Raw genomic sequence first — 144,179 nt, forward strand, 5'->3', positions numbered from 1 at the left:
CAGTATTTTATTGTAAATTGTAAAAACATACATCATTTGTTGTGTTTTATTTTTACAGTAACAGGCTGTAAAGTCATTTAACAGTAGGACTAACTGTTTAATAACAGTAAAATGCTGGCGCCTCTGCTGCCAGCACTTTACTGTTAATTTACATGAAAATTCTTTACAGTGATATACTGTCTCCAAGCTCAAAAAAAGAACTTTCTCAATAGTTTTTTTACGTTTTTATTGGAAAATGGCTTTCCAAAGTAAGTTGGACAAGCAGCTGCACATCAGTATACAATGCAATAAAAACAGGGGGAACATAATCTCTCTGCTAGGACAGCTTTGAACTACAGAGTCCAAAAATGTTACAAATATAAATACATACATACATACAGTACATACAAACATACAAGGAAACTGAATTTACTTTACAGCATGGCAATGAATTATGTACATTTGCTTAAATATTATTCATCTCTCTGCTAATTACAGTGTAGCACTTGTGAAATACTGTAAAGAGCCAGCGTGTGATAAAGGTCTTGTTACTTGAGATAACAGGAGGCAAAGCACAAAGGCACTGGATCTAAACCCAGATTTTCTTCACTTACTCACTGAACGGAAGTAAATATGATCACCCAGCTGGGATCAGTGTGTGTCCCCTTTCTGACTCTACAGAGAATACTGCTTTATGATTGTTCTCAAGCTCTGATCATTTCTAATCACAATCTTTTCCAGTACATGATTTCTTACCTCTAATACAATCTAGAACATGGTTATCACCGAAAGGCATTTTACATTTACAATGCAATTGAGCTACTTCTTAGTTAAGCAAACCCTCAGCTTAATCACACAGCTTTAATACAACCCTGACGTCTGTAGCTTCTTACACTTTGGAACAAAAGTCATTTGTCATAAAAGAAACTGGGTAGTAACTTTGGCACCTATAACGTCACTTATCTTGTTTTTCACAATCTGGTGCTCTGGCTGGAATGCGCTGCCAGCCAATAAACCCTTGGCTTGACTGAGTAACTCACAATGATTTTGCTTTCGGTGCCTTTTTTTACAACAGAACCGGTTGAGTTGGAATATTGCTCGCCCTGCTGCCTTAACACCAAAAGTCTGTACAAACATACCACTGTGGTACAATAATAAAAAAAAAAAAACATGCTCTTGTTTTCTAAAAGTCGCCTCAAGTAGTAGAAAGGAAATTCTGGAAGGAGTGTGGTGTCCTGCATAGATCTGAAGGGCAACATTGCAGAGAGAGAGAGAGAGAGAGAGAGAGAAAGTGAGAGGGGACGGCAATAATTGCTTTAGTTGAGCATCTCCCTGTAAAAAAAAAGAATAAAAAATAAAGAGTCAATCCTGCACTTCGTTACAAAGGCAGAAAGAAAGTGCAACCGAGCATGTCCCAGCAAAACACATGAACCGGACATGCTGACATTTGATTGGCGTTGCTGCGATACATTCTCCGAAATACTGCTGCTGTGTTTTGAACATGACATCCACCCGCCGCACTGCGATCTTTCACCTGCCCCCCAAGCCATCTACTGCACGTACAGCAACGACGCTGACAAAATGGCAATGACCGAATGGCATCTTCACACCAATGGGGGAGGGGGGAAGAGTGGGCAAGTGTAGCTAGGCAGATGTGAAACAAGTTCAGGTCCTTTTAAGGGAGAAGTGAGAGGATATACATGTAGGCAGGTGGAGGCGGAGGCGGCGCGGAGGGAGGGAGGGAGGGAGGGCCGGTGGTCAGCCCACGTTGGTGGATGTCCCGCTGATGGCACGGAACACATGGAGGGAGTTTTGTAAGAGCGAGCGCATCATGTCCTCCTGGTAGATCTGGGGTGAAAAGAAAGCGCAGACGGAAGATGTCAGACACACACGTGTACCAAACTGAAATCTAGGGCTGCACGATATGAGGGTTTTCTTCACTCTGGAGGATAGGATTCGGAGGCTGCGACTTCTCTGCAGCGTCACAATACTTTCATTCAGAATGGTTTGACACATGCATCTATTTTGCCTTTAAGAAATATTGCACACCCCCACGATATGGATATTGCACTAGTACAAGTCTACATTGTTGATAAATTTGCTTTTAATTGTGCAGCCCTACTCCAATCAATATTTCTGCCCACACCCATACTGATAGAATGCCACACACTATGAGATGTGGTTCAACGTAGAGAAGCTATATGTACAGTGAGAGAGAAGTGAAGAGTAAAAAAAAAAAAAAAATTTCAAAACATGTTTGTAAAATGAAATACATAACACCGTTAAAGTATAGAGTAAAAAGAGTAAAAAAAAATAAAAAAAACCTTACAACAAACATAAAGATGAACAAGGAAGTGTCCACACAGTATTTCTGATTGCTGCCCTTGCAACACATGTTACTTTGTAGTTTGTACTCTTCAGTGTTTCTCTGATGTAATGTCTGACTGGTTTGCATACATTCTTTCTTTGCATATTGTTTCACTTTATTCGTTTGATCATCGTTCTCATGTAATCACTGGGATTCAGATGTCTGGCAATGTGTTTATTTTTCACAAATGTATTTATTTCAACCCAACCGCTTAAAAGCATACATGCAGCAGAACAGGAAATAACTGTAGACACACTGTGTTTTCGAACAGTGCATGTAAAAAAAGTCTATGGGGCTATTGGAACTGAATTCCATTTGCATATTATTTTATTGAATTAAGTCATTTTTGTCGCACTTGTGTAAGAAATTGGCACTTTCACTCATTTTGGAGCGGGACAGTTAATGGACCTTTTTCCACTCCTCTGGGTTACAAGTGATAACTAGAAGGGCACTCAGAGAGCGCAGACCTCCGCCAAGGCGCACGCTGTCTCACAATGTTAATACAGTGCGATTTCTCCAGTTGGAAGCTCACTTTCTTTTTCCGATTATTCCCGAAAACCACGTAAATGCCCCATCTCGCAGTGTTGAAGGCAAACTGTTAACATTGATGCTGACATAAAACTACAACACTAATTTCATTGCAATTGCATAATCTTTAAATTGATAATACAATACTTTTTAAAGTGATGGTTCGGAGTAATTTCACCCTAGCGACCTGACCGAACGCAAACACCCTTCAGAAGCCTTTTTCACCTGGGTTAAAGGGCGTTAGCGTAGAGGCGTTAGTCGCTGAATAGCTTAGCCCAGAGGCTAATGGACCACGTTTGTATCTCTTAAATGACCCCACTAATAACGCCCGAAATGATACCAAAGGTCACGCTAGTATATATAGGTTATGCTCTCATAAAACGATGGATTGGAAAGTTTGTAAGTACACCAGAAGTTTATGAACACTTGCCTGCTCTCTTCAGCTCTCTGTTGCTGCTGCTGCTGCTACCTGCAGTTAGACGAGCGCTTAGGGCGCTCTACAAATTACTACACCGAAGAGATACCAACAAAAATATGTATTAATTTAATGATTAAATAAGGTAATGTCTCCAAACTTACCTCCATTATTACTTGTCTCCTGCTAGTTATATTACAGCACTTACTTTAAAAAATAAGTTAAATTAATAAATATTTTTGTTGCATCTCTTTTCGGTGTTGTAATTTGTAGATGTCCCTAAGCACTCGTCTCACAGCAGCAACAATAACAGCAGAGAGCAGAAGCCAGCAGGCAAGTGTTATTTACATAAACTTCTGGTGTACTTACAAACTTTCCAATCCATGGTTTTATGAGTGCATAACTTATATATACTAGTGTAGACCTTTGGTATCATTTCGGGCATTATTAGTGGGGTCATTTAAGAGATACAAACGTGGGTCCATTAGCCCCGCGCTAAGCTATTCAGCGGCTAACGCTACTCTACGCTAACTCGCCCAATGTTAGACCCAGGTGAAAAAAGCTTCTGGGGGGGTGTTTGGCTCGAGGTCATGGTGCAAAGGACCCTAGGGTAAATTACTCCGAACCATCACTTTAAGTATTCTGTCATGTCATCAAAAATGTCATTGATGTTGTTATTATATAGCAGCTATTCCCTGAAATATTGTGATTATTATTTTTTTTGTCTGTCTGAATTCAAGTAGCCATCGATGTCATTCACATTCAAATCTGCCCGGCCTGTTAACAGTCTTTGCCCCCACAGTAACCAGACCTCAATTAAACATCTCTGTGGACACGTACAGAAAACAACATGACAAGGCACTCTATATGCTCCAGAGGGTTTCAAGTTTTGCCACTTAACAACCCCCGACGTGTGTGACTTGACACACGGAGGTGACTGACAGCAGAAACCCAGATGTTTATTCGCCATCATCCTGGTATGATATGGACTAACTGAGGTGGCCCTGTTACCAGGATGTTGTTTTTACACGCGTGTGGAAATGCAAAAGCTCCAACCGTAACCACAGGACACTACTGTGTATGTAAACATCATTTGATTAGTGGCATATCTCGTTTGCGTGTGTTTTTTTGTTTGCTTTTTTTAAACGGCATCTGTGGAGCCAGTTTTGGCCATGACCCATAGTGTAAATACGCTTTCATGTCTCAGAGTGATCCAACAAGTTTGTCGAAAGGATAAAACAAGTGCCAAATGTTTGCCACGTCTGCCAAAACCACTCTCATTCTCTGAAAACAACGTTAAATTTGTTTCCACTTGAATGCATTTTATATCTATTAAATTGCTGCATTTGCCTGATTAGTTCTCTTTCATTATCACTAGTCTATAATTAAGGCCCGACTAATCAATCACCTATTTAGAATTCAATTGAATTGAATATTTCCATAGTATCGCTGTTTTATTGTTTTTTTTTTTATTTAGATTACCTTTGGATTTAACCCCAACATGTCTGGAAGAAATGAACTACTGTAAGGTGCAAATTCAGAATGAATGAGTTGCAAAAAAAAAAGGACAAAAAAACAACTTCATACACTTCATGATCACATTACCTGTTTTTCCTCAAAGCTAAAGGCCAGCACATTGGAGAGAAAAAGGTACACCAGTTAGCTTGGTCAGATCAGATCAGTAAAGTCATATCAAATGTCAGCAGGCACAAGAACGAACACTGCTGTAAAAACACCCACGGCTCACTCCAGTGAGAGAACAAAGCACAGCGTTAGATGAGGTTTTAAGAACAGGGGGCAGATGAGTGCATGCCAATGCCATACATCATCACTTCAGGAAATGTTCGAGAGGAAATTCACTTTTCCAATTATTCCAGGACGTTGAATTAATGCAGCTTCCGCAACTCATCATGACTCACTCACAAGTCTGATCATGACATATACGTTAAACATTAACAATCAACAAGTATCATATGACACATCAGTATGCCATGCAATACATAACCAAAGCGGTTATACTGGCTCCTCCTGTGCAAGTAAATAAAATAAAAGTGAATCACTCAGGTTCACTTACGTGGATTTGTATAGCCTCACCAGCAAATAAACCCACACCGTGCAATTAACTTCAAATCTGCTGCTGCCCGAAGGGAATTGTGGGTATACCGTAATAAAATAGTACTCACTCATTACAAGGATTGTAATTTGTGTGTGAACTTGTGGATAGCGAAAACAGGATCCAAAATGTTAGTGATTATTGCTACACATGTGTAGTTTGATTTAGAGATTTGAGTTTGCACAATACTGGTTCCACACGTTTCCCAGTGGATGATGATCTCATTAACATGCCTTTTTTCATGGAGCACGGCTGGTTATAATGCAACCGTAATGGCCTGCATATCATTTAAAAAGGGTTGCACCACCCAGAATTACAAATAAACACATTTGTCACTTGCTTGTGGTATCTAGCCCTACAGATGGTCTATAGATAGTTTGTGTTTTACTCGTTCAGATTTTCAGATATGCGTGCTCTCCACTGCCTCCAACCGCGGGACCACAGAGGTTGAAAGAATTTTGTCTGTGGTGCCTCGGGCATTGAAAAAAAAAAAGTTAACCGTAGTCCTCATAAATCCACCGGAGTTTAGAATGCTAACACAAAGGAGGCCCAAGGCAAAAGATATCCGGCGGCTACAGAGCAATCCCGGAAATGGAACATCGTTGATATAGACTACCACTCACGTATCCTCACATCCAGCACGCTCTAATGCTTCAATGAATTATTATTATTATTATTTATGCTGACAAAATGACTTGTAAGTGATAATGGTTGCGAGGCAGAATTTGAATTTGCCATACAGGAGGCCCCTGTTTCTGACCAACAGCACATTAAAGGAGAACTAAACATCTGTGTGTGTGTGTGTGTGTGTGTGTGTGTGTGTGTGTGTGTGTGTGTGTCATCGAGGAACAGGGTCTGTGTGTGGCTGCGAGGCGGTAAAGTTCCCTCCGCCAGAACACTGAATTGTTAAAGTGCGATTACCTGCTCGTGGATGATGTCCGACAGTTCCTTCACCATGTCTTTGAAGTTGGCCTTCAGGCCCTCGTGGTACTCAAACTGGTCCTCTTTGATCAGACGCTCGTTTATGTCCAGAGCCATACTGCAAGCCTGGACAAAACGCCTGCAAATAGCAAAAGTTAAATGACTAACTTAATTGTCATTTAAACTAGGGCTGCAAAATATATAGTTTTTTTTTCTCGTCATCGCGAAAGGCTGCGACATATCGCGAAGAACACTCCCAACGCAGCTTTTTTTTTTTTTTTTGGTAGTTGAAGGAGAATATGAGTAGAAAACTGAGCTTTAAAATGCAGCTGTCATTCTTTTTTTAGTGCTGCCTTTTATATTCAATTCAATGTTCAGTTTGTTCAATAAAATACCGTTGGAAATGATTTCCTTTCATTTGTTTTTTTTTATTTAACAAGCAATTTGTTGTGTTTTAGCAGAATACTGAAAGCAGCAGAACTGAGAACACTTTAACATCTGTTTATATATCGCGAGTAATATCGTTATCGCAATATTCAACAATGTTATCGCATAATTTTTTATAAGATAATTTTTGGGGCTTTTCCATCTTTATTTGATAGGACAGCTAGGTGATAAAGGGGAGAGGGGGGAAGACATGCAGGAAATCGTCTCAGGTCGGATTCAAACCCTGGACCTCTGCGTTGAGGATTAAACTTTTTTTCTTTTTTTTAACCAGAGGGGTGTACCACGAAGGAAGTTCGACAGCTGTATTTAATTATATTAAGTATTTTATAAAGCCTGAAGCCCTAATCAGAGATAACGGGTGGCACGACAAAGTTTTCAATATGAATACGGTTTTAAAAATAGACAGATAACCTATGTCGGATTGCAGGGACCCAGGTTCCATTCCGCCCAAGATTATTTGTTCTGGGAGATATGGGTCAATCCTTAGCGGGATGGATGAGCACATATGAAGCTGGGTCCAGACTAGTTTAATGATAGCCAGACAGATTCTTTTTAGAGGATGGAGGAATGAAGGGGTGCCGTCAATCCAGGAGTGGGCTAGTGAGAAGGCTAGGCTGGCGGCGTTTGAAAAGATGTCATATGAACGGTTTCTCAGATTGGATGTCTTAACTAGAAAATGGGGAAAGTACCTGAGCTTTCTGGAGGGCTCCTAGGAAGCTTTGTGCGGGGGAGAGACGTGTACGTTGGGCTTATGGTGCTGTCATTAATACAGATGCTTATTTAGGTTTATGGCTTATTGTCTATTTTGTTTCTATTTTGTTGAATGGTATTAAATATTCTAGTTACTGCGTCATCTTTTCTTGATTTTTGTCTGTGTGGGCGGAGATGGCGAAGGGGTGGGGGGTATGTTGTTTATAAGAAATAAAAAAAATTGTTAATCACAAAAAAAGTAAGATTTTAAAGAATATCAAAAAAATATAACAGGAATGCTGGCGGAAAATTACTTATATATTTATTTTATTTTAATATATTTATTTTACCGCTAGATGCATTTAGCTTGGACAAATCAAAGTAAAATGCATTTTATTGATTGAATATTATCTACAATAAATACCAATAGACTAATCAATGTTCTAATCTGTGTTCTATTAGCTGCAATATAACAGCAATGTGTAAAACAGACTTCAGCAAATCAGAACCAATAAAAACCTCGTCCAAAGTGGTAACGTTATGGTTTGGCGGAATAACGCCGCATTTCATATGCAAGTAAACATCAAACTGAATATTAATATAGTGAACTCCTAATGTATGATTTATAGAAGCTTCTTTTAGAGCCAGCATGGGCAAATAACCAGAGAACACTACAAACATGTTCAGTAGTTCAGTGAGAGAAACGACAACGTTACGGATGAAATCACTCCGATTTTCTGCATAACTGATGTTATACTGATGTCATGGCAAAAAACCGGCAACGTGATACAGTAAGCGCTAACTGCATGGCCTGTATCCAGTGTCAGTTACAGCTCAACAGGTTTTCATTTAATTTAATCAACGTATTCCCTCAGCTGAGAATCTGTATTGCTCATAGATTGAACACAAACTATAGAGTGATGCCGCTTTCCAAGGAGTTGATTAGTGAATGGAGCTTTTTTAGCCGATTTCAAGCCGAAACTCCAATCAAAAACGGGTCCGGACAGGTGCCCGGATAGCTCAGTTGGTAGAGCAGGCGCCCATATATAGAGGCTTACTCCTCGACACAGCAGGCCCGGGTTCGACTCCGACCCTTTGCTGCATGTCATTCCCCCTCTCTCTCCCCCCTGCTTTCGTTTCTTCAGCTGTCCTATCAATAAAGGCCTTAAAATGCCCCCCAAAAAATTATCTTTAAAAACTGGTCCGGACCAGGTTAGCTGTGCAGCATAAATTACCGTGGCGATCAAGCCAGATTAGAAAAAGGGAGCCACCTTTGTGACATTGAAAACCCTGGCTTTAGACTTTGCATACCTCGCCACCCGACTCATCTCGCTTCCTAGTACACCCCTCAGCAATGAGGAAGGAGGAGCAGCTTAGTCATTTAGGGACAAACAAATTGTACCTGAAAATGTCCTTGAGGTCTTTTATTTTCTTGTTGCCTGACTGGTTGGATTTACTGTCATCCAAGAATGCTCGGGCGTAGGCCATGGGACCGGCATTCACCTGCAGCAAAACATGCCTGGAAGTGTTAAGCATTCTTTCACTCGGATCAGTGCACAGATAACAACCCACATTTATATTTGTGCTTTCTCATGTCACTGAAAGGCCCTGTTCAGACTTGGCATTGGACGAAGTGGACCGATCCAAGTATGTCCATTCCCACCTGGCATTAGAATGTGTCTCTGCATGCGTCTTGTGATTGGACTCATTGGACTCTGTATGCACATAAATATGTACACCATTTGCATATACAAACATACACATCTAAATGAACAATCCTTTTTGTTATTGTTGCGTTGTGTTTGTGTATACATTTCATTTGTAACTCTCACATAATTCACACGTTATTACAGAAACGTGCAATGACTAATAAAAAAAGTGCTGCCTGCAAACTTTACAAATGAAAAATATATTTGTCTTTCACTTGGCTGTGTCTCTGTGGGGCCTTGCTTTACCTGCACAGAGACGCAGCCCTGCAGTTTGAGCTGCAGCTGGATCATGTCCACCTCCTGGCTGGAGCAGAGTTTGGTCAGCTCTGCCGTCCGCGCCTTCATCTCATCTATGGCCACATCCACCGGCTTCAGCTCCAGCTGCTTCTCCCCCACCACCTCCACGCGCTTTTTCACATACGGGAAGGTATTGCTAGCTGGAGATAAAAGAGAACAGGACAAACTGGTTGGCGCGTTGCACGCAAATAAAAACTAACTGCGAGTGACATGCTTCGGGGTCATCTTTAGGTGATGCATGCAAGCAATCAAATGTGATGACAAAAAGGCACACTGTATAAAGGTTTTTGCAGCTTACTGTGGCAATACTTTATTTGTTTTGATGCCATCGAAAACAAGCAGCAGAATGAGCCAAAGCATCTGCCGTTTTTTTCTGCTTTTTAAGCGTGAAATAGTCAAACAGACGCTGTCAGAGTATTGTCTCTCTGCGTAGCAACTGTATGTTCACAATAACAACTGCATGTTCGGTCAATAAGAAAGAACAACAAGGCTTGAGGGTGCTTGTCAATAATATGTGATAAGCCAGAGGTACTTGAATAGGATGTGGCCGGGGGGGATCCCGGCTACAGTAACCAGCTGTTTGAATGTAAACTGCTAAATAGGAGGTTCCTAGAACTGTACACGTGCACAGACCAATGGGTGAGCAGCCGACAAATGATACGTAGGCACATCGCTCTGCAAGATAAGAGTCCAGTGTTTGTACAAACACCATCAACTATGAGTTCAAATGGGAGAGATGAAGTGAGCTGAGGTTTTTGCTTTGTAGTCTCTGTGAGATGTGTCATCATGATAACAACGATAAATGCATTATTAATGTGATGTAGTTCAGAGAAGTAGCTGTGCGCCTCTGGTGCGTTTCAAGAGATGACGCGGAAAAGCAAAGTGTTTGTGAATGGCTGTGTGTTTCGTGTACTTGTGAGCATGCTCCTCCTCTTGCACTGCTCCTCCACCCCGCCGTGTTTCTTGCCCGACAGCGTGTATGGCGTCTCGAACACAAAGCGGTTGATGTTGTGGCACTTCTCAAAGTCAGTCTTCTTCTCCGGTGCCTCCTTCTCGTCAAAGTAGGCCTTGACAAACGTCACCTGGATGTAGGCGAACTTGGCATCCAGCTCTTTGGGGTTAACCTGCGGGAAAAGCAATTACCTTTAATAAAATATAATTGCAAAGATAGATATTGAGATAAGGTCATCGAGGCTTGGATAGGAGTAAATGTAATGTAAATGTCCTCCAAAAGCATCTACATTTTTGCACTTTGTGTCTTTGTATTGTTGTCTTTTCGTTTATTTGTACGTTGTTTGGATGGGTTATTTATCTTGCACTCTTGACTGCAGATCAAGTTTCTCATTTGGGATAATAGTGGCTGGGAAAAAAGTGACTGAACTGAGCTGATATCACCATGGTCCTAAAACATCCCTCTACTTCAAACACCCGACTGCTACAACTCATGCTGCCCCATTGACCTCCACTGACTCACAATCGATTTTAAACTTGTCAAGTGACTCTTCACAATAACACAGAGAGGAAAATATTTCCCACATTATGTTGGACAAGTGATATTTTCTAAAAAGAAAAAGAAAAAAGAATAGAGCCGGGCTGCAATTCCAAATTACTTTATCAGTAATAACTGTATTTCAGCCAATCATTCACATCAACACTATTCATTCCAAACATCTTCCACCTTTTCCTTCCCACATTTATCTGCTGCACCTTATTTGAGTCCTGTATTATCTTGACGTTTTCTGGCCCAAACTTTTCCCCGTAGAGTGTCAGCAGCCGCTGAGAGATTTCGGACAGGCCAGTGAGTTTGGGCTCTTTGTAAATGTACTCCTTCCCGTCCTCCTCCTCGAAGAAGCCCTGCACAAAATACACAAGTTCACTCAATAAATGCAATAAGAGACGGTTCATCTGAAGTGTGCGGGAAGAAACATGCACACAAAACACACACTTACATGTTTTATTTTTCCGTCTGTGCTTTTAATACAAAACAACTTTAGGTGCCAATATCATTATAAAGATGGTAGGATGTGACTTTTTCAGACTTGTTTCATGTTTTTGCCCTCTGAACAAGTAAGATGCAACACATCCACCACCTTTGCATGACACATTTTCTGAAAGTGTCCGTTTACTTCTAACCTTACTACAGCTATTCAATTTCATTTAATACATCCACCATCTTGAACCTGCTTGTCGCTGTGCCGTCACAAGCTGTAGATGTAACCTTTGCATGTAATTATAGTTACCGTGTTTCCCTTGGTTGCCTTTCCAAAGTATTTTTGTAATTACAGTTTTTACCATTTGGCACATTTCCATTATATATCTGAGATGGGAAAGGGATTTGTAACATTGCCTAATGCAATCCCAACAAAACGATCAAGACATGTTTAAACAGCCATTCTTTATGTGTCATGAGGGCTGGGCATTCACTCTGAAGCTTGTACAGATGGCATCATATTGCATTTTCTGTGCACTTTGTTCGGTCATTAAAATAACTCTGAACATCCTGCTTTGTATTTGTACAGTTGCAGTAGTATGACTTGAATGTCTTGCCTCGGTTCACCTAAACAAAACAATACAGAGCCACATCATGTCTTAGGGCTGCAACCAATGATTCATTTTTTTTTTATTGTCAATTAATCTGTCAATTATTTTCTTCAGTGTTTCCTCTATGTAGATTTTGTAGTGGCGGCCCGCCATGGCAACATTTCTGCCGCCACAGTATCACAAATAAGGCAGACGCACAATAGTCACGGTTTCCTTTTAAATGGTCCTGCCGACATAATGCACCCCCCCGTTGGCTGCCGCTCACATTGCAATTTAACAACAAGTAGAACTATTCAGAGGTTATTGGGCCCGTCCAGTTTAACTCCACATACTGCTGTGTTGATGTAGTTTATTGTCAAAACGTTCCCTTTCTTCCGAGTCGACTATTAAACGAACAGCTCCACCAAAGTTGTTGGTTGTTGCTCGGACAGACCTGCCCCCACTGCTAAAAAAAAAATCCTAAAGGAAACACTGTTCTTGATTAATCGATTAGTTGTTTGGTCTATAAAAAAGTCAGAAAATGGTGCAAAAATGTCGATCAGGGTTTCCCAAAGCCCAAGGTGACGGCCTCAAACGTCTTGTTTTGTCCATAACTCAAAGATATTTAGTTTACTGTCACAGAGGAGTGAAGAAATCAGAAAATATTCTCACTTAAGAACCTAGAATCTGAGAATTTTTGAATTACTCAAACCAATTAGTCGATTAATTTAATGGTTGACAACTAATTGATTAATCAATGAATCTTTCCAGCTCTAATGTTTTGTAACAAAATTGTACTTCTAACTGTAAAGCTTTAGGCTTTTTTAAGAGAAACCCCAGACACTAATAATACCACTGTCTTTAAAGGACTGAACCGTTGGAGATCGTTTTGTTAAACATTGAGCAACAGGCTGTGCGATTCAAGTAGTTGGGCCGGTCGGAGGCGCACAGTTTATAATCGTGAAGTGAGCAGTCAGAGAGAATAAATATTGTTGGCCTGTACATTGTCTGTCTGCTGTGTTCTGTGCTGAGGGTAACCCGCGGTGGCAGCGAATCCTGCTACAGGGAGAGTGTACATACAGCAGTTATGTGCTACCGCTGAGACATGGTCGCTACCTGCCGCAGCATAAAAAGTGTAAACGCATGAGTGGTTCATGTGATCCCCCATTAATCCAGCTCCACTTGTGCAGTCGGCCCACCCAAGTTATAGGAGTCACTACCACAGCAAAGGCTCCCCACTCACCAACAACGCCAACAAGTTTTTTATAATTATAGCGGAAAATGTCACATATAGTACTGAACAAAAACTGTGGATTCTTAGCAGTATCTGTAATCCACAGCTGCTTTATACTGTAAATACTTTATACTCCTTCAGTTAATTAGGTAGCAGGGCAAATATGTGTGATAAATGTACGGAGCCATTGGCCATGATAATCCACTGTGTTTACATTGATTAAATCATGCAAATTAAACACATACTTGTGCACGCAAGCCTGTTGGTTCTAACTCTGTATTCTGTTACTTTGTGTGTGACATCCTAGGGATGGACATAGACACTTCACAGTCTAACACACTATAGCTGCTTTCCGACCAGAGGGATTTTTGCAGTTCCTAGAACATAAAATTCCTAGAACCCTTTTTTCTTGTGTCCGACTGGACCAATTTGGGGATTTTTAAGTTCCTCTGGCCGCAGTTCCTGTAACTCTTTCAGCTCCTACTTCAGGGAAGGGTCTTTTCGCTGTTCCCGTTACGAACCGTAGGAACCGAGTCACGGAGGGTCACCCGTACGTACAGACAGACCAACGCGGGACAATTTTAGCCATCTTATTCATCACTAAATTCACTTCTGACGACGTTTTGGGCGAAAATTAAGTGTTTAGATTTTGAATATAGGCAGTCTTGCAAAAATTGATGCTGAATTGACAATTTGCTTCAAAGTTTTCGGAGTTGAGAAGCTCCATGAAGTGAGGAGACAGCCAGCAGGCGCCTGCCCCGGCCGCAAGCTCGCCGCTCGGCCAGTCACGCTCAGAGACCCCGCTGTAAGCTGGAGGTCGCTCAGACTGCTCTGGTAAATGACAGGCTTTTATTTGGCCGTTGACGGTTCGTTTGTTTAAATATCATAACACATGTCCATCATAAGATCAACGGGAACCTGTGGTTAGCTGTCTTTTCGGAGTTAAACTCCACAAGCGTGGACACACACACACACACACACACACACACAGGCGGGGGCGAGAAAGATACCCGTTTCTCTTCGGGAGTTTAAATTATGACAAATATGCTATATACATTAGATTTAGTATTTAGTTCATACTTTTTTGGTGTATGTGTTTTCTGATTTTAACGCTAGTAGTTAGTAGATCTGCTTATCCTATAACCACGTTCCTGGAACTACTTGGTCGGAAAGCGGCTTATGTTCACTCCAGTCTCCTTTCAACTAAACATCTATTTGTCTTGCGCATATTTTAAAGTTTCCTGGAAAGGTCAGAGTTCCCTTTAACTGCAATCCTATATTGACCATTAACTGCGAGAATGATTCATCACGCCACCTATGACACTTACATTCCAATGTACTCAACCTTTTTGCACGCAGCATAGTGATGTGTGCTTCAGGTGCACTTTGTGCCTAAGGTGTTTGCCCTTGCACTTTACATTAAAGAGCCCTTAAAGCTGCTTGATAACCTCACCTGTCCATAAAAAGCCACTCTGAAGTATGTCCCAAGCATCCTGCGGCCTGAGTGTATCACCTCCATTATCTTGTTGTAGGCTCTGTGCAGCGTGTCGTACAGTCGGCTTAGTTTCTGGAAAAATAAGACAGATGGCATCAGAGTTGGACTATTTCCTTAATGCTTGTTTAAACAGCTAAGCAGTGCGTGTAGAAACAAGCCAGGGTGCCTCGAAAATACCTTTTAGTTTTGCTTGAGATAATTATATGGCTATTTAGGCAATTTAGAAACTCTTTGGTGATAGACGTGAGTGTGAACATGTTAGCCTGTCTATAAGCCCTATGATAGACTGGTAATCTCACGTCTTGTTCTGCTGTGTGTAGGGAGGCTCCAGTGACCCTGACCTTTCCCCATCCTGTTGTGTTTTTAAAAGCAACAGGGAGGAGCCATTAAAAGCACTTGATAACAACTAGGTTGCATTCCCAAAAAGTGAGACCGTGACATTAAAATATGTAGTTGGAATGGTCAAACTGGTCTCATGTTAAGTAAAGTTTCCGCTTTTATATATCGACCTGCTGGCAAACAATATATATTGAGATGAAGAGATGCTAACAACTCTTTGGGTGCAAGTCAACAAGTCTAAGAAGCCGAGGAGTTTAATGATGAGTGGAAAATAAATGTGGTAAACTTTACACACAAGTATTTATATCAATAAAATGTTTCTACAAACCAAAGGCCTTACATAGATGTGATTACTAGACCCTCATAAGCATGGGGACATTGATGAATCACTTTGCAAGGAAAGGTAAGAAACAGTGGCTGCATGTTTATGATATATCTGTTTGAGGGATGTTGCCACAGTACCTCATACTCGTGACGCTTCTCGTAGATGGGGATAATAAGCTTGGCAATGTGCGTGATGAGCTCATAGCGTTCGGCTTTCCACAATGCCTCCACACAGACCTCGAGGTGTTCGACCAGGACTTCCTAAAAAGGGGTAGAAAATGAACAACAGGTCTCTTTTGAATCTGCATTAACAGTATCAAGTCATCAGATAGAATAGTGAGATTTAAAGGTCCTTTATTATTCTCATTTTCAGGATCATACTTGTATTTTGGGTTTGGGTCTGTCTGAATATACCTGTATTCACCCTCTGTCTGAAATGCTCCGTTTTAGCGCCTGTCTCTAAAAAAAGCCCCCATCCCGAAAAAAAAAAGTCTGCTTTGATTGGGTCTCTACACCGTTATTGCAGCCAGGGAATGACTGTAACGGTACTGTAATGGCACTTTCTACTTATACTGTATATATAATATAGTTGTGACATCACACCCGTACAGAAGTCCTGACGGCTCGTTTAAAGGCACAGTTTCTGAATACGGGCTGTGTGCATTTCTCTGTGGATTGGGCGTTTTGATACTTTCACTGTATCTATCTAGCACCTCGACCTGCTTTATAATCCAAAAAAGAAATCTCACTTTTTACAATATGGGTACTTTAAACCTGGGTATCATTTAACATTTTTCAATACTAGTGCTGATACAATACAGTGCCAATACCAAAACAATACTATTTTTGATACCTTACTTTGAGAAAAACAAAAGAAGCTAAAGTTCTCAAATGTTAAATATTGTAACACAATAACATAACAATAACAATAACACAAGCAGCTATGCATGAACTAACTAATAATCAAATATAAAAGAGGCAAAATTACTATCTGATTAATTAATAACACAATTATAAATCTGACCAGATATTCCGGGCCAGTTTTTGATACTCCGTGCTACAGACACATTTTGCTCACTAACAAATAAAAGTATTGAGTTTAGATACTAGATGTAGAATACAATGACAATCCAGCCAGCTGCTTGTTTGTGAGCTCAAATCAGGATATCTGAATTGACTAACTATTGCCTAAGTTATTTTTGTCACTTCACAATGTCTGATGTAAGATACCAAATCCTGTCCGGACAGCCACACCTCTAGGGGGGGGGAAAAAAATAAAATATAATGTTTTTTTTTTTGGGGGCTTTTTTTTTCATTTTTAAGGGTAATCTTCTTAAAGGCTGCAAGGCCGCTGGGGAACAACTCTAACAAATAAACAGCAAAGACAAAGTAAAAAAACTGGCTCACAGACTGTAGATGTCCAAAAACCTTCTACCAAATACTGTATTTCATGTATGTAAGTTCTGAGGTTGCAATGGGTGTAGCGTCACAGCAAATAGTTCTAAAAACAATAAAAAAAAAAATCATGAGTATTGGTAGAAAAAGAGGTGCTGTCAATCCAGGAGTGGGCTTGTGAGATGGCTAGGTAGGCGGCGTCTGAAAAGATGTCATATGAACGGTTTGCCAGATTGGATGTCTTTACTAGAAAATGGGGAAAGTACCTGAGCTTTCTGTAGGGCTTCTAGGAAGCTTTGTGTGGGGTAGAGACGTGTACGATGGGCTTATGGTGTTGTCATTTATACATATGTTTATTTTGGTTTGTTGTCTATTTTGTTTCTATTTTGTTAAATGGTCTTGATTGTGGTTACTGTGTATGTTTTTGTCTGGGTGGGTGGTGATGGAAGGTGGGGGGGTAGTTTGTGACTACCTAATACTATAAATCACATAATAAAAGCAGAGACAGTGCTGCCTCTTGACTAGACGGCAAACAAATACTGTATTTTGATAAGCGTTGGCTGTCAACCAACCGTTGCACCTCACAAATTATCATTGTCCGTTGAGATTACTTAAAGATAAAAAAAAACCATTTGCCTAAAGGAGTATTTGACAGCAGGTTTTGCATTAGATAAAAAAAAAAAAAAGACCATGAAAAAGAAGAACAGCATTGTGGGGCTTTGTTTCTTACTAGATGTCACTGTGCTGCTGTTATAGTCAGTCTGTGGAGTCTTTGCATGCTGTATCTAACAACAGTCAGTAAACAAAGGGGTGTGTCTTTTATCACCAGTGCAGGGAAATCGTCCTAGAGAACCACAATGTTTTGCTGGTGAACGTTAGGTGCATTGTACAGCTGTGTGTACTGTCTGTAGTCATGCCCTTATTGTGTTGGTTAGGGCTCTAATTTAACTCCTTAATTGTGACTGAAGTTTGACATAAGCAAATACTTTTTTTTTTTTGCTCCTTCCTCTGCAAACAAATAATTTGCTTGGTGTTTAATTACAGTTAATAACATATGTAGGCCACGAATGGAGGTAAAAGCAGTATATTTCAATGGAAACTGAACAACCTCGTAGGATTGCCAAACTTCACTCCTGCCTCAAACTGCCAGAATAAAGGAATAAGTCATTCAATGAATGACACGGCAAAATCAACAAATTAATGTAGGGCCCTTGGGTTGTGTGTATAGTACCCGGCAAGAGTGACATCAGGATAAACTGGTCTAATCCTTGGTTGTATTGTGTTCTCAATCTGCATGTAATCTTGTTTTCAGTCCAGTTGTAGTGGTAATGACTCTTCTGGCTCATAGAGGTGTGTGTGTGTGTGTGTGTGTGTGTGTGTGTGTGTGTGTGTGTGTGTGTGTGTGTGTGTGTGTGTGTGTGTGCGTGCGTATGTGTTTGTGTGTAGATGTGCGTAGGGCCTTACTTTTCCTGTGCAGGTATTCTGCAACCAGTGCAGCCACATGAACGTAGCACATGGCCGCCTGTGGAGACAACAAACACCGGCAGATTTAGTGAACGTTTCTATAGCAGAAACACAAGACCAAGAGTGGAAACATGCCCTTCTGTATGGAACTATAGAATAGAAATAAAACAGAATAAAAATAGAATAGAAAATAAAACCAAAACCAAATCAAATCAAATGTTTTAGGATATTTGCTGGGTTTGCTGTGCTGTCTTCTCGTCTTTCGTCTATGTGAAAATTCCTTTTAGCCTTGCTTGTAATATAAAACGGCTAAATAAATAAATGTACTTAAACTCAAGCTAGCAATAAATCAACTGGACCACCCAGGTTCGACTTCTGTGTCAACTCTGACCTTCAACCTTCCTCTGGAGAGGAACAATAGAGTCTTAAATGTTATCACAATCCCTTTAAATTAAAGTAGTAGAAGTAAAGCAGTAGCAGAGTTTCCCAACATTTGTTGTAAGACTGGACAGCGTGTTCATTATATGATTACTATATAAATAAATAAACTTCAGCTTTTAAGTCAGTATCAGGCTGAACATGAAACGGCCAATGTTTATTTCTTAACCAGAAATAAACTTTTTGTTGCAGCTATCCCAAAATAAAATGACCTGACCTCTCTGTTTAATGTTGGATATTGTAAACACTGTAAACATTGTATTAAGCCAAAAGAACATTCTGTATTGGGGTTCATTGTTACAGTGTTTTATTCAGCCTGTGGCAGAGGTCATAGGGCAGCAGTACAACTATGTAAACCATGTAGGTATATATTTATTGATGTGTTAAAATCATTTTTTGTTTATTTTGTCCAGGAGGGACCAGGAGTGATACAGTTAGTAATGCCAGAGACGCCCCAACTCAGAGTAGTTTTCTGTACTGTATCTGTGTCACGTGGGTTTCTCCCCTGCTACGCCTCTTTACAGGGGTTTCTGCAGGTTTCACCACGTCAAATTTAAGACTTTTTTAAGACCTTTTTAAGACCATGATGAATGAAATTTAAGAGCTTTATCACAACATCAACTAAGACCTAAATTCAGTTTGAAACAAAACAAGTATTGCTAAACTTGCACTTCCCCAAAGCTGAAGAATAAAATCAGTTTTATGCCTTTGGTACAATCAGAGAGAGACTTCTATATAATACTACTATATAAGTTGCATGTTGGTCTCATTTGTAGTCGTAATACAGCAAAATTATATTTGGACTAGCGAAAGAAAAAACTACAACACCACGGAATAATAATAAAAAGAGCATTAGAGGTAGCATTGCATGGACGTAGGAAAATCAAGACCTGTTTAAAATTATTTAAGACCTAGAACACAATACCTGAGCAAATGTGAGACTTTTAAGCCCTAAAATTTTGATTTTCAAATTTTAGACTTTTTAAGATTTTTTAAGACCCTGCGGAAACCCTGCTTTAGGCAACTAGCGGCAGGTTCTGAGTGTATTGATTCCAATGGGAGGAGTAAATGTGAACACAGTATAAGCGATTCTTTCGCTCCATGGTAAATATTGGAGCCATTCTTCACATGACACGTAACTCCTGAACATTCTGACACTAAAATGGCATTTTTCAGACGGTCACATCAGGAGAAAATGAACTTTGTTTGAGACCTGTTTCTGTCTCAGGACCAAACTCTCGCGAGATCTGGCAACACAGACAAGCTATCGTCAACTAACGTTTGTGAACGCCCTAACAAAACAAATCATGTGATGTTTAATATGTCCTTTAGCAGTGTAAATATCTAGTGTTAGCAAAAAATATATATCAATGAATTATACAAATATAACCTTAAATTCATCCAGACGACACTTTCAAACGAGGCCACGCCCATTTAGGAGAACAGCTGTGTGTACCGTTTCGTGTCATTGGCGCTGCTTGAAATGCGCTCTCTTTAGTATAGAGGCTCTTTGGCGAAGCTTCCTTGAAACAAGAAACTGAAGGACTGACTCATTGTGTACTACCAGTAGCCTGGAAATCCAGACCCAAATCCGAAAGATTAAGGGTCTGGCACTGAGTAATGAAACTGACCCAACTCGAGGGCGGCACCAAGCATGCATTTGAAAATCTCACTGCACGCAATTGGATAACACTACGACCAATCACAACAATACACGGGGTGACGTATCCAGAGCCCCATACGCTCAGCTATCAGTGGAGCTAACTGGTACATTAAACTGTCACCATCTGTTTAGCTCGCCTCTGGGCCGCCTATATCAGATACACCGATGTGATTGGTGCAGCTCGGCTACAAGGGCATAGTTAATGAGCATCATTACTCAATGCCACAGTGACTCGCTGAGCAAATTCAAATTGTGCTCTCGCGAGAACTCTGGATTTCTAGGGTATACTACTGTATACTACAAGTATTACTGTAATTACACATTATGCAGAGTGTTTGCTTTGGTGTTGCCACTGAGCATGGTAATGGGCCAATGTCACCGAAGTAAAAATGTTTAAGCCATCACTGATCAGTCTTTTTGTGTCTTGATCAAGGTTCTAATAGTTTAGGATTTTCAATTTGTTATTATATTTTATTTTATTTTTGACATGTGGATATCATTTTAGTTTAGTTTTAGTTAGTTTTCAGAGTGTGTTTGCTAGTGTTTAGTTTAGTATTTGCTAGTTTAGAGTTTAGTTTCAGTTTTTCAGAAAGGTTTAGTTTTACAGTAGTTTAAGTTTGTTATTTTCAGGGCCAGGAATAATGTCGTAGAAGTATGTACAGTAGCTACGTATACATACAGGATACATGGTGGGAGATTAGCCATGATGTTTAATGTTTAGCGCTACTTTAGCGTCCCATGTGAAGAAGGTTACGGCACAGCTCCACCTCATGTCAAGTCCGTTCACTTTCTGTGGTTCAATGTTGCGAGAGCTGACATATTTGTAGCTAAAGAAAAACCTGGTCTTGATGAGATTGTTGTTGTAAGTGATGCAGTAAAGAGGTAAGAGTCTATGCAAAGATGTGATTAAGTGGTCAAACAGCCGTCGTCCTATTGGCTTACGTTATTTTCTTAGAGACAGCTATCTGGACACGGGTGACAACCAAAAAAGACCAAAACAATAAGAGACAGACAGGTGAACATATGACCCAAAGTGAAACAGCGATCATTCAAAGTCTTTGCTGCTGATACCTCAGACAGATCTCCATTCTTGAGGTGTGCTCGCGCCATGCTGTCCAGCCAGGTTCGTCTCAGTTCGGGGGTGCTGGCGTAGGACCGGGCCAGGCTGTACTGGAGGTCCAGCAGCATCTCCGGGTCTTTCTCGTGCTCCCTCATCTGGGCCGTGGCCATCAGCACTGTGCGGATGCGTTTGGTCAGACCCTTCACTTCAGAGGGGAATGCCGTGGACTGCATTGTGCAGAAAGGTGTTAACACGGGCACACCAACTTGTAAAAAACACGATTGAATCTATTACAAAAAAGAAAAGAATACAAGCAGGGGCTGTTTTCCTACACATATTGTTAATGTATACTATACCTTCATGGCCTTGTCACTATTTGCAAAGTTGTTGATGATGGAGAGGGACTCCTGGAAGCGTGAACTGCCGGTCAGTGCCACGTCGGAGATCAGCTGGCTTACAGCAATGATGATCTGGACAAACAAAGGAGCAAAGAGAGGGGGGATGGATTACAAAAAGACAAACAAGGATTAGAGGGTAAAATAGAGAGGCTGAGGAGAAGCACAAAATGAAAGGAGGGTAAACACAGATCCACAGGAAATAATTTATGTATTGACCAGTGAGTCCAGTGAGAGTGAATGGAAAGCTGGATGGCTTTCTGCTCTTGCGATAGATAGATAGATAGATAGTGTAATGGGAAAATTACATTTAAGCATAATTCCTTATATTGTTTTATTTGTAATTTAAATTCATCCACAAATGCTGTAAGAGTCTATCTCATTCCCACATGTAGATTTTGATTCTAACTTTGTGAGACATCCAGTCTGGAACATTATGTGAGCACTGTTAGCCTGAACCGATAAAGGTACAAGGTCACCCTAAAACTCTCTAGTTTTCCCATGCCAGTTTAGCTGTAACTGGGGGGTGAAAGTCATACAGGGAGGAGGAGGTGAGATGGCTCCAAGATGTCTCTTGTATTTCTCTGATTGTCTTCATGTGTATCAGATTGACTGTCAAAATTGTAAGGTCATACTAAGCCAAGTGCGTGTGTGCTGTCACTCTGAAGATGCATATAAGCCTGGTGTTTCTGTTCACTCATTTGAGAAACTGACTCCACACTGGGCTGCGGCCTTTTGTGAAATCATGTTGATCCTATTTGAAAATATATCTTTTTTAATAAAATACAAAAACCCAACTTGGTTTTAGTCTCAGTCTGTCTTATTTGTTTCAATTTACTAAACTCTGAAATTTCCCCCCCTGCTGCAAAGGAAACTTCCACTACGATAGATAGATAGATATATAAATAGATAGATAGATAGATAGATAGATAGATAGATAGATAGATAGATAGATAGATAGATAGATAGAAGGTAGATAGGAAGGTCTGGTATGGACTGACCATGTGATGCAATGACCATGATAAGGTGCTATGGTAGAGTGTGTGCAATGGTGGCAGTGCAAAAGTGAACAGTGCAGGGATTGAACAGTGCAATAGCTTATTATTAAATATCAACTATGACTATGAAAAGACAAGAATGTAAACATAATAGAATTGCTTGACAACCAAGAAAAGAAATAATATACTTAATAATATACATGTTAGCAGAGGAGCAGACTCAGCAGTCTGTGTTTAAACTGTTCAAACGCCACCTCAACATTCTCCACCTGCCTAATGAAAGCGTCTCTAGTACTCAGAAGAGTTTGTGTGGACAAAAGGCTAAACATCAGGGTGAATAAGAATGGAGATCATGAAAGACCTTGTTACGGACCACCACGAGTGTTAACTGTTGACAAGCGTGGCGGTTGTTGACATATATGAACAGAGGCCAGACCTTTAGAGGGATGACATGTTTCCTCTGTTCCTTCCTCTACTTCAAAAGCCCACGCTCGCTCCCCTTTACCTGCAGGTGCGTGCGCAGGAAGGTCTTCCTCTTGGTGTACTCGTAGTTGTTTCTCATCAGCAGGTAGAGCAGGGCCGACACCTCGGCCCTCAGGCATCCCAGCTTGGAGACGCAGCACTTGAGCACCTCGCAGCACAGAGCCTCGCACAGCGTGACGCGGCCCTTGAACAGCACCGACGGGAACTGACGGGACAAGGTGTTAGTGTGTTAAAGGACAGGGATGCCATTAGAAAAATACTGTAAGTATGTCGGGCGAAGAGCGGGAAAATGGCAGTGAGACATTAGAAAGGAACCGGAGCGGTGTGTCCCAAAAAACACTTGAAACCAAAAAAAAAAAAGACTGTAATATGAGGTTTGTTACCAGGTAGGATGAGTATGCCCATGCACTTTTATTTAAAAAACATGGACTTTTAAAAATAAAAAAATGTTATCCAGTAATTTCTGCAAATAAAGATTAGGCTACACTAATATTATTAGTATTATACTATGATGGCTGGGTAGGAGTGTTTCGGACTCGTGTGATTGAAACATTTCCAATAACTCCAGAGCGCTGTAAAGTCCAAAACTTTAAATGTATTGGGAAAAAGATAGATGTTATCATTTCCAAAATTTACAACATGTTTTTATTTAACGAAATAATTCTGCTTCAGTCCATATCTGTGGGCGTCGAGTCTTTCAAAAACAACATTTTCACTGCGAGTTAGGGGTCAGGGGTTAACTTGCTCTCCCGCTGGCTGCACACAAAGGGAAGCTGTCATCTTTATTAATGGGGCGGTCTAACAGCAACGTAAAAGCATCATAAATTACATTTATAATGATCCAAATTGATGGATTTTGTTTGAGGATTATTATTATTATTATTATTATTATTATTATGGTGATGACATAAAATATGGTGACAGACATCCCATTCATTCCCACACTATGTTCAAACTTCATTCAATGCTATGATTTGATGCCCTTCTTTATCCTTTCACCATTTTATTTGTAACATTTGATTCAGAATTTTGGAAGTTTTAATGTTTGTTTTTTTCTTTATCTAAATGTTGGAATTTGACTTCTGCTTGTATTGTCCTGTGTAGGCAGGGTGCCCATGCAAAGAGAGTGAACTGATCTCATTAGAGCATCCTGTATTAATTAAGGCTGAACAAAATGTTTGTTTGGGATTTTCTGTGTACGTGGGATTGAATCGAAATAAACTACAGGAGCCACTCCCACTCTTACTGTAACTGAAACAAAACATGCCGGAACAGAGTCTACCATGCTGCTCTCTTGTGATTCATCACACAAGCAGCGCAGTGATACTGCTGATACTGCTGATACTGTACTATCAGTTATATCAATATAGAAGAGAGCGTTCCACTCCCTAGGGAACTTCAAGAATCTGAGATCAGGTTAGAGCTTGCTTCTACTCCCAATGAAATGTGTGAGTAATACGTCTTAAAATGAAATATTAGGGGTAAAAAGGCAGCAAGTGCATATGGAAACAAGGCAACAGCAACAGCAACAAACACAGGGAAACAGGAAATATTTACGTTATGCATCCGCTCTCTTTGTCAATGATAAATGACATTTCAACTAAGCAGTATTTCCTTGTTTTGAATGTTATAAATAGCACAATGAGAGACCCGATCACACGTAGGCTAAACAAGTGACAACATACATCACTTCTGTTTGTTTAATCGTGGTGGGAAATGTCGGCAGTGTCCAAACAACAAAGAGCATCACAGCCTGCGTGCACGCTCGTGGGGGTCAACATACCTTGTTGATGAAAGCCCTGAGCGCGGCGAACACATGTCTGAGGGCGGCTTCTGATTGGCCGACTTTGAGGAAGGTGAGGTAAACGTCAAACACCTTCTTCATCAGGGGGTTGTGACCGTCGCTGTCCAGCAGCTGGGTCTGACACACACACACACACACACAAACACACACGCACACACACTTAAATTATTTCCTAGGGACTAGATGCCTAAACCCAAACTTAACCTCAAGAAATGTATACAGTAATACGCGTGTGCGTGTGTGTGCGTGCGTGCTGACCTTAAAACACTGAGTGAAAAGAGAGAGGACATCCAGGACACTCAGGGACACCTCGGTGGAGATGTTGCCCTCCAGCAGAGCCTGATGATGGATCTCTGCCTCTGAAGGCCCCGTCCCTAGAACACACACAGACCACACACACACACACACACACACACACACACAGACACAAATTAAAAAAAAGAACTTCAAGACACAGTGTGTGGTAATGGTTCACATACGGAATACATAAATAAAGAAGAAACAGAAAAAGCTGATGGTTACCACATTGTGTTTAAGTATCAGCACTGTTCTTGATGTCTGCCTTGCTTTGAGGGCACATCTAACGTTACCCTACTAAAAACAAATATGTTTTGCTACGTTTACGCCTCGCGTCCGCAGTATTCCGGGGTTTTCCGAGCCACGTAAAATGAAGACATTTGGATCACTGCTGCCCCCGCTTTGGTTTGAAAACTCCAGGGCTGGTTTCTAGTCTACGCGGGCACAAAAGGAGACTTTTGGAAACGACAATGCACTTCAGTTTCATCGTTAGGCTTAACGTTCCATACCTTTCAGTCAGTCCAAGCTAATTAATCCCTGCTCTTACTTTTCGCCATTGTTGTTCTTTTCCCCTCTATTTTCAACTAATACCCTCGTGATTTTCAACCGCAGATAACGTCAGACAATCTACTTTCGGTTTATACCGGCACGCGCACGCCCAGTGTGTGCAAATAGTCATGTAATATATGCGTTGTCAGCCGCGTTAATGTGGACGGAGATTAGTTCTGTTACGGAGCTTAAACTCCTCGTGTGGACGGAGAACGCCATTGTCTCAAAATGCAATGTGTAGATGTAGCCTTGTTTTTCAAATTTTATTATAGTTCATAAGTAGAGGTGTGACGAGCTTAAACGTCACCAGATTTCTTTCCAGGTAAAAGTGTCTCACGATATCAGTACTCAAGTGCAGCGCAGCAGCCAGCATGACGGAAGAGTCTGACTTTGACCTCGAAATTAGCATAGAAGTCCCCCCCCCGCCCGTTCTCCAAAGTTGACTCCGAGTTTACTTTTGCAGAGCGATAGCGGAAGAAAAAAGCTGCCTGTAAAACCCAGAGTTAGAACGTTGTTGGAACAATCTGTCCTGTGCGTTAAAACATAGTTTATTTAATACATAATAAGTATATTTGCATTAACGTTATTGGAGTTTTATGTTTTTTTTTTTAATAAGGTCGGGAAGGAAAAGGATGTTTAAAGGGGGGGGAGGCTAATTTTGCAACTATTATCATACACATACATACAGCAGTGGAGTCTGTGACACAATAGACAATGAAAAACATATACAAGAAAAAGATGTTAATAAAGAATGGAAAATGAATGCAGCACAGGCCGAGATATGTTGTCCCGCCCTCTAAAGGCACCAGATCCTAGAATTACCATAATACTCAGTAGCGTACTTAATTACAACCTCCCTGCCTGAGAAATGCAAACATGCTTCCAACTCCACGGACCCACATTGCAAAACAAGGTTTCTGTGAAAACGTCCAAACCGACATATATCATCACATCGATAGTCTTCTCCTGCCGATTCTGCTAACCTCCTGCTAACCTACTGGCGACTATGCTAGCCTGGGCTAGCTAGCCATCTGGTTCCAAGTGTAAACATCAGAGATCTATGGCTACGATCTCCATCTCTACATCAGAGGCGGCTACCATGGCAGGTGAGACTCCGAGACTGTCTCGAACAACATTTGTGCCTGATTTTCTCTAGACCTTGACCATGTGAGATTAACTTTGCATTAACAAACCTTGCGGCCGTCTCCTCCCTTAGGGTTCAAAATCCAACTCATGTAGTCATGTTTAAACAAGGCTTTCTTCCAGCTTCCAACACTGAGATTTTGTTTGGTTTAGTCAGGCTAAAGTATTAGACTTTTTAGAGATTAGAGAGAAAAAGTGCTCTGCTCTGCCATAAAAGCTGTCATTTCTAAGTGCCTTTTGACTCTTCGCTTACTAGAAAAACATATGAATTAAGATAATACAAAGAAATTAATGAAATTATTGAAAAGGTTAATAATAATTCATACATCTCACAAGGGAAATGTTTCACTCTGTTGTTATCTGTTAGAACACACAGGCCTGAAATATACACACATGCTCAGTACCTATACCTATACATGCACTAACGGAGAGATGTCAGAGTGAGGGGGGCTGCAGCTGTCAATGGACAGCCCTGAGCAGTTGGGGTTTAGGTGCCTTGCTCAAGAGAACCTTGGCAGTGAACTGGGCACCGTATTGCCAGTACCACCACCGTACTTTGGTCCAATGGGGACGTGAACCAGTGACCCTCTGGTTCCCAACCCGATGCCCTACAGTAGCCCTACAGAGCTACTGCCACCCATGCCATTGTACTTGTTAGTTCGGTTGGAGGGGCAGCATTTACTGTCAAATTCGGTACGGCTGTGTTTTACTGGTCCAGTAATTTCATAATAATTTCCTAGATGATTTCCTGGGTTATGCAATTTGCCACTAATCAAAGAGACAGTAATATGTACCAACTGATTTATTTGAGTTTTTTGGAAAAAACCCGGAAATTATATAGCAGTTACATGGTTGTGTAGAGAAAGCAGACTTCCAGCTCCATTTAAATCTATGCAAATATTAATGTATTACTGGAAACTTTATTTTCCATCCATCTTCGTCCGCTTATCCAGGGTCGGGTCGCGGGGCCAGCAGCTCCAGCAGGGGACACCAAACTTCCCTTTCCCGAGCCACATTAACCAGCTCCGACTTTATTTTCCATATTGTTTAAATTGTATACTCTCCTGTAATTTACAACTACACTGAAAAACACCTTTTCAACAAGTCCTATTAATGAACCTTTCTAGGACAGCGCGATTACACATCACTTCCTTTGTTACTAGGAAATTATGAAGGGGAGGAAAATAAACACACGATAAGGTGTGACCTACAGTTTTGCATATGAACTGGTTTGTGTGGTTACCGATATTGAGAGTGAGGGATGTTTCCATGGTGCTGAACTGGTGTAACTTCGTCTGCATGAGGCTGGCTCGGTTGCAGCGCATGGCCGGCATCGTCTGAGACTTCCTGTCTGAGGAGAACAGCTTCGGCGCGCATATGTCCTGACTCCTGTATGAAAAATACATCCACGGAGAGAGCGCGCGTGTATTTGTTTGAAAGAGAAGAGAGGGAGATACAGAAAGGATAATGAGACCCTGCACATATGTAACCTATTGTATTAACATAAAGTAATACCTAAGCATATATGAATATTATTATAGTTTATTTGTGTCATGCATACGATAAAATATGCCCAGCCCACACGGGCTTACAAGACACCATTACCTAGGACAAAAGACCAGATGCCAAAGTAACCACACAAATAAACGTTCTAGTCTTTTTTGCCAAGCTTTAGCAACAAAAGTCGTCAACTTGTAAATATTAAATTTATACAACCACTCCAATTGGTCATCATCCGTGCACCAGACCATTTCAGGATTTTGGACAGACATTTCATGTAAGATCGATGTTCTTAACTCATCATAATACGGACAATACAGGAGAAAATGTGATTCGTTCTCAACTTCTCCTAGTTCACATAGTTCACACGACCTTTTATCTTCTTGGCTGTTTTTGAATCTACCTCCTTCATTCCTGTTCTCACCTGAGCCACCAACGACCTCTGACTTCTCGATAGGTTTGCTGTAACATATAGTTCAGGACCATAATAATGTTTGATTTGAATATAAGTTCATAGTTTTGGTTTTAGCAGGATGTCTTTTGACCATATTTCTTCAAATCTTGCAAGTAACTTACTTCTGATTGTGTAGATGCTGCGAGTTGCATTATTACTTCAAGTAAGGTTTATTTATATAGCACCTGTTACTAGAGATGCACCGATTACAACTTTCTAGGCCGATTTTCATTATGCCATCCTCACCCTGACCACGGCGTCCACGGTGGCGTGTTCCAGAGTCATGGCGTGTCAGACTGTGGCCCAGCGAAACATCTGGCTCCACATGTCGCAGCTACCCACTGACGTCAGACGCGAGCTTCTGTACGGCCCCATAGCTCCCGATGGACTATATGGGCCCCGCCTTCAGACAGCCACGTCCCACCTTTACCAAGTGGCCGAAGACACAGAGCGGCTCCGAAAGCTCGGCTCTTGGAAGGCGGCTTCCAGAGCAGCGCCGTCGCCACAACCGCCTTAAAAGGAAGCGCCCCATTGCCTCTGCTGCGGTGGCGTCTTCCCAGGCTTCGAGCTCCGCTCCTCCGCCCAGCCCCCCTCCGCAGCGACTGCCGGCTCCACATTACCGGCAGGCTTCACGGAGCCGGAGGACCATGAAGGTGGCCCCCACCTGGTATAACCCAACCCCCACACTCCAGTTCACCTCCCCCCCCGCCTCGCTTTGCGGGTGTGTTGGAGACAATCGTGTCATCTCAGGCAGAGTCAGATGTCATGACGTCAGAACTAGAGGAGCTACTGTCAAAAGGGGCCATTTCCCACGTTCCTCCAGGGGAGGAGAACGGGGGATTTTATTCCCGCTACTTTCTCACTCCAAAAAAGACAGGCGGGTTGCGTCCTATTCTCGACCTGTCCCAATTCAACCGGTGCATTATGGAGCGCCCATTCCACATGCTGACGGTCAAGCACGTGTTGGAATGTGTGCGCCACCACAAGTGGTTAACGTCTGTGGATCTGAAAGACGCATACTTTCACATCCAAATTATTCCCATTATTCTTTTTCCAAGGGGCCCATTTCCAGTACAACCGGCTGCCGTTCGGGTACTCACTGGCCCCCCGCACTTTTTCCAAGTGCATGGAGACGGCACGTCAGCCGTTGCGGAAAAAAGGCATCAGAGTCCTGTTTTATATGGACGATCTGCTCATTCTGGCCTCCTCTCGGGAAAAGGCAGCGCAGCAAACTATGGAAGTTTTAAGACATCTGCAAACACTGGGCTTCGCCGTAAACTGGCAAAAAAGCTCACTGCTCCCCGCACAATCGATAGTTTATCTGGGCGTGGACATAAACTCGATTGTCACAAGGGCCAGGCTGTCAACGCCAAGACGAGACGCACTGATCTCTCGGTTGTCGCGCACCACGCCACACACGGCAGTGTCAGCGTTGTCTGTGATGCGTCTTCTGGGCATGATGTCTGCGGGTCACGTAGTAGTCCCCCTGGGTCTCCTCCACATGAGGAAAATCCAGAGGTGGTTTCATCGCCAGCGCCTCGACCCTATACACGCCACAAGTGGCGAATGCTGACGTCATACGTGACAGTGTACACTGACGCGTCCCTTACTGGCTGGGGAGGAATGTGCGAGTCACAGGTGGTGGGAGGAGAATGAGAGCCCCTTCCACTACAGCGTGTTATGCAGGGCGTTGGTCTGCTTTCCGCTGGTGCACGGAGAAGGAAGCGGACCCCATATCGTGTCCCCTGCCTCTCGTGTTGACTTATCACCAAACATTAGTGGATAATGATTTGGCTCCGTCTACAGTCAAAGCCTACGCAGCAGCCATCTCATCCTGCCACAAAGGCTATGGAGAGGAGGACCAGGGGGACCCCTGGTAAAGCATTTCTTGAAGGGGGTCAAACCCGCCCCGCACTCTCTCACACCCCAATGGGACCTAGCCCTGGTGCTTCGAGCTCTGGGGAAGCCTCTCTCAGGTTGCTGTCACTAAAAACGGCGCTTCTCCTTGCCTTAACGTCAGCCAAGAGAGTGAGCGACTTTTGTGCGGCGTCCTGCTTCTCCATTAGAGGGGACGGGAGCGCAGCCGCCTTGCAGCCAAACCCCTCATTCCCACCAAAAATTCTAACAAATTATTTTCGGTCAAGGTTTTTTTCCCTCAAGGGTTTTTCCCCCCACCTCATGACAACGGAAGAGGTTTTCCACAGGTTATGCCCTGTGCGCGCATTATCACAGTACATCAGGCAGACACAGCAGCTGTTTGTACACTATAGGGAACACTCCCAAGGAGCGGCCCTTTCAAAACAGCATCTGTCTCACTGGCTGTGCAAGTCTATCACCTAGGCCTATAACCAGGGCATCCGGGCACATTCTACGAGGGCACTGTCGGAATCGGCGGCTCTGTTCAAGGGCATGACAGTAGCCGACATCTGCGCAGCGGCATCTTGGGCATCTCCATGCCCTTTCATCCGTTTCTATCTGCGCGATATGTCTGAGTCCTCTATGACCCACTCGGTCCTATCCTCACTCAACGTCGAATGATGCTCCATTGTATGTGTGCTCTGCCTGCTTCCTCCCCCCCTCTTCCTTTTGCGCTGGGTGCTGGAAGGAGAGCGGTCTCATTTATATGTTGTCACTATCATGCACGCCTACTAATCACGGATTATGCGCCCTGCATGTGTGTTTTTCCTGCGGTCCTTACCCCGCCTACACTGGGTGCTGGGTGGAACGCGGGTGTCCCCATAATTTACCATCATGATACACTCTCTCTCACTAACCATGCACGCCTACAATCATATATGTGCCGCTGTATGTGTAGGCTACTCGTCTACACTGGGTGGCTGAGAGGAACACGGACGTCCCATAATTGTCAATCATGTACAACTCTCACTATCATGCACTCATGATAGTGAGTGCATGATACACCTCCCTGCCTGAGAAATGCAAACATGCTTCCAACTCCACGGACCCACATTGCAAAACAAGGTTTCTGTGAAAAAATTTTCTCACGTCCAAACCGACATATATCATCACATCGATAGTCTTCTCCTGCCGATTCTGCTAACCTCCTACACTCATGGCTTGGGCTTTGCAGCCAGCTAGGTCAAGTCATTACCATGGCAGGCTCTTTTACCAGAATAACGCTTATCTGATGCAATCTCCTGCCAGTGCATGAAAGAGGAAAAAAAAAGTCTATGTTCTGCTTGTGGACTCTGTGTTGCAGGCAGAGCTGTATAGTAACGAAGTTGAACTACTTCACTACTGTACTTAAGTACTAAAAGGCTGTATCTGTACTCTACTGGAGTATTATTTTTTTCTCCTACTTCCACTTTTACTTGAGTACATATTTTCGATGAGTTTAATACTTTTACTCCGATACATTTTTTATGTGCTGCATCGTTACTCGTTACTGTTGTGAATTCCTCACGCTACGGAGACTGTGTAGGCTACAGTGTGTGTAGTTACGGCTACGTTAGTTACGTACGATAATTAGAAGAATAAGATACAAGAAATCGTTTCTTTTCATTACGGCTATCGCCTGTTCAGAAGTCAGAGACTATGTAAGTTTGTACTCTTCTATTTAGCTATTTGCAATGAGTAACCTACTGAATCTTAACTGTTTGACCCTGTGATGTGAAGCTGCTAGTTTATCTGTATTTTGCTAGCTTGCTAACTTTCCACTACATCACACATTTTATTTTAGTATTTGTTAATTAGTGATTAATAACCCACTGTTATATCAGATAATAGTAGTTATAACAGCTGTGACATTAATGTACCTTTTGGGGTTTATTTCAGAAACTTCCTTCATATCCAGCAATGTACAGCTTGTGACTGCCTTAATACCAAGTAAAAAGTTGAACTCAACAATATGATATTCAAACTTTTGACGGCTTTCTTTAATAACTACATAACACAATACTTGTACTTTTACTTTTAGTAATTGAGTAGTACATTTTAAAATAAACTACTTGCAATACTTAAGTACAAAATAATCTTAAGTGGGGTGCTTAAAGAGCACTTCAACTTCTACTCAAGACACTTTTTTGATAGACCACTTGTACTTTTACTCAAGTATGGGTCTCTAGTACTTTATACACCTCTGGTCTAGGTGGCATTGACTACATCAGCTTCGCCCTAACCCAATAGCGTAGCCTTAGAGAGCGAAGCCTATATTGTAACTCCAGATTCTATGAGTATAGGCGCAGCCCTCTAAGATTCGGGCCACCTACTCCTGTTACATAAGCTGAAGAAAAAGCTGATGTTGGGAGATGAACAACGGGTCCGCTCTGTATATATAAAGTATCTGCGGACGTAGTTGAAGCCCGTACTGTATACAAGCGTGGGAAAGAAAATCTTCACGACTGCGCATGCGCGAAGGGATAAACCCAATAGCGTAGCCATAGAGGGCTGTGCCTATACTCGTAGAATCTGGAGTTACAATACGTAACTATCGTTATGTTATGCAGGTCTCTAAAAGTTAGTACCTTTCAAATGAATTCGAAATTTGAAAGAAAGCCGGTGTAGTGAGGATAAAATTTGAAGACGGTTCAGGGAAGTATGATTCACACAATGATCTAAACGAGACCAAATAACATAATCATCCCCATCTCAACTTTAGTCATTGTTAAAGGGATACTTCACCAATTTAGCATTCAGCTTTGTATCAGTAGAAACCTGATAGTATTTCTGAATGACCGTGCCTCCCTCCCTCATGTCCCCCTGAGACGAGAGATTTCTGCATTTGGGGCCTGGAAAAAATCTTCTGATGACGTAAAATGACGATTTTTGCGTCATTGGAAGATTTTTGGGCCAGAGGCAAAGGACTACAGCCAGTAGTAGGATCTACTTCCGTATGTTTTCAACACGCCCACAGGGGGTTGGACTGCCGAGTCTGGCCGAGGTATTCCAGATAAAACGACTGTCAGCCATCTTGAATCTTCGCTAAACAGGCTTTCGGTTTTCAGCAGAAAACATTTACAACAATTATCTGCATTCAAACTACCGGACGTGTGTACCACCGGGATACATCGGTACAGATCGGAGAATATGGAGGAAACGTTATTACAGACGCAATACTCGGCACACTACGTGAGCTTCGCCTGCACGGAGACCAGCGGTGTCGCTCAATGCCGCTAGCCGGCTAGGGGACATCCTCATCGGCTAGGTGGAAAGCTAACGCTAGCTGTCCACCTGTCCCAGCCATCCTGCTTGCAAGTGTCTGCTCATTAAACAACAAGCTGGACTACATCCTCCTTCAACGAAACTCCTGCTGTGTTTTTGTTGTTGTGGAAACATGCCTGAACAACAGTGTACCGGAACCGGGACTATCCAGCTACCAGGCTGCTCTCGCCGGCCCGTGGAGGTGGACTGGTGTAGAAATAAAATCCAACTAGCTACTGCTAACTGCTGGTGGAGCTTGTGACTGTTAAATGCCGACCATTCGACATTCCACGCTAATTCACGCCTGTGTTTATACTCTGTGTTTAGCTACACCAATGCTAGTATGCGTTAGCTGAACTTTACGGATCCTGCTTGCAAGTGTCCGCTCATTTAGACCACAAACTGGACTACATCCAACTTCAACGACACTCCCAACGTGAGTTCAGAGACTTTGTGTTTTTGTTGTGGAAACATGCCTGAATAGTGTACCGGACTGTCCAGCTACCAGGCCTGCTAGCCCTCCGAGCTAGAGATGCTCTGTCGCCGGGTAAAAGAGGTGGGCTGTGTTAACACCGAGTGGTGCAGAAATGTGGTGATTTGTATCCGTTTAACTGCTAACTGCTGGTGGAGTTTGTGACTGTTAAATGCCGACCATTCTACATTACACACTAATTCACGGCTGTGTTTATGCTCGGTGTTTACAGCCCACCAAGCGCTAATGCTAGTATGCGTTAGCTGAACTTTACGGAGCCTATAAAGTGTGTGTACTAAATGTAGCCTGTTTCGTATGTCGTTTTTATATAATTTCGTTTTTATATATGTTAAATGTGTAACACCACTTGAGTCACGATGAAACGTTGTTTCGTGTATATGGTTGAAATGACAATAAAACACGCTTGAGTTGAGTTGAATGCCTCTGTCGGTCTGTCAAGCGGTAGGCGTGGCTTGGGAGTGGACTCAAAGCAACGAAGCAGGTGCATTCTGGGATTTGGTGTTTTTCATCCATATAAGACCAAAACACATTTTCTGGCTTTTCTCTGCCTAGAAGGCACCAATTTCAATTTTTTTTCACATTTCTACTACATAAGTGACCCAATTTAAAGATATATTCAGCTTTCCAGCGGTGAAATATTCCTTTAAGGAAAAACTCAGGAGCCGCACAACTCAATTCACATATGTGAAGAAAATAAGGGAAACCTTGATGAATTACACATTCATTAAGGTCTCATTTAGCATTTAATGAACCCTCAATTGAGGTGAGAATTTAGGCAGGCAGTACAGTTTAACCACGATGTGTTACTGTGCAGTGCCTTCCCAACTCTCTGAAGTTCCTGTCTTCCTGAAGGTGTATTTAAACTCATGCTGGAGGCGTTACGTTTAGCTGAACCGTAAGGATAAACAAAGATATTGCTGTCGCTGTAAACACAGATGATAAAGCCTAGTTCAGCCTCTCTCTCTCTCTGGGAAGTACGCAGAAGTGTGGCTGGCCCTTCGACCTCCAAAAGGAGACAGTCCTGAGACAAAACATTCCATTATCATACAGCTGTCTACACTCTCTGAATGTGTAGCGAGACAAAGCATAATTATACATGAAGAGGTTTGGTTATTACAGACTGGCCAAATACTCTCGTCCCCTGACCTGTGATCTATGAATGATCTGATGTTGTCTAAGCTTTCCCTTTAGTCTCATCATACCACAACATGGTGTTTCCTGGAAATTAAACTAGTCACCACAGATCTTAATTTAGCAAGTTTCCTGGATTGGAAGGAACATGAACGCACCAGCTGGTAAAAATGATTCTCAAGAAACGAATATTAAGCCGAACAACACAGATCATGACCAAACACCCATCTGAAACAATGAGGGATAGAATGTGTGAAATCTACCAAGACAACTTGGAATTAAGCCTCCTCTAAAGTAAATTCAGCTGGCATCTGACAGATGACGCAGGTAAGACAACAGTGCTGTTGGGGGCAACCCATTTGCTGCCCTTCTTCTCTCTCTCTCTCTCTCTCTCTCTCTCTCTCTCTCTCTCTCTCTCTCTCTATTTCAATTTGCTTTATTGGCATGACAAAATCAATACATTTGTGTTGCCAAAGCTTAAAAACAAACATACATATAAACAACAACAAAGAGTGCATGTCCCTCAAAGGGTATGTTGGTGTTGGTTTTTCAGACTTACCGGACAATGTTCCTTTTCCCAATGTAACGGAGCTGAACCAGACAGATCCTGCAGGGAGAGTGAAAATAATAGAAAATATTAGCAGGAGCTCAATTTACTTTAATGTTTTCAGTCCTGGTATTTATTTATTTTTTGAGACTTGAGTTTTTGTAAAAAGAAATAATAATAATTACTGCATTACAACAGGCCATTATGGTGTTTTTTGTACACTACTCACTCTAGCAAGCTGAGGAAGTTCATGATGTCTTGAGGGCTGACTTTGTTCCAGTAGGCCATGAGAGTGTCTGTGGACAAAAAGAAAGCCATGTGTTGTTTTAACCAACCATTAATCAATGTCTTGTCAGATGTGAATAAATAAGTCCCTGTTGATATTAGAGGACTCATGTAGCTAAATTGACTTTCTAGATGGGAGATGGCTGGCTGACAATCAGGCAGTCCTAAACTTCATTGTTTGTGCAACAGCCAAGCCAAGATTCTCGGTAGACTCTATCCAGAAATAGCAGAGGGGACAGTTATGTAATATCCTGTGTGTGGTGAATGAAGGCCTGACTGTGACGTGCGGTTATAGATCATCACTGACCCTCTGACAAGGTCTTGACGATGTGCAGGAAGGAGAGCAGGAGGCCCCTGATCTCATACTGTCCCAGTCTGCCGATGGGAGGCATGGGGCTGCTGCTCATGGTGGAGCCACGTCTCTGCAGCTGGAACAACACACGCACACACGCACACGCACACACACACACACATAGAAATGCATGGCAAAAATAGAATATTGTCAATATTTTAAAGCCAAGCTCCTCCTGACTCCCCTGTAGTCGGCACCCTGGACTTCCCTAGCTCCTTCTTAAGAGGTACAGCTTATGTACACAATTCCATTTTCAAAAAAGGTTCAGCAATTTTCTAAACAAACAGCTGGGCACTTAAGTTTTTACCAAACCTTACTCATTTGTATTAATAAAATAATTCACGTTTAGTGCACTAATATTTACGGCACAAGATGATTTGACGACAGACTAAAATTAACATATATAATAATGATAATAAACTATTTATATAATCACTTTTCTGAACATTGTTACAAAGTGCTTTACAAAATCAATAAGATCAAATACAAAAAAGAAAGAAGGAAATAAACATTTCCAAATGCTTTCCCGAAAAGAAAAATAATGTCACTTAATGCAATGGAGTGTCTCACAGATGTGTTTTTAATTGGACAATAATGGAGCTCTAGGGCATAGAGGAATGAGCTATATCAGGAGTTAGTTAGTTAAATCAGTTTATTGTTCCTTTGGGTCTGCCCATGGGATTTGTTGACAGTAAGAAAAATTTAGAATTTTGCTAGCCTTATCCTCTTACAACTAGTGTGCGTTGAGGATGCTACTATAGATTCAACTTTTCCAGCTAGAGAGAAACTCCATGTAATGATTTCTATAGTTTCTCGTGTCCATAAATGGTCTGCACGTGATGGTCTGCACAACATATTTTTTGTCAGACTAGCCCGTGTTGAACTATTTACATCATGAAACTATCTGGAGTTTGCCAGCAGACAAGTGAGGAGGACATCTGCGCATTAGTTTATGTAATGGGTAAAGTTTAGGAAAAGTTGTGGCCAAGAAGTACCATAAAGTTGCAAGGAAGTTTTAACCATTAGTTTCAAATTACCAGCTACCATAAACCAAAGGAGGTGTGCTGAAAATGACTGCAAGTATGTATTTACACAGATGATAAATAATCCACTCCGGTCCTACTTTATTCAACATCTGGATGCATGATGAGACAGCGGATGCATACAGAGCTCTGGCATCAAGAGCAGGAAACACAGGCCTGTGTTTTTCAATATTATTACCATGTGTCCTTCAGCACAAAAAAATGTGGTGTCTCTCATTCCAAAAGAACATTAACATCAAATCGATGGTAGTCTTTGGCGTGTGTTAAATGAAGACTGATTCAGTGCAACCCCAATCTTATGTGATGTGCAACGGTTGCACAGCAGGAACAGTGAAGGACTTGTTATGTTGGCCCTGTGTTCAGAGACGGCGAGGCGTCACACTGAGTGGACAATGTAGTACTTTTAAAAAGCAATAAGGAGATGTTTTCTTTAAAAATGACTCTCATGACAGTTTGTTGTGAGAAAATGTACTGTGGAGTCTTCAGATTCGTATCCAAAACAGTGTGTGTACGTGGCATGAGTCTTAAGCCACGTCCACACGTACCAAAACGATCTTTTTTCCCCCCCGTCTTCCCCGGAACCGTGTAAAAAAAAAAAAAGTGTGTCCAAACGGATCCATTTGTAAAAGACCCAACACGCTACTTCATATTCCAGGCCTATAGGTGGCGATGTTTCTGCTACAGAAATTCACCAAAAACGGAGAAGAAGAGCACATTCTTCACCTCCACTTCGGTTCATAACATGAGTAGACTTTAATGACTTTCACCACTGCTCAAATTGTATAAAGGCCACCGCAAGAAAACGTGTTTTTGCTTACATTGTATAATGTGCTGTTGGATTGCTTATTATTTTGCAATTCTGTCTGCCATCGGACATGATTGCAGTACGCTAGCTAGCAGAGCTAACGTTAGCGTGCTAGCTAACATCGGCAGTCTAACAAACATCAATGATCCAATGTCTATTTGATAATCTAGCTACACGTTTTTTTGCGGTAGCCTTTCTACAATAAGTGCTAAAAGTTGATATAATCCGTTCAAGGAGTTGATAAGCAGACCGTTGGTTATTAAAAGAGTTGTACAAATCCTATACAAAGGGTTTGACAGACCCCCCCCCCCCTCCCAGTTGGATTTTTTCAAACTCTTTAAAGTGCAAAAAAAAAAAAAGATAGGCCCTAACCTTTTATATATGTCAATGGCCCTAACCCATGGGCCAGGCTGCGCTGGGGCTACTTATTATGATGACGTTTTTGGCAGTGGGTCGGCAGGTGTGAAATGTTCTCACCTCAGTGCTGTCTGGTGTTCCTGAGTCCATAAACAGAGAGAATCTGGAGTCCTCTCTCCTCACAACATGGCCGTTCTGAGCTGGCAGACCTGGAGCCAACACAGTGCAGCATTGTTAATGCCAATTGAAAGCAGCACAATAAGCAATGACACAATTTGACAATTGCAAATTTAAGGGAGATACTGATACTCTCTCAAACACAACAATGATTTTAGGCTAATATTAGATGCAAAATAGATACCAGATTCACTGGCACACCCATTAGTAATGTATTATTGGCTTCCCGCATGATATCTGGCAGATACACAGATCTTAATAAGTCATCCAAGGCTAAGTCTACTGATTTTCAAACAGCAAGATCTGTTTACTACTCACAGGAAATAATACTGAGCATGTGAAAGTCTTCAATGGCTCTGGAGGGGCATCGTAAAATCTGAGAACATAACCCTTTGTTATGTCACCGGGGAAATTAAGCTACTGAATTGCATTTTGGGAAGTGTGGATAAGTCAGGATATTTTCTTTTTTTTGCTGTGTCCCCCACATGGCTTGTGGCAAACTGGAAACAGGACTTCTTATGGCTTTGTTTCAACAATGACTTTCTTCTTGCCACTCTTCCATAAAGGCCCGATTTGTGGAGTGCACAACTAATAGTTGTCCTTTGGACAGATTCTCCCACCTGAGCTGTGGATCTCTGCAGCTCCTCCAGAGTTACCATGGGCCTCTTGGCTGCTTCTCTGGTCAATGCTCTCCTTGCCCGGCTTCTCAGTTTAGGTGGACGGCCATGTCTTGGTAGGTTTGCAGTTGTGCCATACTCTTTCCATTTTCGAATGATGGATTGAACAGTGCTCAGTGAGATGTTCAAAGCTTGGGAGATTTTTTTTATAACCTAACCCTGCTTTAAACTTCTCCACGACTTTATCCCTGACCTGTCTGCTATGTTCCTTGGGCTTCATGATGCTGTTTGTTCACTAATGTTGACTCTAACAAACCTCTGAGGCCTTCACAGAACAGCTACAGTGGGTACGGAAAGTATTCAGACCCCTTTAAATTTTTCACTCTTTGTTTCATTGCAGCCATTTGCTAAAATCAAAAAAGTTCATTTTATTTCTCATTAATGTACAGTCAGCACCCCATCTTGACAGAAAAAAACAGAAACGTAGAAATTTTTGCAAATTTATTAAAAAAGAAAAACTGAAATATCACATGGCAATAAGTATTCAGACCCTTTGCTGTGACACTCATATTTAACTCACATGCTGTCCATTTCTTCTGATCCTCCTTGAGATGGTTCTAATCCTTCATTGGAGTCCTGCTATGTTTAATTAAACTGATTGGACTTGATTAGGAAAGGCACACACCTGTCTATATATGACCTTACAGCTCACATTGCATGTCAGAGCAAATGAGAATCATGAGGTTGAAGGAACTGCCCAAGGAGCTCAGAGACAGAATTGTGGCAAGACACAGATCTGGCCAAGGTTACAAAAGAATTTCTGCAGCACTCAAGGTTCCTAAGAGCACAGTGGCCTCCATAATCCTTAAATGGAAGAAGTTTGGGACGACCAGAACTCTTCCTAGACCTGGCCGTCCAGCCAAACTGAGCAATCTTGGGAGAAGAGCCTTGGTGAGAGAGGTAAAGAAGAACCCAAAGATCACTGTGGCTGAGCTCCAGAGATGCAGTAGGGAGATGGGAGAAAGTTCCACAAAGTCAACTATCACTGCAGCCCTCCACCAGTCAGGGCTTTATGGCAGAGTGGCCCGACGGACGTCTCTCCTCAGTGCAAGACATATGAAAGCCTGCATAGAGTTTGCCAAAAAACACATGAAGGCCTCCCAGACTATGAGAAATAAGATTCTCTGGTCTGATGAGACCAATATTGAACTTTTTGGCGTTAATTCTAAGCGGTATGTGTGGAGAAAACCAGGCAGTGCTCATCAGCTGCCCAATACAGTCCCAACAGTGAAACATGGTGGTGGCAGCATCATGCTATGGGGGGGTTTTTCAGCTGCAGGGACAGGACGACCAAATACAGAGATATCCTGGAAGAAAACCTCATCCAGAGTGCTCAGGACCTCAGACTGGGCCGAAGGTTCACCTTCCAACAAGACAATGACCCTAAGCACACAGCTAAAATAACAAAGGAGTGGCTTCGGAACAACTCTGTGACCATTCTTGACTGGCCCAGCCAGAGCCCTGACCTAAACCGAATTGAGCATCTCTGGAGAGACTTGAAAATGGCTGTCCACCAACGTTCACCATCCAACCTGACGGAACTGGAGAGGATCTGCAAGGAAGAATGGTAAAGGATCCCCAAATCCAGGTGTGAAAAACTTGTTGCATCATTCCCAAGAAGACTCATGGCTGTACTAGCTCAAAAGGGTGCTTCTACTCAATACTGAGCAAAGGGTCTGAATACTTATGACCATGTGATATTTCAGTTTTTCTTTTTTAATAAATTTGCAAACATTTCTACATTTCTGTTTTTTTCTGTGAAGATGAGGGGCTGAGTGTACATTAATGAGAAATAAAATGAACTTTTTTGATTTTAGCAAATGGCTGCAATGAAACAAAGAGTGAAAAATGTAAAGGGGTCTGAATACTTTCCGTACCCACTGTATATTTAGACTGAGATTAGATTACAGGTGATTAGGTGAACTCTATTTACTAATTAGGTGACTTCTAAAGGCAATTGGTTGCACTGAATTTTATTTAGGGCTATCAGAGTAAAGGGGCCCGACACCGGATAAGCGGAATAAGATGGATGGTTGGAGAGTAAAGGGGGCTGAATACTTTTGCACGCCACACTTTTCAGTTTTTTATTTGTAAAACAAATTTCAAAACCATGTATCATTTTCCTTCCACTTCACAATTATGCACCACTTTGTGTTGGTCTATCACATAAAATCCTAATGAAATACATTTACATTTGTGGTTGTAATGTGGGGAGGTAATAGAGGCGGTGGAAGGAGCATTTTGAGGAACTCCTGAATCCGACTAATACGCCCTCTATGTTAGAGGCAGAGCTGGAGGATGACGGGGGGATAGCGTCGATTTCCGGGCGGAAGTCACTGATGTAGTCAAACAACTCCACAGTGGCAAAGCCCCCGGGATTGATGAGATCCGTCCAGAAATGCTCAAGGCTCTGGGTGTGGAGGGGCTGTCCTGGTTGACCGTCTCTTCAACATTGCGTGGAAGTCTGGAACAGTGCCAAAGGAGTGGCAGACTGGGGTGGTGGTTCCCCTTTTTAAAAAGGTGGACCAGAGGGTGTGTGCCAATTACAGGGGTATCACACTTCTCAGCCTCCCTGGTAAAGTCTACTCCAAGGTGCTGGAAAGGAGGGTTCGGCCGATAGTTGAACCTCAGGTTGAGGAGGAACAATGCGGATTCCGTCCTGGTCGGTGGAACAACGGACCAGCTCTTCACTTCGCAAGGATCCTGGAGGGGGCCTGGGAGTATGCCCAACCGGTCTACATGTGTTTTGTGGATTTGGAGAAGGCATATGACCGGGTCCCCGGGAGATACTGTGGGAGGTGCTGGCGGGAGTATGGGGTGAGGGGGTCTCTACTCAGGGCCATCCAATCTCTGTAGACCAAAGTGAGAGCTGTGTCCGGGTTCTCGGCAGTAAGTCGGACTCGTTTCAGGTGAGGGTTGGCCTCCGCCAGGGCTGCGCTTTGTCACCAATCCTGTTTGTGATATTTATGGACAGGATATGCGGCGTAGTCGGGTGGGGAGGTGTTGCAGTTCGGTGGGCTGGGGATCTCATCGCTGCTTTTGCAGATGATGTGGTCCTGATGGCATCATCGGCCTGCGACCTTCAGCACTACTGGATCGGTTCGCAGCCGAGTGTGTAAGCGGTTGGGATGAGGATCAGCACCTCTAAATCGGAGGCCATGGTTCTCAGCAGGAAACCGATGGAATGCCTTCTCCAGGTAGGGAATGAGTCCTTACCCCAAGTGAAGGAGTTCAGAGTACCTTGGGGTTTTGTTCGCGAGTGAGGGACAATGGAGCGGGAGATTGGTCGGAGAATCGGCGCAGCGAGGTGCGGTATTACATTCCATCTATCGCACCGTTGTAACGAAAAGAGAGCTGAGCCAGAAGGCAAAGCTCTCGATCTACCAGTCAGTTTTCGTTCCTACTCTCACCTATGGTCATGAAGGCTGGGTCATGACCGAGAAAGAACGAGATCCAGGGTGCAAGCGGCCGAAATGGGTTTCCTCAGGAGGGTGGCTGGCGTCTCCCTTAGAGATAGGGTGAGAAGCTCAGTCATCCGTGAGGAGCTCGAGGAGTAGAGCCGCTGCTCGCTGCGTCGAAAGGAGCCAGTTGAGGTGGTTCGGGCATCTGGTGAGGATGCCCCTGGGCGCCTCCCTAGGGAGGTGTTCCAGGCGAGTCCAGCTGGGAGGAGGCCTCGGGGGAAGACCCAGGACTAGGTGGAGGGATTATATCTCCAACCTGGCCTGGGAACGCCTCGGATCCCCCAGTCGGAGCTGGTTAATGTTGCTCGGGGAAAGGGAAGTTTGGGGTCCCCTGCTGGAGCTGCTCCCCCGCGACCCGACACCGGATAAGCGGACCGAAGATGGATGGATGGATGGATGGATGGGTTGTAATGTGACAAAATGTGGAAAAGTTCAAGGGGTATGAATACTTTTTCAAGCCACTGTACATTATAATAACATAGACATTGAAGACTGCGCAGTCAAGTTGTTGCATCATGTATTCTATATAAATTCTAAGAGTCCACGATGCGCCAAGACCAAACCATGATCATAGTCTGCAAGGGTGAAAGCTGCCTTCTCCATAGTAAGCAAATCCAGAAGCTCCTTCAACCAGTTATCTTTATAGTAGTCAAATTTGCGTTTTCCAATTCATGAGTAATAGTCCTCTTTATGGAGAGAAAAACTAGTGCAACTATACGTTGTACAGGTCTCGCCTGTATATTTTCCAGTCTGCTTCCTAATATACAGTACATACAATAGGGCATTAAAGCTATAGTGGGTAGTTTCTGTCTCCACCATGAGGAATTCTAAGTCATGACAACAACACTGTCGGCGCGTCCACATGATACAAGCCTTCCGTGATCGCGCACCCACCCCTCCCCAACGCAGCTGCTAGTAGCCAAGGAGGACAAGGAGGATTAAAAAAAAACATGACGGACTCTTCAGAAGAGGTCATTATCTTCACTCGAGTTTCTGCGCGGGAAAGTAGCCAGACGCCACAATCTTCTGAACATAGCCCTACTGAAAAATACAGAGAGAGTTGTCTGGAGCTGAGAGTCTTAATTAGCTTTGTAGCAACTCATTTGGCAATGCCTTGAATGTAACGCCAATGTTACGCACTAAAGCTTTAAGGAATATGAACATTCAGAATAATTTTTTAAATATCTATTACCTCAGACCAAAATCTCTTTAACAATGGACAGGCCCACAATTAATGCATATAGGTACCACGCCTACCACAGCCATGCCAGCACAGTTCCGATGCATTGGGTCCATTTTTTTTTTTACTTATGTGGTGTAATATAAGCCCTATGTATGATCTTCATTTGTATAACTTTATACCTTACACAATTGGACATGGATGTTGAACGTACTTTCAATATGGAATCCTACTGATTTGTATAGAGGGGTGAGCTAATGTCCCGTTCCCAGTGTTTTTGTGTTTGATGGAGATTGTGCTGTCAGGAAGGGATAGTCCTTTCATCATTTCATTCATGGGGGAAAAAAATCATTTCACAATTTTCCTGCCAGATATTGTGATTACGATTTGATTTATTTATTTTTTTTGCAACATATTGCAAAATCTACAATCATGTTAAATAAACTAATACAAAATAAATGAAAAAATCCACTGAAAACAGGAGATTTCTGTAAACAAATCTGTGATATGTAACATTATTCTAGCATGTATCTTATGAAAAAATAGTAAATAATGAAAGAAGGATAAAAGAGTAATACCATTTTTTACATCAAATGTTACGCCAAACATTCAACCTAATAGTTCACATTCAATTAATCGCGGTCTGCACGATTAGCTAATCGCATTCTTTCAAATCGCGATTTTGATTTGAAAACGATTAATCGTGCAACCCGAGTATGCAAACTAAAATGTCTCCATTATCACAGAAGAGCCAGCCTCTGGTAAGTGCTATGATGTATGCGGTGCCCATTCCCAAAACAAGAAATAAACAGTGTACAGCTACTACTGCTTGCAGAGAGAGAGAGAGAGAGAGAGTGAGAGTGCTGCTAATGGAGCAAGATGCGTGTAACATAAATATTGCCTCTGTGGGGATGATAATGGAGGATCTGTAAACAGGAAGAGGCCAGATGCCTTGTGTAATGGGAAGTATCAGCAGTTCTGAACTCACCATGGTCTCTCTCAATTGCAGTGCTGATTCTCCTGCTGTCTGTGGAAGCGGTTGATATCAGGTCATCTCTGGAGCCCTGGACAACCACAAGATGGAAGAAATAAACTCTCGGTAGACTGACGTCAACATACTGGAACACTTGCTTCAGATTTTAATCCGATTTTATAATAAACAATATGTGAAAGTCAAGAGTTGTATGTTTTGTATTTAAAAGAAAAAGAAAGCAGTAACCGAGCACTATGTAACCCTACTGTGGACATCCAGGGTCCCGAGGGGACTCACATTGAGGCCGAGCCCGGGGCTGGAGGTGTACGGCTGGGCAGACAGCTGCTCCAGGTTCTGGTAGAGCAGCTCAAAAAGTGGCAGGTAGAGCAAACAGATCCTGGCCTGCTGGTTCTGAAACATTAAAAATGACTAGATGAGCTTTTTATAGAAATAAATACATTGATCAAACTGATAAACGCATGTATTAATACTGTAGAGTGACATCAAATGAAGTTACAGGGGCAGACAAAATTAACACACCTGTAATAAGAGAAGGCCACTGTAGGTTCAAGTTAAATACCCAAGTTGTTGCCTGCACACATACTATCCAAAAGCCAACCACACCCAGCTGCTAACAATGGGTCCTGTACTCTTAATACTGGCTTGTTTGCATAACAGACATTGGTACAGTATCTTGTTGGAGGGGTGAACACACAGTTACACCGCAGTTTATCGCATGTACAAACTTGAGGCCTATGACACATTAACTTTTTGGCGTGCAAACATTGAGGATCTGATTCAGATAGGTTGTGATGGCATTTGATAAGGTGTGAGACAATGTGTACATCTGTCATACTTCAGTGGTTGCTTTAACTAAAAACAGCACAACGCTTAGACTTTAACTTAATCAGGTCAACATCTGACCTGGTTCGATGGTGAATTAGTAATATGTATTTGGGATATCTTAAACTTCTGTAAAGGATAAATACACTGTACACACTAATACAGGACACAACAGGTCATTTGGTCTCACATTCAGCATTTCTATTCATATTCATTTAAACCAAAATCACTACAAACAGGATGAGATCATTTTCAGTTGTTCTCAGGGCCATTTATGTTACTTGAGGAAAGAACAAGCTAATATGGCAGATTCCTGCATTATTATCAAGAAAATCAAACTTTAAAAAAAGTAAAGTGAGTTTTAAATAATAGACAAAAAGATTCAGTGTTATCAGTGTGTATGATACAAAGTTATGACTCATCTTGGGAGTGTTATTACTTTCACTCTCCAAATGTAACTCATATGAACAATGACTTTGTTCTGCTTTCTCCCATCAGGGAGTGCCTCACCCTCCCTCACCTTGAATGCAGTGTAGCGATCATCCATGGCGTGTTTAATGAGAAGGTTCTTGAGAACGCTCACGGCCAGCTGTCTGACCTCGGGCCCTTGCTGCAAGGCCTCAGCCACTTCTCTCAGCAACAGGCCAACCAGGAAGTGGTTACGGCAGTAATCTTCCGTCAGGCTGAACTCCAGACTCTGCTCTGTGTGGACAGACGGGAAGTGTCAATATACATAAGTATGGGCTGAACTGATAACAATATGGCGTATTGGGACACTCTCTTAGACTTAGATTGAGGAACTGTTTGGGGGAAATTTCCTAATACTAAAATCTGATAACCAGTCTTGTGAAATGTGTTTTTTTAAGCTAGTTAGTAGATGCAGTTAGAAATCTAACAGCATTACTCAGTGCATGCAATATAATCAAAAGTGTTCAGTAAGCTGTAATGTAATACAGACATAAACATTCAAAGTGCAACTTTACCAAACAAATATGCAACAGAATCTTAACAAAATCACGTAAAACAATCATTGAGACATAAATTACACCAAAAAGAGAGGACTTACAATAATTCATGACTCAATGCCTACATTAGGAAATGTATAATGTGGTAAAAACAGTCTGAAGACTGAAAAGACCAATAAAAGAGAAGTTGTCTGTTTCAACACCAACAGTGACGTACAGTTTTAAAATAATGCTGTGTTAATATGAAAACAGGCAATGCAGCCTGGGAACTGAGCGCCCATCTGCAATTATCTTCTCCGATGACAGAGACAGACGGACAGACAGGCAGGCTGGGAGAGAAAGAGAGGCCGAGAGAGAACCGCAGCTTCCAGAAAGATGTTGCAGTTGTAGTGTTTGCAAGTCAATACGACAAGAGTGGTAAATTCAATTTCCAAACAACAGCCAAGCTCCTCTCCTCTCCGACACACAGGCTCAGGCACGTGAAGGCGTTAGCCTAGCATTAGCATTGTGCTGACTGAGTGAGTGGGAGTGAATAGGTGTCCTATGAGAAAAAGGGGGAAGCTGACAGGATGGCGGGTTAGTGCAGGGTCAGAAGAAGGAGGTGCAGGTCGTTTGCATACGGCAGCAAACAAACGGTGGTGGTGTTGATGTAGAGTATGGTGCGCGGAGCATCACCTACCTACAGGGCCAAAAAGCTCCGTCGCATACGGAATAAAATCTGACCACAGGCAAAACACAAAAAAACAGAGAGGGGTTGGGAGTAAAAATAAAGGAATTGGGGGTGAAAGTGTAAATAATCCATGCAGCATTTACACAGCACACAGTTGTTTGCTTTTTCACTTGTGGCTGTGTCAGATGAGGTATCAACGAGTGTTGGGTAAACTTGTTAAACAGGTATAGACAGCAGGTGGATGTAACTTGCCACCTGCTCAATTATAGACCTAGTGTATGCAAGGGGCCAAACATCAGGTTAACAGAGGGGATCAGTGTGGTGGATGCAGGTCAGAACGAGATCGGTGAGGGGTTGGGGGGGGGTTGAGAGCTAGCCAGTGGTTACATATGTGGTAGGAAGCTTAATGCATTCAATGGAAGGCAGGATTAGATATCTGACTCTCACCTTGTACCCTCTGCAGCTTGGTGCGCCCGAAAGCCATGGGTAGGTTAAGAGGGATGAAGTGTTCGTGGTTACAGATCGTCATCAGAAAATCAAATTTCATTTCAGTCAGCACCTGTGGCAAACATAGATAATATGAGCGCGTGCCCTGCACATGCATAATACAAATTTCTATCAACGGCCTCAGGGCATAAATGTAATATCAATATTATCCTTGAGGGTGCTAACAGGACTTCTCAAACAAAGCCTGCAGGGTGTCCAAGTTTGTGTAATTTGTCAGTCAAATGAGCTGGTACAGATACAGAGAGAGCGGCAGGTAGGGCAGGAGGAACAGCACGTCTGTCTGTTATGTACGCATGAAATACACAAGTTGTCCAAAGTATCTTATCAGTAAAACAAAATAAGTTTAATTAAGTTTATTTTCAGGAATTAAGTTTACTATTCTACTCTTTTCAACGGCCTTGGATCTTGAAGTGTGCAGTTGTGTCTCCCACTGAGTCGGATCATGTACCTTGGGATCTTTGAGACCGAAATGACACATGTAGTGGTTGACCAGGCCGAAGGCAAAGCCCCTGTTCATGACGGTCAGGCACCTCTGAGAAAGGAGAAAGCGTGGTTAGCACATATGCTGCTATAGAATATGCAATAGGTGTGATAAACATTTTTTTGAGACTGTTGTGTTCTAGAGGGGAGTTACAAATAAAAAAAAGGCAATTAATGGCAGGAAGAGCCATGTCAGAAGCTCAACCAGGGGTGTCAAACTCAATTTCACCAAGGGCCACACTGGAAAAAGAGAATCGCATCAAGGGCCAGACATGTACAGTTTATTGACATGCTTTTATTGCCTTAAAGCCTTAAAAAAGTTAGCAAAAAAGTTCCCTAGCCATCACAGAGTTTAGCAAATCAAGCAGAACAATCATTCTGATTACAGGCTCAAATACGCAAACGCACTGGTTGTGTGGGAATTTCTAGAGTATCTAAGTCAGTAAATCTTCCAAATTTTGCTTTGTGTCACGTAAATTACAGTTTGAAAAACCGTTTCCCGTCTTTTTGGTTTGCCAAAAAGCTAGGCGGGCCAAAATTGATTGTGAACCTAAACTGATATGCAGGCTGGGTCAAAATTTGCGAGGGGACGGATTTGGCCTGCCGGCCTTGAGTTTGACACGTGCTCAAGACCACTATGACTTGTACAACTTGAGGATCAGAAACTATCTCAGGTAGGACTTACTGAAGAGTAAGTAAGTTCCCCAACAATCAGACTTTAGTAAGTTAAATCAGGTGCGTTTCATGTTTTTGCATGTAGTGTTCAGACCTTGATGAAATTGGCCAGGCTCAGGTTGATGCAACGAGCTTCCTCGAGGATTTCCATGTGGCGGATGGTGATGTGTGGCATGATGGACAACACCAGCGACTGGAGCGCCTGGTGGAAGCTGTCGGGGAAGCGCTGGGCCCGCGGCATCTAATGAGATGGTTAAGACAAATATGTAACAATGGATCACTTGAATTAAATGCATCAAAAAGTTCAAATGTCAAACAGTCGCAAACATTACAAAGACAGATTTCCAATATATAGAAAGGTATATACAGTAGATACATTTTCTCTAAGCAGAGTGCACTTAAACATCTTCTTACTAACAGCAGCATACAGCTACAGCCATCACTTTGCTTACTGCTGAACATCTGGCATTGCTTGTTACAATACAGACGAAATGCAGAGCCATGGAATCAGAATGTGGAATATACACACGGCTTCGTGATTCACTATGAGTCTCCCGTTCTTTCTTTAAGTGTGTGTGAGGTTTGTTTAAATGTGTTGACATGTTTCTAAAAACATCATGTGGTAGAAATTTGCTTGTGAGATGCATGCCAGGAATAAACCTTTAAACTTTCGGTGTGTGTCACAAGCAAAGACTCACACCGTAAAAACACACCGATGTGATTAGCTGCTCAGTCTTAATTGTGCAAAGGAAGAAGAAATTCCTTAAACCAACCTTTATGCGGTTGCCCTCTTGCAGGTACTGGGCCATGGATTTGGCCATGGTTTCAAAGAAGAACCAGGAGTACTGCAGAGAAGGGATAAAAGATGACTGGAGTTAGACTACTATGGCTGTTTCCCAATATGCTAATAAGCTTCTAAGGATGGATGGATGGATAGATAGATAGATAGATAGATAGATAGATAGATAGATGGATAGATGGATAGATGGATAGATGGATAGATGGATAGATAGATAGATAGATAGATAGTTCGATCCCAAAGGGGAAATTCAAAGTCCCAATAGCTTACAGACATCACACACAACATACACATATATCATAAACAGGATGATAAAATAACAATAACAAATAAATCCACATGAATAATATGGACAATAAAAGAAAAAATACTAAATAAAAAATCCACATGAATGTACTAAGGGATGTATAAGCATGAGACGCTTTCAGTGACAGGGAAGGTAAGCTGCTCTACGGTAAGGTGCTCTACGAGAGTGTGTGTCATAGTGGTAGTGCAAATAAGTCCAATAGTGCAAGGAATATAGACATAGTAATGTAAAAACTATATATAGCAGTGCAATGATAAAGTAAAAAAAAAAAAAGACAGCATTAAATATGGGCATTATAAGGGAATAAAGTGGACAGTAGGATAGACACAAATCAACAGTCAATATTAAAGGTTTGAAGTAATAGGGTTACAGCCACTGTTCAAGTATTATGTCAGACCTCAGTCCAGGCTGGGGGAAGGAGGGAGGGAGGGGATTTGCATATGGGCTAATATAGCCAGTAAACAGTGTAAGCAGTAAACAGTGGGCCAGTGGACAGTCAGTACATAACTGTTGTTATAGGAGGTAGTGGAAGTGGTGGAGAGGAAGGAGAGGCAGACAATGCAGAGAAATCTATCTCTCCTCTTCCTTTTTGTGAAGCATTGTAGAGCTGTATGGCCCTGTGGACAAATTACTTCCTCAGTCTGTCAGTTGTGCATGGCAGTGTGCGTAGTCTTGAGCTGATCATGCTCTTCTCCCTTGTGACAGTGCTGTGGAGTGTAAGGCATGGATACCCGACCCGAGGCCGACGGGTCCCGATGGTACCCGACGGGCTGGGCCGGGTTCGGACAGATATTTAGAAATTATGGTCGGGGTCGGGTCGGGCTCGGTCACATCAGCGCAATAAGGAATTTGTTGTAAAATTGTGCTGCGGCTCCTTTTAAGAGAACTCAGTGTGTGTGGGTTTGTGTGTGTGTGTGTGTGTGTGAGTGTGTGTGTGTGAGTGTGTGTGGTAAGTGGGCAGAAAAGAGATAGAAAAAGAGGAAGCAGACGTGTTGTAGATGCAACCGGAGCAGAGTTAGTGGTTATTCATGTTCTAACGTCGGCCCTGGAGGTAATGAGTCTCAAAATGTTGAGCAGTTTGTTCAGGGTCCTTTTATCTGATATTGAAGTGATGCGCTCCAGTTCAGCGCCCCCGACAGAGCCAGCTTTCCTTACCAGCCAACCAGAACAGTGTTGATGACTGAAAATGTGTTCCTGAATGTCACAGAGATAACATTACAGTACAAGCACCTACGCGCTGAAGGATATCTTCTCTGGAAGTGGTCACAGTGGAAGTGATAAAATGACTTTATGTTTTTTTAAAGGCTAGTATGCCACCTGCTGTTTAATATTGGTACTACAACTGGACTGATGCAGGACCTGTATGGATAAAGCCAGAGCACACACCTTGAGCAGTTTGTTGCTGGTGTTGAAATCAGCAGTTTGCTTGAGGGTGGCTGTTACAGCGGTGGCCAGCACCTCATGGGTGGTCGCTGAGTGTCCCGACACGGGGTTGTTGGTTACAAACACGTACTAAGAAGAGAAAAAAAAACACACACAAATCAATGATGGAATTATTTTGATTCTACAACCCATGTAGCGGTGTTTGCGTTGGTAGGTTACCTTCACAAAGGAGCGCAGGTAGTGTTCCAGGCCCTCCTCGTGACATCTGGAGACTATATGTATGATCACACTGTAAGGCACAGAAGCAGGGCAGTGTTATACTGGGTTTTTATCAGTATTAAATAGTACAAACCGCAGCCACACTTTTTTTTACACAAGTGGACAACTGACCGCAGAGAGTTGACAGCAATCTCATGGGTTTCTTTGGTTGCTGCTGTGAGCACCCCAAACAGCTGCATCAGCACCGTTGGTAGGAAATTGATGATCACTTGAGTCTCCATGGCATGCAGGCACTATCAGAAGGAAGAAATAGGAAAGTCAATGTAAAGTAAGTAGGGCTGTCCAGAATACTATTTTTAAGCAGCATTAGTTGGGAAGGGATTAGCCAGCCAGTGCCAAGCTAGAGCAACTAACATGGGTAATGAAAGCTAAATAGGAAAAATTTAAATTGAAAACCGAATACCTACAGTACCGGTCATCTGTTTTCACACAGAAAAACTTTTTTTTCTAACTTGCCTCTTAGGGATTCTGTACTGGTAATTTCAGGCAGTAAGACTAGAATTAAAATATGTAAGGGACTTGAAAAAATATTTTTGAACGAAATGTCTATAAAAGAAGAAATCAACACTGCACCAATCTCTTTACCTGTTTATCAAAGCGACTAGCAAATCAATTCTCCTGATTTGTATTTGAATCTAGTTGTGAACACTTCGAGGAATCAAATCACAAACAAGATGTATGTGAATGGAAAATGGCGCAGGTACTGAAATTGAACCTTGAGGGACACCACAGGTGATGGAAGTTGAATAGAGTTGAATTGCTGAGACTTTCCTGTAGTGATGGCGTTTGCTGTACATGAGAGGTACTGTAGGAGATGAAGGTTCTCAAAAATATCGATTCATTGTGAATTATATATAATAAAACTTTTTGTGAAACCCCAAAATGGCTACAAAAAACTGCAGTCTTTACAGTTGATGGGAAGTCTGGTGGTGTCACGCGAATATGATTGAGATATAGTAAGGAAGCGTAAGCTCATTTTAGGGATCCCTGCTCTCACAGTATTTCTCACCTTCAGGTATTTGATCAGTTCTGCTGGGTTGCCCTCTGATGTCGTCCTCATCAGCTGGCAGTGCTGGAAGAATTTGTGTAGATGCAGGTCCTGTGGAGGAAACAGTAAAATATTACTATCATCCACACACTCTCTTTGTACCAGCTACCTCAATGCATACTGTATGTGCGTATTCAAAGAATGATTGAAGAATAAAGTGTTATACCTGAGCATATATTGTTGATGCCACATGGGTCTTCACTTTGAACAGTGTCTTGGCATTTTCCACCCACTTGATATCTGGTTGGGACTATTAAAGTACACACAAATATGAAGCATTTAAGTTGGGGTTTTTTTCCTCAGGAAAATATCGATTGAGACGTAACATATGAGCTAACATGTCAGCTGTAAGAAAGACAACATTATCATGCATCATGTGTTGACCATGAGTGACATTTTATTTTGTGGACATTTAGCTCACAAGTTAGCACTTTAGATGACTGAATCCGATTTCAGCAGTATTTTATTGTTTGATGTTAAACTATCTGCACATCTATTAGCTTTCATTTTAGCTTTGACCATTAGTGGGGTCTTTGTTTGAGGGAATAGGACTGTACCTTCCTGGTGTCCTGACACAGGTATCCAGGAGGCAGGGTGGCTGCTACGGGCAGCTGGAGCTCCACTGACTGCATCCTCCCGTCCTTTAGCAAAGGCGTCCAGGAGTAACCCACTGGAACACACGGAAGTAACAGTGTTGGCTTACTGGGCCTCAGCTATCTGGATACATACCATGACGCAGACGAACATACTGTAGTTTAAATCAGAGATCTTTAACAGCCCTAGGGGGACCACAGAGATAGTGCAGGCAGGCCGCCAAATTATGTAAAAAATATATTTATTATTATTATATTTTTTGAAAGTGTCTCATTTCAAAACGTTTAATAAGTCTGAAAATTTGCATTAATATGAATGCACAACTTGAATTTTAAGATAAATTGGCCTATTTGTGGAAAAGAAATGTATTTGCACATTGAAGATAAGTAAGTTAGCCACTATGGTAGCCATACAGTAAAGCTCAAGGAGTCACTGTGCCTTCCAGATGTATGCTTAACATTTAAACATGATGCATAAATAATATCCATTTCTTTTCATTCATTCTGCCCAGTTTAAATAAAAAGGGGAAATACCGAAAACCTCATAAAACATGAAAACTGTAGCTAGCAATGTGGTTTACTTTTCTTTCCTTTTAAAAAAAATAATATTGCATTCAAGGACACATAAATACAGTCAGAGGCCGAGTGAATTCCCCAGTGCACTCACCCAGTGACTCTACTCCCTCCCTCTTCTTGCTGCTTGCCTTGCTGCTGGACTCACAACTGATATGGTAAAAGGTGAAGAGGATGTGGTGTTTCTCATGAACGTGGACCGGCAGCTCAATCTTCACCTGTACACAGTGGAACAGGTCATTGTTTTAAGCTTAATATACCAACAACATGTCATTCTTCTAACTGTCACAATATCAAAAGTTGTCCCTAATGATAATTCATGCTTTATTGGTCAAACTGAAGAGGTTTTACCTCAGAGGGAAGTGAATTTTTGAATCAACAACACCCTTTCATAGGTAGTTGGAAAGCATTAGCAGCTGTTGTGATTTCACTACACGTCTGACTTCACTCTAAAATAAGTCTCTTATGTTCCACAAAAAGTGCCTTTATTTTTATTTATTTTTTTATATAGAAAAGTGTATCTTCATATTTCACACTCTTTCAGAAACAGTGGTAATTGGTTGTTTATTTTTTTATTTTTTTGCCAAAAGAAACTGGTATAAAACAAATTGAAAGTGGGGCATCTGTCTATCGTGCACAGTTTGAATTATCTTTGAATCAGATCATTCAGATTGGTGCAGCCTTTGCCTATCATTCCCATGTTTTCACTTTGAAATTCATATTAATTACTGAAAATGTTCATTTGCATATTACATTTTAACACTTAGACCCACGTGTTCCAGTATTTGTGAATCCCTGAAAAACATTTTAGTGAAACCTAAAAAAGAAAAGAAAGCCCCCTTATCCACCAGGGGGCAGCAACAGTAAGGAAATGTATTTCCCCTGTGCCCTGCAAGTGCTACTATTCTCACAGGAAGTGACACATACAGAACCACTAAACAGATTTTCCACTGATACAATTGATCTACAAACCAACACACTGCTGAAGAATATCATGACTCTCCAATTTGTGACATGAGTATGAATCATTCGGTTAGTTTGTTCAATTGTCTCTCTTAGTCTTGGGAAAGCAGAGACCTCCATATACGATTGTGACAATGTCTTTGTCCTGGATAAGATGTTCTAAAATGTTGGGCGCCCGGATAGCTCAGTTGGTAGTTTGCTGTCCTGGCTCCTAAATGGCGGAATGAGCTCCTTATTGACATCAGGATGGCCAAAAGCTTCCACAACTTCCGCCAAAGGCTAAAAACACATCTCTTCCGACTACACCTCGGATAAACATAAATTAAGCTTATTTAAAGCTAATGTACTTGCACTTACTACTTGTTGAGTTTGCACCTTCAGGGTTGAAAGCACTTAACTGGAACTCGCTTTGGATAAAAGCGTCAGCTAAATGACGTGTAATGTAAAGTAATGGTAGAGCGGGCACCCATATATAGAGGTTTACTCGACTCCGACCTGCGGCCCTTTGCTGCATGTCATTCCCCCCCCTCTCTCCCCTTCCATTTATTCAGCTGTCCTGTCAATAAAGGCCTAAAAATGCCCAAAACCTTAAAAAAATGTCAGGATGATAATCAATTATATGTAGCACTTTTCAGTGTGTTTACAGAGGCTATAGAGGATAAAAAGATAAAGCAAAATATGTAAAAAGATAAAGATCATTGTTGTCCATTTGAGCGGAAATTCTCAAGCATGTGGAGGTAAATCCCAGTGAGCGTGCCTCTGTGTGTGCATGCGGCGCCTCTTAAGATCCTAATCCGTTTGATATCAGGGCCGTATGCCCCCCCCCCTCCGGCTCTACCTCTCTAACAGTATCCTGCCCATAGCGCTTTTGCTGAGCTCCTGGCTTCATGTGTGTGTAGACGGGTCTGTGACTGTTTGACCAGTCTGGTGTGAGAATCACAGCTCTACCCTCAGACTGATTTATGGGATTATTTCAGCCCTGGGTAAGGAATTTGCCTCTGGAAGAAAAAAAAATGCGTTTGAATGAGTCTGTTAAAAGTTTTATTTTTAACCGACAGAATTAAAGTCCCATGCCTGTAAAACTGCATAGATATATATTTTTATTGATATATATATATATACATTATTGTCATTGTAATTGCAGCTACATTTGTCAGCGCCGGCGTCAAAGAAAAGTTTCCCCGATTGAATAAATTCCCCTGAATAAATTATTAACACTATTAGTTCTAGTCATAATTGCCACTGTTTATCACACTAACTGCTATAATTATAATAAATCATTTTCTGTATATATGTACTGTATATCTGTCGCAGTGTCTTTGTGTCCCAACCGGCAGCGGCAGATGACGGCCAGGGTCTGTCCGAGATTTCTGCCTATAAAAAGGAATATTTTCCTCGCCACTGTCGTACCAAATCCTTGCTCTTGGGGGGATTGTTGGGTCTTTGAAAATTATAGTGTGGTCTAGACCTACTCTATCTGTAAAGTGTCCTGAGATAACGCCTGTTGTGATTTGACACTATAAATAACATTGAATTGAATGGAATTGAACAATAAATTACAATTGAATTGAATTAATTGAATTGAATATTTGAGGAGGAAATCATCTCACCTCGTCGTAGAACTCGGGGCTCTGATTGTGGTGCAGGACGGCTGCGTAGGCGCTGCTGGTGAAGAGGGAGTCTCCCGGCTTGCTGTAGATGCACTGAAAGGCAAGCGAGCACATCAGACTCTGGCCCTTTGATGTTGGGGGCCACAGCGGTGAGTAAGGGCTCAGAAATCTGAGATTACTGACCATATTTTGGTGAAAAGACTGCGCGATCCCTTCGTCGTATGCATCTTTGAAGCCCCAACAGATTAAACAAAGGGCTGAGTAACCAGAGATGGGAACCCGCAGTTATCAAAAGCCTGGCCTCTGACTACACAAGACGGGCCTCATCATGAAAAATGACACACATTTTCAGGCTTTAACAAGCACTGTTTACCTTACTTTAATTGCGACAGTGCCCTCCCTCCTCTGCTGGATGATGATGACAGAAAACCAACAAACACAGAACAATTAAAAGCTCCTCGACTTCTTATGTGATGACAGAAATACTTATTTTTCTTTTAAAATGGCAACTAGAGCCATTTATGAATGCACCCTCAAACTCTAGGAGGAACATTGCATAACCAAAGCTCTGTTTTGTATCAGTGCAGCAGCAGAAGTCCTGTGCGAAAAATTAACGCTTGACCTGGTCAGGGTATTAGGGGCGACAAAAGAAGAAAAAAAACATCAGACCTGTTCTGGTGGTTGGTTTGATACTGTAATTAGGATGCTAACAGATTTAGTCATCTCTAATGAACAATAATGAGCAGTGCTGGCCAGAGGGAAGGACAGAGTTCTTGAGCCAGCTGATTGAAAATGGAGTTTGATTGGATCAGGAAAAAAAAAAAGCAGGAGGACTAGATGAGCCTGGAGGATGGGAAAGGCTCAGAGAGAGTTCAAATTCTCCGCTCAGTCTGGGAAGAAGCTGGAGGTGGAGGAGGAGGGAGGGAGGGAGGGGAGGGAGGATTACACAGATTTCACCAAAGATCTGTTGTTGCAGTCACAAGGTACGGTAGGACCTGCAGGCGGTGTGCTCAGTGGTGCATGGTTTGCATGGTTTGGGGCGTCTGGGGCTCAGGTGGTAGAGTGCTCGCCTACCAATTGGAAGGTCGGTAGTTCGATCCCTGGCCCTACAGTCCCATGCCAAAGTGTCCTTGAAGATCCTGAACCCCGAATTGCTCCCGATGCTGCGCCATCGCTGTGTGAATGTATTTAAATGTTTGTCTGATAAGCAAGTGGCACAGCGCGTGAATGGTTCCTGTACTATGTAAAAGCGCTTTGAGCAGTTGTTAAGACTAGAAGAGCGCTATATAAACACAGACCATTTACATTGGTCGAACCACAATCGGAAAGCAACACATTCAGGGGGCCCTTAGAGCAGCAGCAAGCTGAGGGGGCTGATGGGAGTCCTGATTACTTGACTCAGGATGAGGGTCCAGGTGTGGTTAAGAGGAGCTGCCTCCTCGGATCTTATCTGTCAGAGAGGCTGTCCTGTTCCTACACGTACTGTACCACACAGGACCCAAAACCAAACATTTCCTTCTGGCTTCACTGGTAGAGCTAATGTTTCAGGTAAGCCCCCCCAGAGATCATGACTGTAGGTTTGACTGGTTCATTTATTTATTCATTTTTGACAAGGATAACAGTTTAGAGAGTAGCAGATTATCAAGGTATTTTCAATTCACAGCCTCTGCGAAATCCCATCTACTTCAACCTTTGTTCCCCAAAAGCTTCAAAAGAATTTACCTCTCAGTCAGATTTGTGAAAAAAACAAAAACAAAAAACGCCCAGAGCCTCCTCGAGCTTCCGCTGCCTCTGATTAAAATCTCCCGAGAGGTGTGCTGCTGGCTCTTGCTCATTGTTTTTGTTTAGAACTTTCTGCCTCGCTGTACTTGAAGCACTGTTTGAGAGCCGACTGTACAGTAGCGGAGGTATAATACGCGTGACTGCAATGCTGATCTGCCTGTCTGGACTGACTTAATCAAGGGCATCAAGTGCAAATGTTTTGGCGGTTTGAAGTCAAAGAATTTCTGTTTTCCTCCCTGGCTTCTGGAAAAGTGAAAAGAAAAACAATCCACGCTGCCTTGATGACTGTTTCCACCCACAAATATTTGACATGTGTGGCCAGAGAGAAATAGCGAGGAGGAGAAGAGAGAAAAAGAGTGACCATTCATTATCTTCTCCTGCCAGCTATAATAACCAGCTTCTGTAAGCGTTTCCTTTCTCCTTTTCTGGCCCCTCAGCTGGACTCGGACTTCCACTTTGTGAAAAGCAATAAACAAAAAAAAAGGAAAGGTTCATCATGTCTGAGGGCTCAGCTATTGATCAAATCTCACAGAGGACATTCCACAACTTGTTTTCTGAGATCTTTGCATGAGGCTCCTGCTATGTTTCATTCCACCAACCAACCATCCATCCTCTTTTTTTATTTTCTATCTCCTGCTTTATTTCCGTTTGTTCAGTCTAAACTTTATCTGGACTGTATTATCTCTCTTTTTTTTACCTTTCGCCTGTTTATGTGCCTGTACATTGTCCTGAGCGTGACATTTGACAGATCCCCGTTTCTACGATGGGGCATTAAGGCCACTGGTAAGAAAAGTAACATTTCAAAATATTAGAAAAAGTTGTATAATTTTTGAATAAAGTCTTAATTTTACAGGAAAAAGTTGTAATATTTTGATTATTAAATCTATGAGAAAAAAAAACCCACGATGTTACAAAAACATGTAAGATAAGAATGTATTACATATTTAAAGATATGAGCTAAGAAGGTATTATTATGAACCCCCGTTAACCAAACACTTCAAACGTAACTTTATCAAGCTCAGGGCTGCAAAAACCCAACTAATAAAGATAGTAGTTTTTAAAAGAAGACACTGCTGTAGCAGACCAGTTCATGTGGTAGAGAATTCCAGAGAGTAGAACCCTAATGAATCAAATCCAGATGCTGTCCGGTTATTGACTAATACATCATGTAAATAGTTCCTTTATTACCTTTTAACATCCTAAAATCGTTTGATAATAAGGTGTAATATCTCAACTTGAAAATATTTCACCTGCATTCTCAAAATCTCGGATTTGCCCCAGTGGCCCTAAAATTCTGTCATACTGCACCTGATGACAAGATTAGACCTGTGAATACACTCTGAGATCACAAAGGGGAATGTGTGTATCACTAACATATACAGTAGATAACATATTACAATATATGCAGTTCATACAACTCACCTTTAAAGGGGTTGCACCTTCTTCATCGGAGTCTCGGAACTGGACGCAGACTGCAATGTTTCTAGCCTGGTGTGGAAGGAACATTAAGTCAAGTCAAATCAGTGAGATGTGTTTTATTCTGTGTAGGCAGCAACAACACAGAAAGCGATCCTTTGATGAAAGAGTTTCATCATTCGTTCCCCACCATCACCACTCTCAACTTTTGATCCAGCTTCGTTTCTGAGCCACACACACACACACACACACACACACACACACACACACACACACACCTTGGTGAAGGTCTTCTGGTTGTCGTATTTGAGCTGCAGGGGGAAGACGTAGAGCTGGTTCTTGTAGGTGGTGAAGGGGTAGTTGTACTTGGCCTCCTCGGGGAGAAACTCCTCCACCTCCACTGACACCCGCTCGCAGCCGTCCTCGAAGGGCTTGACGGGAACGTAAGAGGAAGTCACCGTATCTGGGGAGGACAGAGGGCACCAGTTAGGGCAGTGGTTCTCAAGCTCTTTTCAATAATGTTCCCCCTTTGAACAGTTTTTTTTTTAAGCCATGTACCCCCTAACCAGCGCGAATAATTTTTGGTAAAAAAAAAAAAGTACCCCCTAACCAGCGCAAATAATTTTTGGTAAAAAAAAAAGTCGATATAAAGAGGAACAATACAGCGATGTCAGCGATAGATTTACTAAACAACCTGTACCTGGAAAACATTTAAATGCTAATGAAAAAAGGCAAAAAAAAACTTGGAAAAAGACGGTAGAAAGAAGGAAGTAAGGCAAGAATATGTCGAAAATAGTAACAAAAACCTAAAAAAAAGAGACACAAAGTTCAAAAACGCAATACAAACTTTGAAAAAAAAAAACACAGTAAAAAAGGGAAGGCATCACTAGGGCGACAAAAGTGACAAAAAAATCCAAAAAGCGACAAACTTTGAAAAAAGTGACCAAAACTTTGAAGAAAAAAAGACCATAGAAAAAGTAAGGAAGAAAGGCAAGAATAGGTCAAAACAAGCGACAACACCTTCAAAAAATGTGACAAACTTCAAAAACAGCAACAAGAACAAAGGGAACAAGAAAAAAAAAAAAGACGTAACTACAGCCTTGTAACGGAAAAACATTTTGTAAAAAATCTTACGTACCCCCTACAGTCCTCCAAAGTACCCCTAGGGGGACACGTACCCCGATTTGAGAAACACTGGGTTATGGAACCAAACCTCGCCTGCTGTGTTTCTGTTCCTTGTGCCATCCCGAAGAGTCAACTTAGCGTCATTCTGTATATTTTTGATCTTTTCGGACTCCAAGCATGTTTTAAACTATGAATACCAACTTTTGCCTTCTAATAGGCGATTAAGAGTCCCTTCGTTTAGACACAACAGGCTCAAGAAATCTTTTATCAGTCTATCCTGTTGCTAAAAATCAGTGTGATGCCAATTAAAATCTTGTATCCAATGGCTGTAGATGTGTTTTCATCTTTTGTACTATATGTGTAATTGTGTAACTGTTTTTGAGTGGAGCTGCTCGAAAGGGCAGAATGAATTGCAGTGTAAATGGATAATAAAGTTGTATCGTATCGTATTTGTAATCTAAGTACACTGCCAAAACCCAAACTGCTTGCCAGTGCAAACACACACACACACACACAGATACTGAATACAAAAACAGCTGAGACCATGCAAATCAAATGTGCGTGGTTTTAGGCTCCACAGAAAGCATCAGTGACATCTTATTTACAATGATGTTAACTACTTTCTTCAATTGCTGCAATTATTCCTGGATACCATGGTTTATCCTTTATTATACTTTCTGAAATCCTATCACATCATGCTCTTTTCTGCATGTGGGTAAACTCCCTCACCTCATTTCCCCCTGAACCCCCAAAACTGACTTTCATTCACTGAGGAGTCTTTAGCTGTCAACTCTCTTCAAAATGATTTGGAGGGCTTTCTTTTTACTTCTCCGTAGTGCTGTTTGGTCTCGGCACTTTGTTGCTATTGTTTGATCGTAATCTTGGTGATCAAGAAACTGAAGCTCATTCTACTTCTGTTCATGACATACCGCAGACTAGATAAGATCAGCAGCAGCAGCTAACTACAACAGGCTCACAAAGCCGTTTGCTGTTAACGCTAATGGTAAGGATAAGGGAAGTGTTTAGAAATGATGACATACTTGAGAAGTCAGGTGGGACACACTCGATGGTGACATTCAGCTGTCCAGGGATGGTCTGAAGCTTGCTCTTCTCAGGTCTGACGAGGAAAAAAAGAGATTTGAAATAAGAACAAGACGCAATCAAGTCTGAATGGAAGAACCTTTCAAATGTGTATTCTAATGCACAGCACACCGTCTCCTATGCAATACTATTTAAAATATAGACTTAAAAAAGGCGTGCAAGGGGAGTGTTTTGAAGCTCCAGTACCTAAGCACTGGCTAAAATAGCAGAAGAGGGTAGATGCCTCGTGGCCCGCCTCGTTTTGCCTCATTCTGCCTCTGATTGGCTTACCCTAACCCTAACCAATCCCCACTCCCCATGCCTTAAACCTAACTACGTCGAACCATTCTAGCAGATCCGATTTCGGATCTACCGCAGCAGCGTGGGTACGACTCACTTCCTGATGTCGGCCAGCAGCTTGATGATGTCATCAGTGGAGACTTTGCTGCTGTCCTGGCGGTAGAGAGGAGAAAACTTCCCATCCATGTCCAGGCTGCCCTGAGCGTCTTTGAACACCTGCCTGAAAACACATTTTCCACATGGCTACAGCGCATTCGCCATACATAGTAAATGCCTTCAAGGTTTTAAAATCCAATGCATTATCTTATTATGGTGATATATTTTAATGCATTCCTATTCCAAAGATGAATCCAAACAGATTCATCAGGGGGTAATATTTTGACTTATGGCTTTATTATTATTATTTATTCCTGTCTCACTTGGCAGCCCAGGCGAACGGCATCCTATACTGGCCCAAGCGTTGGCATGTCTGCTTGGCAGCTTTCAGCACCTTCTGAGCAGTCTGCGGAGACAAAAAGGCAATGACGGAGTGGGAAACTGGGAAAGCTCACTGCCGCTATGGTCATGTGTATGTCTTTAAATGAGGCGAAAAGCATGGCGGCGCGGCGGACCTTGTTGGCGTCAGAGGTCTTGATGTACGGCTCGGCGCTGTGTGTGATGCCGTTCTGTAACACCTTCTCTACGCGGGCCACCAGGAAGATATCTGCGTGAGGGTTGGTCACTGAAAAGATACCCTGGAGGAGAGAGGGAGAAATGAACAAGGAGGCTGATTATTAATGTCTTTCCCGACAGCCCTCTTTAAATAAACAAGCAATCATCATCAGTATTACAACGTTGAAATGTCTTTACAGTCTCTACAGGGCAAGTGCAGAGGAAGTGGCTGCTGTCAGCTGAAGTTATACAGGAAAACCACATGGGGGTCACATCTATTTTTGGTCTGGTGAGATGGGGCTGTATTTAAGCGTGTAGAGTCAGTTCACACAAACAATCTCAAAGGGAAAAGAAATTACGTTTGGACAAAACTATGCTGCTATATGAGCTCATATTATTAGTACGATAAGTATATAAAACCACGGAGGGTTCTGGGAACAAAATCTAGACAGAAGCAGCAGGAAGTCATTTTGGAAATCATTAAAGTTTCAGCAAGTAATGAAACTGAGTGACACTACCGAGGGAGCAGTAGCAACTAACGCAGCTTCAAACCGAGACAGATGTAGACATCCCAAACGGTCCATTAATAACACACATCTTAGAGGAGAAGAGCACGGTGCCAGTCAGACGGACACACTCCCTGGTTACACTCCAAGCCAGAACCCCCGTCCATCCTCGCCTATCTGCCCTCATTCACAGACACGACCACACACTGCTGCTTTTGGTTTCAACCTTTGACGTTATGATTTCTTGCCATACGTTTTGCATAACCTGGGAGAAAAAAAAAAGCTCCTAAATTCATCATTTTTGACATCATACATCGTGTCACAGCTTTTTGCAAACATACACCAACTTGGTGGGTTTTTTTTGTAGCTGGGACGAACTCTGTAACACTCACACTTAGATTTATGAATTATGTAATGAAGTGAAATAGAAGCCGTGGCCTCCGCAGAGCTGCTGATGCAGAGGAAAGAAGTGGAAGCCCTGTCCTTGGGCCACACCCAATGCACCTAAATTAAACTGTGGTCTGCCGAGCTATAACAGCACACTAATCACAGAGGTACGGCCGTCTCTGTTTGTATGGATGCGTGTGTGTGTGTGTGTGTGTGTGTGTGTTTCACAGATGTCGGTTGGCAGAATGTGACAAATTAGACTTGGAACGGCTGTTTAATTGTATGCCTGCAGCTTTCAAACTGTGTCTGGCCTGCTATTGGTTGGTTATATTCTCTATTACATTCTCTGTTATAGATATTGTTTCTGCGGTTTCTGATTAGATGTTTGACTCTCCCCCTATTCATCTTCACACCTTGCAAAGTTGTTTCATATTGTCGCTGTGATAGCCCAGTAATGTCTCTTACCACAGAAATGGAAAGTGAGTAAACGAGTATGTTTTATAACCTAATTTACAACAGGCACAAGTCTTGCTGATCCACTTAATCAGATTATTGGACCTCACAAGAGGTGAGGTGTGTGTGCTGATCTCACAGCACCTGCAAAAGTTTGCCCGAGCCAAGAGTTAACGCTCACACATGGGCATTAAATAAACTCTTGACTAGAAATACAGCAAAGACAAAGTGACAAGACATTAAGCTTGCACCGCCGAGTACTGCGCTGACCTAAGGGATCCTGAAATCGCTTGCAAATGTTAGCTGAATGAGCTGAACTGAAGTCTCGTTGATCCTTTCAACATTTTTACAAGCTGGATATGGACCAAGCATTGTCTGGGGACAAACTCACCATCTGGAAACACGACTGAAAATTGAAAGCACAGCGCACGCGAGGGAAAATCCAATACGGAGAACACTATCATCATGTATTTGGATAAAGAGCTCCATCACCACACATCACACGTCAGTCCTCTGACGTAAGAGGAGAACAGGGAATCAATTAACGGGTCACGAATCCCTGGTCCCACCCAGGCCAGCTGCAGTCAGAGTGGGAATGCTGAGCAGCGTTTTCACCTCACTGAGGTACGGAAGGACATTTCCAAAGCAAGGCGGGACTGAAGACAGCCAGCCTCTAACCACAACCTGTCGGGGCTTGGAAAATGTAGGGGGGGAATAGTATTCTACAGATGATGGTGATGGTTCCGTTTTAAATCCTCAAATAGGCCACAGGCTACATCCACACTATTACGGTGCCATGTCATTTCTCAGACGCTCCATTGTTCCGACCTCTCAATAATCCGAAAAATTCCCTTTGGTCCTACAGCCCACTAGTCCGACGTCCCTTTGTTTCAGGAAAAAATAAACCCTCTGCTCCGACATCCCATTGTTCCGACCATATAGGCTTTTTTGGATCACCTCCCATAAGGTAATGTAACCCCATTTGTTCAGGTCCTATCCCCTGACCAATCGGGCTATCCTAACCTTAACGGGCTATCCTAACCTTAACTATTCGAGGTCAAATGCCCAACCCCAACCCAGTAGCGGAGTGGCAATCGGGAGAGTCTAGACTTTTCCCGGTGGGCCGGTAGGGCTTTGAGGCCGCGAGGGCCGGTCTGATAATAGTTATACATTGCAAGTTCTTAGCAATGGGGGATGGGGGGGTTCTGAGATGTTGACATATATTTTACAAAAAGCATGGAACATTGTGTTAATTCAAACCTTGATCTGTGGGAGCGATCCAACACTATTTCAGGCTCCATGCCCACGCTTGACTGGCTGCTCACCATCATAGTGAGTCATTGTTAAGTCATTTCCTCAATCAAATAGCTACCAAATTACAGCCAAGTCTCTACCTGTGTGGGGAAACGCAGCAGAGCATCCGACACCCTCTGAAGAACCGGCAGGCCGTTCCCTTTCACCTTCGAGTCTCCGTTCACCATCACTCCTCCACCTCCTCCTCCTCCTCCACCACCCTCTGAGTCCGAGGAAGGAGAGAGCTGGCCCGAGGCGTCGGTCAGCATCTCCCTGACGCATGGCGGGTTGAGGTCGACGTGGAAGTCGGCTGAGATCTTACAGCTCTTGGAGACGTCAAAGAGAGCGAGGCTGATGAAGAATGGCTCCACCTGGGGTTCAGCAGAGAGACGGTTAAGGGCTTTAACACTTGAATACATCAGCCAGGGTTTATAATATACCTGGATGCATTTCCTGCACATTTCACGGTAGCTTTATTCAGCTTGATCCCTCCATTAACAATTCACCCTAACTACTTATTTTAGGACTAAACACTGGATGACCCTAAGGTAAGGTTCCAATACGACACCTCAAATTAAGAGTTTTAATCTATCATGCTATTCAATCTGCTATGGTTAAAATGCTAGATTTTTCAGTTTTTAGTCTGACAGAAATGTGATAAGGATAGATATTATATAAACATATTATCTGTATATCAGACTCCTTTGAGTTAATCCCTAGTTTGGAAGCCAATGTTGGCTCTACAGTAGCGCCGCCCACACATTTCTGAATGACAGTGCACTTATGCCAGGATGAATGGTTCCTGCGTGATGGACAAGCCTAACTCCATAACCATTAAACCTGTCAGAAGGAGTGGAGGGAAAGGAGGGAAAGAAGAAGGGGGAGGGAAAGAGAGAGAGCGCGCTGCTTGTAAACCACAAATATGAGTCAACTCAATTCAATTCTCCAACCAGCCTCTACTAATGCATCAGCAAGCAGGAGGAAGAGGAGGACCAACTCAATGTTTTATGACTACAGCAATCCAGTCTGACACAGGCACTGCTCACACACACACACACACACTGTAAACTGCTGTCTCATGTTGCCAGGGGCTCTTCACGTAGAACACATTGAAGAGGTTTCCACCATTCACCAGTCTTTGTTAATTTGGAGGCGTTTAAAGCTTGGGTTCTAGATTCTCGCTTGGATGGAGAAAAAATAATTATTTAGCAACATCAGTTTGTGGAATTGCTTGAAAAGAAGGTATTACAACCATATCTAGTTGTGTTAGTCTTTTGGCCTGGTTACTTCCATTGCTTCCAGACAGGCCAACATGAATTATGAAGGTGTGCTATCTGGGGCAGCACTGCAGAGGGCGAGGGTGGTGGAAGTTGTGTGGTGTTAAATGGAGGACTGTGTGTTGTGATTAAATGCTAAAAGGCATTCAGAATAAATCACTAGAGAGGTATTTTCACAATTTCCTTATGGCATTATATTTTTATTTTTGTGATCACTTTTTAAGCACAGTTAAGGTCTTCTAGGTCGATCCATCCCCTAGCTATAGCCACTTATCCTTTTGGAGAGTCAAACCCAGAACTCAGTGCTAACCACTGCACCGTGCCACCCTATTTTTTTTATCTTGTTTTTATTTGTTCTATGAATATAAGGTGTTATGGTCATCTAGTTTAGGTTGACGTTCATCATTAGTAATAGTACATGGCAAAGCAGAGGAAGTAGTAGAGATATTAGTAGAGTCATATAAGCGGAATATAAAAAGAATCTTTTCCTGTGGAAGTAAGGTGATGACGTACATTGGTGAGGACGCCGTCGCCCTTCTCGCTGACACAGCCCTGGAGACTGAAGGTCAGGTCGTGGCAGCTGACCACGATACGACGGCCATAACGCTCCTCAAACGGCTTCACATCTGGCTCGATGCCGGAGAAGTCCAGCCTCTGGATAACGGACAGGAGGGAGGAGAGGAGGAGAGAGAATGCAAGCAGTGAGAGAAGGGAGAGGACAAAAGGAGAAGGAAACAGTGGGCATTGTGGAAAGGGGAGGGGAGATCAAACAGCCTGAATCAATAGTGGAATAATAAATAAATGATAGGATAACCAAGTGCTGAAAGAAGCATGTTGTATACCTGTGTCTCAGGATCCAGAGAGAAAAGCTTTTGTCTGCCTTCATTCCTGTTGATCTTATTGAGCTGGTCGGTCTCCCTGGCATACTGAGCACGCACGCACGCACACACACACACGCACACACACACACACACACACACACACACACACACACACACACACACACACACACACACACACACACACACACACACACACACACGAATGACAGTAAACTGTATTATCATTGTTTATTTGAAATGTATTGCCTACCCTATATTCTTCCAATTGTATTGTATGATGCATTTTAGTTTTAAAAATGTTATTAGGCTGATGTTTAATGATGCTTTATATAACACATCCATTGAAAAAAAAGAAGAAAAAAAAAAAAAAAAATTATATATATATATATATATATATATATACATACATACATACATGTGTGGATGTAAGACAGTGAAAAGTTGGCTCATTTTAGAGATAGAGTATGATAGAAACTGCTTTCAAAATAAAAGTAGTGCCTCACACAGTAATGGGCCCTACACAGCAGACTGAGTTAGAGAAGAAGACAAGCAGTCAACAGACCCAGACAAAAGAAGGGCATCTAATAGAGACAAACATATCAAACCCTTAGGTCATGGTTAGAGCCCTAATCCACCCCCCCCTTTTGTTTTTCCCTGTTCTCACTGTGACCAGCCTGCAGACAAACTCAAGTGTGCGTGGAGAGAGAGAAAAGCTGTGCTGGAGTGGCCCAGAGAAAACAGCAGTGAAACAGCCACCCAGAGCACAGAGGGCTTTGTTGTCTGTGTGTAGCTCTGGGTTTATAGACATATTAAAAGAGCACGGCCTCTGTAGAATAAACACTGCTGTTCTCGGGGTCAGAAAACTGACTCAAACACAGAGAGTGTACAACAAAAGAGCTGCTCTTCTATCATGCAGACATAAACAAGAGATTAATAATGTGGTCGGGTACAAAAGCCCAGACTAATTTCTGAGGTGAGGTATGTCTTCTCTAGCTGTCATTAACAGTTTTCTTTTACAAATAATTACATGAATAAACCTGCCAATAAGGGATTTAGACAACTATATTCAATTTTATTTATAGTGTCAAATCATAACAGAAGTTATCTCAGGACACTTTACATATAGAGTAGGTCTAGACCACACTCTATAATTTACAAACACCCAACAATTCCCCCCAAGAGAAAGCATTTGGTGCAACTGTAGCGAGGAAGACCTTCTTTTAAACAGGCAGAAACCTCAGGGTATCTGTATCTCACTAGCTCAGCCAATCCGTCAGAATGAATGAATCAACCATCCATCCATGCTTCATACCTTCATAAGTTCCGGCTGTAAGCTCCTTCCCTGGCTCTCCAGCAGGCTCTCCCCTCTACCTTGGCTGGCAGTGTCGTCATCTGCTTGAACAGGACAGTGATCGTGCATTAATAAAAAGGTCATCAGAATGCACAGAGCCCGAGTCACACAACAAATCGTGCTATTGCAAATCAGGTCCAACAGAGCTCTGCGCCCTCAGTTAGGTTAGTAAGTTATCCTAATGGCTTCCTATGTGGCTGTGTGTACGCTGTGCTTCCCAGTTAGACAAACTAATATCTTAACAGTCTACTGGCCAAATCAAAAAGAGGCAATTCGCTACTCTGCTGACTCCCAGGTGACAGACTCGCGATGGACTCAGTGAACCCTTAGTGCCCCTCCATCTTCCTGGACGGCCTCGCAGTCCCTCATCAGCATCTCTGACCAAGCTAGTCCTATTGGATTTCACTAGAACATTCTGCAGAGAGTATATTATTATATAGGGGGAAAAAGGGCCCACAGATGCTGGCAAGACATATGCAAACTGCATAAAACTGCTGGCATTCTTCCACAGCTCAGGACAAGCAACGTGTTCAACAATTCCCCAAAACTGTCCACTAAAGAAACTTGAGAGAATTGGGATGTGAAACTAAATAGCGGAAAAAAAAACAAATATAACTGAGAACAGAATCCTGAGCTTTGAGTCACTTGTAGGTCTGCAGCCGAATATCTTTCAGAAGAATTTACAGCTGATGTGGAAGCTTCTATCTCTCTACTGGCAGCAACTGTAGGTATATTATTAAGCCTATTTATTGCCTATTTTGGACTCCCTCCACTGCCAGGGAAATGGATTATATTAACCATAGCTACCACTAAAAACAGGCTCAGAGGTTAAGTTCAAACATGCTATTTTTGTTATCCTAGCTAAATGGACCATGACTGTACGGCAGCTTTTCTATAAGACTGTCAATAATAGGTTGACTGAAAGATGATCCGGACATTTGTTTATCCCAAGTTTGTTAGTTTGCAGATGTAGTTATGGTACAACTCACCCAGGGCACAGTCCAGTGTCTCTGCACCATTCCTCCTGTCCTGGCTGGCCTCAGTGGTGCTCTGCAGAGCCTGTTTCAGTGTGCTCACCCACTCCTCCATCTCTGCTTCGCTGTCCGCAGCCAGGAAGTGGCTGTAGCGGTCTTGCATCTTCAGCTCGAAGCCATTGCGGCGCATCTTTGGGCTCTACGGGTGGGGGGAAGAATTACTGTATATAGTTTTATACTACTCTACTCCTATATTCTGGTAATAATTGGAGTACTATAGTTTGGGGCAGCGCAACCCGATTTCCCCTGGAGGTTAATATCATCTGGCCAATGTATGTAAGTTCCTCTAAAATGAGCTTTGTGATTGCACAGTGTTTCAACAGACAAGGTCCTCACTAAAGCTTGTTGTTTGTCCCTTACACGGAGTCATTTTTATGTGAAAGTTACGTAAACGCTGCGGCCTTTCGTGTGCAAAACATGCTTTACATGTCAAACACACCGCACTCCACAAGCTTCCACATTAAAACCCACTAGCCAGAATGAGTCTCCGCGTTCTTCCAATTCATCTTCTGAATGTGTTCATCAAACTGAAAGCTTCCTGGCAGCCTCTCCGGTCAGTGCAGACCTGAACGAGCTACCAGCCTGTCTAATGAAGCCAACCGCAGCAGCCCCTCATAATCCATTAGAACAGCAATGGAATGCAGTACATCTATACAGGAGTTAGATTAAACATGCATCAGGGTATATTGAAAGCTTAAGAGTTGGTCAAACTTTTTTTGCAACATTCTCAACTGTGCATTTGATGTTTCTTTGATTTTTCCCCACCCTCCCTAGCCCTGTGTACCTGAACAACGTCTATGCAGGAGTCCAGGTAGATGGATCCTTTGGTGTCCTTGCAATTCTTCTCATCCTTGTAGGAGTTGAGGATGTAGGAGCCATCAGGGAGCTGAGACAAGTAGAAGTACCTCCTTTTGAACACCTGCAATTCACAGCAACGGAGAGCAAGTTAGAGAAATATCTAACAGATTCCAAACGACTTAGGACAGAGACATGCAGTATAACATGTGGCTTTTTCTGTTTTACGCCTACATTTCAGTTGCTCTGCTGACATGATTTAAATTCCTGATCGAAGGGAAGATGCCGCAGATACTAAGCTATTAAATATGTTATGGTAATTCCTCTTCCCTTGTTTTTTTAGTTTAGAGAACTGCTTTTTCACTGCGTTTTATGTTTTGTTTTGATTCAACTTTATTAACAATATTGTCATTATTGCCAAGTACTATAGTAAGTCATTATACTTAACAGATGTAAATGCTGATGTTAGTGTAGCCGTAAACAATGACGTAACAATTACTGATTATGAAATACAGCTGACATAATAAGGGATATAATAATATAATATATTCTTTATTTGCCAATTACATTTTTAAATTTACGAGGAATGTATCCTTTGCATTTAACCCATCCTTACTATTTTAGGAGCAGCCATATAACTCCAGTTGTAATGCCAATACCTTCGGCATGGCCAAGGAGTTACCTAGAGCGCATGTCTTTATGGTGGGGGGTGGGAACCAATGCACCCGGAGTAAGCCCACACCAACCGAACACGACCAGGCAGCAGTGCTAACCACTGAGCCACCGTGTGGCTTTGGTAGATGGTCTATAAGACACAACGATTATGTTGCCCATGTCTCCCCAGTTCTGTGGTGAACCCTACGTTTTGCTGTTGTTGTTTCATTTGTTGCTGTTATGCTGTATGAATAACAGACAGGACGTCTGGTGGTGACTCACCCTCATGGAGACAGACAGGCTGCTGTTGATGTTGGCTTTCTGAAGCCAGCCCTGCTTCATGATGCCTCCCCTCTGGGAGCACAGTGACGCCGAGTCCTGGCAGACACAAACACAGACACTGGAAATCAATCGGGACACACGTTATCCTGCAGGTTCATTCAGGTTAATGGTCACAGTAGTCCCTGTGCTTGTAGACAGTTTACAGTCTCGACAGCTTAATGTTTTTTGAATATTTAGTGTCAAACCTGCAGAAGACATTGTTCCCTTGTTTCTGACAAATACCTGGTTGCGAGAAATGTTCACTGAACACAGCTGCAGTAGAACATGTCATCAATTCTGATCACACGCTGTCGAGCCAAATCAATTCATCAGGAGGATTTTGTTTAGTTTCCCATAAAGCTTTTATCATAACTCCGCCTCGGTCCTGTCGGTGCAGCCTTTCCATCTCATACTCAGAACTATCCTGGGACTGTTCATCAGCAACGCAGAATACATAAACATTCATCATGGTCTCTCTCTCTCTCATACGCATATACAAACACACACACACACACACACACACAAGCTCTCTCTGGAGTAATGCATCCAGCCACTTGGGAGGAATGCACTGCACAATTAACTGGAAGTTACACACACATCGTGACAGTGAGCGAAAAGGATTGAGGTGTGTATGTGTGCGTGTACACACTTGAAATGAGCCTAATCACACTCAAATGGCATTCCCCCTACCCCCCCCCACTTCTCCCACATCTTGCTCAAGTCCATACTTCTCTCAGACATGCAGCAACTGAGTGAGTGGCCGACCACCATGCATACACACCTCGCCACACCCTGCCTCATACCAATCACCAGAGTAACCCTCAAATTTGTAGTTGATTACATTCCAGTCGCCAGTCAGGTGTCGTACATATTGATGCACTGCCAAACACATCAACACAGAGAGCTGGATTAGGGGCAGCAAATACACTCAAATATAACCCCCTCCCCCCTTTCCCTCCAGTGATGTCCTGTAATCTAATTAGCTGGCTGTTTGCTCAAGTCCATACTTCCCTCAGACATGCAGCAAATGAGCGGCCGACCACCATGCATACACACCTCGCCACACCCTGCCTCATACCAACAATTTAGTGTGATCACCTATCCTACCTATCCAACCTATTCAATAATGACCAAAATAGTTGTGATTATGATTTTTTTTTTCCATAATCGAGCAGCCCTATCATAAGTGTAATGTGTGCATGTGTGTGTTTTCTCTCTTTGTTCTTAAATATTCTTGCTAGGGCGCCTGGGTAGCTCACCTGGTTGAGCGTGCGCCCTTTTACAGAGGCTCCATCCTCGACGCAGCGGCCGCGGGTTCGGTTTTGACCTGAGGCCCTTTGCGGCATGACTTTCCCCCTCTCTCTCCCCTTTCATGTCTTAAGCTGCCCTATCAAATAAAAGCCAAATAACAACAATATATATATATATATATATATATATATATATATATATATATATATATATATATATATATATATATATATATACAGTGCCTTGCGAAAGTATTCGGCCCCTTGAACTTTTCGACCTTTTGCCACATTTCAGGCTTCAAACATAGAGATATAAAACTGTAATTTTTGTGAAGAATCAACAACAAGTGGGACACAATCATGAAGTGGAACGAAATTTATTGGATATTTCAAACTTTTTTAACAAATAAAAAACTGAAAAATTGGGCGTGCAAAATTATTCAGCCCCCTTAAGTTAATACTTTGTAGCGCCACCTTTTGCTGCGATTACAGCTGTAAGTCGCTGGGGTATGTCTCTATCAGTTTTGCACATCCGAGAGACTGACATTTTTCCCCATTCCTCCTTGCAAAACAGCTCGAGCTCAGTGAGGTTGGATGGAGAGCATTTGTGAACAGCGTAGTTTTAGTTCTTTCCACAGATTCTCGATTGGATTCAGGTCTGGATTTTGACTTGGCCATTCTAACACCTGGATATGTTTATTTGTGAACCATTTAATTGTAGATTTTGCTTTATGTTCTGGATCATTGTCTTGTTGGAAGACAAATCTCCATCCCAGTCTCAGGTCTTTTGCAGACTCCATCAGGTTTTCTTCCAGAATGGTCCTGTATTTGGCTCCATCCATCTTCCCATCAATTTAAACCATCTTCCCTGTCCCTGCTGAAGAAAAGCAGGCCCAAACCATGATGCGCCACCACCATGTTTGACAGTGGGGATGGTGTGTTCAGGGTGATGAGCTGTGTTGCTTTTACGCCAAACATAACGTTTTGCATTGTTGCCAAAAGTTCGATTTTGGTTTCATCTGACCACAGCCCCTTCTTCCACATGTTTGGTGTGTCTCCCAGGTGGCTTGTGGCAAACTTTAAACAACACTTTTTATGGATATCTTTAAGAAATGGCTTTCTTCTTGCCACTCTTCCATAAAGGCCAGATTTGTGCAGTATACGACTGATTGTTGTCCTATGGACAGAGTCTCCCACCTCAGCTGTAGATCTCTGCAGTTCATCCAGAGTGATCATGGGCCTCTTGGCTGCATCTCTGATCAGTCTTCTCCTTGTGCGAGCTGAAAGTTTAGAGGGACGGCGGTCTTCGTAGATTTGCAGTGGTCTGATACTCCTTCCATTTCAATATGCGCTTGCACAGTGCTCCTTGGGATGTTTAAAGCTTGGGAAATATTTTTGTATCAAAATCCGGCTTTAAACTTCTCCACAACAGTATCGCGGACCAGCCTGGTGTGTTCCTTGTTCTTCATGATGCTTTCTGCGCTTTAAACGGACCTCTGAGACTATCACAGAGCAGGTGCATTTATACGGAGACTTGATTACACACAGGTGGATTCTATTTATCATCATTAGTCATTTAGGTCAACATTGGATCATTCAGAGATCCTCACTGAACTTCTGGAGAGAGATTTGCTGCACTGAAAGTAAAGGGGCTGAATAATTTTGCACGTCCAATTTTTCAGTTTTTATTTGTTAAAAAAGTTTGAAATATCCAATAAATTTCGTTCCACTTCATGATTGTTTCCCACTTGTTGTTTATTCTTCACAAAAAATTACAGTTTTATATCTTTATGTTTGAAGCCTGAAATGTGGCAAAAGGTCGAAAAGTTCAAAGGGGCCAATACTTTCGCAAGGCACTGTATATATATATTCTTGCTTCTAGCCTGCAAAGACCTAGACTGGGTAAACCCAGCCTGATCTGCCGGTGATTTGATTTCACCCTGCAGCTCAGGCTGGAAACCTGTACTTGTATCTATCCTGCTTCCGTTCTTCCATCTGTGGGGACCAATCACAAACAGGCTTATCCAGCTGGCGCACTATTGGCGGGTTTAATACGATGACGATAGAGAAGCGACGGCAAGCAGCTTTCTGTTTACATTCAACATAGCGGAACAGAAACGTGCCCTGGAACAATTCGTACAAAAGAAGGATGTGTTTGCCTTACTACCGACCAGCTACGTCACCCAGATCATTGGTCCGATTGGTTGAAGGACTATCCAATTGCGTACAGAGTCATTTGAACTATGCCCGTTGATCACACCTCTTTTTTTTGGTCATTTCCACCTTTAATGGATAGGAAAGTTATGAAAGGGGGGCGAGAGAGGTGGAAGACATGCAGGAAATCGTCCCAGGTCTGACTCGAACCCTGGACCTTCTGCGTCGAGGCATAAACCTCTGAATATACACTTGATCACGCCTCTTGTGCAGTAGAAAATACAGAGCGGACTCCACGACTAATGTTCAAATCTTAAAAGATTGAGCTTGGTCTGGTGATAGCCAGACTAGCAAAGACCAGCCGTTACAGCCAGAAATGATCAAGCAGAGACATAAAGACGTAATAGAGCCATCTCCTCCCTGCCCTCTCCATCCTGGCAGCAGCAGCATTTCTTTTCCTTCAATTAAATCCGCTCTCTATCTAAGTTTATCCGCATCCGGCCCGAGGGTAGGGGGAGGAGGATCGATGAGGGCTATTTATAGGACATATATAAGGCTACTGGTTTCACTGCCCTGCTCTCAGTCTCTGACGGGTCACACTGCTGGGTGGACAGGACTAAAGGACTGACAGACCATAAGTCACAGGGAATCTTCCAGCCCAATTTCCATCTCAATGCGTGTCCATGTTGAGCATGGCTGCTCTGTTTGCTCATATTTTCAGCACATGCAGCCATGTGGAACGAGCCAAATTTGTGTCTTATCTCTATGATTTAAAAAGATTAAAGGGATCATTTTAATTTCCGAGCGGGGTTTATTGCACATCACTAAAAGCTGTGCATACGGTGCAATCTGTCCATAAAGGGCCCAGTGAGTCAATAGCAGAACACTCATCCTCGCTGCAGTGATCAATGTGTGTGATCTAACTGGCGCTCAGGCCCCTCTACTCACCTCGTCTTTGGCGTCTTCGTCGATCTCAAACACATGAGCTGGCAGCTTGTCTGTCTTCAGGCCTTTGCTTTAAAAAAAATAAATTAAAAAAAAGACAGCGAGTGAGGGTCAGCAGTCTTCAATAAATCAGCCCCCTCCCTACTGTACTGCCACTGTGGTGAGGTAAAGCATGCAACAAAAATCGCTGCTTGCATTGTGTCCTTTGCTATTGGTCAGTCATTTTTGTGCCACCTTGTCTGTTATCGCATGATAGTTTTTTTTGGAAAATGTGTATGCATACAGTAGGTCTCTATTACCATGTGCATTCGCACATACTGACATTATCCCACGGATATGATGTCAAGGCTCCGTCAAAACTTTCATTTATAATTACCAAAACAGCCAGTACAACCCTGAATCACAGAGATGCCAATTCGCAAGGCACTGATATTATTGGGGAAATATGCTCGGTAATTTGCTGTGGAATTTCTAATTGAGAAATTACAGATATGGCAGATTCGCACAGGATTAAGATCACAGACGACCTCTGTAATTATTACAAATTGCTAGAGGCCCCCAGGTAATACTAGTCCCGTGCCGATAGGGCTTTTCACTCCAATTCATGGTTCAACTGCAGGTTGCAGTGATAACAATACTTCCTTTAGGAAGCTTTGTCACCATTTAAATAAGAATCAAAAACATCTGGGCTACACCTGTCGCGTTGTAGATGAAAATCTCCTCTACTCTGCTAAAGCACGAGAGCTGCATTCATATACAGAAACAGTGATTTGTTGCATGTTGCTATCCAGCAGACCCACGTGACCAGAGTAAATCTCTTGTACATGTAGCATATTTGGCGGTGCAGAACTCGGATGTTGTTTTGCACAAACTCTGAGCCCTTAAAGTCCCCCCCCCCCCCACCCAACACACACACACACACACACACACACACACACACACACACACACATCTTTCTTACCTTGGCAACATGCGGAAATCACCAGAGTAAGCCTCATATTTGTAGTTGATTACATGCCAGTCGGTGTTGTACATCTTGATGCACTGCCAAACACATCAACAGAGAGAGCTGGATTAGGGGCAGCAGATACACTCAAATATAACAAGCATGCCATCGCAGCAAAGTCACCTAACCGAGCATGCCGTGCTTTTCCCCGACTGTGACTCAGGCAGGACAGGGAAAATTCCAGCTCCATAACCATTATAAACTCAAAATAAGTATGCAAAGTAGCAGAATAACTCTGTTCCTCTGTTGTGATTTCTCAAGATGGTTTCTATTGTGCACATTACCTCTTTTTTTTTTTTTAAGTGTGAAATTCTCAATTGAGGTCAGCTGAAAGGATCTTTGTTCAATAGATGCTGAGTAAGCCTGGATCTGTTTTAACAATCCCTAGGACCGTTGTTTCCATGCTGTATCCTAGTCATGAGAGCTGGCTGAGGAACACAGACGTAGAGCCTGGCAGAGCAGCAGAGTATACATCCACATCACGCCACAAGAGTCTGTTTTTCATCGCTAATACAAATATGTCATCAGCGCCGCATGTGTTTACTGCTGGCCTGTGCGTTCTGTGTTCCTTTATGAGCTTCGAGTGACCACTTTAGACTGAAAATCACGAAGGCTGGTGTGACGTCATCAAGGAATCGTCTTTAACGTTTGTTGAGAATTCTGAGTTTCGCCTACTGCGTTTGAGGTCTGCTTTTTATTGAGCAGATTCTAATTACTAAAAAAGGAATACAAGTCATAATGCGGAGAAGACTTAAAGACAACTATGAATGCTGTAACTTTTTTTCACTCCACACTTTATTTGTGCAGTTTGAGACCAAGTACGGCCCCGTTGTTCTAATGGGACAGCTGGGTTATAGTACCTCTTTGGCAAACAGGCTCCTGGCTTCCCGCTCAGCGTTCTGAGGCACCGAAGGAACGACAGTCCTCCTCTGCCGGGAGATCTGGGACTCCTGCACGCACACACACACACACACACACACACACACACACACACACACACACACACACACACACACACACACACACACACACACACACACACACACACACACACACACACACACACACACACACACACACACAAAGGAAGAATGGAAGTGAAATACAATTGAATGACAGTAAAATGTATTATTATTGTTGAGCAAGAACAAGCAAAGTTCTTTATCTTCCTATGAAATTGTACCACAGCAGGAAGGAAGTCAAAAACAACAGGCAAAGAGAAAGTGAATGAGGGAAAACAGAAGGCACGGATACGAAGATACAGATGAGTGTCAACCGGGGGAAAAAAAAAACTAGACACGGAGCGAAACGTGGCTCTAAACAAAACCACATGCGTTTGAAATCGTGGCAATAAAAGCCGAGGAACCTGGTTGGACTTGACCTGTAAATAACTGAGCCTGGTGTAATGGGAAACGTGATATTTTACAGCACTTTGTTCCCATTTGCCTTGGACTCGGGCAGTTTTACAAGACGGTTCACTATGGAGATCTCAGCACAGTGTAAGGTACGGTATATACGCTGGGATTTCATCCCGGTTGGAGGAAGAGGCCCTGGCTGAGAGCCAGTACCAGGAAACACAGCGGCAAAGAATAATAATAATACATTTTATTTAAAGGCTGCCTTTCTCGGCACTCAAGGACACCGTACAGGGATACACACAGAATGAGGGGGACTCACCGAGACATCGTCGACGGGGCAGAGCAGCAGGTCTCGGTGGGGGTCGCTGTGGATCTGGGCCTTTCTCTGAAACACCACAGCTTCATAGTCCAGCGGCTCGATAATCTTTGGCTGCTCCTGAGAAGGGGAGGGGGGGGAATGGAGAGAACACAAATGCACATTCAAATAAACAAACCGTTTCTTGTTAAACTGATGTTCTCAACATTTTGTATTTGCTGTGGCTCTGGCAAGCTCCACATCACGTGCTCTTGCTTTTTGAAAGCAGTTAACAAGGGCTCACCCCCGGAACTTTTTTACCACCCATACCAGGACTGTCACGGTGCAGGGAAACAGCTGCTCAGAGAGTTGTGGGTGGATGAAAAGAAAAAAAGGCAAAATGATGATGAAAGGGAAGCAACTCGACCACGAATAGCTAGACAAAGACAGACGGGGTAATAAAGGTGAGACAAAGCAGCAGTGAAATGGACAAATGATGTTACTTGACTTGGTATTTATGTGCCGTCAGATAAAGTGCACGCGCTTGACAGAGGCATATGTCATAGCGAAACCAAACACAAGATAAATATCAAATGCCACATGACAGTGCTTCTCGCTCAAAATCATAACTTCCTGTTTTGAGTTTCACGGAGAAGTGGGTGATATGAAATCGGCTTCTGCTTTATGCCTTAAAGAGGCCTCCAATCTAAAGCCTAGCCTTTTGACAACTAGGTCAAGATGTGATCACAAGTATAAACCTAAACCACTTGGAAAGATTCAGAATTCATTCCCAGAAAGTGCTACTTTAAGCTCACGCTAAGCGCTGAAGATGGTGATGAATAGCTTAGCCAAAAAAGCCTCGGCTGAGAGACACCAAGCCCGTTGGAGTCCTGCGGAAGGAATCCGACCGTATGGATTTGATCAGCTTCTGTGCCACATTGCTGAGCCACTGCCCCAGAGGCTGGAGGCCGGGTTTCCCCCATGCCTGGTGGCCCACCGGGCCTAAGTTGCCCCACACCAGGCCTTAAGCCACTGGGAATTATTTCTTAATGCATTTTTTTTTAAACTACAGTTAACAGTGAGTAGGAAACTTAGAAGAAGTCATATTTTCAAATCTCCAGTTAGCTTTTAGCACTGACCCAGTGGTGTAGTCTGATGTATTGTAATGGGTATATATATATATATATATATATATATATATATATATATATAGGCTATATATATATAGGCTATATATATATATGGGCCAGAATCTGCCTTTGGGGAAGGGAGGGCATATCATAGTGGGGGGTTTGGGTGTCCTCCCCCAGGGGAGCGTCAGCAACTTCATTTTCATATATCAAAAATATAATGGAAAGTATGTTCTAGCGTGTCACTGGGCATTTTTAAGTGGGGTATATGGAAATCCTGGAGCTTTCTTAGTGGGTACACCGCGTATACCTGTGTATCACGTAGACTATACCACTGCGCTGACCTAATGTAGTGCCCTGTGGAATGTGGCTTCTAGCTTTTCAAAAATTCTCAATTTCGCTATTTTGTTTATCACGGAATCTTTTGGGCTCTAGAATAACGCTGCCGTCAGTCTGTGATTGGCCCAGGCTGGGCACTTTGTCGGGGGAAAAAGACACTGGGCTAAACAACTTTTTCTGGGGGAAACCGTACTGGAGGCATATTACCGTGGATGCAACGGCAGCGGATATGATCAAGTACAGTCAGGAGAAGGACTCTAAAAGCCCTGACGATGCCCTACAGCTAGGGGAGTGTGACTGAGTCATTTTCCACCTTGTCATATTTCCATTTAAGAGCTGTGTGCAGCTGAGATGCAGAGCTTGGTTTTCCTACTGTACCACTACCAGTATTGCTGGAGTGGGCAGAGTGAGAAAGCCAGTAATAAAGTTATGCAGCAGCTTGGCTGCTGTTTTTTTTTCCCCCCTCTGCTTGCTGGGCTCCCCTCAATAATCTACTGCCTTCCCTCTAAGACTATCACTGGCCATGTTTATTACATGTGCAGTGATTCAGTCATTCTGGGTAACAAGCTCTTACATAGGTTGAGGGTTGTTTTGAGATATGCAGCTTCATGTGCCTAGTGGACCATATGACATGTAGTTTACCCCTTTCTTCCTCAATTACCTTCTCACTATGAGCAACAGGGACCTACATGAACACACAGATCTTTGAGTTTGTCTTGATTTTTTAGGCTTTAAGCAGCTTTAAAGTTGGAAAAAAAAACAATTGAATGCCCCACTGTCTGACAGTATCACATGTCGTTTCAGCTCCTCAATGAATCTATATGATGTTAACACTATTGTGAAATATTCCAAGCAAAGACTCACATCCCACTTCCTGAGACTTAAACCTAGACATGTCTGGTGTCTGTGGAAATGTTGGATCTCCACTACAGTAAAAAAATAAAAACATAAAATCAAGTTCTGTGGTTTGGAACACTGTTTGGCTATACAGTGTGAGTTCAGTGAGATTTAAAGGGTTAACATCTCCTTGAATATCCTGGCATCGGTGCCCAAGCCAATAAAGGAAAGAAAGTTCTCCCTTTCAGTGTTCTCTAACCAATAATTTGGCCCGCGAAATAAGCCGGTTACAAGTACGTGTCGTGTGCAGATTTTTCCACCAGACCCCGGCTTTCTCGGTTGGCCACATGAAACCTGCGTTTGGCTTCTTCTTTTTTTAACTAAATAAAAACTTCCTAAGCCCAATGCTACTTGTGAAATGTGCAATTTCGAGGTTGCAGATTTCCATGTGTTATGTAGCATCACTGTTCACATCTTTTCACATAAAGATCGCCTACTCAGCGGACAAGCGGCAACCTGGGCAGCAGTCAAACACGAATAATACAAGTCTACTGAAGGCATTACACACCCCTGCACCCGAAGCAGCAGCTCCACTTCCTGTCATGTGCAACAAGCTGAACCGCAGCGCTATAAGTCAGAGGCAACCGGCAGTGCACGGTGGCTCGACTGAAACACTGATCCTGTTACAGAGAGAGAGAGAGAGAGAGAGAGAGAGAGAGAGAGAGAGAGAGAGAGAGAGAGAGAGAGAGAGAGAGAGAGAGAGAGAGAGAGAGAGAGAGAGAGAGAGGGGGGGAAGCAAGCAAAGAGAGAAGAAAAGGCAGAAAGAGAGAGAGTTCTGCTTTCACAGAAGAGGAAAGAAGCTGGCTGGTGTGAAGTCACAGTCTAACTGATTGAGAAACAGAGATGCTAAAACACTAAGGGACGTGGCCTAACATTTGGGCGTTAACTGTATGATGCAAGCACTTTCTCCTCCGAGCTATCAACCTGGCCGGAGAACACTCAAACACCAGTCACTGCGTACAAAGCATGACTCCCAGGTGTGCCTTCAGGGGACTATGATGATGATGATGACTATGATGATGATGATGATGTTAGCAATGGTGCACTTCCAGACGTCTGTGTCCCATTACAGTTCAGCAGATGTAGGGCACTCCCGACTCCAACACGACCAAGTGGATTTTAATCACGCTGGCTAGGGAAGCTTACACTTAAACACAATGGATGAGCGCGCGCACACACACACACACACACACACACACACACACACACACACACACTGCCATGAGAGTCACATACAGTATGAAGCAGCACTGTCCCACGGCTGACCCCACTAAGTGCTCCAATCTGTGTGTGTGTGTGTGTGTGTGTGTGTGTGTGTGTGAGAAACACTGGGGCGTATTGGGAGGAAGAAAAGAGCCTAGCTCGCTTCTTTTATCCTTATATTACTCCCTGTGTCTATTCCAAAAAGAATATTCATATATAAATAGGGCTTCTTGTTGCATTTATATTTGGGATGTACAGATAAGATACGGGATTTAAAACACCAAATTCAAAGCAAATTATTTGAAAGTTAAGTTTCAGTTACCCAACACGTCTTATTTTATATACAATATACACAAAATGCACGCAATGGGTCTGCACCCTAAGAGGGGCCTGCCCTCCAAGCTTTTGAACCAATAGGGAACTGCAACTAACAGTAGTTTTCAATATTTATTATCATCTATATAACGCTTTCTTCTTTTCCTAAACCCAACCGTCCCGTTCTTCTTTTCCTAAACCCAACCGTCCGTTCTTCTTTTCGTAACCCAACCGTCCCGTTCTTCTTTTCCTAAACCCAACTCTCCCGTTCTTCTTTTCCTAAACCCAACTCTCCCGTTCTTCTTTTCCTAACCCAACCGTCCCGTTCTTCTTTTCGTAACCCAACTGTCCCGTTCTTCTTTTCCTAAACCCAACTCTCCCGTTCTTCTTTTCCTAACCCAACTCTCCCGTTCTTCTTTTCCTAACCCAACCGTCCGTTCTTCTTTTCGTAACCCAACCGTCCCGTTCTTCTTTTCCTAAACCCAACTCTCCCGTTCTTCTTTTCCTAAACCCAACTCTCCCGTTCTTCTTTTCCTAACCCAACCGTCCCGTTCTTCTTTTCGTAACCCAACTCTCCCGTTCTTCTTTTCCTAACCCAACCGTCCCGTTCTTCTTTTCCTAAACCCAACCGTCCGTTCTTCTTTTCCTAAACCCAACCGTCCGTTCTTCTTTTCCTAACCCAACCGTCCCGTTCTTCTTTTCCTAAACCCAACCGTCCGTTCTTCTTTTCCTAAACCCAACCGTCCGTTCTTCTTTTCCTAACCCAACCTTCCCGTTCTTCTTTTCCTAAACCCAACTCTCCCGTTCTTCTTTTCCTAACCCAACCGTCCCGTTCTTCTTTTCGTAACCCAACTCTACCGTTCTTCTTTTCCTAACCCAACTGTCCCGTTCTTCTTTTCCTAAACCCAACTCTCCCGTTCTTCTTTTCCTAAACCCAACCGTCCGTTCTTCTTTTCCTAAACCCAACCGTCCGTTCTTCTTTTCGTAACCCAACCGTCCCGTTCTTCTTTTCCTAAACCCAACTCTCCCGTTCTTCTTTTCCTAACCCAACTGTCCCGTTCTTCTTTTCCTAACCCAACTCTCCCGTTCTTCTTTTCCTAACCCAACTGTCCCGTTCTTCTTTTCCTAACCCAACTGTCCCAACTGTCCCGTTCTTCTTTTCCTAACCCAACTGTCCCGTTCTTCTTTTCCTAACTGTCCCGTTCTTCTTTTCCTAACTGTCCCGTTCTTCTTTTCCTAACCCAACTGTCCCGTTCTTCTTTTCCTAACCCAACTGTCCCGTTCTTCTTTTCCTAACCCAACTGTCCCGTTCTTCTTTTCCTAACCCAACTGTCCCGTTCTTCTTTTCCTAAACCCAACCGTCCCGTTCTTCTTATCCTAAACCCAACCGTCCTGTTGTTCTTATCCTAAACCCAACCCGTCCCGCTGTATACAGATATGCAATTGTTGGTATTATAAAAAACGTGCTGACCACCACGAAAAAAACGAGATAGACGTGTTTGTGTACACATGACTCAAATAGATTAAATGTCGTGACCATTTCACGGACTGCCGTGAGACTGGGTTGATATATCAGGGGTTTCACTTACACTTTTTAGAATTAGGTAATCCATTAGGTAAGGACTGGTCTCTTCCGGTTATCAGGCGGCCAATTACTGTCCACTGGTTTGCATACATGTTTATGTAAAAGACCACTGAACACAGATATGGACTTGATAACAATCTTTCAACACGACGTCCTACAGTATGAACTCTAGGAAGACCAGTAATGAAGTAGCAATGACATTATAAGGCAACTTAATACGAAATGGCCTAGGGTTACTTTTTTAGAAACAACAAAAAATTTCCAGGTTCTGCACTCATGTTCTGCTTTTTCCTTTCATAAAGTTATATTTGACTCTCTGCTTGAAAACATGTTAACGGGAAATCACTGGAAATCTAAGAACACAGGCCATGGAGGGAAAGATTTAGAAAACAGGACTGACTTCCTAGAGATGAACACACAAACCCAGTCACACAGGAAGCATGGTGACAGCATGCCTGAGGGAATCCCCATACACCCTCCACAGAGCAGTGTTTGTTCTCAGTTACCAAGCCAACAATGTATTCTATAAAATGAGCAGCCAAAACCTGCAACTCTAAAACTGAAAAAAAAGTCAATCAGAACACACATATACGGTATATCACACGTGGCTACAAACCTAAACAGACATACACACACACACACACACACACTCCCACCTCTGTCGCAGTAATCCAAACCTTATCACATGATTATTACGCTAGTAACCTTTCTGCGTCACACTCCTCATAATGATCATCATAAGACTGAAAGCCTAATCCCAAGGGAACAAGAGTTTATCTCTTATACAAACTTATCCAGCTCCACTCTCTAAACAGCCAAAGATGTAGGACTGATTTGTTTTGGGTTGAAGTTTGTCATTGTCACATAATGAGAAAGTGGAGGAGTAACCAGATGGTTTTAGTTATAGCAAAAAGAAAACAAGTCATCAGCAGGCGGGCATCAATCCGCACTGACATCACTGGAAGTTTCGAGACAAATGTCACGCCTTTAAGACATACTGACATGAAAATATGTTCACACACACACACACACACACACACACACACACACACACACAAAAACACAAATGCTGTATCAGCCGGATCCTAAATGCTATTCATCTCAAACCACTGCGCCTAATCCCTCATTATTGCAGTCTGTTCCAAGCCACTATCAGCTAACAGAAGGAGAGAAAAAAAATAAACCTTTTGCCTTGCACACGTCATTAACAACAGACATCAAATTATAAGGGCATGCATGTGCTGCCTTCTTTTGCACAATATATGTGGCCATTTGCAGCAGAAATGAAGAGGCTCACAGACACACACACACACTGCTCCAAGGCAAGGACAGGGAAGCCATGCTGCAGCTGTCCAACTGGCACCGCTCTTCATCCGCCAGCACACAAAAGGAGCCGCACATGACTGAAAAACCATGTGTTCCTGTGGACAATGTCATACTATTTGGTAACGACAGCAATTTAGAGAACCAAGCCAACATATGGGAGTTGAATTCGCGGCATTTTAATCGCTCAATAATGAGTCTCTTTTACACAGAATGTAGCGCTCTAAAATTGTAGTGCATTCAGAGACATGCCAGCGCTTCACATTAACAGTTAGCTATAGGTTATTAAGGTTGGTGGGACACACGCAGTTAATAAAAACTGGAAAAAAACACTAATTAAAAAGAGAGAATTCTAGAGAGTGTGGAGATTAAACCAAAATGAACAGTGGCGATGTAGAGAAAATTATTACAAATGGAAAAGCTATAACGTTGAACGAGAACAAGGGGGGGGGGTTAGCATAATGTAACTAACCCAGTTAGTTACATTATCCCTGTTAGCTAAAATGACCGCCACCGGTCCACGGACACTTGCGTTAAAGCTCTGCTTACCACAAGGTCCACGGAGCTCTTCACAGCCTCCGACACGCTCTGCCTGACTTCCGCGGCCGTCCCGGGTTTGCTTAACCTCTTCGTGAATTTTCGCACCTCAGACATTGTGCCCCCTCTAGTTAAAATCCACTTCGTACGTCCCGGTGTGAATGAGCATGCCGCGGTACCGGACGGAGCGGCAGCGCAGTTTGTGTGACAGCCAGATGTGTGGGTTGTGTGTTGGAGGTGAACCAGCCAGCGGCTCGCGAGGCGGGGCTGCTGCTGCTGCTGCTGCTGCTGCTGCTGATGAGAGCTAAGCAGAGAGGGTTTATTAGAGCGAGATGCTCCACTACCTACTTCCGGTTCTCCTCGGGCGGCGCAGACAGAATCAAAGATCGTCGAGAAGACAACGGAGTGGGCGTTAACCTGACAATATTTCCTAATATCTAAATACGGTAATAATCACAATTTCTCCTCGGGTCAAATTTGACCCATTTTCAAAGTTTCTATAATTGAAATTTGGGTTTCTTTCAACTAAAACAGGGGTGTCAAACTCATTTTCACTAACGGCCACACTGGAAAAAAAGAGAAACACACCAAGGGCCGGACATGTAGAGTTTACTGACGTGCTTTTGTTGCTGCATGTCACTTTTTTAAACATTTTGGTAGCTTTTTTCCTAATTTTTTGTTCAGACTTTTTGTGGCTTTCTCAGACATTTGTCAACTTTTTGTAAATTTGTTCCTTTTTCCTACATTTTTGTACACTTTCTGTCGCATTTTTGTTGACATGAAGCGCTACAAGAGTCATCAAAAGAGTTCCTTAGCCATCGTAGAATTGAGCTAATCAAGCAAAACAATGATTTTTGTTCTCAGCCTGAATATGAAAACTCTCTCTCTGCTTCTGGGGAAATTTCTGAGTCAAATCTGCCATATTCTGCTTAGAATGTCATATAATTGCAGTTTTAAAAAACACTTTCCTGTGTTTTGGTTTGGCGCACAACTAGGAGGGCCAAAATTGATTGTGAACCCAAATTGACATTCGGGCCGGATTTGGCCCCCGGGCCTTGAGTTTGACACATGTGAACTAAACTGTCAAAAAATAACGTCCCTACAACGCTTTTCACAAGTTAAATAAATGATTAGTTCACTACGTTCCTTGAATTTGGGTGTTTTACTCAATTTGATAGCATTAGAAAAAAAACTGGTAAAAGACAAAAATATAAAAAAAAGGGGGAGTGATGACAATAATTGCAAGAAAGAGCGACAAAAATGTCGAAAAAGACGATGCAAATGTTGAAAAAAATAAGTTTTCATTTTACATTTTGACCCCCCAAAAAAAGAAGTTGAATGGTCAACGGGAAGACGACACAAGGGTTAAATAATGCATTAATAAAATGAAAAAAGTAGTGGAGCTGCTAGTTGTGAACTTATTGAAGGAAGTCAGCTCATTTGACAGCTTGAAATATAAATCATTGTGCAGAATTTAAGAGCGATAGCTTAAATAACAGACGTGTTTTTCTGTGTCTCAGCCTTAGGCGTTTCATTCTGTGCAGTTTAATTGTAATTGTTTAATTGTAAAGTTGTATGAATAGTAAAAGAATAGAAAAAGCAAAACACCAGGACGTCTGCTGAGTTTACCACAGTGGGAAATATGACATGACCTAAAAATTGAAAGTATACTCCCATCTTGTGGATTAAGCTGCAAACTGCAGCAGAATTGCACTAACCTGAGCATTTGTCTCAGCTGGTTTTCTCAACAACAACAACAAAAAATTCTACAAGGTTGCATGTGAGGGTTTAACCAGCAAATTGTTTCCTCAATTCCACACAGAAGTGTATTTAATATAAACACTGAAACTCACACGAAAGTAGACAACGCTGGGGGCAACATGGACACGGCTGACGGGTGTACTAATCTTCCAAAAGAATTATTTATATGGCATTGTGTTTAATGAAGAAAAAGAATACTAGGAGCATTATTACACGTATCACTCATTACAATTAAGGCTTTGACATGTGAGCCAAGACAAGTTAAAAACCGGTTCTTGTATACGTTACACCCACTACACGACTGCAGTGCAAACAGATGGCAGCTCAGAGAATCACGTTATAGGAACATAGGACATTTCTCGTATTCAAAATGATTGGTTTATTTTCTCCCAAGTTTATATCATAATATACATACAACTTTTGGCCGAGAATGCAAATTCAACTTTTACAAAAATATACCTCAACACTTTTATTACAGGTGAAGTTAAATCAAATCAAATCACTGAACAGGTACTGTCAGGGTATAGTGACAGTTTCAGCAAATATGACAAAAACCTTTTAATCTTTAATCTTAATTGTTTTAAATAAGTTTCCAACTCAACCTTTAAGCTAATGCAGAGAGCAATCAAAATGCACGTGACAAGTTAAAGGTGCAGTAGGTAAGACTTATAAAATAAAATTTCCTGAAACTGACCCTATGTTCCAGTAGAACTACATGAAGCAGGTAATAAAAAAAAATGTGGGTGTAAATCACTGCTCATGCATACACATTCATTCTCCCTTGTGGGGGGAGGGGCTTAGGAGACCGTTTTGGGCCTTAGCGGAAAGGGGGGAGGGACTGAGAAGTTGTTGATGTTCAAATTTGTGGGCTAAGTCCTGGATCTTCCCAATCCTACCTACAGCACCTTTAAGGCTTAGTGTAAACGTGCATTAAAAGAGTAATGAATACCGAACACTTGAAATCTATGGGTCTAGGTAGAAACAAAGAAAGCAGAAATGCTGATTACCATGGTGATGTACTGAAGATGCTGAATTCACTGATGTTTTTAAGAGCATTCTTAAGTTAGGAGCTGTACTGAAATCCTTCAGTTAGCTCACTCACTGCTGTACATGCTACATCGTTCCTGTAGGCCAAAAGTCCACACAGTGTCTGCGCCAAGCATCCAAAAGCCAACAAGTCACTGTGAGCAATGGCACGCTGGGGAAGGGGAATGGCTGGCTGTCCTCCTAGCATCAGATATGATCTTCACTTGTCGCTGCACCGGGTGAACTCCTTCAGAGCCCAATTATTCATTTCTATCTTCTGCCGTAATCTGCAGTACTCTTCAGCCAAGGCCTCAAACTCTTTGCCCAAGATCTCAAAGGAGGCCAGTTTAAGCTCAACGGAGTGCTTCTCCACCTGACAGGCCTTCAGATCAGACTCCAGCCTCTCTCTGAAATAGAGACAACAACAACAACAATAATAAAAGATTGTTAGGTTTTTAGAGAAGTATGAGACAGAATGTAGTTTCTATATTAACGTTTCTGAAGGCTTTGTACCAGGAAGTTACAGTTCTAATTCAAAGGGCATTTTAAGGTTTAATACGAGTGAGAAACAGTATGCATTCTTTTAACTCATCATCACTGTGTAACCTTTCAGAAAGCGCAGTGGCGCTATATAAATAATATAGGAATTGCATGACAAAAGTAAGAAATGAGTCAGACATGGTCTAAAAGCATCTTGCCTTATTTTTCTATGAGCAGCTATTGAGTCCACTGTGTACATGTCCAGCTGAATTTCCACCATCTCAGTCCTGTGGAGGAAGAAGAGAAAAACATATGTAAAAACACAAACAAACTGAAATGCATGATTGAAGTTTATTCTCATAGTAAGTCTTTCTGGATAACGGCACCAGTACATCTACAATATCGAAGTGTACAGTATATAAGCATGCAACGAATTGATAACTCCTTACTTGATCTTCTGTAAGACTAATTCACATTTTCCCTCTAAGTACTCTAACTTCTTCCCGTCCAAATCTGTCTGGATTCTCAGCCTGTGGTCCAAGATGAGAGACTGGAGAAGCTGAATACACTTAATCAGTTCCTGGACACAAGTCAAGAAAAAGAAAGAGAAAAAAAAACACTGAAAGCCAAATATTAAGTATATACAGGGTCCAAAATTAACATAATCTACTAGCCAAATGCTGGCAAAATATACAAGGGGCAGGAAGATTCTCCAGCAGCAGTGGCAGAAAAAACTGTAGGAGTGTCGCAGGTCAGTCAGACACTGTCCCGGGACAGTCAGACACTGTCCTGTACACGGTCCTGTGACTCCATGACTGTCCTGGGACAGTCTAGGAGTCACAGGACAGTGTCTGACTGTCCCAGGGCAGTCATGGGAGTCACAGGACAGTATCTGGGTGTCAGGACAGTGTCTGACTGACCTCAGGACACTACTAACAGGACAGGACAGGACAGTTTTTGCTGCCACTGCTTCTCAGATTTGCTTTACTCACTAGCCAAAAAACAATGGTAATCTCTTGAGTGGCTGGAATATATTTGCTTGTTTTAGCTAACTACATGTCAATGAAAGAGCACTTACAGAGAGGTAGAGCTGAGTCTGTCGTTGCAGGAGGACTGTGTTTTCCCGGCAGGTCTCCTTCAGACTCTCTGCTCTTTTCTTCTCTTTGTCCAGCTGGGCTGCCAGATGAGACAGCTTGCTGGTCTTCAGACGCTCACTCTCGTTCTCTAGAAGAGATTACGAAACAGCGTCCTGGTCATCACGTCAATGCAGAACAATGACGTGATATTAAAGGCTGTGGAAGTGAATGCGGATATTTACTGGCAGGAGCAGATAATGGAAGTGTCTAGTTACTGTACCCCATTCAGGTTGATAGTAAGAGAGGAGGCTAAAGCAGCTTTTCCTCAGATGCTTCTCCAGCTCTTCGGGAAGACCCTGTTTCATCCTTTGAACATCCTGGTGGAGATAAATGCAGCGTAGTTGGTAAACAAGCTACATTTGTTACTGAAGTAGCTCTCCACTGATGGTTTACTTTCTTCTCGGAGAAAAATAAATGTCTACTTTGGTACCACTGGTACTCTTCACTGTGGGATCATCCATCTGTCCATCATTTAATTTATGCTCTTCCATTCTGTGTTTTCTACGACTAACCTTCTCTGATGGCATGAGGTCCATCATGTGTTGGGGGCTCAGACCCAGAACAGAGGGCTGGTCCTGGTTGGTAGTGCTACTGGGATCCAGCAGTCTGATACACTGAGCCACCAGCAGACACTTCTCCAGCGTCTCATAGAACTACACACACACACACACACACACACACACACACACACACACACACACACACACACACACACACACACACACACACACACACACAACAGAGTCAATTTGGTATCTTTCTGGATATTAGGGCTGTGCTCGATTTAAGAAATTCTTAGTCGACTAACACTCATTCAACTGTATCGACTAATCGATTAGTTGATTTAATCGACAGATCTGTCAATCTGAGTTCCTCCGCAAAGAGTCATGCAAAAGCGGCACTTTAATTCTTGTGTTTACCAGAGATGTGCCCGTACGTTGCTTGGAAATAAGTCATTCAGCATGAAAAAAGCATAAAACATGACAAATCGACTAAATAAATCTAAGTTGACTAAGACCAAAATGACCGATTAGTCGACTAATCGACTAAAAGGGAGCAACCCTACTGGATACTGAAATTCAAATGTTTCAAACTGTGACCTTTAGCTGCAATTTGGGGATGCATTCAAAGTGAGTTGCCTAGTGCAACTTTAATGACCAAAACGTATGTTGTCCACGATTCACTGACAGCTGTTTGTGCATATAAGTTATGTGCAAAGTACCAGGTTCTGGTCAGGGGGTACAGTGACATGGTGCTTCCTGATACAGTGGTCCTGGATCATCTCCTGCAGTCCTTTGTGGAGGCTCTCGGAGCGCAGCCAGTGACGCCTCTGGCTCCGCAGCTTCTGCTCAGCCTGGAATAAAAGCATCCGTTAAGTGCAATACAGATGCACAAAACCTAGCAACCTCAGACATCAGGAAGAAGACGTTCCTTCTCTGTGATTGCAATACTAACTGGTTACCAGTAGAGGTCGGTTTGCCATACTTAACTGTGTAATTACATGAATAACTGCTACAAATTCAGCAAACATATAGCCGTTTGGTGTAGCCTGAATTGCATCAAAGCATTAGCTTGCGTGTTAGCAAATGTGGAAAGTAAACATGAGTGAAGGATGTTGTCCCAGTGTGAGCACAGTGCCCGCTGATACCTTTTCCAGCTCTGTTTTCAGTGGGACAGTGAGACCAGTTTGGTCCACATGTTGTGCCAGGGTGGCCAGGAGTTTACAGAACTGAGGATTCTGGGTCAGATCCTCCTCTGTTATGTCACACAGAGGGAAGGAGGCGAGAACTGGGTGGGAAGACAGTAAACACAGTGGTAAACCTATACAGCACTGCTTTGTACAGCACTCCAACTTCAACTAAATGCTACTAACGTTATAGCTTCTCTCACATTCGACCTACTTTCACATTTAGCGTTAACTGACTTCGGTTTTTATGAATTACCGTAAGCAATATGGACGCCCCGCGTTAATTCCTCTCTAATTCGGAAATATAGCTAGGTTTCAAGCCCTTATATCTGTATTCTATGAGAGTAAGTTAACAGTCGTTCAAGTAAGTTAGTCGACTTTCTTACCCTGGTGATGCAAACCGTCACCCATCCCAAGCGATGACACATGTGTAGACTCTGACATTTTCAGCTGAACGTTTAGCGTAATTCTGTGTACGATTTCTGAAGACTTTCCCCGAACGCAACATGAAAATGAAACGCGTTCTTCCTGGATCAAGTTGCGCGCGCCTGAAGGAAGCGTCCCTATTGGCTAACTGAGCCATGTGGTCGATACAACCAGAAACTGCGAGAACTGCATGCCACTCGCGAGAGCGCGCGCTCGCACCGGCTCAACGAAAATTATATTTCTAAGGAACGTTACCGTTGATATTATCTTCATTGACATTAATGATAATTATTGACATGTAGTCTGTAATTAAATACAAACGATTCTCTGCATGATAAGTTAACAGACCCCCCCCCCCCATTTTTTTTATTTTTTTTTACAAAATGTAACATGGTTGAAGTTAAAATCAGTCTAAAACATTATCTGTTATTATCTGTTAAGACCTCCAGGCTGGATCACAACGAGGAACTTCTCTGTCAGATTGAGTGGGAGCTGTTAGTAAGAACTGGACAAATAAATTGCCTTCACAGCAGTTCAGTAGGAAGGTAAAGAGACTTGATGTGCTGTCTGTGTTGTAACATTTGCATTGTTCAGCTTCCTATAGCCTACCTCTCTTCTTTTGGATCTGTATCTAAAACTCTTCTGCTTCGGGTCTGCACTGTAGCACCCTGCCTGATCAAAGCCATCTACAAGAGGTTTGATGAGTGCCAAGTCCTTCCATTGATTAGACAGACTACGATGAATGCTCTTTCTCTGCCTGACTCAGAATTCTTTTCTTAACCCAAACAACCTGAGCCAAATCTGTGCCTTGGTGTCATGTTTCGATGCTGGTCATCCTTCTCCTTGTTCTCAACATCATTTTAGACATGATATTTTATAATAAATATAATTTGCTTTACTAAAACTTGTTGAACTTCCAGGCCGAAGTCTTGTTGTTGGGTATATGTGTATTGATTTGATGACATGTATTGATTTGTATGAGCTTTTGTTTCCTCTGTCAAAGCACTTTGTAAACTATTGTTTTTAAAAATGCTACACAAATAAGGTTATTATTATTATTTTCTTTAATAAAGGGTCAATACATTTTAAGATATTCCTCTTTTTTTTTTGGTTTTGCTGTGCCAGATTTGTTTCACCTTTTTTGGCTAGTGAGGTAGGGGGATGATAAAGGCTCACGATTAAAATAATTATTATAATGACTTATTATAGCCTACTTGAAAGTTGATTAGAATAGATTACATGATATGCCTGGTCTTATGTTGGGTCTGGTGCTGCATCCAAATACACTGCACCTTCCTGCTATTGTCAATAATATATTTTCTGAGTTTTTTTTTTAAATTCTAAATGATTTTCTATGGACAATTTTTACACCTGTCTCAACATTTTCTATAAAACAAAGTAATTGAGCAGGCTGTCACATTCTATCCATATTGAATCTGGGGTTCCACAACTGTGAGTATTCCTGTACAGTGTGGGATTCCCCCATGACCTCTGTCCTCTTCTGTGTGCTGCTTCTCACAGCTGTTTCTTTCGCAACAGCCCCTTATCTGCCTAGTCTTTTTGGTGCTGCATTTCTGGTGCTTTGGAACCATAGGCTACTAACTTTCCCCACATCGTTTTATACTTTTTCACTCATTATTCTACTGTGATAAGGTGCGACGAGACAAGATGTGCCAATAAGCATTAAAACAATAATTAGGCTAAATGTGTGCCTGTATGTTTTTTTCCCCCTTTTCCAGTCTGAATATGGGTATTTTAAACATGTGATGTACCTTTGGCTTGATTCATAATATATATAGTAACTCCACAGTAAGGCTGTTTACACAATGGCTGGTGGTCCTCACTCATCAATGAGTGGGCAAAATGGGATATGGGAGCCAGTCAATTTGAATAAAATTATAATTGACACGGAGTGAAACCAATGGATTGTGTTAGGATGCAACTATCTAGATTGTATTGGTCGCGTTTATGGACCAACCCTTATTTGCTAAACCAATTAATAAAATCTAGGGTTGATTGCCGAGGTCTTTGACCAATCAGAATCCTGTATTTCCTAATAGGCGTGTTTTCGTCACTGAGGGGTGGGGTGTTCGAGGTCATTCAGTCCCACTCTGATTCACTCTATCGGCGTGTGTTTGTGGGGACGGGTAGTTGGAGTAAGAAGTCGCCGGGCGGCAGTGCATCTCAAACGCTTTTTGGGATAGAAACGCCGCTGAAATTTGCACCACAGACTGAAGAAACGACCCCCGGTGACGACTTCTGTGAAATTATTCAACGCACCGACTGCGCCACACGCACAACCAACAAACGCAGCCAGGCTATTAGGCTATCAAATGTTAGCCAGCTAGCATCCCTGAAAACTGACGGGATCAAGGTGTTGATAGCTAGCCTCCCAGCTAATTATCCATTAGCTAGCATCCTTCTGCCGTAGCATCATTAGCTTGATTTTCCTTCTCGCGCACGTCAGGACTTCACCATTGCTCGTGGCGGTGCCTTTCAGCTTGCGGGCACCAAATCCCACATCCACACAAAAACAGACAACTAGCTGTTTCTACCTAACGGCAGCTACTGCTGGAAAAGACAACGTCTGCGTTGCATTAGTTGGCACCATCACACCCATCTCCCCAACCCCTTCACCTCTGCCCCTCTCCCTCCACCCGAAACACTGGAAATCCACAAGCGGCCGGATAGCGGCGAAGGGCCGGCGAAGCTGGGGGTGCCACCGTTACCGGACTCGCCGGGAGTCGTAACGGCTACAGACAAGCTCAGCTGTGGGGACCTACCGACAAGTATGGACGGGCTGGCCGTGGAAGTTCGCGGCTCGAATGGGGCCTTCTACAAGGTAACCTGGTTACAGGCGTAGTTTCTACTTGTCCCAGTTAAAAGTTTTGTTTAAGGAATAACCGTTTTCGTTCTTCTGAGCACGGCCATAGCCAGACATTAACTATTTAATTATGGTTAGCTTGGGTCCAGTTGTGACAAACAGGGATGGTTTTGCGTCCCATTAGGGTTGGCCATTGTGGGGTGAGTAGCTAGCTCCAGCTAGCTGTTGAGCTAGGCACACTTGTCATCACTATGGCCTATATTTGGTCGTTTATACCAAATGTCAATATGAATACAGGCCATACCGTTGGAACCAGATTGCCATAATTTTGACATGGCATAGTGTTTCTCAGAGCATATTGCTGTGTCTTGAAATGTAGAATTCAGGCGTTTAATACCAAAGCGAGCTGCTAATCAGACAAGCTCTAGTGCAGCTCATGCTTACATGCACTGAGATGCTACATCAGAGCTCACACAATTCATATGTTTTGTCCCCTAACCCACGTTGCAGCAACACTAATGAACATCAGGTCATATGTGTATATTGCTCTGACAAGGAAGAACTACAGTTTCTGTTTCATTTCTGCCTCATTTTCAAAAGAAAGTTTCGTATGCAGACACATGACATGAAGGATTTGTTCTTTCTGTGTCATAGCTTGTTTTCAAACATCACATTAAGATGGCAACCCAGTGACTTCAAATTGAAATAAATAAATGTATTTTTTTTATTAATAGACATCTTAAATATCAATGTTTTTGTTGGTCAGTCATACGGATTTGGGTCTTGGTGAACATTGTCGCTACTGATATAATTTGGGATTTCATGGAATCTTAGTCCTAACCTTTTGTGACATCTCTTATTTGATTGCTTTCAGTTGAATTCCTCCATGTGCTCTTCTAGTCTCTGTCTTTGGGGGTTCTGATGGTCAAGCGAACACATGGCGGTTTAGAGATGAGCCTATATTTACTCTCCTCATGGTGCTTCACCTGTCGTCCTGTTTTACAGGGTGACAGTTTGACTCTGGCATGAATGAACACTTCCACTCCTCTCTATTACGTCCATTATCTCTCACAGCTCTCATTTTGTGGACGAGTTGGACATCTGTTATGCCCCTGTAAAACACTTTGCAACGTATGCCTGTGAAAAGCGCTTTATACATCATTTTTTACTTTCTTTCTTACTCTTAACTGTGTTAAGGACATTCTAAATATCATATTCCAGTAGAAATGTTTTGCGATTTGTAAAGTCTGCATCTGTTGCGGTAGAAAACACGCACCAGGATAGCCGTTTTAAATCCTAAATGAAGATTTAAACAGTTTTTGTATTATGTTAACTGTGAGTGATTCTCCACATTAGTTTCTATTTGGCTGAATAATTTGCATCGATTTTTGCACATTTATACGTTATCATAAGCAGGCCAGTCAAATGAGTATGTCTAAACACAATAGCTTCTTGTGTGAAAAAGATAGAATTATCCCATCTAATCCATTTCTGTGAGAGAGGAACGTTGCAAATCTCCTGTGGTCTAAAAGGTCTTGCTCGCCACATGGACTTGCAGGACGAAGGGACGTCATTACGAAGCTGCCTGTGATGCCTCTCTGCCCCCACCTTTCCACCAGTCACGTCGTAGTAGGAGGGCTTGTCTGCCCTTTGACCTGGCCGTACTTGGAGGAACCAATACTCAACCTGACATAACATGCACATGCAACTGTCTCCTAATGGGACTTTTAGAAATGGGGAGGATGAGGGCCTTTTTTTATTTTTTATTTTTTCTCAGTCAGACCTTTTGTCATTGCTGGCTTCTTCTCAAGAAGCTAGTCAGGTCTAGTGCCACTTGGATCCTGCAGTGTGAGAGGCAGATGCTAACCGTTCATTTAGATACAGAGGCATGTTTTGACCATTAATTAGGACCATCTCAGAACCACAGGTGGTGATTGATAATCAGACTTGTGGTCTGTGGAATGCTTAAGGGATGTAAAAGGGTGTAAAATGTAAAAAAAAAAAAAATCCCAATGTGTCGTCTACACACGCACACGTTGCCCCATGATCCAGGCTGAAACCCTAGCCAGCACTTGCAGTGCAAAGGCAGCATCTTCCCAGCAGGTGAATCCACCCCGACCCCCCCATGCATGGTTGCAAGAAACTGCCTGACCTCTCTGTCCCATATACGGTAGTGTCACACTGGGAGACATGCCACACCCACCACTTTCCTCCCGTCTCGTCATTGCTTAGTGGCGGGGGGGGGTCGGGGGTGTTGGTCAAAGGTTTATGGCATGATGAGATTTATGGATGGTCATGATGATGATGATGATGATGATGGACAAGTAACATGTTTAAGGGGTCGCTCTGGTAGTAGTTGTCTCTGGGCTATCGCTTAATATTTCCATATAGGCTAGGCTGACCGAATGCCTGCCTGCCTTCCCTATACCTATATAAATGTGCCCTCATGAACATGCCGCTTGTAAAACTAGTATTCAAACGTACAAGAAAACTAATGCATTTTAATTGTGTGTGTGTGTGTGTGTGTGTGTGTGTGTGTGTGAAATTTCCAGGCTGTCTGTGCTGTCAGGAGGAGTCAGTGTTCGTAGTCACGTTATCCAGCACAGAATTCACAGCCAGAGAATTGTGTCAGTGATGTGATGTCTTGGCTCCCGAAAAGCCCTAGATGCTGTTTTTCAGCAACAGTCACAGTGTTGGTCTTGCATGGCTTACAAGTCAGCTGTCTGTGTTGTTTACATGCAAAATCAAACGCTCACAACCCCTCCTCTCATCACCGTCTGTCCTGTGCATTCGTGGGAATAAATTGCTCTCTCTCTCTCTGTCTCTCTCTCTCTCTGCTTTTCTTTTAGGGTTACATCAAAGATGTCCACGAAGACTCGCTCACAATTGTTTTTGAAAACAAGTACGTTTCCCGTTTCTATGAACCTCTCCTGTATGTCTACTGTATGATAAATAGTCCATACATGGCTAAATGAAGCTTGAATTGTAGTAACTGAAAGTTACTACGACTGCTCACGGCTGGCGCTTTACCCAGGCGTTCAAAAATTGTCCTCTTCAGCACCTGTGCTTGGCACGCAGCTGCCCATACATGTCTCTGTTTTTTGTTTTTTTTTACCTCCTGCTCTGATCCCTCCCGCCCTTGCCATCCTGATAGCATGCTTTCCTATACTCCTAGTCCCACCTACTGTCCCTTTCCACTACCCGCCCATCCCCCTGGTCCCTCTTTATCTACTCCGCTCATAGTGTAGAGAAGGGTGCCCCTAAAAATAGTGACCCAAGGTATGCAGAGTGGGAGGGGTGTCCCCCCTCCCCCCTTCTCCTTTTACTTTCTCTGAGCACATGGAGTGGTTGGAGTAGCTGGTTGTATAAGATAGTGAATGAATGAGACTTTTTTTTTTTTTTTTTTTTTTGGTCTTAAATGGCAGTTATAATTCTCTTGAATCTAAATAATTTTTTCTATCTAAAGTTCTTGTCTAAGTTCTTATTTCATGTAAAAGGACATCCTACAATGAACATAGTCACTCACTGTCCAGACGCAGTTCCACAAACTTCCTCATTAAACATAACGACCCATTTTAATTATAATTATGTCTGTTAATGTGCTTCACGCAACTGAGTGGGTAATACACCCAGGTCAACACAATCCCAATATGACACTAGGGCAAAAAGAGCTTGAGCTAGACTTGCTTGAGCTATGCGACAGCACTTATTTTATTTCTTTTTATTTTACCTGTGGTTGTTAAGCTGACGAGTGTTTTTTTTGTGTATCGTTTCTGTGTTTTCTTGCCATAGCTGGCAGCCAGAGAGACAGTTGCCCTTCAGCGACGTGCGGTTGCCTCCTCCGGCCGACTACCACAAGGAAATTGGCGAAGGAGAGGAGGTGGAGGTAAGGCCTGCCGCTTTGTGTCTCCCTGACTCTGCTCATCCAACTGACTTTTCGCTAACTTCATATCTCAAGGCCTCGGTGTCTTTTTACTTCAGTGTTTCCTGTAGGATTTATTTTAGCAGTGGGGAGGTCTGTCCCAACATGGAAACACTGCTTCACCAGAACAATCATTATTGGCTAGTATTGACTTGTGACTGACATTTCTAGGACATCGATGTGAACTCCAAATTGGGATTTATTTTTTTTTTTTTAAATGAAATGATCTACCGTTATGTCCTCCTTAAGTATTTGTCTTACTGTAAAACGTCTACTAGTATGTGGCTGCTTATAAGCTGTTTTAAATCTGGATTTTTGTTGGTGCTTTTGGGCAGCAGATTAGAATATCAACAATATTTTCTCCATATCACACACGACACTAGTTATTTGTACAGTATGCATCCTGTCTGCTTTTTGCAGCCATGGCCATGTCCACTGTCATCACATCTGGCTTTCCATTACAAACCGCTTGAAGCACACTTAACGGGTGTAATAGTGGTAGGTTTTTTATTTATTTTTTTGTCTCTGGTTCAGCTGTCAATCACTCTCCTCACAGGTTTACTCGAGGGCCAACGAACAGGAGCCATGTGGCTGGTGGCTGGCCCGGGTCCGAATGATGAAGGGAGAGGTAAGTGTTTTTTTTAAATGAGATAGACAGTTGGTAAAAGATAGAAGAAGCGAACTTTATCGCCAAATGTTTTCATCGCTGATGCACACGAAAACGGAGCATATTCTTTTTCCTTTGGAGACGTGTTTGTCTTTACGGTGTTTTTTTTAAATCTCCTCTCAACCTCTGCATGTGTCCTTTATTTCAAACAACATAGTTGCACAACAGTAAATTACGCAGATCAGCGTGATGTTGTCTTGTCGTAAACCACAGCAAAAATCCGGTCTGATTTGCCTAATCTTCACGGTGCCTTGAACGCGGTGGAGACACCAATGCGCTTGAAGACATTAGTTAGTGTCTGAGTTTTAGCTCCTTGGGCTTTAAAATCCCTGGAGCCATTTAGTTGGAACAGGGCTAATATTGTTAAGAAGGAGATACCTTGAGTCAATGATGAGATCCAGCTAGGCCAGCTTCCTCTCTATCTCACTGTGGTAATAATTAGTAATAGAGGCGAAGCAGCTCTTAGCTTTTACTTTGACATCAGTGTTTTGTGGTACTGCCAGTAACTGTTTATTGAGCTTTCAGTACGGCCGTATGTAGAGTGAATACAGGCGGCCCGTAGGAAGATAAGCACTGCTGGGTAATGAGCTCAAAGAGCCAGTATGTCCTGATGTGGTCTGACACTGTACCTTCACATTATATTTCCCCATACACCCTGTGCTTTTTCTTGGCACTGACTTCTTGTGACGAAATGGATTTGCACCAGGCTCGGTCTAACTGGCACAGTTGGCTTATTTTGACGTTTTTTTATTTATTTATTTATTTTTTGAACCAGCGTTGGCTCTTGGTCACCAGTACGAGTGGCAGGTGGAATAGTGGGTCAGTGTGATTATGGAAAGGCCAGCGTTTGTAGTGCTCCTGTGCCAGGGGTGTTGCTGTCGTAGGCATAGTGCTGTTATTTGGAGCCGTCTGATAAGAGCCTACAGGAATGTCTAGCATTGACTGATGGCTTTAATTCTGTGAGCATGGCGTGTGCTGTGTTCATCTCACTGCCTCACTCTCTCCTATGGTTCCCCTTTTTCTTTTTCGTCATTTTATTTTATTTTTTATCTCTCTGCGTTAGTCTTTGTTCCATCATTGAAACAGATTAAACTGGGAAAGGAATGTAGCATAGCCTCACTTAATAAATAAATAAATAAATAAATGAAGCTATAGATTTAATGTACAGTATTTTTTGATGTGAAGTATCATTTCTTAATTTGAGAAAGCGGACATCTGTTAACTTTTTATTTGACAGCTGATTCAGAATTTGTAACTGGATTGAATACAGCAGTTCTGCGTGGCATGGTTTTTTTCATTTTTTTTTTTTTCATTGTTTATCTGAGCTGTCAAACTTTCATGTGTCTGACATTTTGGGCTCCATTATTAAAAATCTGTATCTCTTGTGCTGTTTTTCAGTTCTACGTGATTGAATACGCGGCATGCGATGCCACATACAACGAGATTGTCACGGCAGAGCGCATCAGGCCCCTCAATCCAAACAGCCCTTCCTCTCGAAACTCCTTCCACAAGGTCCCCATCCCTGTCCCAGAAGACCTGAGGGACATGTGAGTGTCCTTACATTGTCAAGATTTCTTTGAATTAACGTCAGCATTGCGGCATCTTAAGACCTGGACATTTTTCTTGGGTATATGAATGGATGATTCCACAGGTCGAAACACGGTTCTCTGAATGTTCAGCTATTAATCGCAAGTTGTCTCAGTGAGCGGTGATGTTTATAATGGCCCACTGCTGGCAAATGAATAACGAGGCTGACTCTCCTGTGGATTGTTTTCTCATCGACAGCTGTGAAAATGACAACATTCACAAAGAGTTCAGGAAAGCTATCGGAGCCAACTGCATCTTCTACAGCGCCCAAACACACGAACTCATTGTGCTGGTTAGTACTCGGATTACACCCTTCAGCTGGGTCTTAACTCGCCATCAAGTGAATGGACTTGATACATATCCACAGATGAGAAACTAATACAAAGGAGCTGTAGTAGATCTCACATAAAACTTTGAAAGGAATGTTTTTGGGGTATTGTTAAGATACTAAGGTGTAGATTTGAATCCAGCTCATGCCCCGTAGCTTGCCTCCTCATCCTGCCTCTCTTAGGTGTTCTGTTTTTAGACAAAAGAAATACAATGACTAAAGTCTGAATCCACATTTTTGACAACTTTGTCAGTATTAAAGAATCCTTTTTAATATGCTGATATTCACATACACTGACATAACAAATGTTGATAAACTGTAACTGATCTCTTTTTGGTCATCCGCAGTCCACAAATGAAACCACAGTAAAGCGTGCGACTCTTCTGAGCGACATGCATTTCCGCAGCATCCGTACCAAGCTTATGCTAATGTCCCGCAACGAAGAAGCCACCAAACATTTGGAGGTAAGCCTACTCTTTTTGCACACATCCTGTCAAATACACACTGAATTTTGCCCGTACGTGTGTGTGTGGATATTTGTCACTAAAACATAAGAAGCCCCAGCCAACCATTTTGGCTCAGTTTACACGTTTGCACACAAACCACCTACGCGTTTCCCCTCCCAGACAAGTAAGCAGTTAGCGTCAGCGTACCAGGAGGAGGTGAGGGTCAGGGAGGACCTGATGGGCCTGGCCATCGGCTCCCACGGTGCCAACATCCAGCAGGCGCGGAAGGTACCTGGTGTCACGGCGATCGAGTTGGAGGAGGAAAGCTGCACGTTCAGGATCTACGGAGAGGTACGCTGCTTGATGAGCTCGTGTGCCGTTGTATGTCCTTGCTATGTCCGTTCTTGTCCCGATGTGTGGCAAGACGAAGTGTAATTTGATGTTTTGTCTTTTTGTTACAGTCCCCAGAGGCAGTAAAACAGGCTAGAGAGTATCTTGAGTTCACAGAAGACTACTTTCAGGTACCCAGGAACCTCGTAGGTGAGTGAGCTACATTCCCGAGGGAGCTCATTTTGTTGGTGACAGCATTCCACTTCACATACTCCTTATCACAACACACATATACACTCTTGTTATTATCGTGACATTGTTTTTTTAACCCCCCCCCAATGCGCAGGCAAAGTCATCGGCAAGAACGGCAAAGTCATTCAGGAGATTGTGGACAAGTCGGGCGTGGTCCGCGTCAGGATTGAGGGAGACAACGACAAAAAGCTTCCCCGTGAGGAGGTAGGCAGGCAGGGGGCAGGCAGGGACGACACTGCCAGCAGCAAAGAGGTGAATGGACCGCTCGGCTGGCCTCCCAGTCCCCCTATAACCCCCCCCGAAAAGCAAAGATTATTAGCCGCAGCGGAGTGTAGAAGTCCCCATGTGCTGTCTGCTTTGACACCGTGCTGCTTTGTCTTTCTTGTTTTGTCACTAGCACTTGTGTTTCCATTGCTGTCAATACACACAGCCCACTGCACAGCATATGTCAGTTACGGTGGCTGTGTGTGGGCACTTAGCTGTCTGTCGTCTCTGATGGGTTGATATGTTTCTGTTGAGTGTGCTTCCTGTGATTTTTATATATATATATATATATATATATATATATATATATATATATATATATATATATATATACACACACACACACACACACACACACACACACACACACACACACACACACACATATATTTTTTTTAGCATACTAATCTTTCCAGGAATGGTTTGTAATTCACCGCCTTAAATGTTGTTGGTTTTTTCGACAAAGGTTTGAACTGTTTCCTAGTCGGGGATATCTACCTGATAATAGCGCTCAGTGTTTATAGCGATGATTCAATTTTATTCATAGTATCAAATCATAACAAGAGTTCTCTCAAGACACTTTGCAGATGGAGTAGGTCTAGACCACACTCTTATAATTTTACGAAGACCCAACAGCTTCCCACGAGCAAGCAATTTGGTGCAACAGTGGCGAGGAACATCTTCCTTTTAGACAGACCCCCCCGACTCTTTGTGGGCGGCATCTGTCACTGCTGCTTTGGACACAGACACTGATATCTGATATAGATATACAGATATAGAGAAATATGATTCATAATTCTAGCATGATGATTGTTTTTTTTTTTTTAAAGCCTCTCAACTCTTCATCTAACCTCTCTGTGTTTGACCAGGGCATGGTTCCCTTCGTGTTTGTGGGAACTAAAGAGAACATCAGCAATGCTCAGGCTCTGTTGGAGTACCACGTGTCCTATCTCCAGGTTAGTCGATCCTCCACGTTCACCAGTAGGTGGAGGCACTTGCCTTTTCTTTCTGTTCTGTCACTCAAAAAAACGTGTGTTTACTGCATTTCGGTCGGCTGCAGCCGTTTTTACTCTGACTTTGATTCCATGAAAGGTGTTCTTTTTGGCCAGAATGTCGAGGAAACGTGTTTCTTAGAAGCACTTGTCCTTTATGTGACATGTGGGGTAAGGACAGGGTGCTGTTGGGAGATGTGGGCGTATGTGCAGGGTCCTTTCATATTGGTCACCTGTTACCCTCCTGTCCTGCACCACATGTGGAAAGCTGCTTAGAGCACCTCGTTTTGCCCTTACCTCATGTGCTTTTATAAATAGCCCCTCTCTCTGGGATGGGGTGAAGGGTACGCATGAGTTTAGATTACCAGCTATCTGGACCCTCAGCTTCCAAGAATAACACCAAACCCTTGCCCTGCGTCCCTTCCTTCACGCCCCTCCCTGGAGGTTCAGCTGTTGTTGGTGGAGGCAGCTGTCGCACTGTGAAGTGAGACCCCACACACACACACACAGACACTCCTCCAAATAAGCCACCACTAAACCACCAAAAGAAACTGCTGCCATTGCACTGCTGCCATTAGACGCCAAAGCCCACCCCTCTCTTCTATGAAGATGGCATGGCTTTTTCTGACATTTTTAAATTGTCGTACAAAAAAAAATCTTTTTTTAAAGATGTCATTTAAGTGTCAGCAAACATAAACCGATCCATTTAACTTGATCCTGGCTGTAACGCTGTGCTGTGAGCGAGAGCATTGGTTGCACATGGGTGGAACGGTGGTTCAGGGAATCCCCGGCTAAGTTATACTGCGTTGCTGGAGAATTGTGGGAATGACCGTTAAACTCCCTCAAAGCACATCCAGAACATTTCAGCCGTTTCCTACGCATAAAGCCCTTTCCCAGCCTTGATCACTACAACTAGTACGCTTTTAATCACTTTTAATCAAATCAGCCATCAGATAACCCTGGTAGGTGTGCTGTCTAAATGGTTATTTTCAGGGTTTTTGCTGGGTTGAATTTGCCCACAGTCCCATCTGGTTGGAACACTGAACTTTACGCATTACTGCCACTTAGTGGTAGAGCGGTAGACTTAATCACAAAGCACAAGACCAGCCCAGGCCCACGGCAGATGTTTGAAGACCATGGCTTGGTCCCAGCACAATACAGCAGAAGTTGTGTGCAGTATTTTAAAGGTGTCTGTTATGAACCGATTGCAGGCAATCGCAGTCAACCAAACTAGAAGTCTGCAGCAAAATCTGTTACTGCTGTGAGCTGAAAGCACTGTAATACTTCAATTGATTTAATGGAGATTTTGCAATCAGGGTTTCCGTTGATCCTTATAAAGTCATAACATGTATTAAGTCTTATTTTCAATTATGGTAAGTCTTAAAATTTTGAGGCATGAGACCTATTTCCCCCCAGGATTCACTTGCGTATGGTTTGGTCATCGCCGTTTGTGACTCGGTCCAGCTCTTTCTTTTTCTTGTAATGTTTCAATTGGTTCTCCCTGCTCTCATGGTAACCAGATTAAAGAAGTACACAAAACAATATAGATTATGCTCAATTTAAGACCGGTGGCCTTGGGGTTTCAGAGAAGACCCAAAGCCTTCTGTTATTTGTGATGGTTGCTAGAATCTGGATAATGTTTTCAGTGCAGAGCCACAACGGCCACTGTATGCGACATGCAGGACAGGAGAGGACTTTTTTGTGTGTGTGTGTGTGTGTGTGTGTGTGTGTGTGTGTGTGTGTGTGTGTGTGTGTGTGTGTGTGTGTGTGTGTGTGTGTGTGTGTGTGTGTGTGTGTGTGTGTGTGTGTGTGTGTGTGTGTGTGTGTGTGTGTGTGTGTGTGTGTGTGTGTGTGTGTGTGAGATTAACTATAGCCCACTCTATGTGTGCAATAACGGCCAGAACAGCTCCATTGTTTTACACATTGTCTAAATTAACAATTCCAATCAAATTGTAATTAAAATTAATTTAAAATAAAATGTGTACATATTGTAAAGTGTGACAGTAGGACATGGTTTACTGCATTTGCAATTCATTTGATTACTTTATGAGATTTGATTGTTACATATATGGTGCTAAAACAATTGTAAAGTTGATTTATATATATTTATATATAAAGTTCAGCCGTAATTTGCTTTCGTTGGCTGTATAGACTGTGTAAAGATCACATTTTCTCTTAAAAAGCCGTCAATTTGATTTCCAAAAGGGTACAGCAACCCTGAATAATAGTTGTTGCCCACCATGCTTACAATCAAAACTAATCCATTATCCTTGTTTAAGTCATAGCGGTCCTTTTTCTTTTTGGTCCTCACACGTGGATTTAAATAGCAGCATGTGTGCTTTGTTTGGAGTTGACCTGATAATACCTGATGGTCAGATGGTCTGCATGTGATGGGATATCTTTTGGCACGCTGCCCCGGTCACCTCGACATGTTTCAACAAATGTTGGAAGATGCAGTATGTCCTACATGGTATTGGTCAGACCGTAGTGACTCACTTTGTTAACTTTTTTATTTATTTTTTTATTTATTTATTTTTATTTTTTTTAACCCTTATGTTGTCCTTTGGGTCCCAGTGACCCAAAGGACAAAACAAGGGTTATGTACTTTTGTTTACTTTGTTGAGAATTGCTCTCTAAACCCTGTCTCTTGTAAAGTAAGTAAGTAAAGTTTATTTCTAGAGCACATTTAAACACAGTTTAAGCTGACCAAAATGCTGTACAAACAAACACTAAGGTGCTGTATTAACCCTTGTGTTGTCCTTTGGGTCACCAAGACCCGAAGGACCACACAAGGGTTAAAGCAGTTTATTTAAGTGCTTGTTATTTTTCCATGCATTTGACTAATGGGCGTACGCCCAAGTGTGTAGTATAATGGGATGCAGGGAGGAATGGGCATTTTGTTGAAACATTTCAATAAAGCCCGTGCTGAGGAACAGGCTTTGAAGTGTACACTATCTCCCAACTGTCTCGTCGTCCCTTTCCTGCAGGAAGTGGAGCAGCTGCGCCTAGAGCGTCTCCAGATTGACGAGCAGCTCCGTCAGATTGGGGTCGGGTACCGCGCGCCCCCTAGTCGAACCGGGGGCCCCGGTGTTGAACGGGAGAAAGGCTACTTGACAGATGACAGCAGCAACTCGCTCCACACCTCTCGCACCTATGGGGGCCGCGGCAGAGGGCGTAGGCCCTCCAACAGCCAGTACTCTGGATATGGTGAGGATGAAGGAGCTGAAGCATGATTTCTGTTGGACACACTGGAGAGTAATGTAGACAAGAAAAAGAAAAGGAAAAAACAATTCTGTCATTTCAAACGTCTTACTTGTCTGCTTGATCCAGGCACAAACTCTGAACTGTCCAATGCCTCCGAGTCCGAGGACCTTGGCGAGCGAGACCAGAGGCCCCGTGGCATAGGCGGCGACGAGAGAGGCTCCCGACGGGGGGGCAGGGGCCGAGGCTCTAACCCAGGACGAGGCCGCGGAGGGCCAGCATCCAAGCCTTCCAACTCCATCAGCGCAGGTAGTTAAAGCCCGTGTTTAGGTTACCAGCCAACCAAGGCCTTGCATTTCAACCTTTACCGAGGAAGCTCAGCTACCACCACACCAAATCCTGTTCTCAATTTAACATTTCGTCGTTGCGTACATTTGTGTAAAGGGCTGCACCCCCTTTATGCTGTATTTAAAGGAGAATTCCAGTCGATTTTCATCACGTAGCTCTGTTGTTGGTAAATTTGTGAGCGACTGAGTGCTGTCAGTAGCGAGAAAAACAAAAACAATCGGCGCTGCCTACACCGTGTTAGCACCCAGGAGGCTGAAACAGGGCAAGTTTTAAAAGGTGCTTTTAGCCTCTTAACATGTTCAAAATGTCATTCCAAGTGCCTCCCCATGTGAAGGGATTCCTTCTGCGTGAACCCAGTGAATCTGCCTGCAGTAGATGTGGAAGAAATGCATGAAAGTTGTAGTTGGAATACTAATTTCTAATCTGTGGCATATCCAGTGCTGAGGGACCCAGACAGTAACCCGTACTCCCTGCTGGAGGGCGAGGGAGAGCTGGCCGACGCAGACATCAGCGAAGGCATGGGAGGAGATCGCCGCAGACGCTCCCGACGCCGCCGCAACGACCAGGAGCCCAGCGTGATGGACGCTGCCGCCGAGTCGGACGGCCAGGCCGGCCCCAGCGAGAATGGCCTGGGTGAGAGCTTGTAGCGTGGTGTTTTCTCGTCTCTGTTGCGTAATCATTTAGAGAACCAGAAACGTTCTCAAAGTAGGAATGCACCGGCACATTGTAAATCTCTGCAGGCTGGTCCAACTGTGACTTTATCGGAGATAGTAACACTTTTTTGTTTTTCTCTCTCCTCATTTGACGGTTAGATGAAGAAGCGCGACCTCAGCGCCGCAACCGAAGCCGCCGCCGCCGTAACCGTGGCAACCGCCCAGAGGGAGGTTCAGCAAGCCGTGACAGACAGCCTGCTGAAAGTGGTGAGTCGCCATGTTTTACGAGTCAACAGTTTCCTCTTCAGAATGACCAGGATATTGTCTATCAAAATCCTCTTTGGTCGTGCTTGATTGTCTTTGGTATTATAGTTGTAGTTTTTTTAGGGCTACAGGGGTGCTGATGGAACATCTTGAAGTACTACCAGGGCCTAGTGTACTGAATGTACAATGTAGCTCCCAACAATCGTTCCAGCTAACCATTTTTTTATGTTTTCAGTGACTGTTGCTGACTACATATCCCGTGCCGAGTCCCAGAGCAGACAGAACCTGCCCCAGAAGGAAAACCACGCTGGCCCCGAGCCCAAGGTACAGGCAGAAACCCACATTTGACCCCGGCCTTAGTTTTTTTTTATTATAAATCCAATTGTTGGTCCATTCTCACCTTTTGCCTCCCTCCCCTCCCCGTCCCTCCCCCACAGGAGAACGGGACCAGCGCCACAAAGGACGAGCGAACACCCTCCAAGGGTTCCCCCAGCAAAGGCAAGACCGCGGCCAGCGAGACCCTGACCTTGGTCAACGGGGTCTCGTAAAGAGACGGCCCCCCGTCCCTCGCGAAACCCAAGTCTAGAGCAAGACTCCATGGCAAACTCTGTCCCTGCTTGCATTAACTTAAACCTTAAACAGATGAGTGAAAAAGTACCTGACAAAAATACCTGAAATCATACTACGAGAGTGAAAAAGTACAAAAAAACGACAAACGCATCTACTTAAAAACACACGTTAACGGTGTATGCTATCCTATCTATCAGTACTTAGTGCTTATTTAAAAAAAAAAAATAAAAAAAAAAAAAAAACTAGCTTGCCAAAAAAGAGCTGGTGGATGTGACTTGATTTTTAAAAATACTGAAATACGAGAAAACAGGACGAGACTATTTTTTTGTTTTGTTTTTCGAAACGGTTGTCTTTATTTGTGTCTTTTATTTTATTTCTTTTTGTTCTGTTAATTTTGTTCATTGTTTATCACTGGTTTGGACTCGGGCGTTCGCTCTCTCAACCAAAACAGACGCGTCTCTTAACAGTGTTAAAGTACCGACTAGAGAGATGTAAGCTGTTAGGGAGTGGCGCACAAGCGGACAGTCCAATAGCTTATGTGACGCGACGTTCGCACACTGAACCTGGGAGTGGAGGCAGACAGACAGATTGGAATATTGATAGACATTGTGCCTTGAATTTGAAAAAAATAATAATAATAAAAAAAAACTTGAGTTTTCCATTTAAGTTTGTTTTTGTTTCCCAAGAGGAAGAAAAGACAGAAAGGTGGTCTTCCAGGGTTTTTTATTTTTATTTTTATTTTTTCGGTTCCAAGAAGAGAACAGACCTGTGAGGGAGTGATTTGTAAAAATGAGTGAAAAGAGGATACAGACAAGGAGGGAAGTGGCTGGCCAACATGAGGGTGGGGAGAAGAAAGAAGTCCGGTGCCAAACACGAAAATTCAAGGCGCCTGTTCTCATTCCGAGTAGAATGGACGGCGTAGGGGGTCAGTGTGCGCGTGTACGTGCGTGCGTGCGTACGTATGTGTGTGTTTGTGTGTGCACAGTTGCGATATTTGGCAACCACAAAACAAAACTGGGAGGGGAGAGGTGACGACAACAAAAAAAATACGTAACGCAGCCCTGGGCGGTTGCACGGTGAGGCATCTCTATTTATCAACGGGCCTGTGGGGGGGGGGGGTCTTCCTCCTCCTACCTGTTCTAGGTCTTTTGAGGGTCCAGGGTGGCTCCCATACAGCCTTGTAAACAGGACAAGCTGAGATCAGACAGACGGCAAACTTGAACTATAGATTTAGACTTAAAAGAAGAAGAAAAAAACTATACCGTGCCTCTTTCTCTGTGTCGGAAGAGGAGAGGGGAGGGGGGGGCAGCGGTGCTAGCTTCCAGCCACACTTGTGTCTTGATAAACCACTGCAGCGCACAGCTCCGAATGCACACAAGGGCGTAAACCCCCTCTTTGCTTGCGTTGGGGGGGGTTGTGGGGGGGGGGGGGGGGGGGGGGGGGAGGGGGGGAGAAAAAAAAAAAAAAAAAAAAAAAAAAGGGCCAGGAAGAAAAAAGAAGAAGAAGGAAGAAGAAAAAGGAAAAGCGGACTGTGGGATCGGGACAGCTTCAAATGACCGGAGAAGCCACGCATGACACACAGGCTCACACTTGCAGGATACATACGATAGGCATACACGGCAGGGGGCGCGCGCGAGTCGGCGCTGTCGCCCCTCGTCACGGCGCAAAGTAGAGGACCGCAACAGGGAAGACGAAACAAAACAACCAACGGAACAAAAACAAGCGTGGGGGTCTGTCTTGTTCCTAGCAGTTTGGGGGTTGGCAAAACTGAGTAAGAGAGGGACTCGAAACCTCCCGTGGCTCTCTGCTCATATTGTTACTGTTGTCTTGGTTACCGCTACTCAAGTTCATTTTTGTTGCTATATTTCCACATCTTTAGAAAATATGAAATAAAAAATGGAAGTGAAATCAACCTCTTCTCTGGAGACGAACTTTGATTTCTCTTGTCTTGTGAGTTTGCAGTCTATTTTTCTAACGTGCATGGCGTTTTAGTTAGCGAGTAGTAGGTGGCGCCTGTCCTGTGCATGAGGAAAAGGCTGTTATTAATCTGACTTACAAAGCCATTATTTCATTCACTAGAATTGCTGCTAATGTACACATTGAATGTCCAACTAACGTAGAAGCTCTACCTAGGAGAGAGTGAGACTATTTGTGACTTAAAAAAATGAAGAAAAAAATAATAATTCCTTCCCCACCCACCCGCCACTCATCTGCCCAGAACGCCCCAAGTTTTTTCTACCAGTGGATTTGAGTCAGGAAGGGGACCCACTCCTACGCTCACAAGTTTTCGGAGTCACACACACACACACACACACACACACACACACACACACACACACACACACACACACAAAGTATTAAATTACAAAGGGCAACATTGTGACATGCAAGCGTCCACGTGACCAAAGGTTTTGAGAGACCGATGAATGGGAGTGTGGTTGAGAATGACCCCCAGATGCTGCTGTCATACATTTCTGCTCACCTGTATGTTTTTAAAAGGAATGAACGAGCACTTGAGTATTTGTACCTTGGTTTCAGTTGTGTGTGTGTGTGTGTTTGTGTGTGTGAGTGGAGGACGAAGCCCTATCTGGAATGTTTGTGTTTACCTTGATACCTCATTGTGTGAGTACTGTATATCCTAATGTATCTGTATCCCTCACGTCCTGTTGAAAGACTGCTGTCTGTGTGTGTGCGTGGGTTTGTGTGTGTGTGTGTGTGTGTGTGTCTGTGTGGATGCTGGTTGTACAGTCGACTCCTCACTCTGTCAGATTTTGTCTCTGGTTTTCTCACTCATGTTCTGATGGCAATAAAGGACTTTTCATTGTTTGGTATACATCTTTTCTGATCAGTTTTGTTCTTTTTAGTATAGGGCCCAAACTCTGACAAAAGCAGCCGGAACAAAAAGTCAGTTGGGACTGCAGTCATTTAAGAAATTCAAAATTACTCTGTTTATATAAAAAAAAAAAAAAAAAAAAGAGTTCAGTTCCTAATTTTGAGTTTACAGAAGCATGAGTTTCTGTTGTAGACGCACTGTAGAGTGACTCAGCAGGATATTTACAGCGTCATGGTTGTTGGACTGTTTTCTGGACCTACAGAGACACTGGATCTGGTGCATCTTTCCCCGACCTGTAAATGATACTCCCAAGCACGGGCCACATGCACAGCATCTGTCAGAAGTATTATGACAGGCATGAACAGAAAAAAACTTAAATACCAGAATAAAACATGCACTTTCCAATCAAAAAAAAACTAAAAAGGAACATTCTTAACACATCTGGGATGGGATCAGGAGTGTGAGCCTACAATACAAGAAGGGCAGTAGGGAGTCTTAACACTGTAGCTCCAGAGACGCTGAGACCCAGTGGACACATACACACACACACAGCAACAGTCCTATGGCAGCGTGGTAATCTATTTTCCACTGTTAAAAAAAAAAGAAAGGAAAAAGTCACAAAACATCTGGGGTGAGTTGGATGGCATTTGGGAGATTCTGAAGCGGGTTTTTTTTCTCAATGTTGTTCTTGGAATAATAAATACCTCAGTCTGTACAGAGTTGGGTTGGGGACCGGTGGGTCACTGGTTCGAGTCCCTGTCCGGACCAAAGAATGGTGGTGGTATTGGTTGGTGCAAATTCACTTCCAAGGTGCTCTTGAGCAAGGCACTGAACCCCCAACTGCTCAGGCCACACTCTGACATCTCAACATTAGTGAATGTATGTTTAACTCAGGCCTGTGTAACAACAGAGTGAAAACATAATTTCTCCTTGCGGGATTAATAACGTATTCATTATTATTATTATTACACTGTTCACCCTTACTATTTCCTGGAAAGTTACCTGCTGTCGTAGATGAACTTGTTTGCTTGGACTCACAGAGGGATGTAGCATCTTTCAGGTGTACATTATTTTAATTATGCTTCTGGGATTAATCAGAGAAGCGTCAGCAGGAGTGACAAATGCCGGAGGGCTTGTTCCTCCCGAAAGTCTCCAGACAGAAAACAGTGCTTGAAGACGATGCACGGATCAAATCAGTAGCATCAACTGAACTGTTTACACGTAAACAGGGGCGTCGGACTGGGGGGGGAAAGGGGACTGAGTACCAGGCAGAGGTGTATAGTCCAGTTGCCAGAAAGTAGAAATCCTGTCCAGCAGCTGTCCCAACCATCACTAAACCAGCTCCTCTACCAGGTAGATGAGCTCGTTAGTGAAACACCTGTTCTAGATGTAGAGGCAGATCCAAAAACATGGCAGGATTTTTACTTTCTGGCACCTGGACTATACACCTCTGGTACCAGGGCCCTCGTGAGGAGGGCCCAAAAAGATGCTAGAATGAATAGCTGTGGATGCGGGGGAGGGGCCCATAGAAAATGCTTTTCTACAGGACCCAGAATGTTGTGCTACGCCCCTGCACGTAACGTATGTCTATGTTGAGTCTGATTTGCTGAATTCTGTCTCATGTCCAAGCCAGAGAGGAATTCAGAAGACTACTCCACTGCACAAGCAGATATTGAGTTCAAGCATTTTTTTTTTTTACTCACTCTTAGAATATCATTAATCACATGTCATTTATTTTGACTGATAAAAGGACTTATTGTGTTTGTCGTTTCCCATTTCAATGAACTTTTCATATTCTCAGTGTCAGTTTACCATGTATATACAATACTGTATCATTTCTAGATTGTATATGATGTACAGCGGTTGACATCGTTGCTGTTTTCTCCCCAGGAGAGCTATTTCTTCACGTAATGGACCAAACAGGGACATTATAGAGATCTGTCTTGTTCTGTCCAGGTGAAATTCACACATGGAGCGTGGTGACTGGCACGAAATGGTTTCTCTCTCCGCAGGAAGTGATCCATGAAAATGCCAACAATGTTTTCGGTTTAATTTCAGTTTGAAAAGGATATGCATGGAGATATTTAAAAATAAAAGAAGAGTTTATTCTTTCTCTTGGGCTACATTATGTCACAGATTAAGCTACATATAAAAAGACCAAATCGAAAGTTCGTAGCTTGCAGTGGAGTTGCCCCTAAGTGACCATACAAACAAAAAAAACTGACAAAAAAAAAGATGAATGCAGCTTTACATTTTTTAATAAGGTTTTGTTCACTTTATTAAAAAGCACTAGCCTACATGTTGAGATGTTGAGACTTTAAAACTCACCTTCTGTTATTCATATCGCCTCAACCGAAAATCCACGCACTTAGTAGCCCTATATATTTAATTATTCTTACGTGGGGATTATAATTCACAGGACATCATTTAACACAATGCTTCATTATTCATTTCATCAACATTATTCATGTCCTTCAACCATGAACTTTTTTATTTATTATATAGCCTATGACAAAAGATAAAAAGGTCTATATATTAACATATATAATCAAATAAAAATGAATAACTGATGTGAGAGCAGAAAAAGGCATACAAAATAAAAAAAAGAATGAGAATAAATATATTTAACACAAACTTCGTTATTCAATTTTAAAGTTTGAAAAAGTTAAAAGCCAACTTTTTCATTAGAAAACAGACAGGCCATCTCATGAATGAAAAGCCTTTTCCGGGTAAAGCCTTTCTTCATACCTTTAACCAATCACAGTCCGTACGTTTTGAGAAACACAACTATCCACCAATCACTTTCATACTTGAGCGCTTTTATCCCCCCCACCAGACGGACGGTATCCATGAAACGTATCTGAGGAGTTTCGACTTCGTTGTGGCGCCGTTCGCAAGCTGTGAGTAATCTTTCGTTTTTATGCTACGTTTCTATCTGTTCGTTTCTGTTGCTTTTATATCACTTAGCTAAGTTTTACACGCGTATCAACGTACCTGCATACAATAATAATGGTTGAACTGAATTGTATTTGGTTTAGTCACACATGAGGCAACATGGCTAACGTGGGAGCTAACTATTAGTCTTAGCTCGCTCCATTCAAATGAAACGAGCCTGGCTCGGCCTTGCTAGCAGCACTCTGACCAGGAAGTGAAAACGCGGAAACTTATTTGACTTTTGTTTTGTTTTTAAAGTCCCTTGCATTTGAAGTCGTACAGCTTTTAGACTGATAACAAAGGTTAACGTAAAGGTTAATAAGGACTAAGATAAGCGTGCCACTTGTTGACAGCTGTGATAATTGTTAAGCTCTATCGGGTAGATGCTAGACTGTTGCTACCGAACGTAGTTGACGTAACGTTAGGTGTTGAAGTCTTTTCCCCAGACGAATAGTGTTTCCCTCGTGTTAAAATGATTGCGCGCGCTCCGTGGTTAAGGCCAGGGCCTATTTGGTTCAGGTTAAGGTAAGTTAGAGGAAACTCACCTCGACGGGGAAACGGTCTTCGACCCACCGCCGGTATAACGTTACTGCGCAAGCGTCAACACTTAGCTAAGCTAGCAGCTAGCTAATTATTAAGGGTAAACGTTGACTTAAAAGACCGTGTTAGGTTTACATCTAGTTACTTATAAGTTTAATCATCTCCGTGTACAATTAGTTCTAAAGTAGGTTATTGCTGAATTTGGCCTCATATTCACTACAACGCCGCATAGAAACTGATTATACTGTGTTCTTATTTCTGTTTATGCGTTCTAGTGTTTATGCTGTTTTAGCACTTTGAGTTTCTGTGTAATGAAATGTGCTAGCTATATAAATAAAAAAGCCATTAAAACAGGGTTCAAATAACAGCCTGTGTTGACTTTAACTACATTCTAGCATCTACCCTGCAGTCGTCTCGATTACAAGCTGTCTAATTCCTGATAATGACGTTATGGGTTCACCATTTGCTCTCTCACGGGTTACCTTCTGGTACTAAATGGTGTCTCGCCATGTCTCTACCACTTTTTTAGAATACACTGGAGCAACAATGGTCAAGATCTTCATTGGGAACCTGTCTCAGCACACTGAGAAGGAGGACATTGAAGCTCTGTTCACCCAATATGGCACAGTGACCGAATGTGCCAAGTACAAAAACTATGCTTTTGTCCATATGGAAGACCGCAAGTCCGCCACCAAGGCCATCCGTGAGCTCCATCTCCATAAGCTGAACGGCAGACCCATCAATGTGGAGCCCAGCAGAGGGAAAGACCAGTATCCTGTGAAGCTCCACATCGCCAACGTCGAAAAGGGCTTCGACGACGAGCTCCGTGCCCTGTTTGAGGAGTATGGCACAGTCCGAGAGTGCGCCATTGTCAAGAACTTCGCCTTTGTACACATGGACAGTTCTGATGAGGCCATGGATGCCATAAAGGGCCTGGATAACACAGAGTTTCAAGGTAAGTCAATTTGATATTCTACTACGAATTAAAAGGATTGGAAGTTTTTTTGGGGGCGGGGGGTGTCCATACTATTCGTATTCTGCCTTTTTTAGATTTGAGGGACAATAATTTTCTCTCTCTCAGGAAAGCGCATACACGTTCAGATATCAAAAAGCAGACCCAGAGGAGAGGAGGAGGAGTTCCCACATCCTCCGCCGGGCAGAGGAGGCTATTATCCTCCCCGCTTCCCAGGGGAGAGGCCCGAGCATCCCTACAGAGAGCGCATGCCCGCTTACGCTCCTCTGCCTCCACCGCCCCCTCCCCCGAGACGGGCATCGTATCCCGACCGTGGCTATGGCGAGCGCGACGCCTACGGGATGGTCGATTTCTATGAGAAATACAGAGCCCGTCCTTACAGCATGGCAGGCTACGACGGCAGGCGTTCCAGTGACCCCCCTCCTCCGCCTCCCCCCTCTGCACTGGTCAGAGAACGCCTCGGGATGGGTCCCCCTGACCCATACGACCGCCGTCCGCTCCCTCCCCCTCCTCCTCCGTCCTACATGGCCAGGGATCGAAGCCCCATCAGACGAGCCCCGCCGCCACCCGCTCCGTCGGCTGGTAACGGGTACTCCTACGAGCGGTCCCGGCTGTCCCCGCTGTCCAGGGCTCCCATGTACGCTCCTCCGATGTACGGGGCGCCTCGCCCCAGGGACTCCTTCTCAGAGAGAGGGCCGCCGCCGCCACCACCACGATACGCGGGCTACTAGGCACACAAGAGTGGGATTCAAGGTGAGCACAGAGAGTGGATGGCTCATGACATGTTAAGTCACATTGATAGGAAGTAGGCATGATTTGATAACTTCTTAAAATAACAATGTACGGAAATGAATTTGAGAGCTCATAAGTTGAGGTAGAATCACGTTTTTAAACCATCACCATCAGTCAGAGCTCTCAATACCTGCAGATCTAGTCCAGCCAAGAGATCACTATCTATAAACCACCTAGCAATGCTGATAGAATCCTAAAATATTGCTGCTTTAACATCAAAGATCAGTCTTGCGCGCGTCCTGAGTAAAACGCGCTCCTTGACATGTCGTGTGCTCTCTTTCCAGGTTTAGAATATGACAAGATCGTCGTCGTCTGCTGATGTACGTGGCGCTATACATCCCCCCCCCCCGCCCCCTTGTCTATGGTGGATTGCGTTGCGTTCGCCTGAGACTTACTGGAGCCCCGTACTTTAAAAAACAAATAACATGATTCCATGTCTACAGTTCACGTATTCTTCTGAGCTGTTTATGCCTTTTTCTGTTCCTCTGCTTGTGTTACTGTTCAAATCCTTCAAAAAATGTTTTGCAGAATAGGATGCTGGCTTAGATGCTATTTCAGTGTGACGCAGTACTGGTAATGGCCCAAATCTCCTGCTCTTCAATCTTTTCTAAATTGACAACGGCCTCTGGGAAACTGTGACATTTTTATAACAAGGGAAGTCGGTTAAATTAAACCATATGTAGTCTTTGTAAATGGCATTGTGCTCACACTAAGGTTGGTTGATCAAAATTAGTTGTAAAATCCATGGTGTGGCAGGTTGTCCCATTTGCGTAAACATGTTAGGCAAATCAAAAGTTCCAGTGTGGTTTTGTTCTTTTTACACTTTATCTTTTTCTTGCGGAAATAGAATCTATAGCATCATTATGTATGATTTTTATTTACTTTACAAGTTGCATTTCATTTAAAGGCTTTTTAATAAACAAATCAAACCAAAAACTCGCTTTTAACTGTCAAATTATTCCTCGTGGGGGGGTAAGCCTTTTTAACGACTCGGCAGGCTGCCACCATTCACCAGATGTAGTATTACTCAGGCGTTTAACTCTTAACACGCCATACTTCACACCCCTGAGAGTCATCTGCTTGACACATGGTAGGTGATGTTCTGTCAGCCCTGTTCAGTTCCTGTGGACAGTAGGCCCGTTCGAGATGAGCCAGGTCTGCACAGAATCGATCACCGGCGATCCCCGCCCAATGCGTGCCGGTTGGATTTGTGTCTGACTTGTTCCCAACTTGCTCTGACGTCATGCACACGTGGGCAACGGTAACCTTACGAGATCAAGGCGGCCGCAGCTCTGAGACGCAGGCAGCGCAGTTGCTTTTCGCCGACTGCAAGACCCAGGCGGACCCCGGCATGCTGGGGTAACGCCGGCCTCTCAGCCGATCTAACAGCTGATTGGGTCAGAATCGACTCAACATGACGTTTTATATAAACGTTTTTATTGATTTTGATTTGGAGGGATTTCAACTATTTGTCTGATTTTTAAATGCTTATTCTGTACAAACCACATGTGTGGCTGATAGTTATGTTTAGAGTCAGAGAGACTAAATCTGATCAGATTACAGTGTGTTAATTAAAATCAGCAACAGATCACATGTAGAACATTTTGAGAGCTACTGTCATAATAAAAACAACTGGAGACTGTGTACAAGCTGATATATGGGTCCGATAACCTTTTATTAAATCGGAATCTGACCAGTGTTTCTGACTTCCTGTTCAGCCTGAAGGCTGCTGGAATCAGCTGGAAACTGTCCGACTTGAGAGTGGATTTTTGTCACCGCCCCCAGCTGCTGCCGCCTGCTCTCGTCCACTTTCCAGGCGAGGTGCCGTTCATTTCCAACGAGCCTATTAGGTCATGGTTTGCGAAACGACACCACCCCAGTCTGCTTTCCATCAAACTTGGTTCAAGTGAGCAACCAAGCGTGCGATGCAAAGTGAGGAAATAATTGTAGAGCAGCTGTTCCCTGATGACAATGTTAAATTGACTACTACTTTCTTGAATTGTTGCCAGTGTTTCTTTATTTTTTTTATATATATATATATATATATATATATATATATATATATATATATATATATATATATATATATATATATATATATATATATATTTTTTTTTTTTATTATTAGTGCAAATTTCAAAGTAGATTGATTCTGACCCCACCCCCCTCCAAGTTAATTCAGCTAATGAAATCTGTAGCTGGCCACAAATCCAGGCCTGACACGCAATGTGTTTTTGATGTGTCTTATCTGCTGCAACGTTTTGACACACGCACGTTGTCCATTGCCTACCTTGTGTCGAGTCGATTAGTAGTGTTCCTAGAATTAGAACAATAATTAACTGAGCTTTCCAATGGCCCACGTTTCTGTCTTGCGACATTTGCTCTTAAGTCTCGATTTGCATTCTTCATTTCCCTGTCATCGAGTTCATACTACACATTAGTCAAAAGTTTCCATTATTGTCTTTTACTTTCAGCATTTTATGAATGTGTTAAGTACCACCAATTGCATGCAGTCTTGGTATTCTTAGTATGTGTGCTCTTTGTAGGTTGTTAGTGTCAGTGCTGGAGATGCCAGCTCATGGTAAGTTCTCCTCAGAAGATGTGCAGCGCCCTGTAGAAGAGAGGTAGGCATTGTTTAAACTTTTACTGCACAACACTTAACTCATGCAACTAATGGTCTCATGTCTCCCTCTTGTGGTAATTAATTCACACTGCAGTGTGCCCATACATTAGGGAGTCTTTAAAGGGGTGATAGAATAATTGATTGATTGATTATATAGGGTATTTCACACTGTTCCTTATGGTCTCCTAATGGGGTATGTAACATTGGTTGGGCTGAAAATGGCCTGGTTGATATTTTACTGGCCCTTATGCATCCCTGTGTTTTGGCCCTATTTGTAACAAGAGCTTTTCTTCCAAATATGGTATGGTTATGAATATTTAGATGAGCTGCGCGCAGATTGGTTGAGCGACTTGCCATACGCAGACATTAGAGACGCGAGCTGATTGGTTGAGCGAATCCCCAATACACATTAGAGAAGCGACAGAATCTCATATTCCAGACACTGCAATGTTTCATTACCAAATTCACTTCTGAGACTTTTTTAAGCGAGAAATCAACTATATAAATCTATAATATGGGCCATTTTACAAAAATTGATGGCTACTGCAAATTTGGTAAGACGTGTCGGACTTTAGGAGCTCCACACAGTCTGACGAGAAAGCGGCAGGCTGCTGGGCTCCATACCCAGCGCAAAGTCACCCTTTGTGGATACTGCATACGGGGCTCCGCGGCCGCCTGCTGGCATAACTATAATATATTTACGGTTTGAATTTCGTCACGCCACTTATATAACATCATTCCCCAATGTCTTTATAAAGCTAACCGTTGTGTCCGATTTGATTTTAAGGCATTTTTATGAACGCGGTGGCCTTTGTAGGACGAACAGCTGCTTGCTATATGTCCCATTCATTACAATGGGGAAATATTGCAGCTTGCTCACTTTCGCATAACTAAAGTATATTTACAGTTTGAATTTCGTCACGGCATGAATATTACAGGTTCCTCAAGGTCTTACAAAGCTTAGCTAACACTTGTCCGATTTCGGATTTCAATTGAATGTATTTTTGTGAATGTCAGAGTTAGGAGGAGGCTCGCTAGCTCTCATTGATGGACTCCATCTCACCACGGCTCTATCAATGAGACTTGCGGACAAGAGGCATTTATTTCCACGATTGTTTGTTTAAATAACACACATTATAATATTAACTGGAACCTGCAGGCTGCGGCAAGAGATTACGGGCGTAACAAGCTCGCTGACCGCACTCTCAGTCACTCATCGGTAGTAGGAAGAGGGGAGGGAGAACAGCGAGATGCAGGCCCTGGAGCTCTGTCAGGGCAGCGGTGTGTGGTAGCTCCAGTCACCCAGGAAAGGGTGGGTTTGCGTGGGTATTGAGCACCGGGCCGCCGGCCGAGCTCAATCCATCTCACAGCAGGCCGGGGTCTATGACGGAGGACAGGCAGGGCGGCGATGTAACAACCCAGGCAGCACCGGTGCTAAACTCCGACACACAGTCGGACAAAATTTGCAATTAGCCATCCATTTTCGTAAAACGGCCCATATTTGAGCTTTACATAGTTGATTTCTCGCATAAAAAAGTTTCAGAAGTGAATTTTGTAATGGAATAGCAGAGATCTGCGTGACCTAGATTCAGAAGACCACCTGATCTCAGGTCAGTTGTGTAGCCTATGTAAATGTTGGGGCGAGACCGTTCTCTTAATACACCCACGGCTGTGACAAAGGTTCTGGATTTTGAGATGCTTACGTAAGCAACCAGCTTTGTTGAGATTCGCCCGTTTTCAGCGGCAGTTTCAAAATAAGAGATTTTCATAGTAAAGGGGTGTCAGTGGGATTTTGAGCTTCTATGTATGTCCTATTTACCCAACGAACTGTCGTTATTCAACTATGACATGGTAAAATCGGTTTTGCATTCTATCACCCCTTTAAAGTTGTTGGAAGCCTTTACATTTTTATTTAATACACTCCAGTTGTGCATCTTGCCAAAATGTTAAAGTGAGCTCAAAGGAAAAATCCATTTTCCTAGATATGAGGTAATGAAGATATGATAGCGTTGTGATGAGTGGGATCGTTGACCCTGTCTCTTCGGCTCCAGGCGTGTCTCTGCTCTGCCAGCAGTAATGGGTCTTAAAATGAATTCAAAGGAGTTAGTGGTCTCTGAACAACACAAGCTGGGATCAGATGGCCCTGTAGTTAAAAGGTAAAGTATTGCGAGGTTCACTATGAAGTCCATAACAGACTATTTCTGTGAGCTTTGAGTCAAGTGTCTTCTGTTTCCACAGGAGGTGGATTGACTGGTGAGCTAGAGGGGACTGTCCAGTCCTCGGAACAACCTGCACTGTCGCGCACTCGATCCTTCTCAAGCAATGACAAAGCCCACCCACAGGGGTCCTCTAACCTACTGCTCCCCAACCTGGGGGGGAGGGGGGGGTCCCGGCTCGCTACAGCTTAACGGGCTCGTGAGGTCTTCTTGATTTTAAGGGATGTAAGACAGCCTTTTTATATATATATATATATATATATATATATATATATATATATATATATATATATATATATATATATATGAATAAATGAATGAATGAATGAATGAATGAATGAGGTGGCTTTTATCTCAGCATTTAATTAATTCCTGTAAAGAAAACTAAATTAAGTCGTGCATTAGAAAAGTACGCGGTTAAAACAATCAAAGAGCTAATAAAACCATGGCCAAGTGTCAGGGAGAAGAAAACGCAGAATTTGTCAAAAAAGAACCCGGTTAAGTTTATGATTGTTAAAACAAATGTACAGAATTGTATTGTAAATTCATTAAAATAACAGGAAAACTAATCTCTGATGCAATAGTCCCAAGAAATAATCTGCTCAAATTTCTTTAAAATGACTCGTTTTACACAAACATCCTGCAGTTATTGTGCTCGCTATTTGGGTTAATTCAACAGTTTTAGTTCAGTTCTGTGCTGTTATTGTTATGCATTGGATATAAATAGAAATATCCAAAAATGTGCCACTTAGTCAGGGGTTGTCGGTTTACTCAAAACTACTACTTTTTTTTGTTTTACCAATAATATACATGTCTGAACTATTTTCTGAACCTAAAACTCTTTTATACAATATAGCCTACTTGCATACAGATGTTTGTAGCCCTTTTTTATAAAAATGTATTTGTAATGAGTTTTATTTATTTATTTAGTCATTTGAGTTCAAACGGGGTTTTCCTTTAAGATCGCTCCCTTGTTGCTGCTGGGCTCGGCTTTAAGGAAATCATGACTGTTTATAGTGTCATCACCATCACAGTGTTGAATAATAACCGGGAGGTGGTTTTATAGACAAAGATCACGCTGTTGCAAACCTTTATGACTTTACTTGGCATTCCTGAAGCCTGCTGTCTGATGTTAACAACTCCAATAATGCCGCTCTTCTCCTAAAATGACTAGATCAAGATCTCACATTGCATTTCCTGCTTGTATATCCAATATGATAAGATTAGGATTGGCCAAACCGGCTGGACCTTGGTCCTAGATCTATTAAAAACCAGTTTCTTTGTACTAGTTTTTTCTTTATCTTTTTCAAACGCATGTTTTTTTGTCTGATCATGTCATGCTGAGTAGAAAATATGTTAAGCATGTCGCCACACCTGCTCTGAAATTACTGGTTTTCAGTAAAGAAGTACATATTTTTAAGTAGGAATGTTAGGCTACTTTTAGTGTTTCCATTTTATGTAACTTTATTCCATTACATTTCAGATTGAAACATTGCAAAATTTAATTTATTTTGGGGGGCGTTTTAGGCCTTTATTTATAGAGGACAGCTGAAGACATGACAGGGGAGAGGGAGGCGGAGTGACATGCAGCAAAGGCCCTTTTTTATTTTTTCATAATAATCCTACCATATATGTTCTACAATAATATAACAGGGCAAATGCATAAGAAATATTACAAAATTGAACTTAAATACTTAAGTTATTGTAGTGTAAGGCCTACTTTCTGTAAGTAGACTACTTAATACGTCTTCCACAACAGAGTGGAACAGAAAGTGCCCAACTTTCTGAGAATTTGATGCCAAGAGGCGTATACATTTTGCATTGTTTGGTTTTTTCTACCTCGGGTTATATCACGGTAAGCTGAGCACTGAAAAATGAAGCGACTTCATATCAAGCAAATCTGGACAAACCTGTTTCCTAAGATTAAGATCAGTGGTGTAGTCTAATGTATTGTAGTGGGTATACTGTACCCCACACACACATATGTATGGCTGACAAAACAGTATTTAACAACAGCATGTTTACAAAAAGAGACTTTAATGTGCTCAAGTTGAAATGTTGAAACAAATAGCTGTATTATACTTTAAAAGTAGCTGTTATTACAATATAGGATCACAGGTCTTTAACTTATACATGGAGTAATAGAGTAACAGGGTGCAAAATAATACCTAAATAAGAATACTATGATTTCACATTACAAGGAGAGATCCAGTCATAGCCTACACGTTGCCGTTTGTACTGAATCAAATGCAAGTCAATAACAAAGTTAAAAGTCACATCAGGAATTAAACATGAGAGTCTCATCGGTCTCAAGGGGGCCGAGGAGGCCTACTCTGAGTTCACCTGGAAGACCGTTAATCACACGTGAGCAGCCTGTTTCCATGACGGGGCTCATACTAGGCACGTACATGCATGTCTCTCTGGACGGAGGCACTGCCAGCACCTCAAACTCCACCTCGAAGCTGCCCTTGGCCTCGCCGGACTCACGGATGATCAGCATCTCATACTCTCCGAACCGGACCAGGGCCTTGTCCGGGAGATCCATCCTCTCCAGGAAGCCCAGCGCCGAGCTGTTCACCGACAGACGTCCCCTCTGGCTCAGGTTCTGGATGGCGAACAGCAAGTCTGGGCTCTCGGGGGTGCGGTAGGCGTGGAGGGCCAGCTGCTTGCGGGACACCCGGGCGTCGACCAGGGCGAAGGTGCAGCCCTGGGCGTCGCGTCCCAGCCGGAGAGGCTCGTCTGCCGAGTGCTTGCTCTTGTTCCCCAGAGGAAGCAGCTCGAAAAGGCCCTTACAACTCTGCTGAGGGTGGTACAGTTGGACGTGGAGACGGGTCAGGAGATCCTCCTCCGTCTCCATTGTCTGGGAGACATTCATCATGAGAGAAAAAAAAAAAAAATCAAAATAAAAGCTCCTGATGAAAATCAGTATCTAGAACTAGATCGATCTATTGACTTCCAGTGATGACAGTCTGTGGGGAAAGAAGACAAACAAACCAGTGAGGTCAGGTGGTTTACCAGCCAAGACAAAAGTAAAGTAATACATTCATTTGTGCTGTTGCTGTTAGATGTCTGTGCCTTTAACGTTACCCGAATGTTGAAGTTTTTTTCATTTGGCGAAGTAGATAGATACTCCGTCCACAGAAAAGCTAGATCAAATGTAGAGTACTCTAAGCAACAGCTGACTTATAAGTAACGGTGGTGCTGCTCCAAAAGAAAACAATACGCTCGACCGTTGTTTTCCTTCTACTCTCTGGAGTTTCGTCACTCCTCGAGGACCCAGTGCAATGCTGCTTTCAAGTACCAGTTCGAAAGAGAGAGAGAGAGAGAGAGAGAGAGAGAGAGAGAGAGAGAGAGAGAGAGAGAGAGAGAGAGAGAGAGAGAGGAGGGAGAGAGAGAGAGAGAGAGAGAGAGAGAGAGAGAGAGAGAGAGAGAGAGAGAGAGAGAGAGGGAGAGAGAGAGAGAGAGAGAGAGAGAGAGAGAGAGAGAGAGAGAGAGAGAGAGAGAGAGAGAGAGAGAGAGAGAGAGAGAGAGAGAGAGAGAGAGAGAGAGAGAGAGAGAGAGAGAGAGAGAGAGAGAGAGAGAGAGAGAGAGAGAGAGAGAGAGAGAGAGAGAGAGAGAGAGAGAGTAAAAAATGGAAATAAGAATGTTAGTAGCCAATTTGTCAGTCTAGCAACGGATAGTGCTACTAACACAATATATACAATAAGTTCAGTGGACCACAAGCTAAATTTAGCCTACACGTACTTTTGACGAAGAATAATTTCAAACAATGTAATGCCAAATGCCCAAACGCCATGTCATTGGCTCCACATTAGTGCTGACACTGGCTGGCTAGCTAACTAACAATTTTGCTTAAATGACTCGTCTTTTATCAAGCTAAATGGCAACATTCCGTTTCATGTTCCTAAAAATATGATTTTGGACTGATTTCTTTGTATCATTCTAAGCTGACTATATATTTGGGGTTCAGACTGCTTCTGGGAAAACTGTAATAGGCATATTTCATTTTCTTACGTTCTTGCAGCTACTTCTGTATTGTAGCCTACCTCTGTTTATTTTTAATTTTTTTAGTTCTCTAAGCAAATGGATTGCTGTTCTCTAACATACAATTTTAAAAACGAGCGCCTGAACGTAGCATCAGAGCACCAAAAGTCCCTTCTGATGCAACTTGAAACAGAAAGGAAGTCACTCCCTGCATGGTTTCACATTCCTGACCCAGAGCCTTTATGCCCAGACCCAGCAGCATATACCCACCATAACAAGACACAATCTAACTAGTAACTTTAGCTGTTAAATAAATGTAGTGGAGTAAAAAGTAGCCTACACTATTTCCCTCCGAAAGGTAGAGGAGTAGAAGTAGAAACTAGTGGCATAGGCTAATGGAAACACTGAAGATTGAACTTAAATACTAAGTTCTTGTAGTTTAAGGCCTACTTGCTGTAAGTAGACTACTTAATACGTCTTCCACCACATAGTGAAACAGAAAGTGCCCAACTTTCCGAGAATTTGATGCCAAGAGAGGCGTGGGGATATTGCATTGTTGTTGTTGTTGTTGTATTTTTTCTACCTCGGGGGTTATCACGGTAAACTGAGCTTGTGCACTGAAAAATGAAGCGACTTTTATCTCAAGCAAATCTGGACACACCTGTTTCCTAAGATTAATCTGAGAATAGATGATTGCCATTAACTAGAGTTCCCCTGAAATAGCTGTCAAAATGTACGGCCGATAAAACACTATTTAACAACAGCATGCTTATGTATGTAGAAACAAATAGCTGTATTATACTTTAAACTAAGCCCTGCTATAAATGTAAGTGTTACACATTAACCCAGGACGGTGGGTTACAAGAAGTATAGTTACTAACTTGCATCGCTTGCATTCCTTTAGTGGCAGACTGTAACTAGCCTACATGGGTTATAGTGAAAAGTGACCATAGGCTACTGGTTAATAAATACGAGACATGCTTATTAACAGACTTGAATGTAATGGTAGGGGATTTCTTTTTTTTTCTTCTTTTTATAACTTTATTTCAAAAGACAATTAACAGAAATTCAATCATCGCAGTACATAAACAAATAGGATACAAAAATATATATAAATAATATATGAGAGTAAAAAAGAAAGTAATAGTCTAAACAGAGGAAAATAAAGGAAACAAAAAGGGACAGACTTTCAAGAATGTTAAAATTAAAGACATCAGGAGCACTTAAACATAGAGATTTGAGTAGATATCAGATATTAATTTAGCTTTCTTATTGGATACCAACTTAAGAGACTCAAAGTACATGTCAAATTCAACTTGGAATAGTTTGAAGCACGGTGTTGAACTGGAAAATGTTGCCTTGTGGGTATGGAACTTACCTAATAAAATAAAGAGATTTACAATATTACACAACTTTCTATCTTTAAATTCAAAATAGGTAAAAATATGTTTCCCTTCAAGTGTGATTGTATGTTTTGTTTTAGATACCATATAATCTTCATAGCTTTTCCAGAATGAACAGCCATAAAAAAGATGGGTTAACAACTCTTGTTCTTTTTTTTTACAAACATGGAAGGGGATTTCTGGCAAGCCAGGTCAAAACATTGACGTAACGGCTCCCACTGGTTCTCAAACTGTGGTACAAGTACCACTGGTGGTCCGCGTTCTCCCTCTAGTGGTACGCGGATAGTATCTCTGATATGTTTAAAAAAAATACAGTATACCCACTGCAATACATTAGACTACACCACTGATCTTAATCTTAGGAAACAGGTTTGTCCAGATTTGCTTGATGTAAAGTCGCCACTAGTTTCTACTTCTACTCCACTACCTTTCGGAGGGAAGTATTGTACTTTTTACTCCAATGCATTTATTTAACAGCTAAAGTTACTAGTTACTTTGCAGATTTAGATCAATAATACAAAAATATGAATCTTAAGTATAAAATATAAATATAAACTAATCAATTATTCTAATTGTTTAATGCATTACGCTATACAAAGTAATTAAAAGAAAGCTAATCAGATAAAGACCTGAATAAAGATTCTGAGACTGGGCCATTCTGCATAAGGAGTTCATTTTTGTAAGTATATTTTGATGCTAGTACTTTTGTACTTCAGAGTTTGAATGCAGGACTTTTACTTAAGTATGTATACACTGTAGTATTGCTACTTTTACTTAAGTGAAAGATGTGAATACTTCTTCCACCAATGACTAGCCTACGAGTTAAAGTTCTACATCCAAAACGTCACTTACGAACAGTGTAATCACAAGGATCAAAATATTTTCTAATGCATTTGCCCTGTTATATATTGTAGAATATATAAGGTAGGATTATTATGGAAAAAATTAAATTAGGGCGCCTGGGTAACTCACCTGGTAGAGGGCGCGCCCATATATAGAGGTTTGATCCTCGACGCAGCAGCTGCAGGTTCGACTCCGCCCTGCGGCCCTTTGCTGCATGTCATTCCCCCCTCTCTCTCCCCTTTCATATCTTCATATATTGTTTCGATATCAGCCTCCTACCTCCTTACGTTCATGCATAAATCCATGATTATTATTTTTTTTTGTGACAAAAAACCCATACAAAACTGTTGTAGGGGAAAGAGAATATACATGTGTGGATACAATACAAATGTTGTTAATGAACAAGAAAGAATTACCTAAGCAAAAAAAAAAATACACAAGTCAAAAGCAAAAAGGCTAGAGAAAATAAAATGAACATTTAGAGCATGGCACACAATGGGAGATTAATCAAAACAGAGATATGTCACTATACACCTTTTTCTTGCAATTTGACTCGATTGGATCTTTTTCAGTCAGGGGAAAAAAAACAAGTTACAATCATTTATAATCCAAACAAAGGAAGGCTTAGAACATCTCCACTTACTGCAATGAATATGATATTTATATAAGGAGAACATCCATGACTAGTTACAGAGCTGTGATGGCGAGACAGTCAGAAGAGGTAATAATACATGTATCCTTCAAATTTTGCAAAGTAAAAACAAAATGATTCCAAAAGGGAACGTCTTATTGGAATTCACATTTGGAAAATATCAAATGGAAATAAACATGGCTTTTTTTTACCTCACACATTTTGTATTTCTAACAAAGTAAAAGAAATTAATTTCAAAATTGTACACAAAATCTATCCAGTAAATTCTGTATTATATCTCAATATATAGATGTTGATAGCTCCTGTTCTTTTTGTGGATTCACTGATGACACTTTTATCCATCTTTTCTTTCAATGTGGAGCTACTTTTCTATATATTTTTTCTGCCCATTTCTTTCTGAAATTTTCTTTTTCAGTTTACTGTTTTTTTTGTGAGCATATTTTTGTTCAGCCCAATGTAAATATATCTGCTGTGCAAATGTTGCACGGACTTGTTTGGTGAAAAATAAATGAGTGTGTGTGTGTGTGTGTGTGTGTGTGTGTGTGTGTGTGTGTGTGTGTGTGTGTGTGTGTGTGTGTGTGTGTGTGTGTGTGTGTGTGTGTATCTGCAAATATTTCTGTGCATCTGAAGAATTTTCTACAATTTGAACTATTTTAGTATTATGGTAAAAGCATACTAAAGATGAGAATGCTTCTCATTATGCCCAACAGTTGGTTAGACAACTAGTTGGTAATATGAATGAAGTGTGTGCCATATGGTGCAAAAGTTAGATTTTTGATAATGCTATATGTAGTTTTGGTTGCAGTGCTTCATTTTGCAGGATATATGAGGTATTTTACAGTTTGGGTTTGTGGTTTTGTGAATTTTGGAATTGTGAAACGTATTTTGATAAAACCAGCCTAGTTTGCAAAATTGCGTTTTAGCAATTGGAAGAAAGAACTGTAGCCTAATGTGACTCGCCTAATTTGGATTCAGTTGGAGCGGGACGGAGGAAGTAGCGTGCCTGTGGCTGACAACAATACATAGCCTAATGTCTGTAGGAAGAAACCTGCTTAGTGCATGAGCTGTAGGCCTATAACTTGTAAATAAAAACGTTTATAACGTAGAAAACAAAATGAAAAAGCGGATACGGTAAACGTTTAACCCTTGTGTTGTCTTCCCGTTTTCTGGGTCAAAATTGAAAATTAAAACGTTTATTTTTCTGTCGCTTTTTTTTCCAAGTCTTTTGTCACTTATTCTGACGTTTGTTGTTTTTTTTAAGCGCTTGTCTTTTTAACATTTTGTTCTATTTTATTTGGAAATGGTGTAAAAACCAGTACATATATTATTATCAATTATCAGGTGGGTGGCGTTTTTTTTTTTTTTGTTTGTGGGTGGGGTGGTGGCTGTGATCCGGGGGGAAAAAAAACATAGACGCAACAGACAGAAGAAGAAAAGGCAGGCAAAAAGCAAACGGAAGTCGGCATCCGCCATTCGGCTAAAGAACAGCTCTCGAGAAGGATTTGAATTCTTTGTAGGGGCCGCACGGTAAAACCAAAAAAGGTAACCAAAATGTGCACGCTCGTGTCTTGATATTTACAATTAATCAGCTTATAATACTCATGATATATTTACTAACTTTTGAATATTTGTTAGCCAGCTCGCCGCTTTACGTTTTTAGTAATATGGACAGCGGTGCTTTGTGTAATGGCGTGGCCGAAGCTAACAGCTAGCTAGCACTAGCAAAAAATGGCAAAACCAAGACCAGGAATTCTTTAAAATTAGGTAATACTCCGCAGCGCGTTATAGCAGCAAATACATTAATAGAAACGTTTTAATATTGAAATAAGTAACATAAAGTTAACTGGTGTCAAAAAAAGTCAATTGAGGCTAGCTAGCTAGCTAGCTAGTCGACTGCTGCGTTCTTTAAACTGACGTCAGCCATTTTGCAATGCACGGGCCCATTTAATTCACAACTGAGAACAGATGGTACCATAGAAAATGATTTAGGCATAGTTATTTTTTATAGTACAACACCAAATGATTAAGAATGAGCAATGTTGGGCGCCCAGATAGATAAGTTGGTAGAGCGGGCGCCCATATATAGAGGTTTACTCATCGACGCATTGGCCCGGGTTCGACTCAGACCTGCGGCCCTTTGCTGCAGGTCACCCCCTTCATATCTTCAGCTGTTCTGTCGAATAAAGACTTAAAATTGTCAAAAAAAAAGTTCATTTTAATTAGTTTTTGTCTCCTTTATGTCATTCTCATTCCCTTTTCTCTGGTTTGCTCTGAAACAGATCTTTAACAATGGTGAAGATTTTTGTGGGAAATCTGCCCCGAGAAGCAGACCAGGAGGAAATCAAGGCACTCTTCACGGAGTACGGCACTGTCACAGAATGTGCCATCATCAAGAACTACGCCTTTGTCCACATGGATGACCGCAAGGACGCCACCAAAGCCATTAAGAACCTGCACCTCTACAAGCTTCACGGCACACCGATCAACGTGGAGGCCAGCCACGGGAAGAACCAGGGCGCAGTCAAACTGCATGTAGCTAATGTAGAAAAGGGAGCTGATGACGAGCTCCGTGCTCTTTTTGAAGAGTACGGCTCAGTCACAGAGTGTGCGGTTGTCAAGAATTTTGCTTTTGTACACATGTCTAACTCTGAAGAGGCCATGGATGCCATCAAGGGACTGGACAATTCTGAATTTCAAGGTATGTAAGGGCTATTATGTAAAACAAGTAAAGATGTAGTTGTGACACATTTTAGTTGCACCAAATTATTTAATTTGTTTTTTTTCCTCCCCCTTTTGTGTTTTTGTTTGTATTTAGGCAAACGCATCCATGTTCAGATTTCTAAGAGCCGTCCCAGACATGACGAACGGGATGACTACCCCCCTCCTCCCCAGACAGGGGTGGCTATTGGCCCCTCGTTACCCGGGAGAGAGGCACGACCTTCCCCCCCCACCCAGCTACATGAGAGGCCGCCTCGGCCATTTACCCCCAGGTTACCCTGCTCCTCCGCTGCCACCCCCTCCCCCCAGACGATCCGTTTATCCTGAACGACCCTATGAGGGTGAAAGGGAGAGATACGGCGTGGTAGATTACTATGAGAAGTACAGAGCCCGTCCGTATGGCATGGCCTATGAGGACCAACGTGCTGGCGCCCCTCCTCCTCCCCCTCCCCCCTCAGCCGTCGTCCGAGACCGCCTTATGACCTCGTCGCTTGACCCCTATGAGCGTCGTCCCCTCCCACCTCCTCCGTCCTCGTACTATGCCCGAGATCGCAGTCCCCTCCGGAGAGCGCCTAGCGCGCCTATGCCCCCTGCCAGTAATGGCTACTCCTACGAGCGCTCTCGACTCTCCCCGGTTTCCCGGGTCCCGGCATACGGAGTTCCACGCGCCAGGGACCCCTACGCAGAACGGCTGCCTCCGCCACCGCCTGCACGCTACGCTTATTAAGCAAGGCCCTGGCATGTGAAGGTGAGAATAGGTCTGACGTAGACTGGTGTTCATATCTTTATCTGAAATTCGTCCCTTATTTTTTTTTTTTAAAGGCAGAGGCAGCTTGTGACTCATCCTGTACGCCACACATCTTGTGGGGTAAAAACAAGGTTTGCGTGCGTACAAAGTGCCATTCAACAAGTTGTAAATTTGTTGGTAATGTACGCCTTTTGCACAAACTTGGATTTCAGCTAAAATTAGTTTTCAGTGTGTGTGGAGTAATGCGACAAACGACTGTTCGGTCTGGGATCTCTGTTACTGAAGAACCACTCGAGATGCAGAACTCCACATGTGCACAATTTAAGATGGAACAACGTGCTTTGTGTCAGCAGTTGCAGACAGTTCATTTTGTGTCATTTGCTCTTTTTTCAGGATCGTCGTCCGACTGCGTCGCCGCTCGCCGCCTCCTGATGCACGTGACACTATCCTCTTCCTGTCTGTGGCTGAGCGCGTTACGTTCACCTGCGACGCTCACAGGAGGAACTGAATTGCCGACGTCCTCGTCTGTTTTTGTTTTTATTTTGGGAAAGCTTTTACTCGTTTTTTTTCCCCCCCTGATTGTTTTAGTTTGTCATTGTGCTGTAGTGTATATATACTTTTTTTTTTTTTTTATGGTGGACGTCTGAATTAGGCGTTTTTCTTTTTTATTTGTACTTTTACGTTGAACAAAATTAGTATTCTGATGTTGTGTGTGACCTTAGAAAGCTGAATAATTTCAGTAGTCTCTAGGCGATACTTGTGACTGTAGATTTAACTGAACTGAATCATGTTTAGTATTAAATCTAATCTGCACGTTGGTTCCATCATGTTACGCATTCCCGTCGCAAACCAAACCTCAATGTGGCGGTGCTGTGAAAAGTTAAACTGCTAAGACGTAAGGGTTTAACAAATGTAGAAAGTAACTGTTAATGGGACAGTCACTGCAAAGCGTTCACATGTACCTGTCCATTGTCGAACTTGTTTTTAATAAACGGATTTGTGCAGTAATGTTGTTCCCATGTGCCCAAAGTCATGCTCCGCGCTAAAACACCATCTGTGTCACCACTTAGTTATTCGAAAACTCTGCTTAAATCTTCGGAAAAAAATAAGCATGTGCCATACTTAATGATTATCCGTTTTATTAATGATGAACTCACGTGTAACAAACTAGTTCAGATCGTCACGCTGATTTAAATATCTCTGGTCTCAATTCATTAGCGTACCTTTTTTAGCTTGTCCCCTTCAGTGCCAAAATTGGGAACATGTTCACATTTGAGCACAAGTGAAGAAGGGTGTAACACACTCCAGCCATACTCCCACCAGCTGAGCTCATAGGTGAGACTAGTTTACCTTGAATCTGGGGGGAGATGACATCAAAGGCTGCTGGAGACCTTCAGAGTCAACAGGTAAGTCAAGGGCTTTAAGGACTACTGAAGTAGAAAGTACTGCAGACGTTGTCGCACATGCTCACATTGAACTTCTCTAGGTAAATGTTGCTAGTTTACGATTAACTACAGAGGTTTGTAGTAGCTCTGGAGTGTTAGCTAGCTAACTGTATCACTGTATGTATCATAACTAATATCAATCATTGTACACAGAGCTATCCATTCAGCTGTAAATCTGCTCTTTGAATCGGTAAGTTTGCTGTGAAATAAGCAATGTATATAGTTGACAGGTTAGGCAATGCCAGCGACTTGAATTTGGACTAGGGTTATCCAGCAGGGTTTGATGACCGTAGTTGTCATCTGGGAAAGATGTTTGTTCTTTTTTGTAATTGGAAATTAAGAGAAGCTTCCAGGATACCTCTTTGTTCAAACTGAAAGAGTTAAGAATTTGACTGAATGGACTAGTAAAATCTACACTAGGTCTTGTAGACATACCTTTTTTAGAACTCATATAACACATGAAGTCAATTAACCATACAATGAAATTAAAACCAACTTATTTTACACAATTTTGATGGACCTGAGACATTTACAGTACTTTGCATTGTATTGCTGTTTTGAAAGCTGACCTGCATGAATAAAATATTTCCAACTGTAACATGGAGTCCCTGTTCACTTATTAAGTGTGTAGATGTAAAAGTCAACACAGTGTAGTGTTGCAATATTTTTCATGGCAATACTGTATTGTAATACAGACTGGAGGGATCAATCTAGAAGTGTGTTGGTCAGTTTGCTTGACAATCCCATTTTGCAGCAAAAATCGCAGTATTGTATCGTGGGACCTCTGGTGATAACCACCCCTAACAATTTCTTTTTAATGCATTGTGTTATGTATGGCTTCGGTTACTCACTCTGAAACTTTATAAAAAATTAAAAATGTATAAGATGTCACTGAACTATCAATATTAGTACAGTTGTATTGGAGTTTCAGTGTCCAAACCAGAACAAAACTTTCTGACACCTTGTTTTCTGCGAAACATTTTTTCATGTCTGAAGGCAAGCTTCTCATAGAAAATCTATACTTGTTATGTAAGCACATTCACATCCTAAAATATTACATATTGAGCCCTTCAGATTTTAGTTACCTGTTTATTCTCCATTTGTATGATTTAAGTTTCATTCGTCTTAATCTACAGCTACTGTAGATGTGATCACAACAAACTTGCTTTTTTTTTTTAACCGTACCATCTAAGACTCCACAAGCTGAATTACATGAAGTTTATAAAGTGCAGATGTGAAGTTGTACAATATGTGCGGTCCAGGTCAATTGATTATTGAAGTATAGTAAAAGGAGCTGTACTTGACATTCAAAACATTAATGTAGCCGCAAACAAATATTTGCTATGTAAATATATAGTGAAGAAATTGTCGTGAGCAGAGAACAAAGCCTCATAAATATATATATATATATACACACACAATATTATATACTTGATAAAGAATTTAATCAACATTGGTACATAGGATTTAAAGATATTCCGTAATATTTCCGCATTAAAATACAACTATGCTAATGTTTGTTGAGCTGTGTTATCACCGTCACCCATATGTTTCCAACAATGTTCAAACCCAGAATTTAAAAAATTTGAATCAAGGACAACGGCATGGACTATGTCGTTTTGAACAGAGTTATACTCCGTAACATTAACAGCATTTTTTTCTGCCCTAGCATGATTTTTTCCTATATATCAATAATCTACTGTAGCCCATTACTGTTCCAAAATGGGCTACAGTAGATTATTGATATATTTCAGTATTGATGCAGCTTATTACAATATGCTATGCTGTATAGACCTTTTTCACAGCAGACATGTTGACATGTCATAGTAGGAAAAGGACAGGTGTATTCCAAACCATTACTGATGGCTGTTTCCACTTAGGAGAGGCCCTGGTATTGGGCATGCTGACTCACTGGAATAGCTTACTGGGACACTTGATGGAACTGAGCCATCGTTACGGTTATCAATTTCAGTACTGTGACAAGTCAAAATGTCTGCTGTGAAAAAGGTCCATTGCTGTGATAATGCTTGATGGCTAATGTGTACTGTAACATTATATAATGTTAAGCAACATTTAACATGCTCAGTTATTTTGAGCATGACTGTTTTGACCACAGTCAACTTAAGCTCCATGGTTTCTACTGGGATTCAATTACTTTGAGGACATTATTGCGTTTTACACTGTAATATACAACAGTAAATATTTGTAAGATTGTTATGGTGAAATGACATTGCGCATGCCTTTGCAATTAGTGCCTGGAAGTAACTTTTCAACTAATGTTAGTACTAGTGCGCTAACGGTTTCTTTAGTAACTCCTTGATCATAACAAATTGGACTCGCTGGGAGTATACGGTGGGAGTGAGAATGTGTTGTTTGAGAACCAGGGATCTAAGGAATCCGGAAAAAAACGCTCCAAAGTTAGGCTAGATTTGGGGCGAGGGAAAAACCTGCATGGCCATTTTCAAAGGGATCCCTCCTTAACCTGTCACCTTAACATACCCACAAGTCTCCCCTTTACACACATTCCCACTCTATGCTAATCCACTGCAGTTTGTGCAATAACAATGCAGCTTTTGCATGCAGTACAAATTTGTTATTTTTGCCTATTCGTCCATAAACAGTCTTGGGAGTCACATTTTTACATTTTTTATTTATTTTTTGCTATGGACTAATACATGTGGTATTTTAGAGGGATATTTGACCATTTAAAAAAAATAAAAATAAAGTTAAACTGTGCACCAAATCTGTGTAACAAATTGTATCAACCCCAAAACTGCTGCAACAACTTATGAGACATACGAATGACAATGGCCACCATAAACTCATAGTGTACTAAGTCCTTATACGCTTTTACAATGTATTTTAATTAAATAATCAATTAATGAATTAATACTTAGTTCTGATTTATGACTAGAAAAACCTGACACACAGTGCTTAGCTGCATATCAAATTAACCTTAAGGTTCCCAGCTGTCAGATGACGAATACCACTTTTATGTGGCATGTACTGTTGACCTGCTATCCCTTCCTAAACATCCCCTGTTCCCCATAAAAGTTGTGGTTTGATGTGCATTAAAACCACATTTGTGATTTTATCAAATAATTGCAGAATGAAATCCTGTTGCTATGAATCACAGTGGTTTGTCAATAATAATTATCTCAGCATGTAGTCCAGTCTTGACAAACAGCATGACGGAGTAAAGCAGAATCCAGACTGCTTTTAAACATAATCGGTTGGTTAAATAGAATAGTGGTGAGACATTTCAAAAAGAAAAACCACAACTCTTTGTAGGATTGTTACGAGAACTACAATCATTACATCCTTCACAGATTTAACAGTAGTGACAGAAATGTTGCATCCAGCCACTAAATTAAAATCTAGTATATTTTAAGTAGTTAATCATCCATAAAACTAAAGACAACCTGCAAAACAAGGGAACACATTTGTAGTCAAGCTTCATCACAGAAAACGGGCCCCACCTTTCAGAGTCAGAGTGTCTTTTAAAGAAGTCGTGTGGTCGTCAGTAAACGAAGAGAACTTTCTATACATAGGTAGAGTTTGCTCATGTGCCTATTTAAGAGCCGGTGCTCTCTCTGTGTCTGTATGTTGGTGGTTTCAAGCAGGATGTCCTCATTCTGTTGCAAGGAACCCATGTAACTCCACCACTGAGACTTTCAGGGGATCACAGGAACCTATTTTTATGATCAAACTGTGTGTTAAGAAGCAGAAGTTCATTGATGTCTTTCTGTGTGGGGAAACCGCACACAGCTCATGAGCAAAACAAATCACAGAAGTTAAGTAGCGATGTGGTTAGAAGAAACCAAACAAAGGTTATGGGTTGATCAGACAATACAGTCAAAGTATTCTCACTGCTTTGTCAAAGTTTATTTTTGGAGAAAAGTGCAATACAGGCAAACCACAAAATGATGTGTATCCAACATGACTTCTTTTTGTGATAACATACTTGTTTTTTTCAGCCTGGACACCATTTTCCTATGTTTTTTGTGTGTAAGTGACAAACTGATAAGGGGGAACAACAACATTTCGAATTGGTCCAGTATTGAGGAAGGACTCTGTGACCAGCTGTTGCGAACCGGGCTGCAATGTAACCCTGTAGGGCAAATGTGCATCATCAATTTCGTCCACTAAAAGTGCAGCTTTTGCCACTTTTTTTTTTAAGTGTCCGACAACATTATGGAAAGAATAGACGATAGAAGAGATAGACCTTTTTTAAAAGAGTGTGTCGTATACATATTTCCACATGCAAATTGGTAAACTATGTTTATTTAAACCAAAACTAAAGTTGTGACTGTGGAAAAGTGGAAAGCGGAACAAAACGGCCTTTCGTAGTTTTATTTTGTGTCTGTCACTGTATTTTACGATGATTAAATGACTGTTTATTTACGTGGAGTCTGGTGGCTTTAGCGAATGCAATTCTGCGGATTTAAAAAAAAAAAAAAAAAAAAAAAAAAAAAGGATCTTACTCTTTCACAAAAAGGTCGACCTCCTTAGAAATCCTTTCCGTAATGTTGTCAGACACTTAGAATATGAATCTGAGCCTGTCAGTGGCAAAACGAGCACTTTTGTGGAGCTAAATTGAAGGTGGGCGAGTTGTCCATTAAATTCGCTGACTGCCGACTGCTGTGATCTTGCTTCATGCTGGAGAAATTACAAAGATTGTTGTTCCCATCAGTCACTTGGACACAAAAACATAGGGAAATAGGGTCCAGGTGTAACTGTAAGAGATTCTGAGCTAAAGTGGACATTTTGAGCATTAAAGACTTTTACAGATGTAAACCAAGAGACAAATAGTTCCAAAGAAGACGAGAGCTCCAGTTCTAACGATGGAGAGCCGGACTAAGATTCCCATCTGTGCCGTTTGGTCCTCCACGTCACCTTCGGCAAGCAGCTTGACTTCTTTCCCGAACAGCAGCTCCCCTCAAGGAGGCCACAGCGCAGCAGTAGGTCCCAGCATCAGCTGAGCATCTTCTGCAAATGGTACACGCATGACGGAGACCCTGGTGTGGAGGTGTGTTTACACCGTTCCCCGTGTGTGTGAAGGATTGCTTGGCGAGGTCACAGGGCCCAGTGTGTACGGTGCAGTTAAAAGTCACACAGCCGCCTGGCCGCTTGCTCTCCGATGCTGGCATCTGGACTATTTCCTTGAGTTTAGCTCGTACGATCAACAGGAAAAAAAGGATTTTCTTGTATTTAATGTTTGAATACAATGAAGTATATTTTGGGCCTTTCATTTTTCTTTGCTTTGTGCCTTAAAGCTTTAGTGCGAACCTTTTTTTTATATTAATGAACGTCCGTTACAGTCAAGCCATTGCCAAATAAGTTGCCACAAAGCTAAGTCTATCAGCTACTCAAGATAATGACCTCTTCTGAAGAGTCCATGTTTTTTTTAATCCTCCGCATCCTCCTTGGCTACTAGCAACTACGTGGAGAGGGGGGGGCGGAACGGGATTACGGAAGGCTTGTGTCAAGTGGATGCAACAACAGTGTTGTTGTCATTACTTAGAATTGCTCATGGGGGAGACAGAAACGACGCACTATAGCTTTATATCCAAGAATTCATTTGCATTTAACATTAGCATCTTTTTATAAATCTTGTTATTTTTCTGTGAGCAGATATGAAAACTGAAAAACTACATTTCAAATGAATTCAAACTGAAGGGTATTGATTAGAGAGTGTATAAGCATCAACTGTTATATAATCTCTAGTGCACATTTCCTTGTTGAAATGATAAGCAAATGGGTTCTTCTCCATCCAGTGGAACACTTTGGATGCTGAATCATACTTGTAAACATGAAGACAGAAGCTTAACAAGGTTAAGGACACAAGGTTACAAATGAGGTTACATTTGATCAGTTGCTCAGAGAGGGTCAAAGTTTGGGATGCTTTAAACAGTAGAACACGATTTAACACATCAGTCACTTCAGTCTGACAGTCACACTGTGTGTTTTACAAATATGGCAGCAGATTAGAATCTGCTGAAGAACTAACACTTCTTTTCCTGCCATGTGGTTTCAAAAAGCATCATTATGAACTTGTTTAACTTCCTTATAGAACAGAGATACCACAGGACAGACCGCAGGCTTGAAAGCGTACCCAAAAAACCTTTTTTTGGGGGGGGAGTGCATCTCTTGCATCTCTTCACAGAAAGAGACAGCACGGTGTGGTCTGAGCACAGCTTCCATCAAAGAGACGAGGCCAGGCTAGCAAAGTATAAAAAGAAACCGTGCAAAGTGACCTGCTTGGTTTTGACAAACTCATATCAGATCATATCAGACCATATTTGTATAGACTGGAAGTATAGCACATAAATAAATGGCTTTGCAGTTCATTTCCCACTGTGGTGATAACACTTAGAGCCACAGGAAGACTGGCCTCCAGCTCTCTGCAATAAAACCACAAGCATCAACGAGCTGCACTACTTTTCACACAAAAGCTTTACTGCTTTCTCTTCAAATGTGAACATATTTTTGTTAAGGAAATGCAATCAGTTCGAATCCCATCATCGGTATCTCCTGCACACATCCCCTGGTCAAGTTTTCATCCACATGTATGGAAATGTGGCATTATTATCACCAAATTTCCTGAAAATTTGTAAAAAAAAAAAAAAAAAAAGTTAATAAATGAACATTCCCAAGGAGTTGTTCTTTATGCATCTGCAATTCTTTGTGGTAACTTTGATCTCAAATTGCATCAGATATAACGTCCCATCCATCCATCTTCGTCCGCTTATCCGGGGTCGGGTCGCGGGGGGCAGCAGCTCCAGCAGGGGACCCCCAAACCTTCCATTCCCGAGCCACGTTAACCAGCTCCGACTGGGGGATCACCGAGGCCTTCCCAGGCCAGGTTGTTATCAGGGACGTCTCCAGGATTGAAAGACAGGGGGGGGGGGCTTAGCCCCCAGGATATTTGTAACTTGCGTTTGCAAAATCTTTGCACTCACATCTTTCGTTACTGTATTAGAGCTACAGTTATTTTGAGGTGACAGCACATTTACACTGTTATACAAGCTGGACACTTAATACTTTACATTGTAGCAAAGTGTAATTTCTTCAGTGTTGTCCCATTAAAAGATATAATGAAATATTTATTAAAATGTGAGGGGTGTACTCACTTTTGTCAAAAGTGACAGACATTTCCTCTTCTTCCATTTCTGCTCTGTTCCTTCTGTCTTATCCTTTAAGATAAAACAAAACCCTGATGCTAATTTCATGACTTCGAAATGCAAATTGGTCACATGAAACACCATCCAAAATGTCCATAAACAGACAAACAGAGGCCAGACAGATAATAAGTTGGCAAGTTAAACAAATGTGACAAATAGCAGTACAAGAAAAAGTAAAAAAATAGGCATCACTGCATACTTTATCATGTAAGATATTAATACAGATCCTATTTAAAGTGGCTACTGTCTAAATACAATAACCTGATGGCGGAAGGAATAAAAGATTTGGAGTAATGATTACTGTATATACTGTATGTACTGTATGTAGGATTGCTTTAATTTTATTTTAGATACATGTGTATCTGTGGGCATGTGCTCATCTTTAGCCTAGCCTACATTTAGGCAACATCTACATATTTATTTAATTTATCACAGCCGATGAATGAAGAAAGTTAAATGGGTTAGAATATAGCTAGCATATATAATAAATATAATGAAATAATTTAGTTTAGGCTATGCATAGTACCTAGACCTGCCAACAAATGCTTATTGTTAGAAGAAAACCAAACAATCCTTAGACCTATAGACAATAATTCATTTATTTTAACAACAACCTGTTTCTCAGCCTGAATATGAAAACTCTCTCTCTGCTTCTGGGGGAATTTCTGAGTCTCAGAGTCGGCAAATCTGCCACATGTCTGCTTTCGAATGTCACGTAATTGCAGTTTAAAAAACAGTTTCCTGTGTTTCCTAGGAGGGCAAAAATTTATTGTGAACCCAAATTGATATACGGGCCAGATCTAAATCTGCAACGGGCCGGATTTGGCCTGCGGGCCTTGAGTTTGACACATGTGTTCTATGGGGATTGATATCGTTTTAGAATATGCCTACTATAGAGATAGGCTATATTATTGGCAATGAATAAAGAGTTGTAATTAGCTTGCTAAGTTAACCATTTCTTGTATTTCCTTCGTTCACTCTAGCTAGACTTTAGTTTTCCATAGCAAACCAAAATATCCCCTTTCCTTTAACTCAAGAAAACGTAGCAAAAGGTAAGCAGGTAATTAAAAACAACTTTTAATTTCACTCTGTATCCCTACGTGTAATCAATCTTCCTTTCACCATTAGCGTGTGTATCGGTGTGTGTGTTTTGGGGTGCATAGCAAGTTCAGACCAAATAGTAGCGACGAGACGAATCCCCCAGTTACTTGCAACGCGCCGGTCTGCAACGCTCTGAAAGCTGCCGGTTCACACCAATGCAACGAGACGGTGCGGTGCATCATCTTGATAGCACAATGACTCTCTGTACTTCTGTCTAACTTCTGACTTTTCGGCTATTTTTTTGTAGCTATATATATCATTTGTTGCGTCTAAATATCAATGAGGATACATAATTGTTATTGTTGTTCTTGTTATTATTTAGGGGGGCTTAGGAACATTTTGGGGTAGCTTCAGCCCCCCTAAAATAGGCCTAACGACGTCCCTGGTTGTTATCATAAAATGTTGAGTCCCCCAAGAACCAAACATTCCTGAGCTTAAAGGGATACGCCACCATTTGTTGAAATATGTAGCTGTAGCTATAATAGCTGTAGATAGGTGGGCCAACGCATTTTTTGTGCATGCATTGTTTTAGTCCGGTGCAACACCCGCAGCGCCACCGCTAGTTAGCTTAGCGTAGTGAATGGAATCCTATGTTGCCGGTTAGCATGTTGTGAGTAAAAGTGAGCCAAAAAAAAAAAAAACTGATTACTTGCACTGAGACAAAAAATGCGCTGGCCCACCTATCTACAGCCAGGGGAGACCGCGATAAACCCTATTTCAACAAACGGTGGCGTATCCCTTTAACTGCCCTTCAGAAAAGGCCATTTACGAATCATCTACTGTGTGCATGAAAATCATTTTTCTCAACTTTTGTTTAAGTTTAGGCATCCTCACTGTTTCTCACGTAAAGCAACTGCTTGCTTCATTTGATGTCTAAACAAGATCCTTCATTTTTATAATGAACTAGTTTTTTTAAGGTGATTGTTTTGGGCATCTTAGGCCTTTATTTGTACAGGACAGCTGAAGACATGAAAGGGGAGAGAGAGGGGGGATGACACGCAGCAAAGGGTTGCAGGTCGGAGTCAAACCTGCGGCCACTGCGTCCAGGAGTAAACTTCTATATA

General features: G+C 42.4%; 6 protein-coding genes across 10 annotated transcripts; 3 read left to right on the forward strand and 3 right to left on the reverse strand.

Annotated features, from left to right (window-relative positions):
* Positions 1 to 209: 209 nt before the first annotated feature.
* On the reverse strand, positions 210 to 87,266 carry dock11 (dedicator of cytokinesis 11). Its single transcript, XM_039822143.1, has 53 exons — positions 86,975 to 87,266; positions 79,658 to 79,774; positions 78,841 to 78,930; positions 77,936 to 78,018; positions 76,978 to 77,044; positions 72,587 to 72,682; positions 71,640 to 71,774; positions 70,811 to 70,994; positions 69,783 to 69,862; positions 68,471 to 68,554; positions 68,142 to 68,282; positions 66,453 to 66,722; positions 63,673 to 63,795; positions 63,481 to 63,563; positions 63,159 to 63,281; positions 62,722 to 62,798; positions 60,835 to 61,019; positions 60,563 to 60,628; positions 57,359 to 57,451; positions 54,880 to 55,003; positions 54,177 to 54,289; positions 53,786 to 53,869; positions 53,581 to 53,670; positions 52,683 to 52,804; positions 52,512 to 52,581; positions 52,296 to 52,421; positions 50,577 to 50,648; positions 49,898 to 50,044; positions 49,097 to 49,180; positions 48,589 to 48,700; positions 47,027 to 47,208; positions 45,961 to 46,074; positions 45,679 to 45,754; positions 39,316 to 39,404; positions 36,946 to 37,066; positions 36,583 to 36,649; positions 36,366 to 36,413; positions 28,312 to 28,457; positions 25,338 to 25,453; positions 25,059 to 25,196; positions 23,298 to 23,480; positions 21,756 to 21,869; positions 21,411 to 21,626; positions 18,239 to 18,296; positions 16,634 to 16,743; positions 15,518 to 15,640; positions 14,675 to 14,788; positions 11,175 to 11,321; positions 10,381 to 10,591; positions 9,417 to 9,607; positions 8,864 to 8,964; positions 6,325 to 6,463; positions 210 to 1,827 (listed from the first exon to the last, which is right to left on the reverse strand). Exons 1-53 carry the CDS (start codon positions 87,077 to 87,079, stop codon positions 1,738 to 1,740), a joined length of 6,240 nt encoding a protein of 2,079 aa, XP_039678077.1. The 5' UTR covers positions 87,080 to 87,266; the 3' UTR covers positions 210 to 1,737.
* A 2,268-nt stretch (positions 87,267 to 89,534) lies between these two features.
* Positions 89,535 to 93,599, reverse strand: haus4 (HAUS augmin-like complex, subunit 4). The gene is made up of 9 exons (XM_039821451.1): positions 93,439 to 93,599; positions 93,014 to 93,153; positions 92,588 to 92,719; positions 91,878 to 92,018; positions 91,586 to 91,682; positions 91,308 to 91,453; positions 90,679 to 90,809; positions 90,448 to 90,516; positions 89,535 to 90,156 (listed from the first exon to the last, which is right to left on the reverse strand). Exons 1-9 carry the CDS (start codon positions 93,494 to 93,496, stop codon positions 89,970 to 89,972), a joined length of 1,101 nt encoding a protein of 366 aa, XP_039677385.1. The 5' UTR covers positions 93,497 to 93,599; the 3' UTR covers positions 89,535 to 89,969.
* Positions 93,600 to 95,575: 1,976 nt separating this feature from the next.
* On the forward strand, positions 95,576 to 110,774 carry fxr2 (fragile X mental retardation, autosomal homolog 2). Of its 2 annotated transcripts, none has more exons than XM_039821600.1 (17): positions 95,576 to 96,320; positions 99,152 to 99,204; positions 100,095 to 100,188; positions 100,781 to 100,852; positions 102,290 to 102,438; positions 102,677 to 102,770; positions 103,154 to 103,270; positions 103,433 to 103,603; positions 103,714 to 103,792; positions 103,929 to 104,086; positions 104,968 to 105,054; positions 108,078 to 108,297; positions 108,421 to 108,600; positions 109,078 to 109,272; positions 109,452 to 109,559; positions 109,792 to 109,880; positions 109,994 to 110,774. In XM_039821600.1, the coding sequence occupies exons 1-17, from the start codon at positions 96,270 to 96,272 to the stop codon at positions 110,102 to 110,104; spliced, it is 2,028 nt and encodes a 675-aa protein (XP_039677534.1). In that variant the 5' UTR covers positions 95,576 to 96,269; the 3' UTR covers positions 110,105 to 110,774. The 2 variants fall into 2 exon arrangements, with proteins under 2 accessions (XP_039677534.1, XP_039677535.1); XM_039821601.1 differs by having other exon boundaries at positions 103,929 to 104,038.
* A 4,982-nt stretch (positions 110,775 to 115,756) lies between these two features.
* On the forward strand, positions 115,757 to 123,267 carry LOC120572330 (RNA-binding protein 4.1-like). 4 transcript variants are annotated; one of them, XR_005641421.1, is made up of 6 exons: positions 115,757 to 115,859; positions 116,963 to 117,388; positions 117,515 to 118,159; positions 120,745 to 120,822; positions 122,804 to 122,977; positions 123,060 to 123,267. XR_005641421.1 is itself a non-coding variant. In XM_039821603.1 (4 exons), the coding sequence occupies exons 2-3, from the start codon at positions 116,980 to 116,982 to the stop codon at positions 118,135 to 118,137; spliced, it is 1,032 nt and encodes a 343-aa protein (XP_039677537.1). In that variant the 5' UTR covers positions 115,757 to 115,859; positions 116,963 to 116,979; the 3' UTR covers positions 118,138 to 118,159; positions 120,745 to 120,987. The 4 variants fall into 4 exon arrangements, 2 of the variants coding, with proteins under 2 accessions (XP_039677537.1, XP_039677536.1); XR_005641422.1 differs by having other exon boundaries at positions 122,873 to 122,977; positions 123,060 to 123,266; XM_039821603.1 differs by lacking the exons at positions 122,804 to 122,977; positions 123,060 to 123,267 and having other exon boundaries at positions 120,745 to 120,987.
* Positions 123,268 to 125,055: 1,788 nt separating this feature from the next.
* tifa (TRAF interacting protein with forkhead associated domain) lies at positions 125,056 to 126,328 on the reverse strand. The gene is made up of 2 exons (XM_039821604.1): positions 126,125 to 126,328; positions 125,056 to 126,006 (listed from the first exon to the last, which is right to left on the reverse strand). The coding sequence occupies exon 2, from the start codon at positions 125,913 to 125,915 to the stop codon at positions 125,316 to 125,318; it is 600 nt and encodes a 199-aa protein (XP_039677538.1). The 5' UTR covers positions 125,916 to 126,006; positions 126,125 to 126,328; the 3' UTR covers positions 125,056 to 125,315.
* A 5,003-nt stretch (positions 126,329 to 131,331) lies between these two features.
* LOC120573420 (RNA-binding protein 4.1-like) lies at positions 131,332 to 135,428 on the forward strand. Its single transcript, XM_039823143.1, is given in 6 exon segments — positions 131,332 to 131,461; positions 132,199 to 132,617; positions 132,735 to 132,805; positions 132,808 to 132,829; positions 132,832 to 133,385; positions 133,779 to 135,428. Coding segments are annotated over 4 exon segments (1,035 nt in total). The 5' UTR covers positions 131,332 to 131,461; positions 132,199 to 132,208; the 3' UTR covers positions 133,365 to 133,385; positions 133,779 to 135,428.
* Positions 135,429 to 144,179: the final 8,751 nt, after the last annotated feature.

Source organism: Perca fluviatilis, chromosome 14 (genome assembly GCF_010015445.1).
Source record: "Perca fluviatilis chromosome 14, GENO_Pfluv_1.0, whole genome shotgun sequence".
Classification (NCBI taxonomy): domain Eukaryota; kingdom Metazoa; phylum Chordata; class Actinopteri; order Perciformes; family Percidae; genus Perca; species Perca fluviatilis.

Coding starts and splice junctions, on each gene's coding strand:
- LOC120572330 (XM_039821603.1), top strand. CDS start 116,980: ATGGTCAAGATCTTCATTGGGAACCTGTCTCAGCACACTGAGAAGGAG. Junction 117,389..117,514: donor GGATAACACAGAGTTTCAAG/GTAAGTCAATTT, acceptor TCTCTCTCTCAG/GAAAGCGCATACACGTTCAG.
- haus4 (XM_039821451.1), bottom strand. CDS start 93,496: ATGTCAGAGTCTACACATGTGTCATCGCTTGGGATGGGTGACGGTTTG. Junction 90,517..90,678: donor TTAGTCTTACAGAAGATCAA/GTAAGGAGTTAT, acceptor CTTCCTCCACAG/GACTGAGATGGTGGAAATTC. Junction 90,157..90,447: donor GCTGCTCATAGAAAAATAAG/GCAAGATGCTTT, acceptor TCTCTATTTCAG/AGAGAGGCTGGAGTCTGATC.
- fxr2 (XM_039821600.1), top strand. CDS start 96,270: ATGGACGGGCTGGCCGTGGAAGTTCGCGGCTCGAATGGGGCCTTCTAC. Junction 102,771..103,153: donor CACACGAACTCATTGTGCTG/GTTAGTACTCGG, acceptor GGTCATCCGCAG/TCCACAAATGAAACCACAGT. Junction 103,271..103,432: donor AAGCCACCAAACATTTGGAG/GTAAGCCTACTC, acceptor TTCCCCTCCCAG/ACAAGTAAGCAGTTAGCGTC.
- tifa (XM_039821604.1), bottom strand. CDS start 125,915: ATGATGAATGTCTCCCAGACAATGGAGACGGAGGAGGATCTCCTGACC.
- dock11 (XM_039822143.1), bottom strand. CDS start 87,079: ATGTCTGAGGTGCGAAAATTCACGAAGAGGTTAAGCAAACCCGGGACG. Junction 62,799..63,158: donor CTGCTGGCCGACATCAGGAA/GTGAGTCGTACC, acceptor TTTCCTCGTCAG/ACCTGAGAAGAGCAAGCTTC. Junction 49,181..49,897: donor GCCTGGCCAATTTCATCAAG/GTCTGAACACTA, acceptor CTCCTTTCTCAG/AGGTGCCTGACCGTCATGAA.